Here is a 144,179-nt window from a genome sequence, read left to right on the forward strand (position 1 = left end):
TCATCAAACAAATTTAAATATTAGTAAAATAAACACAAGTGAACACATCATGCAGTTTTTAATTGAAGGTGTTTTATTATTAAGGAAGCAAAATCCAAACGAACATGGCCCTTGTGAAAAATTGTTTTGCCCCTAAAACCTAATAACTGTTGGGCCACCCTTAGCAGCACAAACTGCAATCCACGCATTTTTTATAACTTGTTAATGGAACGGTTTACAGAGCTGTGGAGTAATTTTGGCTCCACTATCTATGCAGCATTGTTGTAATTCACACACCTTTTCGAGCATGAAACCGCTTTTTTAAAGGTCATGCCACCGCATTCTCAATAGTATTCAGCTTTGACTAGCCACTACAAAGTCGTCATTTTGTTTTCTTTCAGCCATTCAGAGGTGGACTTGCTGGTGTGTGTTTGGATCACTGTACTGCCTAACAGAAAACCAAGTTTGCGTCTAGTTGAGGTTCAATGAAAAGTATGGGCCGGACATTCGCCTTTCTGGCATTTTTGGGTAAAACAGCCAGAATTTCATGGTTCCATTTATCACAGCAAGTCCTTCCAGGTCCTGAAGCAGCCAAAACTAAGCCACGACCATCACACTACCACACCATATTTTACTGTTGGTATGATGTTCTTTTTTTGAAATGCGGTGTTTACTTTTATGCCAGACGTTAAAGGGACCCACACCATTCCAAAAAGCTCAACTTTTTGTCTAGTCAGTCCCCAGAGGATTATCCCAAAAGTCTTGGGGATCATCACGAGGTTTTCTGGCAAAAAACTGAGATGAGCCTTTGTCTTGTTTGCACTCAGCCGAGGTTTTCGTCTTGGAACTCCTGCCATGCAGACCGTTGTTTTTTTGCCCAGTGTCTCTTTCTTATGGGGATGTCATGAACGACTGACCTCTAACTGAGGCAAGTGAAGGCCTGCAGTTCTTTGGATTGTTGTTGAGGGGTCTTTTGTACCTCTTGTGCTGAGTTGTCGCTGTTGGTCTGGGGGGGGTAATTTTGGGTCAGGCCGGCACTCCTGGGACTGTTCTCCACTGTTCCATTTTTTTTTTTCCCATTTGTGAATAAAAAAAATAAAGCTATTGAGAAATGGGCTTTAATAACCATTTTCCAGACTGATAGATCGGCAATTACTTTCTTTCTCATTTGTTTCTGAATTTTCTTGGATTTCGCACATGTATGTCTAGCTTTTTGAGGATCTTTTGGTTTCTACCTTCACTTTGTCAGGCTGAGTCCTATTTAAGATGATTTCTTGTTGCGAAACAGGTTGTTGTGGCAGTAATAGGCCTGGGTGTGGCTAGCGGAATTGACCTCATGGGTGATAAACCAACACAGTTTACAGCCAGGTGGTGGGCAAACACTGCTTCACACAGGGACCTGCTAGTTTGGAATGTTTGTTTTCCCCTTAAGAATAAACACGCTTCATTTAAAAACTGCATGTTGTGTTTACTTGTGTTTCTCTTTGCCCTAATATTTAAATTAGTTTGATGATCTGAAACATTAAACTGCTGAAAAACATAATAAGTGGCAAAACATAAGTATCAGAGTGGGGCCAACACTCTTCTTCAAACCATTGTGTGTGTGTAATATAGTGCCTCCCTCCATAAGTATTGGCACAGTAAAGACAAAATTGCTTTCTCTCTCTGCCGTGGAGTCAAGATCCTTTTGCAAATAGGATTAAAAGATGAATATGCAACAAACACTACAGAATGGTCACATTTTATTGATAGGTACTTTTGAACTACATACATGTTTTACACAAATAAAAAGGACAGCACTTTTAGAGTGCATCACACTATTTGATGTGAGCATAAGTAGTGTGGAACAGTTTGAATTTATGGCAGATGTTAAAAAAGATTTAAAAGCTAATATTTAGTTGCAGATCCCTTGCATGCAATCAGAGCATCGATCTTGCAACCCATAGACATCACCAGACTCTTGGTCTTTATGCTTTGACATGCTTTTCTCCCAGCCTTTAATGGGCAGCCCATTCCAACTGTTGCTTGTTTTTTGGGGAGTTTCTGGGGGGGTCCTTAAGTCTCCTCTTCAGCTGGTGAATTAATGTTTAATCGGATTTAAATCTGGAGATTGATTTGGGCACCTAAAGACTTTACATTTCTTTGCCATGATAAAGTCCTTGACTGAACTGGCAGGGTGGTTTTGGGTTCATTGTCCTGATTCGAAGATGAAGTGCTTTCTTTTTAAAGAAAAAAAATGAGTGTGGTGGCATTTTCTTGAATATTGGTAGGCCCAAGATGATTTTGTACCCTTCCAAATTCAGTCTGCTACTGCCATGATACATTAAGTCACTCATTAAAATGAAGAGGTCCTGTTCTGAGAGACAGCCATGCATGCCCATGCCATGTCACCACCTCCACTACAGCGTTTACTAGATTTGAGGTTTGTAATGAAGGATCATTTGCAGTGTTCCCTTTTTTCTCCACACTTTTGCTTTCCAGATCACTTAGAATAAAGTAATTCTGCTGCAAATTTTTTCTCCTGCGGACTGTAGATTGTCAGAGCTATCACCCCAGCTTTCTGGAGGTTGTTGGTTGATTTTACTGATGTGTATAGTTAGGGTTCATTTTCACAGCTTTTATGATTTGTCTGTCATGAACTACTGTTGTTTTTTCTTCAGCCAATCAGGTCGTCATTGTTGGCTGATGTCGCCGGGTAGTTTTCCAAACTCTTGTATTTCTTTCTCATCCCTGCACCTTTGTTTTTCCTATAAGTTCTAACTTGACTTCCTTCCTCTTCTCTTTTCTTTTAGCATCCAAATTGCTTGCTTTTCTTTCTTGGGTCGTTAGGAGCCGGCTTCCTCGTCTTCATCCTGGTATGTGTGTGTCATCATCGAATGCAAGACTTAGGAATGCAGAAGCAATGGATTATAACTGATAAGACACATTCCTTGCTTTTAATATCTGAAGAAAATTAATTCAACAGGACACAGCTGAACACTTAGAAAGACCTGTGAGGGCAAACTATTCCAATATTTCATGCTCATTCAGTAGGATAGGGAGATGAAAACTCTAAAAGTGGCTGATCTTCTTAGCTGGTTAAACCACATTCTTTGTGTTGTATCACTCCAATAATAAAATGTGACACATTCTGTAAGTTTTTCTCTCATATTCATCTTGTAATCATATTAACAGATTTCCCTTCACTCCACAAGCAAACAGAATTTTTTTTTCCTTTACTGTTCCAATACTTATGGAGGGCACTGTATGTATGGTATGTATATATAATGTATATATTGTATATATATATATATAATATAAATTAATAATAGGCAGTGTCTACAAAATTGGCACTGGATTGATGGGTCCTACAGTGATGGAAACATTGCTATGTGACGATGACATCGAGGAGAGATAACTGAGGATGATGGCGAATGTTTTGCATATCCTCAGCATCATTGACAAACATCTTGTTTTGTAAATGTGTGGTAAGTACTGCTGCTCCCATAGTATATAAACAGAGTATGTGCATTTGCAAATCTGCGAAAGTGAAACTAAAAAGCGACTGACCGTGCATTCAAAAGCAGTTTCAATGCCAGGCATAATAGCGGCTCCCTGATGCCCGCAATTATATACAGAATAATTACCCAATGATATAAGAGCTAGAGAAAGTATTGAAATATGTATTTTCCTCTCATCTTGTGTTTTATTACATTTAGGGGTTCCGTAGTACATGTCATTTTGTTTCCAAACACTGTATTAGGATGTGGAAAGAATGCAGGGGGGTATGGTGGGGGATTTGGGGGCGAGGGATTACGATGTCGGCTCAACATTGCAATGTCTGTCAGCCATTGGCGATGGACTATGGCATCGGTCTATTGTAGTGTTGGGCGATATGGGTAATTTTTTCAAATTGTCATATCGCCAGCCTGTGAGATCGTGAATCAACAATATTATTGTGTGTGTTTGGCGGCAAGAGAGAGGAGACTCTCTGTACTTATCATAGGCTATTTCATAACTATGTGGTGTGTTTTAAACCATGCGGGAAAACGTGAGAGAGAGTCTATGAAAGCACCAATAATCTAAATAATATGCTTTCAAACTTGCTACTGATAAACTAACGTTAAATATAAAAAATATTTAAAACCGCTATTTCATATATATTCGGATACAACAGTCATATATCGCTATTAGGATCGCATGCCCTGTGACGAGTTTGCCGCATCAGAGCAAAGTTATCAGTCTGCAGTCAATGGTGAAAATCAAAAGTAGATTTATTTTAAAGTCCAACAGTTTAACACTAAATATTGGACATAAACAAACACGTTAAATATAAAAGTATTTAAAACAGGTAAGTTCATATATTTGCAGTAAAGTTAAATTGAATGGATGCATCAGTCATACAGCGCTGTGGAGCGCGCAACACGTGATGAGCCCCACGCACCGACACAGAAACAAGAATGAAATGCATTCTAACAAAACTTTGTAGTTTTTGTAGTTTTTGTAGACAATTTTGTAGACCAATGCCTATTATCAGTTATGAGGTGGCTCGGTTAAAATATTGCACATATATATAGGACAAGTAGTCGAACTGCTCAATTACTGCAGGTTTGAGTATCTTTGTGTGGACCTTCTCCACAAACTAGATTCGTAGACAGGAGCAAGAGAAAAGCACAACTTGTTCCTTTTGGGTTTGCTGTGTGGTCTTGTTTGTCTCTATTTAGATGTGCTGTGTAAAACGAGCTTTTATCTGCCCCTGTGATTGAGCCGCAGTGTCCATTGAGCGCCGCAGGAGTCCTGATTATTAATTATAGCTAATGAGACACAGGTAGTCTGCCTAACACTTAACACGACTATAATAAGACTTTGGCAGCCTGTGTGGTTTTTGTTTTAATCTCTGGCGTACCTTTCTGAGCTTGTGTGTAGGGGACAGTGTGTGCAACTGAGTTTTATATAAGCACCGTTTTGACGAATGGGATGAATGACTGTGTGGAGGAAAGGATGGCGGGAGGTTAATCTGTCCTGCAGTCCTGGGCGTCAAATTGAGTCAGATTCCACCCAGACCTGGTTACACCCTCAGCATACATTTTATATGTTCAAAGAAGAAAAGGCGTGATACAGTAACTTCCATTTTCACATGTCTAGGATTTCTGTACTGTACTTGTCAATGTAGTAATGTAAATGTTCATGTTGACATCTTGGTCGAGTGAGTTTGTTTCTGATTCCCTTGACGCTGATTGAATTATTTTTCCTGCTGCTTTGCTGCCTAATGAACACTTGCTTCTTTGTTCTTCGTTTTTTTCTTCTCAGATTGACGTGACCTGAACCCCGCGGGCCTGCCGCTGCAGTTTGACACAACCCCCACTCCCCCCAAACTCTATGGCCCTCGGTATGTCTGCCTCACCTCTTCTTCTGCTTTTGTCTACTGGACAGTATATTTTTTTTGTGTTCTTGGCCCACTATTAACCTTGTCTTTCACATTAAAGGGATATTTCATGCAAAAATAATAAGAATTGTCATAATTTACTTAGCCTCTTGTCGTTCCAAACCAATAAAACTTTTGACAAAAATTAAGATATTTTTAAATCGAAAACCATGAGGTTTCTGTTCCTCCATTCAAAGTCCAGGGTAAAACCAAATACTTAAAGGATCCAAAAAAGGTTATAAGGTGTTTGAAAAGAAATTCTGTGATTTTGAGCCAAGCCTTGTGAAAGAGATACAATTGCATTAAATGATGTGAAAACTGTCATTTAGGTTTTTATTACATCCAAACAGTCATCAACATCATGCATCACATGCTAGAGCAAACCCTCATTGGGTTTATGTGGAGCATGAAATGGAATGACATGAGGGCAATGATGGCAATTTTTAATTTTTGGGTTAACTATCCCTTTAATTCTACAACTATAAATAACACTAGACGGGAATCCCTATCAATATTTCAAACTCATGCCAATGGTACATGATGCAACAGCAGTATTTGAAACAGGATATGGGGATGGTTCCATGCTGGGAGGTTTTGCGGACAGTGGCTTAAGCAGCAGAATCATGTGAGTAAGTCAGATTGCTGGAGAATAGTTACATCATATTGCTTTACGGATTGCGTCATCAAAAACACAATCATCTACAGTAAGTCTGTGCAGATGGTCTCGCTGTTGTATTGAAAGACAGGAAGAAATTCCTTTGGGAAGTCTGAATAATAAAAGGACGTTAGCCACAATGCAGTGGTTCTGCGGTCATCATTAGTCAGTATGTAGGGCTGGGTGATATGGGCAAAAAAAATATCAAAAATAAAAATTTGTATTTGTTGTTTTTATATTTGTTTTTCATAATACAGGTTTGTGTTGCTTGACTTTGATGACGTGTATCTTCAGCACAGTTTGCAGTGCAGACTGCCGTATTAATAATATTACATATTTTGTCTCTAGAAATGCACAAATAATCACACATTTAGACTGAAAACAACCAGTCTAAACAGGCCGTTCATAGCAAAACGATTGTTAAGTGCAGCCCTCTACATTGTGAGTAAATCACTCGCATATGCGACTAAATCTTCACTCTGTGCGACTAAATGATGTCTAATATTAGCCAATGGCTAATACATCTCAGATTTTACTTGCCAGTGTGTGAGTCAGAGGGCTGTGTAAGTATATTATAATGCTTTACTGACTGATGTAAAAGAGTGTACTTTGAGATATTTAAAAATCACAAACATATACAGTATTTTATCCCACGAGACGAGACAACAAGACTGGGTTCACGGAGAACGAGACGAGACAAGATTTTAGACGTTTTGAAGAAATCCTCAATGTATATTACAGTTATCTTTGCATATTGAATCTTTGCATTCCAGATCCAATTCCAGTACAATTAAAATCACTTTGTTGCAAGCGTAAATGGTGTTGGATACCCCTGTAAGACAGATCTACAGAAACTAGAGAGAGTTCTTGTCATCACTGTCGAAACTGTGTGGGATGTTTCTCCATCAGATTAGCCCTGAGTCAGCCAGTGAGGTGAATGAGGTGAGTTTGTTTAGTGTTGATAAAGACCCTGTGAGAGAACAGTTAGTAACAGCTTCCTGTCAGTGGCCCGTTATCTGTTGAACGTGTGAAAAAACCATGTTAGGACTAATGATTGACAGTTGTCCTGCATGTGGTTTAACGATGATTGTATTGTATATTGATGTATGCTGTGTAATATACATTTCCTAGCTTGAGTAGTTCACTTAATCTGTCGTACATCACTTTCGGGGTTAAGGGGATGTTACCGGTCTAACACAAGTTTGATCCTTGACCTCTTATTATGTGTTTCTCACATTCCTGCCTGATGGACACCTCAGGCCCCATGGAAAAACAAACTGTGTCAATCAACCCCAAAACCAATAAGACCATGAACAGAGCAGCAGGTGAACAAGAAGAGATGGAGGGGTGTAAATAAAACACAAACGGATAGGATCATAAGATGACATTTTGTGGCCACTGAAAAAAAACAGCATCCTGTGCAAGACAGGAAACATGAATCAGGAACAATCTGCAATGGCACCGTTTTGAGCAAAAGCCTGTTTCCTAAGAAAAGAGATGGCAAGCAGAGATGCGTGTTTTTACAATAGCAGGACTTTATGTGGTGCCTCGCTGGTGTAGATCATAGATCACTGCATCATTCACATTGCCATGCTGCTCTGGCAACTGATCCTGAACCAATCGGTGTCCAGAGAGTCGACACTCTGCAACCTTAAAGCACTGATTCAGGGCAGTTTTGTCTTCAGCTTACTGTGCAAGCTGGTTTCTCCTGTTTTGTCTTTGTGTTTCTGTAAGAGAGCTGTGTTGAGCATTGTTCCTGCTGCTTCCCCTCTGACATTCCTGCACTGATTTGAATCTGGGGGCCTACCACTCTATTGTTTTCCCTCTCCATCATGCTCAGCTGGACTGCAGCCACCCTTAGGGCCGGGTACATGCACATGGGTTGCACTGAGACGGCATCACTCCTGATGTGAGCCACCATAGGACTTCGCTTTGGATTCTTATTTAAAAGGATTCTCCAGTCAAAAATGTAAATTCTTACATCATTTACTCACCCTCATGCGATCCCAGATCTATGTGACTTTTTTTCTGTGGAACACAATGGAGCACTTTAGAAAAATAGTCCATCTCTGGGCAATGCTTCAAAAACCATGCAAAAAGAATATGACAGTAATGAATTAGTGGATGAATCAATGTCTTCTGAAGCGAAATAGTAGGTGTGTTTGAGGAAAAAATGCTAATATTTTAAACTGGGAAGCCATTGCTTCTGGCTAATTACCATAACATTATGAATATTGGCTATAGACTGTAAAAAAGATGGATGATGCATCTTCACTACACGTTGAACTGTAGAAAAGTTAAGCCAAAATGTCCCAGGTATGGCCTTTGTCAGCTTGCGCTGATGATGTCATTTGGAGCCCAAGTCTACGCGGTAATGATCATGAGCTGAAGTCGTGGGTATCTCGCCCAAACTTCCGCAGACCCAACAGCAAGCAAGATGCCACACCCCATTTTTTATAGCTTCAAATAACTAACTAAAGAAAACGAATTTAGAAAAACGAACTTTTGAAAAATACTTGTGTAAGTGATGTTAAGCTAAAGTGCTAAAGTAGTTAAAATGACGGAAACCATCTTTGGGAAAATTTTGTTTAAAATGTAATTTTTGTTGTTTCTTTTTTTTTGGCTCAGTCCCATTCGTCTACATGGAGAGAGCGAGATATGTGACCTACTGCAGCCAGCCACCAAGGAGCAATCATAATGTTATGGCTTTACTTCTCAGGCGCCACACTTGATGTCACCATGCTGTGATGTGTGATGTAAGAGCTTTGTGAAACACAGAGGGCCGTCACCTTCTCATGCGAGTTTCGAAACGGGCTTACATCATGCTTTATACTTTCTGGCTTAAAAAGTTTAATATATTGGTGTTTTGCTCACACATATCTATTGTTTCACTTCAGAAGACATTTGATTCATCCACTAGTGTCGAACAGATTACAGCCATGCTTGATTTGCTTGGTTTTTTGAGGGTAAAATCTATTTGCAACTCACATAGATGGAATATTTTTCTTAAAAAGCTCTGTTTGTGTTCCACAGGAGAAAGAAAGTCACACATCTGGGACAGTGTGAGGATGAGTAATTGATAGGTGAATTCTCATTTTTGATGTGACCTAACTTTACCATGAAGCCCTCCCTTCTATTTTCAGCTTTGTTGTTTCTTTAGTGCACTTCAGTGTACTGAAATTGTGTGTTATCTTGATATCAGATAGACTGGGGTTACCAGCACATGGTGGCTTCAGATCATCTATTGATAGGTGACCCACATTCATCAGTGTATCTTTTGACTACTCCCTCTGACTTTCTGTCCTCTGTTGTCTTCTCTGCCTCTGTCCCAAATGGTACCATCAGCCATCACAGTCTTCCTGTGCCATTTGGGACTGGGTCGCCATGACTATATCATCACTGCAGATGTATTCCACTCTTTTTTTTATTCAACTTTTTTAATTTACACACAGACCTTTGACATGGTCTCTCTTGCAAACAGGAACTTGAGTGTAGTTCAGTGTCACTGTCAAAGGTCCTGCTTTGCATTGTTTCATCATCAAGGTTGCCAGTGTTTTACTGTCATCATCATATATGAGAAGTTTTGTGTTTATGTGTCTGTAGCAGAGGTGTGTTATGAATTGAGTTAGAGTTAGTAACTTTTCTTCCACGTCACTTTCTAGGCGTAGATATTTTATCACCTGTTTGGTTTATCACCTGTATATGTATATTACTGTATATGGACATTTTTAACACATTATTTAACACATTTTCAAATTTTTTTGTTAATATCATGTTTAAAAGCATGCTTTGGTGGAAAATACATTTTAAACATATTTGAAATACAATGGCATAATACAATATTTCAACCTTGGTAGAAGTTCTTTTAATTATTCAATAATATTGAAATGGTTTAGATTATTGTCAGTGGTTTGTGATTAATGAGAATAATCATTGTTTTTGTAAAATTGTATATATATTAATATTAAAATTCATATTAAAGATTGATATTTTAAAAATCTGCCCCGGAAGATAAAAGTACCCATAGCTGAAGAAACATTGAATTGTGAAAATCTATCCACAGCATTTGATTTTTATTTTGTGCTTTGGAGAGACTTGTGCAGTAGTACCAGTACCAGTTTCTACTCTTTATCACAAAATTATATTCATGCTTATACATAGCATTTGTTAATAAATAAATAAAATAAAATAAGACCATATTTGTTTCACCTTGTCCTGAGGGTTGTTGGCATTGCCTTTGTCCACCCCTAGAGGGCAGACTTGTAAAGAGATTTGAGCGATGATGGACGGAGACACACACACACACACACACACACACACACACACATACACACACAGTTGACTCACTCTGAACTTATTCTTGTTCTCATACTACTTAAAGCTTATGTAACACTATTTATTTGTTGGTCACTAGATATCAAAGAGCCTTTTTTGCCATAAATGGGTAACACGATGATAAAAAGACACTAATAGATTATTTTGGGCCATTAATAACAATCTATATGCATATGTTTTGTCTACTTCCACATTAAAGAAGAACTGAAATGTTACATGGCTTGCCTGACATGTTCACACTGAGCTCAAGGGTGTGAGCATTTCCTGTGAATCATTTGCACACACTTTTCTGTTATGTCACTCTATGTGAGATATGAGTCTTGTGAACGAATAAGGTTATATCAGGCTACAGTAGGAACAGAGAACTTTCTGTATGGTGTTGAGGTCATTTCCTTCTTCTGGACTTTCTGTCTGCCCTCCTGGTGGCGCTGTGGAAGTTTTCTATTTTGACTTGTCCTTCACTCATAACACTGACTCTTCAGAAGAGCTTTTAAAAATACTTCTACAGTTTGAACTAATTACAAAATACATGTATTCTACTGTTCAAAAGTATGGGGTTGCTTAAATATAGTAAGCGTGTGTATATGTATGTACGTGTATGTGAATATAACAGTATTATCAGGGTCACTTTTTAAAAAGTTGTAATTGTAAATGTTATTCAAATTATTTTCCATATTAAGTTAGTTTCATTATAACAATGTCCTTTGTTATCAGAAGCAGCCTGCTCATTTGAATATGTTTAGAGTGAGTCAGCAGAAAGGCCTGCCTTATGAAAACTGCTTCCCAATGCAAACATTTCCATTGAAACATTTACCTCAGGAAAAACTTATGTTTTGTCCAGCCACTAGAAAGCTCAAATATTTATCTTGTATCACTGTATAAATTTGCCATTGCCAATATGCTTTTTATTTCTCCAGATAGTCTTTAGATGAGTGTGTTTGTGTTTTTACCAGAGTAAAGTTTGATTCATGTGTATGGGTGTGCAGTTATGCAGATCAAACACATGGCACATAAACTTGTTTCATCCACTGCCCTGCTGTAAACTGGAAGTGAAACCATCAGAGTGTGTGTGTGTGTGTGGGCGTGAGACACTTTAACTGTTTGACAGCATGCCTTCTGAGCTATATTTTTATTAATTTTTTCCCTCAGTGGACGGGAAATATGTAAGGAAGTTATAGATAGATTGTGTAAGAGGGGAATTCGAAGAGCAGCTTTAGTTTTAAACCTGATAAAACTTATCAGAAGGCAACAGCACGCTGAAGACACCATGCCTTCTCACTTTTGTTATGCCCTCTCCAGCCATCACAGACAGATGAGTCTTCCTCCCTCTTTCACTCCCTCCCTTCCTTTACAAAGGAGAAGAAAACCTCTGGGCGTGGTTGGTAGCTGCTGTGTTTTTTGATTGGATGCTCTCCCAGGCATACATTATCACCCGTTGGACACGTCCTTGCCTCCGCCCAGATAACGCACTTGAGCTGAAAGGCTCCCGCCTACTGTTGTCAAATCATCACATCAAAGTGTTCAGTGCATCCTGCATGAACAGACAGGGTAGTGAGGTTTGGCCTCTCGCTGTGTGAAAGCTCAAGTGAACTTTAGGTTACGTTTTGCAAAGTGCCCTCACAGCTGCCCTGTGGCATGTGGAATACAGGCAGGTGGAAGAAAGCAAGTGACTGGATCTACAGGTGCTCACTTTTACCTAATTCCAGCGTTTGTCATCTTGGATTTACTGCCAACAGCTTCTGCACTACGATAAAAGATCATATCCACTTCGTCTGGGTGCTTGTGTATATAGAGACTTCGAGTTTTTAACTGACACGACAAAGAGGAACCTGTGGTGAAGTCCAAGTTTGACAAGCTGTGGTTTTGCTTTGGGCGGAGGAGCGGTGTTCTGCGGTCGTCTGTTCTGTCAGGCGGCCTGATTCCTCAGAGGTGATGGTGGGTTGGCAGGGCTGTAACCCGTGCGCCCGCACAGGCGCCGCCTGGAGTGAAAAAGTGTCTCAGTGCAAACATGGAATTCCTCAAGAGCCTCGTTCCCACGGTCATCTCCGGGGACGGCGGGCTGCCGGCAACAGACGCGGGGGGAGTGTGCCCACGGGAGACCGGCCCTCGCTTGCTGAGGGTGAAGAGGCTGGTTTCACACAGGCCAATGAAGAGGAAGCACGATGGATCCCAGCCGGACTTACCGGGCGGCTGTCCGTTCTTCAACGACATCGTGCCAAAGGTACCGTCAGGAAAGAGGAAAGGGATGGGTATTCAAACAGGTAATTTAACTGTCGCAGAGAGGAATGTTTTGATTATGAGGTGTGTGTGCAAGGTGTCGTGTTTGTACCGTTTTTCTTTAGTATTTCAGCTGTGATATAAGATGAATCGCAGACAAGAGGGAACAAGTAAATACTTTATGTAAACGAACTGTTTGCAAAGTCTTAAGTTGGTCAACAGTGAAAATTATTCAAATATTTAGAGTAATTATAAAACCAGGAACTTTTGAAGTATTTTATGCAATACAAATGCAATTTATTATTTTTTTATTTTTTTGTGTGTGTCCAGGGAGCAGTATTATCATGAGTGAAAAATATCATCACTCTGACTTTATTGACACTGAATCATGTTGATATTGTTTTGAAACATGACTACAATGATGTATTTGTCAAAGTGAGTTATAGTTATATCACTATTTCCAACCTTGAGCTATGACAGCAAGACTCAAAATAATGTATTACATATGAAAACACCATATCTCAGAGGTTTTAACATTTATGCTACCATTCAAAGTCAAAGGGGTCATTGAACATTTATTACTAGTATTAATAATATTATTTTTTGTTTTACCATCATTAACAAAAAAAGTTTATTTTTTGGCTAGAACACATTATTTGGTCATAAGTGACAATATTTTGTAATAATATGAAAGATTTTTATCAATATGTCACAATATCAAGCACAATTGTTTTCAACATTGATAATAATGTTTCTTGTGCTTCAGCATATAAGAATGATTTCTGAAGGATCATGTGACACTGAAGACTGGAGTAATGGGTGCTTAAATTTTTCCAGCCATTACAGGAATAAATTTACAGTTTGAAAATATATTCAAATATAGACAGAGCTATTTTTAATTGTAGTAATATATCAACGTGGGACACATAAACATAAACAATAAACAAATAAATTCAGCCCCATTAATCATAAGAAAACACAATCAAAAACACATTAAAAAAATTGGACTGACCCTAAACTTTTAAACAGTAGTGTATTTAGACTAGGGATAATGTCAAGGCATTGCTAACTGGAGAAATACAATGCTCTTCTGATCAAAATGTACTCTTAAAGGTTTAGTTCACCCAAAAATGAAAATTAGCCTGCGTTTTACTCACCCTTGAAGCATCCTAGGTGTATATGACTTTCTTCTTTCAGACGAATCCAGTCAGAGTTATATAAAAAAATTTCCTGGCTATTCCAAGCTCTATCATTGCAGTCAGCGGGTGTTTCTGTTGAACAGTCCACAAGACGTCAAATAAAGCATGTGGATCCATAATAAAACGTGCCTCACGCGGCTCTGGGGGGTGAATTAAGGCCTCCTATAGTGAATCCATACATTTTCATAAGAAAAATATCCATATTTCAAACGTAATAAACACTTTTCTCTCACTTCCGGTGTCTGTCGTACACGGAAGCAGTTCTGGTGGATGACATCGGCGTTGCGAAAAGAAAGTCATATACTAATTTAAATTTTTGGGTGAACTAACCCTTTAAAGTGCCCAGTTTTGTTTACAAATGATTTATTGGTGCATATTAGTTCAAAGCAATAAGGATTAATTATCTTTCATCAAAGCCTTCCCATGAACCACCTTGCGTCACACATGGACTGCTTTAAATTTTTATCTAATCAATTCCCGATGGATAAAGTCACACCCTAATTTTTCCCATCACATATCCAGTTTGATTTGGAAATCTGTCAGATTATGAAGTGAATTTGTGAATGTTGTTTCATTTGGACTTCGGTATTATGTAGGCCGATGTACTAAAAAAAAGAAAAAGAAAGGTTGACCCCGGGTGCCTGTGTGAAAGTTAAGGAAGTCTTTGTTTTGGTGAAGAGAGACTGATTGTTAAGTTGTCCTACGGCTCTGCATTTAATCAGGGAATACAGTGTTTGTTGACACGCTCATAACTGGGCTGCTGGAAGCACATGAATGCATTTGTGACCATAAATGTATTGAAGCTTCAGCAGCGCTTCTCCCTGACAGGGTCATATGGGGATAAATGAGGATCTTTGTGTGTCATTCATGGCTGATCCAACTACGACCACTCTTCTTGGTATGTCAGCTCATTGGTTACAGGAAAAACAGTGTGGGGAGTGTGATGTTGCATAACTGCATGTGACTCTGCATTCAAAATGCAAATTGACCACAATGCATTCAATATGATGGAAAACACCAGTTCAAACACGGACCAAGAGAGGTTTTTTTTCCTGTATCCTTTGAAGGTTGAAGCCTGAGTTTTCTCTCAGTATGTCGTGATAAAATTATTGCATGGGTAGTAGTCAGTGTGTGTGTGTGTGTGTGTGTGTGTGTGTGTGTGTGTGTGTGTTTTTGTAGGTGTTTACATTGCAACCAAACCACACCTCGCTCTTCCCAAATTGATGAGTCTTGAGTGTTCGGGTGAGGATTTGGGTTTTAAATGTATCTGCCAGGACATGCTCATTTTCCCAAGTGTGTTTAAATGCTCCATAAAAGTCACTATTATTCAAGTAACTATATTTTTAAGGTACTGCAACTCAGTACCACTTAATCTGTTGAACTGATCAAAAATGCAGTACAAATGTTAAATATTACAACTTTCTTTCTGTTTTTGATTATTATTCCTATGATGGTAGAGCTGAATTCTCATCAGCCGTGTTTTTGTGGAAACTGAGGATTAGAAAGTTCAAAGGACCAGTATTTATTTAAAATATAAATATTTTATAACATTATAACTTTATAAATGTTTTACTGTCACTTTTGATCTATTTAATGCATTCTTAATAAATAAAATATTAATTTCTTTAAAATATAAAAATAAAATCAATGACCCTAAAAGTGTATAATATGATATGCACTGTCTGCAAAAGTGGTTTAACCATCTACAAACTACAAATAAAGCGATTTAAAATTTAAAGAATTCACAAGTTAAAGGTGCTGTATGTAGGATTGACACAGAGTGGTTGAACTAGGTATTGCTGTCCAAATTCAAAATATTGGAGAGGGTTTTTTTTCAACCGGCCCCTCCTCCTCTGACTTGACGCACACGCAGGTTGCCAGATTGAAGACACCAACAGGAACGACCGCACTTGAGATGAATGAAATGAAATAGGCTGTGTTTTCCGCCAACTGGCAGCCTGGCGGGCCAAAATACCATTGGGGTAAAACTGGTAGTGGGCGGGTTAAACAAAACCAAACCGGAGTGTGACACTCCGGCCCGCGGAACGCACATTTTCAAAGGGGGATAACTGACTGTAGCATTGTTTTTCAGATAAACAAAATATGTTAACTTAGCATGTTTCTAAAATATCTGCAAACATATTATTATTTTTTATGCTTTAGTAGAGTCAAAAACTTACATACAGCACCTTTAAAATGAGTAGTGCACATAAGTTTATATACCCCTTGCAGAAAATGCAAAATGGTCATAATTTTAACAAAATAAGAGGGATCATGAAAATTGCATATTATTTTTTGTTTAGTACTGTCTTGAATAAGCTATTTCACATAACAGATGTTTTTATATGCTCCACAAGACAAAATAATAACTGAATTTGTAAAGATTACACTGTTCAAAAGTTTACATATCCTTGAATATTATACTGTGTGTCATTTATTTCTGGATGATCCATGACTGATTTTATGTTTTGTAATAGTTCTACCAAATAAAAAATAACGTGATTTTCATGATGCCTCTTATTTTGTGAAAATTATGACCATTTTGCATAATCTTTGGTTATTTTTCAGCAAGTTAAAATATATAATTGAGTTGCATATAAAATTGAAAGTTTCATGTGGCGAGTCAGCTGCCTCCTCCCTGATAATTCACCGGCACCCCTCCTAAATCGCCGCCCTTCACCAGGCTCCCGATTAGGATTGTGGGCGTGGGAGAGAGGAGGGGCGCGGGACGAGTCAGGGCTGGCGGCGTGTGATGGGGCACACCTGAAGGAAATGGAGCCTCATCACCGCCGCTGTTTAAAAGCCCAACGCGCCTCTCCTCGAGAGACCGGTCTTCTTTCCCCGGCATGCACACTGGTGTCCTCGTGGGTCCAGGAAGGGTGCGTTGAGGGACTCCCGCGCCACCAGAGACGTGAGCTGCCGGACCCGCGGTCCCGGTCGAGAACCGCACCCGTCTATACGGCCGTCGGGCCCAGGATGCCGGGCCGTCCATCCCCTGCAAGCGCCGCGGCTAGCGAGGAGGATGAAGCCGCTAGAAGAAGCCGCCGCCCCTCGCGCCCCGGACCGAAGAGGGGAGCGCGTGCGGCCGCCGGACTCCGCCCCTTACCTGGACCCTTCCTCCGTGAACACTGCCAGACCCCCACGAACCCCGCAGCACGACGAGGGACACCAGATTCCCTGTTGTTTTGGACACTGTTTCCCCTTTTGGGCACTTTATTCCCCCTTGTTTTGGTTTTTTCTGTTAAATAAAAACCTCTCCGAGGCCTGACGCCACGCCCACTGTGTCTGTCGTTGGCTCGTCCCGTCACAAAATATATAATTGAGTTGCACATAAAATTGAAAGTTTCGTTTTGGTTTTTTAAAAAGCTTAAATTTCATGTTTAACACTGCTTATTGTTTTAATTATGATGCACTCTTTCTGTGGCGCTGCATCAACTGACAGGCATGTACACGCACAAATATTTGCAGTTTAATGATGACAACAATATTTAATCAGTCTCTGTCAGGATGAGCTGTTTTGATAATTGGGAATGCTTACAAGTTCTCTGCACAACACAAAGTCTCAATAATTTATAATGAAATCGTTGTTGATTACTTTCATTAACAATTTTATTAAATTAGTTACACAAACAGCTCTCATTTACCGTCACCTATTTAGACAGGGTAAACCTTTCAAAAGTCTTTCAAATTTATCTTATTGTGTTAAAGTGTTGGACAATTTTCCTTTGCAGTAACTAGTAATAGATTTGTGCAAATAATCAACCACCTCTTTGATATTAGACTGTAGTTGAACCTTGAAGCTTTAGAGGCATATTCTCATTAATCGCTTTGATTTGTTTTCTAAATGGATATTGAATGAGTCAGCGTTGCAATTTATTTTTTCTTTGGTTTTGACAGGTAACACATTTTTCTATTTGGTTGGGTAGTTGCCTGTTTCCCAGCTCAACCTGTTTTTTCAGCTGGAAGGCAGCTTTACAGACCACAATCACATAGACCTGCTACTTCTTCAGTGCGTTACATAACTGATGTTCTCTGCTGCTGTTGCTGATATCATTGGTGTTTTGATGGTGTGCTTTCTCTGTTTATCGTGTTTCTGCTTTAGATGTTGCTGCATGCACATGAGCTGTATGCAGGAGGAGGGAAGGATATGGCGTCTCTGCAGTATGTTATGTGTCTAAAATATTGGGTCCCCCTCAAGGTTGCCAGGGCTGATGATCTGGAATCAGTGATCATAGAGTCAAACAGACACAGTAGCACTCCCGCCACACCCTCTGTCTCTCTCTCTGTTACTGCAGTCATTGTGGATCAGACTTCACTTCATTAAACTGCAATGGGAGTTTATCTTGGAAAAAATGAGTGCTTGTGCATGTGGGGTTTTCTTTCAGGGCAGCAATGTGATTCATAATCAGGACTAGATGAGCAGAAATGCAAGTTAAGTGAACAGGCCACACATGCAAACGGTTCATAAAGTTGAACACTGTGGTTGACAAAGCTGACAAAAAATAAAATACAAGGGGGGTGGGGGTCAACATGGTTCATTCAGCCAATGAATTGATTTATCGTCATTTCTTTTTTTTCTTTTCACTCTTGCCAAAACCCCTTTTATCACTTTGCTTTTGTTTGTTAGTTCATTGCTGCTTTCTTTCTTTCTTTCATTTTCTCATTCTTTTTCATTTTTTACTTTCCTTTTTGTAAAGACAAGACTTTACAAATTGGATTAACTTGGTATTACCATGAATATAGCAATCGATGCTGGATTGGCGTTAAGAAAGAAAGAAACAAAACAAAACAACTTTCTATTTTCTTTGTTATTACTTTTGTAATTCCCCCCCATTTTTTTTCATCACATTTTGTTTGCTTTCTCTTTTGTTCGTTCACCCTCTTTTAATTTGGTTGTGCTTTAGTTCCCATTTCTCTCAATTGTTTGTACACTTTACCACTCCGTTCATTCAACCACCCCCCCCCTCCATAACCAAATGCTTGGTTTCATTTGTTTGATCATTGTTTTTTTTTTCTTGTTTCTCTTGTTCTTTGTCTCACATTTTCACATTTCACTTTCCTTTTTATGTTTTGAGTTAGGCTATTTGTTTATTTATTTATTTATTATGTTCAATTTCTTTTTTGTTTTTCATTTTCACATTTTTCTTTGCTTTCTTTTTTGATTTCTTTCGTTTCATTTAGCCCTCTTAGTATTCGGTTTTCATTTTGTTTCTTGTTTCATTCCTTTTTGTGCTTCTATTTGTTTGTTTGGGCTTTTTTTTGGCTTTGTGTTCCCTTCGCTTATTTGCCCACCGTTCCACACATTTGTTTCTTTTGCCTGCTTTCGTTTGTTCGTTTATTGCTGCTTTTTTCCATTTTCTAGTTTTAATCTTTTGTTGCTCATTCATACTTTAATTTCCTTTCGTTCTTTCCTTCAATCCATTCCTTTTGGTCTCACTTGTTTGTGTTTGTTTTCTCTTTTACTCTTTCACTTGTTTCTTTCATTTGTTCATTCTTTTTTCTTTTCATTTTCAGTTTCTCTCTGGTCCTCTCTTACTTCATTTGTACAGTACTGGTACTCCTTTGTTTGCTCGTTTTTCTTCCTCTCTTCATGACTACAGCGGTACTGTATTTAGCCCGTGTTTTTGTCAGTTTTTGGGATGGAGGGTGTTATAGAGAGTTGGTGCTGATGTGTGTGAGTGTCTCTGCTGACTCACAGGTGCGATCAGTGGGAAATTTTAGGCTAGCATGCCCACTGTCTCTCTCTCTCTCTCTCTTCAGCACACTAGGTTTCACACAGCTTTTGCATAATGTCTCTCTCTGCAGAGTGTGTGGTTTGTTTGCTTTGGGTGCTGACAGGTGCGCTTGTTCCTGGCAAGGTGTTGCAGTGTCCTGCAGTCTCTAGCTTGCACTGCTGCTGATACGTGATTCAGCTGAAATGTCTCAGGTGCGGTACAGACTCTTGAACACCAAGCGGTTTCATGCTTTGGTAACATAACTGCTAAAATTTCTCACAACTTGTTTTACAGTACTTTGATCACAGGTTTGTGATTGGATTGGTTTTGACCAGAGAGAACAATTTACATCGAAGAATACAGCCCATTGATACCATTGACTGTGTGTCAGTACCACACAGCCTCATTTTCATTTGTGTAAAATTAAATTTGGTGTCTGCTGTCTAGGTACTGTACATTACTCAAATAGACACCATAAAATTCATAAACATTTAATTACACAATGTATATTCATAGGCAGGATTACACATAATGATGAGATTTGATTTAAACATCCCAACCTTGAATGGTTTTATTAAAGGAATTGTACCTGTTTTGAAATTTTTTTTTTTTTTTACAGGGAATTGTTTTACCTCTAGTAACCCAAAATAAACTTGTTAAGATCCCTTAGCGAAGAAAATGTTCTCAGATGTTTATTATTAAAGGCAGTAAAGTTCAAGTTTGTGCTATAGCTTCTCTGCACAGCAGTTGTCTGGACTTTGCATCATGGTATATGCAGTTTCACACAATAAAACCTCTGTCTGCTAAAAAGCAAATGATACAAGCAAATGCTGTACAACCTCAGATAGAATTACTGTCCGTATTGAATCAGCCTCTCTTTCTCTCTATTCATCACCCCGCTATCTTTTGCTTTTTGCTTTCCCTCTCCATCATTCACCCTCTATTTGCCTTTATTCCTTTTTTGGCTCTCCTTTTCCCGGAGTCCTGGGTGCTATAATGCACAGAACAGGAAATGCACTCTCACTGTGGCCTCATGGGACTAAAAAGGTCTTCACAGACCGTCTGTCTGTCAGTGGTATACCCCCTGCTCACCAAAAGCACTTACAGTCGTGTCCCCTTCTTCTGAAACATCAGCAGTTGATCTCTGAACAGAGTGCTTGTTTCATTGCATCTTCCCATCCGGTTCTCTCTGCATTAGATTTGATTGAGGATGAATGTGCTGATTCTGGATCAGAATCTGGTTTAGATACGGGTCTCCTAGGCTTGGGTTTTGATGAGTTGATGTGTTTTTGATCTTGGACTCAGAATATCATAATTGTTTATGTTATATGTACTACCGGAATGGGGTTTGAGTATATTTCTGATTTGTATGAAAATCTGGTTTAAACTGACTGTGAAACTGGGACAGTGAGGTTTGAGTGTAGAATCTTCCAATCAGAATCTTATTTAGTGAGTTGTAAGACCGGGATTCGGGGTTTGAGATGGATCAAAATCTGATGTGGATTCATATCTGGTTGTGTATGATATGGTTTTAAGATCTGGTGATCTGGGATTGAGGTGTTTTCTGATCTGAATGAGAATATGGTTTAATTACTGAAAAACCTGGAATGGTGTTTGATCTGTATCAGAATCTGATCGGGATTAGAATTTATTTTTAGATACTAATAGATACTAGATAGTCGTTTTAGATACTATAACTCTGGGATAGAGTTTTGAGTTGATAATGTTTTCAATCAAACATTAATCAAATCTGGTTTAGTTACTATCCAAGCCTGGAATTTGAGTTGTCTTTCCAAGTTTCTGATAGGCTGGATCAGAATCAGACTTAGGTTACTGTAAATCTGGGTGGTATGAATAGTGTGCTTCTGATTGGATTAGAATCTGATTTATTTATTGTAAAGCTGAAATGGAATTTGTTTTTTTTGTTTTCAGTTAAAGAATCTGGTGTTTATCTTAGTTACTGTAAAACCATCTTGAATTGGTGTGTTTTTATATGATCTTGTGTTTATGGTCCTGTAAGCCTAGATTTGGATTTGTGTCTGCAGTGCTTTTGCTGTATATTAAAGTGCTTGGTGACGCAGTCGCACCCTGTTGACAATAGAGCAGCATTCCTGCAGTGTTTGAGCACGGATTCTGCTACTGACCGCGCCGTTACCCAAAACTGTGTGTTTGAGAGAGAGAGATGGCGTCTTTGGGCCATCATGTGATTCTGGAACTGACTTATTTTACTGTGTGGGTGCGAATACCACGAACAGCCATTTAAAAACCTAACTTACAACAAAAGTGACGAGATATACTGCTTTGTTAGTGTAGAGGGATAAAAACAGATAGTAGTATAGTTGGAAAGAGTTATTACTTAAATGTCATGCAACCTTCTTTTTTTTTGCATTGCCATGTTTATGTCATCATAAACCTGTTCTCAGATCAGTGCATGAGAGATAAACAGAGTGAGCTCACTGTCACAGGAAGTGTTTAAACTAACATTCCCAATCAGTTTCAGCACCACAGATTTGAAGTTTCTAGAAGATTGCGTCGGAAAGCCAGAAACTGAGAACTGACCTTCCAGAATTCTTAAGACTTTGTGTTGTCTTTTTGCTTTCCTCCTCTTACTAATTATAAGGGACCTTTACTCACTTGGCCAGCATATTGGAGTGGGCTCAGTTTCGTGTATCCATGAGGGTGTACTATAATGTGTTTTGGTCAGTGCATGTGCATTTGTTTTATGTTTGTGTGGGAGTGGAAACTCTGTGCTGTAGTCTCCACAATACGGGCTTTTTGTACCGAGTGTTTGTTTTACGGATGCTGCCAGTCGGAAGATTCTCGCTGAGTGCATAACCTCCCAGCAGGGAGGGACAGTCAAGTCAAGTGATGGAGGAGAGAGGTTTGAAGGAGACTGATCTAAAGAGAGAGGTGGGGGGGTGGAGAAAGAAAGAGAGATTGTGAGAGTGGTTCTATCAGTGTAATCTGTTTGTGTGCACTCTTTTATCTTGTCTCAAGCCTCTGGTCAGATGATGTCATGGACTGATGTGTTTTCTTTGTGATCAGAGGTGACAGGGCTTTGGAGACAGAGGACGGTTAATTGTTTGTTTTTAACTGAGTATCGCCAACCACCTTACATTACCCTTACACAATTTTGATAGCACAGTTCAGTATAGCTGTATCCATAATTTGGATCATGACTGAAACTGTGCCGATTGCTGAAAGCACAAGATGTCTTTTTTTCCATACCCTGTGTGGATCAGTTGTCCAGTCTCTCTGCGTGCTGTTTTTTCACATACCGTTTTCCCCATATGGCACGTCATAGGAGTGGCTCTGGGAAATGCTGGGTTGCAGAGTTTCTGCTTATAGATGACCTGATATCCTGATTTTGTTGTTGTTGTTATTATTATTATTATTATTATTATTATTATTATTATTAAATTTGAAGTAGCCCGTTAATGTTTTATAGTTTATTATTTTAGTATTAGTATATATTTCTATAAAGGTCTTCACTAATAGTGGTTAAATAAACCTTTCTTTTTTTATTTCATTTAAATTTGAAAGTATTAGTAATTTAATGTGCTTGTGTTTTTTAAAGTGCCCACAAGATGCCATTTCGAATATTGGCTTTCATGCAGTGTGTGTAGCTGTATGTGAATGTGAACGAACTGCAAAGTTGTTAAAGCCAAAAGTGCGCAATTAAATAAAGTTATTGTCTGCCAAAGGAAAGAATTGACTCCTGAACAGTGTAAACGAGTCATTAGTATTGCGAATCCCACTTCTGTGACTAGTGCTTCGGCCGATAAGTCTTTCAGTGTTAAACCGGGATGCCGATGTTTTTTAAAATGGAATTGACACCATATTGTGCAGTTTTGCTTCCTCTTTAAAGACAAGCCCTCACGCACCTGATACAGTAAAACGTCCAATCGTCATTCACTTTCTAACGTGTGACGCCACATTGTATTACAATACAATAATACTCTGGTGTGCAGCAAAGTCTTGTTCAAACGTACCCGGTGATACTATCAGAATCCGCAGCCCAGCGGCAGCTCCAGTGGGGAGATACAGATGTGATGTTTTCTCATACCTGTATCTGATTACACATACTATATTTTCAACATTAAATTTATGTATATTAATTTGCTCATTAATTATGAATGTTAGAAAGGCTGCACTAAACCTTGTTCATTTTAAGTGTTACCCCTCTGTTGTTTACATTTAAATTTTTTAGGGTTTTATACTTTTTTGGGGGAGATGTTTCAGCAAGAGAAAAAGAAAGTCTGAACACTACAATGTTACCTCAATTGTTTCATTTTTTTTAATTGAGGTTTTAATAAATATTTATGCATAAATAAAATGTTTTAGTTTCACCATTTTTTGGTCTGCATGTCTCTCATTTACTGTAATTACATGTATTATATCGGGCCTCATAATGGGCCAATCAGCCAGACTGATTTCTTGATATTTCTCAATATCGTCATCGGCCATAAAAAAAAATCTCTTCCATTTATGACTAAGCAGATAAACACATCAAATTTTTTATTTTGGGGGGTGAACTATCCCTTTAAAATGGGGGCATAATAGGGTCGATTTGATATTATTTATTTAATATTATTTACTTTTAGGTATACTTTAGTACTTAATAGTAACAACACTTGTGTTAATTGTAACCCAAAACACAGTTAAAGGTCTAGTTACATGAATGATAATCAAGGCATAATTTTCCATGCTGTTTTCCTAAGGAAATATATATTCAATTTATCATTTATCATTTTCATTTACATCCACCAATATACGATAAACAGGCGTATTTCGTGTGGTTATTTTACACCAGAGCATTTGAATAATAGTATAAAATATAGAAAATGAAACATTGGACATGAAACATGGAGACATTTTATGTAGTGATGCAAAGAGGAATTGTTGAATGTGTTGATTTTTGACTTGATTCTTTGAAAAATTTGTCAATCAACTCTTGGTAATTTTTTTTAAAGTTAAAATCAGACTATTAAATCATCTCTGTCTTAACACGTGCAAAGAGATATAGTCTAATTTTAAATTAAACTAAAAGGGCCCTATAAAAAAGGTAATTAACAGCATTATGCTATTCCTAGTGCTGCATCATTTTTACTGGCACTAAAATCGTTGCGAGTATATTGTGAAAATCCAGCATATTGCACAGCTTGGGAAGCCAGTGTAAAAACAAAGCAGTCAGAAGTATTTTGAATGAATGATTAGCTGAAGCTATTTGTTTTACATGTTATGTCAGATCAGGGTGTGAGTCAGCTCTGTCTGTCTGATCTCACAATGCTGCTCTCTCGTTCTTCAATTAATAGACCGGGGACTGCCGCACCCTCTTCTGCAAGCAGGGCATCGGTTACATCATAGGTCAAGCATCACTCACTCCAGCTGTGTGTATGGATGTCAGTGCGTCAATGTAAGTTGGCAGGGGCATGACATATTCCAAACAGTCACCATGCCTGCGTAATTTAAAGGCTTTGAAACTTGGGGAAAATTTCAGTATTTTTTGACAAACTGTTTCCACTTTGGAATGGAACATACGTCGTATATGTAGTCTGGATCTGAAACATTCGGCAGCTGCCCAGTCTTTTTGTGATTGAAGGAATTTTATCCTAAAGCAGCAGGTTCCCAAATGAGGGTTTTGTGAGGGAACTAGCAGGGGGGTTCATGAGTTGATGAAAAATGTTAATAATTATTTTTACAGTCAAAAGTAACATTAAAATAAATGAAACGGGCCTTGCAATTCACCAAAATAAACTAAAATGCAATAATTTCATTAAATCATGATTTAACATGCCTTTGGGAACACAATGTTGAGCTAGGGTGCACTTTATTTAAATTAACATTTGCATAATTCAAACATTTTCCTGGGCAGATGTTCACAGCATTTAACCTATATTTCACCAAAAATAAAAGCTTGAGGATTTGACATGTTAAAAGCTTAAAGGGATACTAACCCCAAAATGATAATTTTGTCATTAATCACTTACCCCATGTCATGTTCATTTCCCAAACCAAGTAAATGCTTCGTGTCGTCTTTGGAAACACAATTTAAAGATATTTTGGATGAAAACTGGCAGGCCTGTGACTGTCCCATAGACTGCCCAAGTAAGTTTACACTGTCAAGGTCCAGAAAAGTATGAAAGACATCGTCAGAATACTTTCATCTGCCATCAGTGGTTCAACCGTAACGTTATGAAGTAACAAGAATCCTTTTTTTGTAAGCGAAGAAAAAAACAAAAATAACAACTTTATTCAACAAATCCTTTGTCAACAGTCTCCTCTGTGTCTGTCCATATCACTGTATGCTGCATATGTTCTTCTGTTCTTCTGCGCATCCTTGTGGCGCGGCTGATACAGAAGAGGCATATGCAGCATACGGTGATATAGAGATTGTTGCGTCCGTATATGCTTTTCAGCCAAAGTGTTTGAGTCAGTGATACTTGCATTCACCACTGTCTCACACACCAGCATCCTCTAGATTCCAGTCTCTCTCTCTCTCTTTGTCCCTCCCTCTCTGACTTTACAGCAGTTCCTGATGACACATAAGTGTTGGTACAGGAAGTGTTGTGTTTTTACAAGCCTCCAAAGAAAAGGATGGAGAAAGAGAGTAGGGAGTGGGAAAGAGCAAGGCGGGAGTCGTAATGACATGTCATTTGAAGCGCTGGAGTGGAGCCAGAGCAGGCTAGCAGCGTGCTGATCGACATCACCCTCCCCTCCTTCTATTCTGCCATTGAAACAAATGCTCTCTTCACAGCGTGAGAGAGAGAGAAAGGGAGGGAGACAGAGAGAGAGAGTCAGCGCTGTGAAACCATATGGATGTAATGAGCGCGGCCGTTTATCAGACGGGCACTGCGCTCTAGGACCCATTCTGGACAGGAAGAGTTACGCGAGCGAGGGACCGTTGCTACTCTCTGCTGGGAGTCCATCCTCACCATTCCCTCGTTCACTCAGGACGACTCACACTTTCCCAGATCAAAGTTTCCCCCGTGTGGCATTCCGGGCTGGATGGAACGGATTTGATACTCCCACAAGGAGTCTGAGGAAACAACATAGTCTTGTTTTTATTTATTTTCTTGTCACAGTTCGTCTTGCTGCTTGAGGTGCTTCTACTCTGTTGGATTCTAATGGGCCTTTCAGATCCCTGCAGCTGATCTGAGCGTGTGTGTGGATGAGCACACGTGTATGTCAGTGCGCGTTTAGCAGCATGTGCTTCTTCATAAGGCCCAGACAGAGGCTGAAACTTTGCCTGCCTGAGGCAAGCCGGATGTGCGGGTGGTGAGTGCGACGGACGTTTGGAGCACAGAGCCAGCGGGACTGGCTGGAGAAACCAGTGCCTTATTTTTACCCACAGTCCTCTGGTGGCGTCATGCTGAGTCTGCAGGATTCTGTGTTCTTTGAGATCAGCATAAAGTCTCTGCTCAAGTCCTGGAGTGGGAACTGTGAGTAACACGCTCTGATGAATGCACCATGTGTTTTTATTAAGACGAAATGTTAGCTTTTGCTTATATAGTCCAGGATAGTGCATGTGGTTCCTAAAAAGTGTTGGCTGCAATAGGCCCATGCATACACCCTCTCCTCTGCATAGATGCAGATTAGTGCGACACGATGTTGGTGAATGTTGATGGAATTAGCTTTGGTTATGAGTTGCGTTGTGTGAGCAGAGCACAACACTTGACCTAAAGGACGGGTCAACAAACATTTCACAGTGTCAGTGACAAGTTTTGACCCTTTTCAACTCATAACTTGCGCAGAGTACCACTTGATATGCTCAAGACACCATTCACAGTCTCTCTCTCTGGTCTAAAGGGCACTTCTCAGCAAGTACAGGTGTGTGTACGACTGCTGACTCTGTGTTCTGCAGTGTGGCTCGGTCATCGTCTCCTGCTCCTCGCCAGGTTTCTCCACCTTGTTCTCTGTCCTCTCTTCATCTGATGTCCCTTTTTTGAAGGTCTAGGGTTTCACGTGATGATGGTGTGACGGCAAAGGAAGTGGTGTGTAGGATAATGGTGGTATAGAGCCAGTGAAGATTCCGATCAATGAAAGGAAACATTAGAAATCCCAGTGGAGAAAAAAGAGCAATAGGATCGTAATCATACACGCATACATAGTGATATAGATGCACACACAGGCGTGTAATGTATTTCTTAGGAAAATACTTTGTTTTTGTACCTGTTTGTTTTATTCTTTTATTTTTTTTTTAAGGATTGGCTGCAGATTTATGGACTTTTTGAGTTTTGATTTGAGATTGTGAGTCTGTGAATATGTGTATTTGAGATTATTTTTACACATTAGTTATAGACTAGCCTATTTGAATTATTTTATTTGACTTTATTTTTAAGGTTAGACTTAATTTTTTTCACTTTGAATGTATTACAGTCATTTTCGTTTTATTTATTTTTATCAGAAATTAGACAATTTTTCCACTTATCTGTTATGGAAATGCAGTTCTCAGTGTTGTGTGATTATTTTATTTAATCCTTAAAGACAGTTTTTCATTTAGCATCTCACACAGATGCTTGAGCAATCCATCCTCTTAGTGAGCTTGTGCTTTTTAAAATGCAGCTGATTCATTTCTGGATGTAGAAGGAGTTTTTGTGGATTATTTTGCTGTGTCAGTGAGCAGGTGTCATGTGCTGAAGGTTCAGCTGCAGTCAAAGACCAATTCTGCATTTCATAGCCAAAAAAATGCCAACATTTTAGCACTTTCGAAACTCACTGCTATGGTTGTGCTTTCCATTAGCTTTAACATCCATTGTTTTTTGGGGAATTTATCATGTTCGGAGAGATGATTTCACTTGATTGTAGTAGCTCATAGTCACCGTTGACTTGGGTTAAGTGCATCAACAGCTAGTGACGTCCAGCACCGTTGGAGAAATGTCACTTGGAGTTGGCATGCAACAGTAATCTCTTTTGCTTTCGCTCCCTCCAGTCTTGTGTGTTGGTGCCAGTTCCCGTGCATTGGGCCTCTCTGTCCAAACAATGAGGTGCGAGGTCTAGTTTCAAGAGCTGGTGACATCCAACTGAACCAGTGGACTCTTACCACTATTCCCATTGCTCATCTCTGGTTAGAAGTCAGGCCAAAGACATAACTTTATGTCTCCAAATAAGAGCTACATAACCGAGAAAACTGCAGGTAAATTTCTGTTGAAAGTGTGGTGTCTGTAGGTTCTGCAGAGAGACTTGATCAGAGAGATCGTTGGAATCTGGGCATGTGAGAGACACTGCAGAAATAATGTTGACACTTTATTAGAACCATAGCAGATTAATCTCTCCCTTTTTCAAACACACAAAACACAGTCCTTTTACACTCCATCATGCATGAAGCAGGTGCAAGCCCACCACAGAGAATTCTGAGAAAGTTTGGTTGAAACTGCTGCATTTTTTTGCAAAATGAATGTGTATGAACAAATTCTTATGGTGCATTTTCAGCAGTTCCACAAGGAGTGCTACTGTAGCTCCAATACCGTACTGGAAGTCATTAATTTCCATGTAGAGTAGTAATAATAATTATTGTGTAATTATTACATTATGTTTAGGGTGATTAATCCTAGAAAACATACTATGTTGTTCTTTCAGATATTTTGAAGGTCATTTGTATTGTGTGGAATATATTAGTGAATTCATTATTTATTAATTTTACTATGGTTAATAAGTAGAGGTTGACCGATATATCGGTTTTGCAGATTAATCGCATCGATAGTTGATTGCTGGAACTATTGGCTATCAGCAAAAATCCACGCAGATAGTTTTTTTCTGGGTTGCGTCTGTTTGCTGGAGCGGCTGAAGCTCCGCTGTCATTATACAGTACGAGAGCAAGAGCGGCCTCTAAAGGCGAATCACTGATCAACACGTGCTGTTTGTTGTGACACGACACTACGCGCTGAACCAGACTGGATACTTAAGATGCACATTTAAAACAAACAAACTAAACAATGTGTATACAGTACATTATAGACCATGTTTTCATATCATTACTAAGTGATTGATTTTGTTGATTAGATGCTGCATCAGTGGAGAAAGGACAGCAGTATGTTTGCTATCAATGCTGAGAGGACGCGAACATTAGCAGCACCTCAAATGTTTAAAACAATGTGACCAAAAAACACACACAAGTCTGACGCAAATGCTTAAATTTCACGATTGTTACCAAACTATTTGCTTTAGTATATATCCAGCTGGTCACATTATTGCATTTAGGGCTGGTCCGGATACCATTTTTTGAGCTTCAAGCTTCGGTAGTAATCAACACCGAATATTCAGGGGGAGGGGGGCTGAAACATATTCTTTCTTCTCAACAACACCGTGTCTACACCGGACGGCGCGCCGTGACAAAATGCAATAGAACCTATTATGCTGTCTACACTGGATCCGGCGTGGCATTGTGGGATAAATTCCCAACAGTAAACTGCTGCTGTGTTCTATTTATGACATACTGACACAAATTTCAAATGATTTTCAATGTTCGCTTTGTCGCGTCCAGTGTAGACCAGTCTATGGTGTAGACAGACTTTGCTGTGATTTAGAGCAGTGATCACCTCCGTTTGTGTTAGGCTTAAACTTTCTGAGTATAATGGAGATGAAGATGTCATTGAGGTTATTTGATCTCCGTGTGTGATCGGCGCTCTTGGTTGGATAGACCGCTTCCACATGACTCTGTCCTGGAAACCATAGCATTTGTGTGTGTTGACTCTGCTTGCATCTCACTTACCTAATCAAAAAGCCCTATTTGGATGGGACTAGTTTCCCCTGAGGAGTTTAAGGAAAATTTGAGTTCTGCAGACATTCGACTCCCAGAGACATACTAAATTAGTTTTGAACTGTCTGTTTTTCTTTTGTAATTATTTGGAGTAAGCTACCTACTATTTATGGTTAATGAAATCACCACATCTTAAAATTATTTGTGAAATTATTTGAATTTTGAAAACAAACAAAAAAAAACAATATTGAGTAATGTAAATGGACATTTTCAAGTTTTGCTTTGATCAAAAATGTTTAGTTGGCTACATATTGATCTTGAGCGAACTGCTCTTATGAGTCCATTTATTTTGGCAAAGAATCAGTTGAACCAACAATCTGAAAAATAATAATACATTTGGTCAGAAATAATAAATTGTTTTAAAAAAAATCCTAAAAAAAATGTTTATTCATTGATCTGAAATTACTTAGGAGACTTTTTTTTTTTTTTTTTTGGAAGAATGTTTAACCCAAAATCTATCATAATGATTCATTAATAAAATTGGTCTGAAATAATAAATCCTAATCTAGTAATCACAAATGACTCTAAAAGGCATGTAATAAATAAATTGATGAAAGATTGAATCAATTGAATCAATCGATTGAACTGATTCACATTTGCATCCTAATTATTTATGATTGAATTGATTTGAAATGCTAAAAAGAGTTTTGATAAAAAAAGACTAGATATGTCATAAAGCATGACTCGAAAGTTCTTTAGACACTAATGTTGTCCAAATGGCATTTCTGACATTTTTTGCAGGAAGTGGGAGTGCTAAAGCACACAGTGCTCAGCTGTGTGAGTTCACATGCATTTCAAGAAATCATGTCTTGTATAGCTCAGAGTATCAGAATGTCCTAGTGAACAACAAACAGTCTCTGCATTATTGGCCCTGTGTGTGACTCCATTCCATGCACAAATGTGTGCTGTGCTGTCAGTAATGCAGCCCAGTGTGTCAAAAATGATCCAACACATCCACCAGAGGAATGAAGAGAAAGATGAACTTCTTTTGCTCATCCTTTCTGCATCACTGAGTGGAAAAGTACAAACAATGTTAGAATGCCCGTCAGCAGGCCCGCCAGCCAATCACATGTGGGCCTGGGAACCCTGTTACGTTACCGGCCAATGAAAGCTGGCAGTGTGACGTCATAGGGATGGGGAGGTGTTGCTAAACAAGAAACAAAGAGTGAGTGTTTGTACATAGACAAACAAACACACAAACAGCTCTGGGGACAGAGTCTCGCGTGTGTCCTTCTCGCTCATCCTCTGAGTGTGTGAATGTTTTGTTTTATTATTGAGATGTGGGAGTTGCTAGGTGTGACCCTCCTTTCTCCTCTGAAAACATTTCACAGGGAATTTTTTATTCATCCTCCTATTATTGTTTGAACTTCTCTCGCCTCATCGTGGTTTCTCCAGCAACCTGTGGGGATGAGGGCAGGGATTTCCTGAGTGGAGTTGACATGTGACAAACACACACACACACACACACACACACACACACACACACACACACACACACACACACACACACACAGTTTTTCCAGTCTTTCTGCATTGATGGCTAGATTGAAAAATCTGTTTTGTACATTAATCAATGCAATCTCTATCTGTGCTCAAGAAAAACAGTGTGTCAGTGCACCTATCAGTGCATCTGAATGCTTTAGAATGTCACTATTATGATATAATAGTGATGATGATTTTTGATGTTTCTGTACGGGTTAGGTTTTCCAGAAAAACATCATTGTCTATGGACGGTCCTCATAAAATGCAAAAAAAAAAAAACAACATGAGTGTTTGTGTGTTGTTTTTTGGCCTTACTGAAGCCATCAGTCAAATTAAGGAAATGTGTTCACAAAATAAATAGTCCATTTTGATTGCATGTTGACTTTCAAATGTGCTGAGACAACTATAAGCACCCCATTCATAGATGAGTCCAAAGTCTAAAGCCGTGGCTCTGCGGCACTATCAAAAGAGTTTAATTTCTCTGAGTGGTCCAACATAGCAATGTCCAACGGTAATTGTAATAAGATGTTTAGCTGGACGCTGACAAGTTTGTCCCAAATAATGGCAGACAGGAAGTGAGGCTGCATATATTATACCAGGGATGTGGTTTAGTGGGGAAAGTCAGTTCTGAGTTGCTATTAATTTCTATGAGGAAGTTTGTACGCTTTTTCTTTTGAGAAAGCTCTTGAAAAAAGTAATTATCAGCAACTGGATCAATATTGTCTGAGCACTCTGTTAATACATATATTAGCCTCGAATTTGGTAAACCATGACTTTTAACCCTTTAATGAATAACTCTTTGGTGTTTTAATGCCAATAGATTTACATTTTTTTCTTCAGACTTTTCAGAGCAAATGTCAGCTTGAGCACTTACTAAAGTTTATAACCTTTCATTGTGCATTCAAAATGCTTTGTAAAGCTACATAAACTTTCTTTTTTTCTTGACAGCCTCTGTCCCTGTCAGCAACAGCAGTGTGAGTAGGCGAGGAACACCCCCTCAGCCCCGGGCAGCTGGGAGAAGCGTAGCATCCACCCCCGCCACCATGTCCAGTATCACCATCGACCCCGAGCTCAAGCCGGAGTTTGTCATCAAGAGCCTCTTCGCAGAGTTCGCTGTGCTCGCCGAGAAGAAGATTGAGGTGGTCATGGCTGAACCACTGGTGAGTATTGCCCAGAAATTAATAAAAGAAAACAGAGCATTTAATGTTAAATATTTTTTTTCTAGCAAATATAAAAATACAGTAATAAAATTTTTTGTGTTGGGTCCAGTGAAATATTAGCAGGTAGGTTAAAATACATTCGAGCAGAAATTCAGCATCTGTCTTCTCACGAAATGAGGACATAAATACACAAATAACATCTCCAGAACTGCTCTGAGAGTCACTTCATGAGCATTTTACCATTTCATTTGAGTAAAACTAGCGTCATAAGATAAACACACAGAAACTTTCACTTTCAAGTACAAAGGTATTCACGGCAACCCGTCAAAATAAAAATCTGTTTTAACTTGAATACATTGCAGCAGAAATATATTACTTTTGTTCAGCAGAATGTACATTGTACTACTACTGAAATTATTAAAACTTAATTTTTTAAGGAATGAACACACAACATTTCTTTCATGTTTTAATTTTAATATCAAATCCCCTTTGCAAAAAAAAAAAAAATTTCAAATAAAATAAAGATAAATTAATTAATGTTTTATACCTTCATTTGGTAACCAGATACACAACACATAATTTCTGAGGAAAAAGAAAACATTTCATAAGGCTATTTTAAGAATAAATGAAGTTGTTTTTATGCATTCAAATAATTAGACATGCTACAACACAGAATTTGACAACAATAAAACATATGTTGAAAGAAAATAAAAGATTTCATAGGGCCCTAAACACGTAATTTTTGTCAAACAAACAAATCAATAAACTGATGTGACATTGTATAAATTCTAGGGATGGAACGGTTCATGGAAATAAATAGAACCATACGGTACTCCACACATGGTTCGGCACACGCTGGGAATGCAGATTAACTTAACGTATCTGTAATATGGTTTGCTATAAATAACTAGTAAAATAAACAGTGTTCGGCTAATATACTGTATGTTTCTGTTGATGGATGCGCATTCTGGCTTCCCCATACATTTACAACAAACAGCAATGGAAAAAAAACACAAACCATTCACCAGTCATTTATTCCGTCATCGTGTTTAAAGCGCGCGTGCACAAGTGAGACCTGCAGCACACATTGATATCTGTGTTTACAAACTAAACTTGTTTACGCTTTGGCAGGTTTAAACATTTAAGAGCCAAAAGACACGAGCTTGCGCGCGCAGTAAGAAGATCTGTGCGTGCGCTCATTCGAAGCGTGTGAACCCGCGCCTTAGAGAGCGCGCGCAAATATTAAGCTCCCTTTGAAGTATCGTGTTTAAATGGACAAATTCACACAAATGAAAATCACTGTTTATTTTATTTGTATCTTTACTCTGTTGTATTTATTTGTGCTGTTGCTTGTAGTTATATCATTCTTATTTTCTTTATTTTTATTTGACAATATAGTTTTTGCCTGCACATAGCATATACCGTGATACAAACCGAACCGTAAGTTGAACAGTTCCACCCGCTAATATGTTTCTATAATTTTAATTAATCAGACATGCTTTTTGATTAATAAAATGTAATTGAACCATTAAAAAGGATTCTAGAAAAATTAGAACTGAATTTGGGAAAAAAAAATTAACAAAAAATTTCATAACTTAACCCCCCCCCCGGTCGACCTAGGCCCTATATTTAACAAATGATTACAATAGTATAGGTTTGTATGTTATTTTAATGAGATTTGGGGTGTTTTCTTAACAATAAAGAATGTAAACATGAGAAATGCCAAGCTGGTAGCTTAGTATAAAAACTATAAATAAGTTATTACAAACACTCGATACTGGTTTGAAGTGAGATTTGAATAAAAGCTTACTATTCATTTTATAAAAAGTCTTAGCTTGGTGCTAATGTTAGCTCTAATGCACCTGTTTACCCTGCTGCGATTGCATTTCATGATGTATCAGAAGAATTCACTGGATAAATGTATATTGGATCAATGCTTCTAGAAAGACAATTTAAATGGATAAATGTATATTGGATAAATGAAATGTGGACCAGGAGACTATAAGGAGTGGATAAAGATTTTCAGTTTCAAGAAATGTTTAACAACCTAATGTTATATGTTCACCTATACTACAAAAGGGCCCCTTTTAGCTGGTATGTTTTATTTAATTTCATGTTAAACAGGTTTCTTTTTGTAAAATGTAACTTTATAATTGTCATTTTCATCAATCATATAATTATTATAGCACCTAAAATACGTTGTGTGTAAAAAGTGTTTGTTTCAGCCAGTTAAAGGGTGGGTACATTGTGTGCACATGATCAGGATGGTACCACCTCCGTCTCATTTTGAGCCAGGAAAAACCCTGGATTGTATTATATTTAAAAAAAATGATTTCATTCAAGAAGGATGCATTAGATTGATTAAAATTGACAATAAAGACATTTCAAATGTAAAAAGATTTCTATATCAAATAAAAGATGAAGATTGGTTTTGTGTTACCTGTTACCTCAGGGATTGAGTTGTAAGGTCAGTTGTGCTTTGAGACCGAACCGTGTGTTGATTTATTTCGAGAAAAAGAGAGGCTGTTGTGTGTGTTTTCAAAGTTTGTGGCTGAACAGAACACACACACACACACACACTTCCCCGTGTATTCCCAGAAACAGAAGCAGAGGTTCGGATTCTTGGAATGGTGTTCTGTTGGATTCTTCTCCGAGCCCCTCGTGCTGAAATACACACACTCTCTCTCTCCAGACTTGTTCCTTAGACACTTCCTCTCTGTGTTCCCTTCTCTGTCTCCTTGTGTGTTTACTCAGTGGTAGATTGAGCTCTCTCTCAGTTTACTCAAGCAAGATTTTAAACTGTAATGACTGTATTAAGAGGCTGCAGATAGGAGCTGCTTTATAAAAACACTGATCTTCAGCTTTCTGATTTTAAATTTTTCCCTCATAGTAAAAGTGTTTGTTTCAAATGTAAACCAGATATTAGAGCATTTAAAGTGTCTTCATGCCATTAACCAGGAGTCCTTAAGTCATTTTACAGTCTGTGTTAACCACAAACTTACTGTAAAAATGGACTGAAGAGATTCAGTTCTTCAGGGCCCGAATTTCATGATTCTGAAATCTGGGGTAATTCTTCACTTAAATGACTCGCATTGGGTTATTAATTCACATTATTAATCCAAAGTCATTCACGGTGTGTATAACCAGTTTCACTTTACAGTTATGCTGATCTGCTTTTTATTCAGATTCATTTTATTTGGATTAAAATTAATTTATAACTGAATATATATTGAATAGTTTTCACTGGTGTATAAATGTACTGGATACGTTTACATTTATGATATATATTTATAAATGAAAGAACGCAAAGAAACTGTCAAACTTATATGATATATATTGAAATATTTTATGAATGCATATAGTAGAAGCATTTATGATGTTACAGAAGATTTCCATTTTTAAATAAATGCTGTTCCTTTGAACTCACTATGCATCAAAGAATACTGAAAAAAGTACGTTTCCACAAAACTGTTTGCTTTAAGTTCATCCTTAAATATGTACTATTTAAATAAAATATGAAAATAAGTATCTTCATTTCAATATGAGTACATCCATACTTTTTCCTGTTAAACAGTTTTTGATGATCCATATATCATTTATTAATTTACACTGTATGTATCTTTGTTCTTTCAGGAGAAGCCCCTTTCCCGCTCACTGCAAAGAGGAGAAGATGCACAATTTGATCAGGTTAGTATATATATGTCTTATTTCATAATTTAATAATTAGAAATACGTGTAGTATATCTCTTTCCCATCCTACTTTTCGGTCCTCTTCTCTCTTTCTCTCACTCTACATCACTCATTTCTGATTAGCGCAGATCCTTTAACAGCAGAGCTGCAGCAAAATGCTTTGTTTAGCAAAACGCAAAGCAAATGAGACCTCATCCTGCAATGGATCCAGTCAGTGCCATCAGGCTTGTGTGTGAGAGAAAGGAGGAACAGACAGTGAGAATGTGCTCTGTATGCAGAAAATCACTGCAATTTGTGTCTGTGTGTCTCTACACTTTAGACTGAACAGAGTTTTGGTGTATATTTGTGTGTGTGTGTGTGTGTGTGTGTGTGTGTGTGTAAATATATCAGTTCAGGGTGTTGGAGTGTGTCTGCCAAGTGCCATGAATGCCGGGAGAGCAGTTACATAACTCTCCTTAACCACATACATCATCCTGTCCCAAACACACTTACCTGATTCAGGCCTCGTATACAGTGAGGTCTAAAAGTCTGGGAATCAAAATCAAATTTAAACATGGTTATAAGCAGTTTTGAAATAAACTAAACTTCTTTTTTTTTTTGTCAAAGTTCTGGGACTTTGAAGCTTTTTTTAAACAAAGAAACATCCTGACTTAAATTGAATAATGTATTCCAGATTTGAAATCACTAATGAAATGAGTGAATTTGTGAGCTTGTGACTCTTTGTACAGAGGGTCAGATGTTCTTTCTTCCATTGAAGCTCAAGATCTGTGCTGATCATGTGTTGGAGAACATGATGATCAGGTTTGATGATTTGCCTGTGATGTTCCTTGTTAGCAAGTTCTTTCACATCTGTTAAACAGTGTTGTTTTAGTATTTATATACTATTATAGTATTCAGTTTTCCTTTTTAAATTTTAGTAATTTTATTTAAGCTTAGTCATTTTTATTATTAGTTTTTTATTTCTATTTAGCTTTATTTTATTTTAGTTTTAGTTTTAATAATAGTCCAACTTATTTTCAGTTAATTGCCAAGACAACATTTAGATTAAGTTGTTTTCATGTAATGTCAATAGTTTATTTAGCTTTATTGCAGTTATTGGAAACCCATTTTTAATTGTTTTAGTTAGTGATAACAACACTGCTGCTAAATGAATAAATGTAAATGTTTGTCACAAATGTGAGGAATTTATGCAGCTTGTGTGCAAAAAAAAAAAAAGCAATCCAAATATAACAACATTATGAAATTCATCATTATTTTTTTTCATTCAACCGTTTCACTCAAATTGTTATGATATAAGATGGAATGAAAAATGTATTAAATTAGAAAATGTAAAATAGAAGAATTTGCATGAATGGTTTCAAGACTTTTGGATCCCAGTGTACTTCTGAACATCTCACTTTATAACAAGCACAAAATCACTCTGTGCGTTAGTCCTTTTTTTTTTTTTTTTGAACGCTAGCACGCACACACTGATTTGGCTGTTGGATTTGCCTGTGCCGAGTCTCAAAAATGCATGTTCAGTCAGTGATGTGTTGTGACTGCAAAGAGATCAGCTCTGCTGAATTGCACCACAGTGAACTATACTATCCCTCACACATCTACTCTGCTGCCATAACTGTGTGTGTGTGTGTGTGTGTGTGTGTGTGTGTGTGTGTGTGTGTGTGTGAGAGAGAGAGAGGGAGAAATGCTTGGTGCTGGGTTACTGCAGTAAAAGGTTGAGTAACCACTGGAAGTATCATCCTACACCCATCCTGCCCTCACTATAGGACAGATCAATACCTGACTGCACTCAAAAATTGCTGCCATCTTTCTTGCTTCCCTTCCGTTGTCTCTCTATTTTCATGCATTTGTGTATTGTTCTCTGTTTAGTTATTTCTCTTCAATTAACTTGACAGTGGTTTTTAACTCATTAGGGTTTACAGACAAAACAAAATGACTTTCAGAATTAGAGGCTGTGCTACAAATAGCCAATATTACAGAGGTGGAGAAAGTTTGTACATTTTAATGAAAGGTTTTTTTTCTTCTTGAAATAACATGAATCATGCACAACAACCCCATCGCCATGTAGTATTTATTATTTCAGTTTATTTATTTATTATTTATTATCGTTCCATGTAATCTGAGTTGAAACAGATTCAGATCTAAATAACATTTCAATTAAATATGACAAGATAAAAAAAGTAACATGCATGGATGATTCATTCATTATAAGATCAAAAACATGCATTTTATTCCTTTAATAGATCAATTAATTTATTAATATTTAGTAAATATTTGATTTCACATTGTGTTTAACCCACATGAAGAGTGTGTCACTGAGCTGTATTATTGTGTTTGTGTGTGTGTTTACAGTTAATAAGCTCTATGAGCTCCATAGCAGAACACTGTTTGCCTTCGCTGTTGCGGACGTTGTTTGACTGGTACAGAAGACAGAGCGGGACAGAAGACGAGTCGTACGAGTACAGACCTCGCTCCAGCACCAAGTCCAAAGGGTGGGCAGACATGCAAATACACATCATCATATGTTGCTCTTTATCTTTTCTTTAGCAAGAGATTCAGCAGATGCATATGCTGTGCCTCTGTCTTGTGACGTTTTATCTGGAGTTAATAAAATGTGCTTTTATACTAACTTGTGAATCCTGTACTTTTGATCTCTTTCTTTAGAGATGAACAGCATCGGGATAAAGACTACCTACTGGAGCGAAGGGACTTAGCCATAGACTTCATTTTTTGTTTAGTTTCAGTGGAAGTTTTGAAACAGGTGAGGTTTTGTGGTCATTGCTTAGGTGTGGTGTCCCTCTGAAGTCAGAGTTAGGTGTGTTGTGTGGCATTAACATGCATAGACTTGCTAACAGTATATCAAGGATCCTGAAGTAAAACAGTGACCCTTACATCAGAGTTGATGTTGATGAAATGGTTTCTGTAGATCCCCCGTTCATCCTGTGCCAGACGCCTTGGTACAAGAAGTCCTTAACCTGGCATTCAAGCACTTTAAACACAAAGAGGGGTGTGAGTATGCATACGCAAACACATTCTTTTCTATGCAAATTCTACAGACGTACCCTGGACAAATGCAAACCTAATGTCAGACACACAAGTGTGTGATTTCTGAAACTACTTAGAATTAAATTGCATCATGTGCATTACACCATTTTCTATGTATATACACTGTTGTTCAAAAGTTTGGGGTAGGTCACCAAGGCTGCATTTATTTAATTAAAAAATACAGTAAAACTATTTTGAAATATTATTACAATTTGAAATAGCTGTTTTCTGTTCTAATATTTTGAAATATAATGTATTCCTGTGTTCATAAAGCTGAATTTTCAGCTGCAATTACTCCAGTCTTCAGTGTCACATGATCCTTCAGAAATCGCTCTAATAAGATGATTTGTTAATCAAGAAACATTTATAATTATCATCAAAATACCATTTTGTGGAAACTAGGTTACATTTTTTTTCAGAATTTTTTTAATGACTACAAGGTCCAATGGAACAGAATTTATTTGAAATAGGAATATTTTGTAACATTGTAATTGTTTTTAATGTCACTGTTGATCGATTTTATGCATTCTTGCTGAATAAAGTATTAATTTCTTTAAAAAATAAAAATGTTACTGACCCCATACTTAACAGCTGAAATGTAATTTTGTAATAAATGGACTACAAACCAATATTTTCTTGATTCTGTGTAGAATGGCTTGTCTTACGGATTGTCATGGTGTGTTTGACAGGTACTCAGGCCCCAACACTGGTAATGTGCACATCATCGCTGACCTCTACGCTGAGGTCATTGGAGTACTTGCCCAGTCCAAGTGAGTTCAAATTCGTCCCAAAACCACAATGAGCTTACAGTGTACTTTTTGTGGTTTGTTGCACATTTTAAATATTCACTTGACAATGTTAAAAATTATGTACACTCAAGAAATAAGTTCAGTCATATACAGGTGCATCTCAATAAATTACAATGTTGTTGAAAAGTTCATTTCAGTAATTCAACTCAAATTGTGAAACTCATATATTAAATAAATTCAGCGCACACAGACTGATGTAGTTTAAGTCTTTGGTTCTTTTAATTGTTATGATTTTGGCTCACATTTAACAAAAACCCCACAATTCACCTCAACAAATTAGAATATGGTGACATACCAATCAGCTAATCAACTCAAAACACCTGCAAAAGTTTCCTGAGCCTTTAAAATGGGTCTCTCAGTTTGGTTCACTAGACTACACATCATGGGGAAGACTGCTGACCTGACAGTTGTCCAGAAGACAATCACTGACACCCTTCACAAGGAGGGTAAGCCACAAACATTCATTTCCAAAGAAGCTGGCTGTTCACAGAGTGCTGTATCCAAGCATGTTAACAGAAAGTTGAGTGGAAAGAAAAAGAGTAAAAGAAAAAAATGAACAACCAACTGAGAGAACCGCAGCCTTATGAGGATTGTCAAGCAAAATCGATTCAAGAATTTGAGTGAACTTCACAAGGAATGGACTGAGGCTGGGGTCAAGGCATCAAGAGCCACCACACATAGACGTGTCAAGGAATTTGGCTGCAGTTGTCGTATTCCTCTGGTTAAGCCACTCCTGAACCACAGACAACCTCAGAGGCGTCTTACCTGGGCTAAGGAGAAGAAGAACTGGACTGTTGCCCAGTGGTCCAAAGTCCTCTTTTTTAGATGAGAGCAAGTTTTGTATTTCATTTGGAAACCAAGGGTCCTAGAGTCTGGAGGAAGGGTGGGGAAGCTCATAGCCCAAGTTGCTTGAAGTCCAGTGTTAAGTTTCCACAGTCTGTGATGATTGGGGTGCAATGTCATCTGCTGGTGTTGGTCCATTGTGTTTTTTGAAAACCAAAGACACTGCACCCGTTTACCAAGAAATTATTAAAGCATTTCATGCTACCTTCTGCTGACCAGCTTTTTGAAGATGCTCATTTCATTTTCCAGCAGGATTTGGCACCTGCCCAAAAGCACCAGAAGTTGATTAAATGACCACGGTGTTGGTGTGCTTGACTGGCCAGCAAGCTCACCAGACCTGAACCCCACAGAGAATCTATTGGGTACTGTGAAGAGGAAAATGAGAAACAAGAGACCAAAAAATGCAGATGAGCTGAAGGCCACTGTCAAAGAAACCTGGGCTTCCATACCACCTCAGCAGTGCCACAAACTGATCACCTTCATGCCACGCTGAATTGAGGCAGTAATTAAAGCAAAAGGAACCCCTACCAAGTATTGAGTACATGTACAGTAAATGAACATACTTTCCAGAAGGCCAACAATTCACTAAAAATGTATTGGTCTTAGTATTCTTTGAAGTATTCTAATTTGTTGAGATGAATTGGTGGGTTTTTGTTCAATTTGAGCCAAAATCATCACAATTAAAAGAACCAAGGAGAAACTACTTCAGTCTGTGTGCATTGAATTTATTTAATACAATAAGTTGCACAATTTGAGTTGAATTACTGAAATAAATTAACTTTTCCATGGCAGAAGCAAGAACATCATTCAAACACAACATCAAAATCAAAAATCACATCAATTACGTAAAGTGTAAAGTCACATAAAGCAGAAGTATGAAGTTGATGCTAGCACACCATTCAGATCTCAGATCAGAGTTAACAAAGCCCTCAAACCCCTCATATTCTGTCAAACTAACTTGCCTAGAGTTAAATACAGATGTTTTGTACAGTCTTCCGACGCTTTTAGTGTCACCTAATTCTCTGCTCACCACACTCTAAGACTCACAGCTACATGAAACTAAGCTATAATGTAATTTAGCCCAGTGCTGTAATAGTCAGGGGCCTGAAATTGATTTACCACAGTGCTCAACCTCCCCTCCAGTTCATGATTTCCTGTGCAAAGCCACTTTTGTCCCGAGGCCATTTTACATAATATGAAAAAGGCATGATGTGCTGACTGTGGTCCCTTGCTTGCTTGGATCAGATGTTTTTACTTTTTACAAAAAATTGTAAATATGGCCCACAGACAGTAACAAGCCAGTCTTTATTCAACCTGTTATGTGACATGTTAAGTTTTGGTTGAAGGCTCCTACACATATTTGTTGAGCACGTGATAGAAACTTGTTGTGCGAATAGACTAGACATCTAATTACAAAATTTGAATGAATTTCTCTTTAATTATGTGTTTGTGTGCAGGTTCCAGGCTGTGCGTAAGAAGTTCATCACAGAGCTGAAGGAACTGAGGCTGAAGGAGCAAAGTCCTCATGTGGTGCAGAGCATCATCAGCCTCATCATGGGCATGAAGTTCTTCAGAGTCAAAATGTACCCCGTTGAGGACTTTGAAGCTTCTTTCCCCAGTTCATGCAGGTCGAGATACATGCAAACACAGACATGTACTGTACATGTAAAGGTTTCTGTCATCATTTACTCAACTGCATGCTGTTCCAAACCTGTAAGACTTTCATTCATCTTCAAAGTACATATGAAGATATTTAAATTTTTGACGCATTAAAAAGTTCATGAAGACATTGTAAAAGATATCCATATGAATTGGGCAGTTTAATCCAAGTCTTCTGATGAGACATGCTAAATTTATGATGAACAGATTAGGTAAAAATACTGATCAGCATACTTACATATAGCTTATCAAATATGGTCAGCAATAGCTCAAACATGCTTGACTTTCAATGAAGGGTCAGAAATTTAGTTTGATTATTCTGAGTTAAGCAAAGTTATCCACCTTTTTGAAAGGACAATTTGTTGAAAAAAATAAAGATATATAAATGATAAATAAATGCTGTTAATAATGTTTTCAACATTTTAGGCCCTATTTTGTTCCGTGTTGGTTGAATGTGCCACATCATCACTGTCAATACATTTTGAGTCTCGTCTACTATATTGTCGTTCAGACAGTACTTCTTTTGTTTTTATTTGCGAGCTCTCTGTAGTCATGCCTCATAAAACCTCTTGAGTAACAGTCTCAATGTGTTAGCCCTACCTTTGCCAGCAGGACTGTGTGGAGCAATTCCTTTACATTAGCCAGTTATAGGCAGTGAAGTCCTGCACTCAATATGTGCTTCACTTAGCAAGCACTGTAATCCAGAGATTTTTATTGAGCCAATAGCTGCAAAGCGATGCTGTATTTTATTGCAGACCTCATATTTCTAAAACTACCATGTGGGAGTGTGCACTCCTTACAAAAGTTTTAATAGTGGTGCATCCTTTTCAGTTACTAAAACTACATTTATGAGTTTCTCTGAAATGTTTATTGCGCAGATTTGCATGAATTAATTAAATGTTTTGTTTTGTGTGTCTCTGTCGGTGAAGCAGGAATGTGCTCAGTATTTCCTGGAGGTGAAGGACAAAGATATCAAACATGCACTGGCTGGCCTGTTTGTTGAGATCCTCATCCCTGTAGCTGCTGTAAGTACCGCAGAGCTCTCCATTTATTTAAATTAGATAATATCATTCTTATGAGCCAAATTTCACATGCATACTCCAGAAATTTAATGCATTCTGACTAAATTGTCACATTGCTTCATCAACTCTGATTTAAATTAGCGGTATTTCACAATATGGCAACACAGAACATTACACAACTTTCCATTAATTCAAATCAGAATATGTGCTATCTGTAAACACTCTCCAGTCCCTTTGTTTTTCCTTTTGCACCCATAACTGATTTTTAATGTCACAGACATTAAAGCATAATCAGTACTTCGAGAAGTTCATGCTGTGTTTAAACCCTAAAATCGAGCTGGTTGTGTGTCTGATGGAGTTGAATCAGAGCGACGATAGATCAAAAAAAAACTGCACCTGGTCTTTAAGCAAAATCATCCAACTCTACTCTCTTTTGTTTTACACCAATCACACACCGATCGCTCTTTGAAACAGTGTGTTTGTATCCAGATCATTTGACAGAGGCTCAGTGACTCTTCTGGAGAGTTCATGATGGTACATGTCTTGTCAAGTGGTTTGAGGTGGAGCTTGTGGAATGAGTTGCTACAGAAACACAATTGAAATGTATTTCATTTGGCATTGTCAAGATGAATAGCTCTGAGTGATTTGTGTGCTGTTGTGCTCCGAGCGGGTGTAGCTCAGCATGAGGATTCATATGTTTGTGCTTGTGTGCTTTTGGAAGGCGGTGAAGAATGAAGTGAATGTGCCCTGCCTGAAGAACTTCGTAGAGATGCTCTACCAGACAACCTTTGACCTCAGCTCAAGAAAGAAGCACTCACTGGTACAGTCCTTTTCTGCTTTGATACATACTTTCCCACAATCTCTGTAGCCTAGATCATTCTGCCACCCAGAAGGCTGACATTTTTTTGTGGAACACTAAAAGTTTAGCTGATTCTATCTGTGGCCCTTTTCCATGCAGTTGCAAAGCATTGAAGTTTTAAAAAGTACCATAAACTATCATGAAAGTGGGCCATAAGATTTTTGCATTTGTATTTCAAATCTTTTATTGTCTGCTTTGTCAGTAGTATTGAGTGGTAAATAGTTGTTATTCGCTGTAAATCTTTCCTAGCTCTCCTTGTCATGTGCATGAGAGAAGTTGCAATGTCCGATTTTTGAATCACCGTGTTCATTTTTTTCTTGTTTGATATATTTTCAGAGTTTTCTGTGTCTGTCTCTCTCCCCAGGCATTGTATCCATTGGTCACATGTCTGCTGTGTGTTAGTCAAAAGCAGTTCTTTCTCAATAACTGGCACATCTTCCTTCAGAACTGCCTTTCCCACCTAAAGGTAACGTTTTCTAACAGTGGAATGAATACAGATTGTTTACTTTAGCTTGGTGATATTCTTTGGGAGGGGGGGGGACACTAGAGCTGACAGTTTCACAGAGGTTGCACCATAGAAAATGCAGCTTACAAGTAGCTATAAAAAGTAGCTACAAATCCTACATTTCTGTCAAATGTGGTTTGGGCACTGCAAAAACCAAACAGAATAAAATGTGCTGTTGATGCATACAGATTCTGAAGCCTGGAGCCAGGTTTGGTGATTCAATATAAAAATTCATTCTGTTTGTGGGTTGGTTCACATACATAATATTGGAGAAAGGTGTGGTGTTATAGACAACTTCTGAAAAATGCCTCTTGCTTTTGTTGTTCAGTTAATTATACCTGTGTCATCCACTCTTTCTCAGTCATATCTCAAAACCGTGTGTGTCTTGTCCACGTTCTTTTTCATTGTCGCTGGTTCAAATACAAGGAAGTGATCATTTTTTGGTTTCCCTTTCCACAATGATTGAGTTTCCTTCCAATCTATGCAACTTCATCATGTGAATCTTCAGGATTGATCCGTGATGATTTGATTCAGTGGTGGTGATTTTATAAATGAGTAATCAAACTCTATGTAACTCTCTGCAGTACCGATTAAATCCTTTACTCACTTTCCGTTAATCTAGATCAGGAATGGATCAGAATTGGACTGTAGTGTGTGAATCTTATTCCAAATCCACTTTAGGCCACGTCTTACATTTCAGGATCAGAAAAGTTTTCCTCAGTGGTCTGTTAGCCAGTTGAGCCCAGGATTATGGGATTTGTAGTCTCAGTGGTGGATAATTCCTCTCCTAATTGATCCATGGGTCCCATTTACAGTTCTGCTCGTCTGTCTGCTCCCCGTCTGTTCTAACCCTGCTGTAGTTTGTCTTCCCTGGCCAACAGACTTTAGTCAGAGTGGAATCCTTGTTATATGTGGCGTCTAATCTGACTACATTCTTCACAATCCATCTCGCTTGTAATCAGCCATTTGCATGCACTAATCCCGCCTCCCATTTTTGTTTTTAATTTTACTTCGTTTTATTTTATTTCATTCCTGCTGTTTGTCTTCTCACTCATCAGAAACTCTTCATCTTCATCAGCACATCACCTATATGAAGTCAATTAACAAAAATGAGCTTCCTAGAAGCTTTTGTCTAATGGGACATTTTCATTCCTTAAGGAAGTATAGATAAATGTTGAAATGTGTTGATTCTGTAGGGAATCTAACACTGAAATATTAAATCCCATGCACCCTGCTCTTTGTTTTGCATGTTGTTGTAGCACAAAGCTTTGTTTTGTTTGTAAGTTTGTCTCTTGTTCTTTTTCTAACCTGCATGTCTTCCCCATCACCGTCACCCCCTGTCCTTTGTCATCTTTTTTTGTTTCCCCTGCACGTTTATTGGCTCCAGATGCCGTCAAACAACAGCATCCGTAAGCAGATTGAAACCCTGCAGGTGAGTTACCATGGTTACCCACAAGGGAGCTCAGAGGTCATGTAATTGACATGTTCCACATGGGCTTTTTGAGACTCCTGACTCTTTTGGCTGTCCATAGAGGAAACAATGCTAAATTAGCTTTATTACTTTCCTGCTGTCCTCAAGAATTCACACCCAGTATCAAGGAGTCATTGATGAAGATAGACTTTATCATTTCTGTGGTCACCATTTAGGGCATCAGGAATCTTTTATCTGAGGCAGCATTAAATCATGCAAAAACTAGCATGCTAAAAAAGTATTTTTATTACTATACATTTCCAAAAATATGTAGGTGAAAATATAGAATAAATTATTATTATTATTATTATTATTATTATTATTTTGTAAAATGTTAATTATTAAAGTGACTTTCTAGCCTAGTGATTTGATTTTATCCCGTAAGGGGACCAGATTCAACTCTTGGCCTAAATTTAAATATTGCAAGCAAATTTGTAGCAAAGTTTGACAGCAATGCACTTCTGGAAAGTTATGGAAATTATGGCTTTATAATTTGACCATCAGTTTGAATGTCCATGATGCTGCAGATCACAGTCTTTCTCTGTAGAAGTTGAAATGTACCTGCAGACTCATTAGGCCAGAGTGGAAAAATATATTGCTGATAATTCAATAAAGAAATGGCATCCTTGCTGATGGAAGACACTAAGGAGCTCACACTGTACTAGTGCTCCTATACTTACTCTATGTAGTTGATGTTCACAGCAAACCATGCAATCATGTCGCCCCTTATGGTGAGTGTTGATCATTACACCCTGCTTAATGCTCTTTACTGTAGTCTGATTAACATTGTGTGAGAGAGAGAAAGAGTTGCAGAAACAGTGAGAGAGACAACTGCTTAGTCTGTGACTCGATTTGAACGAGCCATGATGTGTTAATCACAGATTCATTAGCAGGGTTTTTATGAATCCCTCTTTCATCATCCATTGCTTCTGCTGAACAGCTGATTTATGAGTCATCTCTGTGCATCAATGCAGTTAAAGCAGAAATAACAGCTCTTATTGGCTTGTAAATGGAGCCCAGTGCGTCATATTCCTCCTTAGCTCGTCACGAGCAGCAGGTGAGCTATTGATCACCCATCATGATACAGATGAAGCAGCAGCTCTTTATGAATGAATCTAGCATATTTTCTGGGTTGTTTTTGGAGGTCATTTCGACTCACTTGGGGTTTTTTTAAGACCCTGTTTTCTGTAAAGCCACTTTAAAGCAATGTGTTTGTAAAAATCCACAAAAATTTTTTTTTTTTTTTAACAAAGATTTTTCACTGCCACTTGCCCTTTCACTGGCCCCACTGGTCTCACATAAATCAGCAATAAATACATCACCAGAGTTGCTTGTTGTTATTAAAGTCCACTACACCCTATAAAAATTACAGTTCCAAAGTTTCTAGTACAGTTTCTAGAGCTCATGTCATGAGTTCTTGTTGTCTGAGTGTTTTTTGTTTCTTTCTTTTTAGAACAAAGATCCCAAAATGTCTCGTGTAGCACTGGAGTCTCTTTACCGGCTGCTCTGGGTTTATATCATCAGGATCAAGTGTGAGAGCAACACAACCACACAGAGGTGGGACATAATCATACAGATTTACAAAAATTGCATACACTAGGAATACATTCACTCAATACTAACCCTATCCACAAACATACCATTATTTGAGAAGGTAAACCTCTCTAAGATGCATACAAATATATGCAAATTGTCAGATTCTTCTTGTTTATATGGGTATATAACATTTCACATTATCTCTTTTCCCTCACAGTCGTCTCCTCAGTATTGTAACAGCACTTTTCCCAAAGGGCTCTCGCAGCGTGGTGCCCAGGACACACCCCTCAACATCTTTGTTAAGATCATTCAGTTTATTGCTCAGGTAAAAAAAAAACAAACAAACAAAATAACTCAAAACATATTTAAGAATAGCTCAGGTTCACGTCCAGCCTTCATTTTTGTCCCAATCCCTATCCACTTTACCACCTACTCTCTATTATTTTATAATAAAGGTAAAATTATCAAAATGAACATTTGGGAGAGTGGTTTTGATTTATTCGCATTGGTTTTCATTGGTTTGTGGCATATTTGTTTTTTCCCTCTCTAAAGGAACGGCTGGACTTTGCCATGAAAGAGATCATCTATGACCTGCTGTGTGTTGGCAAGTCCCAAAAGACTTTCACCATTAATCCAGAGGTGTGTGAAGACATTCACATAATCTACCAGCCATTCAAATATTTGAAAGAAACTTATTGTGAAAGAAACTTAAAAAATATTGTGCATAGAAACTAATTATCTGTCTCTGATCTGTCTCTCTGTAAGAGGATGAATATTGGTCTGCGGGCCTTCCTGGTAATAGCTGACAGCTTACAACAGAAGGACGGCGAGCCGCCCATGCCCACTACAGGTGTCATCTTACCCTCAGGCAACACACTGCGAGTCAAAAAGATCTTCCTCAACACCACTCTCACAGACGAGGAAGCCAAGGTCATCGGTATGGACCCTTACAGTTCCCACACATCTCTCCAAAAAGAACATATTCCTAAGTTCAGCCTTTCCCAACCCTAAAGCATTTGGTTAATTTTAGTTAATTTTTAACATAATTGTGATTCCTGGAGCATGTGCTGTCCTCATTGAGCTTTCAACATAAACAAAGCTGGGACTTTCTGCCAAGTACTTTTTTGTGTTTTTAAGTAAGAAAATTGTGTAATTGTGGTCCCTTCCTTTTTAATTTTTATCTGTGTGGACAGTATACTTGAATTTGACTTTATATTTTTAATGGTTTGTTTTGCCTTTCCAGTGAAACACATTACATGCCCATTAGTTCAAATAGTGGTGTATTTATCTGGCCTCATTGTTTAGAGATCGAGGAAAATGCCTCTGTATGTAGTCTATTGTAACATTTTTCCCATTCTTGTACTAGATTTTGCGTGTGAGCTAAGCTGTTCTTTTTGTTTTGTGTGTGTTTTGTCTGTGTAGGTATGTCTCTGTATTACCCTCAGGTTAGGAAGGCCCTAGACAACATCCTGAGGCATCTGGATAAAGAGGTGGGACGATCCATGAGCATGACCAACGTTCAGATGTCCAACAAAGAGCCAGAGGACATGATCACGTTAGTTTCTTGAGATTTTATTTTCATAAATATGATATAAGACTTTTGAACTTTTAAAATGGTATGAAAATGGTGTGTTTATTTGGCTTTAGTTGTGTTTAATATATGTTTGTGTTCTGCTGTAGTGGGGAGCGTAAACCGAAGATTGATCTGTTCCGGACATGTGTAGCTGCTATTCCCAGACTAATCCCAGACGGCATGAGCAGACAGGATCTCATTGAGCTACTGGCCAAGTAATGACCTGTGACCCTCATGTCAACCCTCATTCCTCACCTCAAGAAAACTCCAGCCATTCTCCAATTCACTAGTTCTGTTGTTAGAGAACAGTTACATTTATTCCCTACTGACCATTCACTTCACTGGATTCGAATTTCATGATTTGATTCTGATTCAGAACCTGTCAAGTTGATTCAGTATTGATTGTTTTTTTTAATTTTTTCAGTTTAAATGTCAACAGGCCAGTTATCACATTTTAGTTATTACATATTTTCCTGCTACAGTGCATGATTGCTCTTGATTGCTACAGTGCATTGTGAGTTCAACATGGTCCGGGTTCACTTTTTCATGTTTGCATATTTCCAAAATGTTTAGTCTTTAAAGTTTTTTTTATATAAAGCTAATTGCCTGTAAAACCACAATTAGGAATGAGGATTTTCAACACAGAGTAACTCAAAGGTCTTCTCATACCAAGTGTTTACTTTAGGGGTATGAGTCAAACACAGTTATCACACTTATTCAGAAAAGTACCCATAGACTAATATGACTTGCTAATTTCCATGTATTCATGACTTCCTGTACATCAACCACAATCGGAGTCAGACTTCCTGTGAAGTCGTAATCACATGCAGTCAGAACTCGTATGTCACCTTTACCCACATGACCTCTCTGTGGTTCTGGTGACGCATGATGCTGTTATGAAGATGATGATGCATGGTATTTATTTATTGCATTCTGTAAACAATGACTCTTTCTTTTTCCCACCCGTCCAGACTGACCATCCATATGGATGAGGAGCTGCGTGGTCTGGCGTTCACCAGTCTGCAGGCTCTGATGGTGGACTTCCCAGACTGGAGAGAGGATGTGTTTGTCTGGTTTTGTGTATTTCATTGCGAGGGAGGTGACTGACATTCACCCCACGCTACTGGACAACGCTGTCAAGATGCTGCTGCAGCTCATCATACAGTGGAGACAGGCAGTACAGAGCAGCAGCCGCAGCCATGATTCACAGGTGCACACACGCAACATAACGTTTTTTCTAGAATATAATACAGTGGTTCTTAATCCTGGTCCTGCCCCTTATCTGACACACTCAGTCAGGTGTGCTAAATAAGGGAGACATGCAAAATGTGCAGAGGGGGGTCCCCAAGAGCAGGATTAAAAAACACTGTTATGATATGATGTAATATAATATAACATAACATAACATAACATAACACAACAACATAAATATACAGTACTAAGAAAATTTAGTTTTGTTAGTAAATAATTTTTTTTTAATTAATACTTTCTTTCAGCAAGCATGCATTATATTGATCAAAAGTGCCAGTAGTAAAGACTTTTATATATTAATAAATGCTGTACTTTTGAACTGATGATTTAAAAAAAAAAAAAAAAAAACTTGAAAAAAATATATTGCGGTTTTCACAGAATATTAAGCTGCACAACTGTTTTCAACATTGATAATAAGAAATGTTTCTTATTCACCAAATCGGCATGCTCGAATGATTTATGAATAATGACTGCTGAAAATTTCAGTTTTGCCATCACAGCAATATGTTACATTTTAAAACCTATTTAAATAGAATAGTTATCAAATAATTTTATTTATATATTTATTAAATTGTAATAATATTTCACAATATTAGCGTTTTTACTATATATATTAAAGAAGTCTTACCAACCCCAAACTTTTGAACGGTAGTGTATGTGTTTGATATTTTTATTGTAGTTTATCATACATTTTTAACTTGTATTTTAAAATGATTTTTAGAGCCCATCTCTCCCTCTGGAGCGATCTCCTCTCTGGACGGTTCTGCATGTGGTGGAGGGTCTGGCTCTGGTCGTGCTGTGCAGCAGCTGTCGACCAGCAACACGCAGACTCGCTGTCACTGTCCTCAAAGAAGTCCGATCACTGCACACGGCCCTCGGCATCGCTAAGGTAACCATCTGCTCTAAATGACTTCCTGTTATTCACCTACATGTGGTGACATTTTGTTTCCACTCCAAATTCATTGCTGTGCCTTGTTTCTCTCTCTCAGGGCTGATGAGGAGTTGGCTATAGACGTGATGGACAGATTGAGTGCTTCAGTCCTTGAGAGCTTTATTCACCTTACTGGGGCCGATCAGGTGAGGGAATGCAGAACATTATGTGTTTTTGGATGTTGCTATCCCCTCCAGACTGAAATGGTTAGAAATCTTCTGCCCCCAAACCCAAAAAGTAAAAATCAAACTATATCAGGGTTATCTTTTTTTTTTGTCCCTTTTCACTGTAGACGAATCTACTGTACTGTCCCAGTGGAATAGACCTTCAGACTCTGGCAGAGTGGAGCTCATCTCCCCCATCAGCCATCAGTTTGATGTGGTAAGCCCCTCCCACATCTGGGGTTTGCCCACGTGACTCAAGGGTCGGACCCCTGGGTCATCAGTCTGTCTAGTTACCTGCGGCAAGAACAAACCTGCCCAAGCACTGCCCCACTGCGCTGAGCTACGCCTGGGTCTTTGCCTCCACACGCCTTCAGCTGCTCTCGCCACAAGTCGACATCAAGTATGTGTTTACATTCAAATGTGTCTCTAGTAGTGTACAAAAAATGTTCTTAGTCTATATTTGCCATTGTTGTCAGATTATGTGACTTTCCTGTGTGACCTTTGACCTTGCAGCAGCCCGATCAATGCTAAGAAGGTGAACAGCATGAGCAGCAGCAGTGACTCATATGTGGGCCTTTGGAGGAACTACCTAATCCTCTGCTGCAGCTCTGCCACCTCTTCCACATCTTCATCCTCATCGGCCCCCGGCTCTGTCCGCTGCTCCCCACCTGAGACGGCTGGCATCCACCCCAGACAGCGGATATAGTTACGACTCAAAGGTCGAGGTCATAGCACCCTACCCTAGCTCTAGTGTCAGATGCAATAATTAGTATAGTTAAATGTGAAATTTTTGCACATTGCTTTGATTTTTGGGACAACCATATTTGAAATGGATTGAAAGTTTGTGTAGCATGTGTTTGTCTATTTGCATATCATTAGCATTCCGTTTTCTTTTGCCACCCCCATCCCCGTCCCCCTTTGTCCTTGTTCAAGCAATGTGGTTCCCATGGATGCGCTCTGAGAGCATGGACAGCACTGAGTCTCTCGTTCTGGGCTTGGCCGGACCAACCCTATTGCCTTCAGGTACGTCTTAAGATCACCTGACAAAGCTCAGAAAAAAAAGTAGAAACAAACGACAAAATATGCTTTTACATGTATAATACAAATGTTATTGTATTGTGTGTAATTGCATTTTAACCCCAGTGGTGTGTCTTACAGAGAGCTATTGGAGGAATTAAAACCCCATCATTAAGAGGCACTTGAGAGAAGGCCATAGGTGATTGAGACCACATTTTGACATTTGACTCCTGTCATGGAATCCATGCCTGTGAGGACTCATGGATAAATGTTCCACTAGACCATTCAAATGCAGCTTTTTGTCCATCTATTCATAATACAGATGCCGGTCTAAACAAATTATGGATCCTTGTGTTTTTTTTTTTTCTCTGCGAACATGAAGCGACGCCGGCGTCGTGACATTCTCAGAGTCCAGCTGGTCCGGATTTTTGAGCTGCTGGCCGATTCTGGAGTCAGCAGTCAGATGTAAGTCTCACACACTCACAACATGGACACTAACTGTTCAAAAGTTTGGGGTCAGTAAATATTAGTGCTGGTGAAGTGACGCGTTCTGAACCCGTTTTCCAACACAATTTTATCAGAATTTTTTGTTTTTTTTTTTCAACAAAAGTTCATTTACTCAAGCTTTCAACACAGTTTGTTGTGGCCATCTAGTGGTCATAAAAATGAATAACACCTCCCCGGAGTTCTGTTCCCATTACAGCCTGTTAGTTTCACATCCTGGTTCTACAACAGATTTTTTTTGTTTTATTTTTATTGTATATAAAAAACGGTCATTGTCAAAGTCATTCATTTGTGTTGTTGTACTGGAACTAAAATAAATGAAACATCAATTCATAAATAAAATCTGCGATCTGTTTATTTTAACTCTGTGCCTTAGTCCTGTTTATTTCATAGGCAAAGTTCATTTGAGCTAAATATTTAATTGCGATATTAAAAAAAAAACAAACAATGCTAACACATAAAGTGATATAACTTCAAGGAAACGGTTGAAGCAGTTGCGTGTTTTTCAGACGAACGACCGCTTCAAACCTCATAAATCACGTGCTTTTGGCAAAACGATCAAGCTCCGATCCAGTGCTTTGATGTGAAATCGGAGCTTCAAGTGTCATAACAATCACTAGTAAAAATGTATCTCAGTTCAAAAATATATCAATACAGCACAAATGTCTTCAACACTGATTTGTAATATAGAAATGTTGAGCAGGCAAATCAGCATATGAGAATGATTTCTGAAGGATCATGCGACCCTGAAGACTGGAATAATCCCCCCCGCTGCTGAAAATTCAGCTTTCCCATTACAGGAATAAATTACAATTTAAAATATATTAAAATATAAAACGTTTTATTTTAAACTGTGAAAATATTTCACAAATGACAAATTTATTTTGGGTCAATTAAATGTAGCCTTGGGGTGAGCATAAGAGAAGTACTCCACCACTCGATTTGTTTATTTGATTTAATTTTTGTCCACCAGTGCTCACAGCCCAACTGTTTTGTTTTGTTTTTTCTTGAAGTCATGAACACTTCCATTGCATTTCAGATGTAGTATTATGTTTAACAGTATGTCTATTATGATATTAAGATTTTAAGTATATTTGGAAAAAAAATATCTAAACTCCTGTTGCCAAGGCTAATTTCATAGCTAGCAACTTAGGTATCCTAACAAGTAACATGTTTATATGTATTGTCTTTGCAGTGCAAGTGGTGGTCTGGACGGGGAGTCTCACTCTCTGAACGCGCACTCTTGCTGGAATACGTGGATCTCACCCACACAGCTTCTGGAGGCTGACGAACGACAAAGATTCAGACACACTGAGAGACATCCTGCTCTCACTTCAGTGCCCTAGTGGCCAACATCATACAGAATGTACCAGGTACAAATGCAACAGTGCCTTTTCCCCAGAACTCATAGTGTTAAAGTGCCCCCCCTATTATGCCATTTTTAAGGTTCCTAATATTGTTTGGGGAGTCTCCTACAATAGCTGTTCAAAACAAAATGCAAAGGGATTTGAATTACTGACAACTTGTTTACGCTGTTCAGAGTCGATTCGTTCTTTTTTGAGACAATAACTATTTATCGTGCACTTGAGGGCTTTACAGCTTTGCAGATCATTCACATACAGCTACATTAGACAATGTATGAACGCCAATATTTGAAATGGCATAATAGGTACACTTTTAATAGCCGTTAATTTCACTAATCTGTAAATTCATAATCTGTTATTTAACTTCAACTGATCTCATGATTGTCTTTCTGCAGTGCATCAGAGTGTGCAGGAGGAGTATATTCCCTCAGCAGTCACTTTAGCGACATAGTTTGTTCATGCTCTTCAGTCATTGGGCTGGACCCTTCATCATCATGTTCACACCACTGGACCGATACACGCGACCGCAACATTGCAGATCAACATACACCAGTACTGTGCACTGAAGGGTAACCGTCTCACAAAACACACATTTGCATCTGCCACACAAGAATTCAGTATCACTATCATAGAGTGAATGTGGAATATGATTCGTGTCTGCAACAGGCCAGGTCTGCGGTGCTGTGTTGTGGGTCCGGTGGCTGATAATGTTTGGCCTGTCCTCTGATGGGTATCTGTATAAGTGGCTGGACATATTCTAGACTCTCAAGACCGCAAGGTAAATGCATTTTACTCATGTGCCCATGTTAGCATTACTAATCATGAACTTTTTTTTATGAACTGTCACATGCATGCTGTTTGTGCTCAGGTGCATCAGTTTGGGTTGTGAGGCAGTGATGTTGTTATTGGAGCGGAACCCAGACCAGAGCAATCTTATGTTCTGGGCGGTGGATCGCTGCTACCTGGCCCTTCACAGCAGAAGTCGCTGCAGGCTGCTTCAGAGCCATCGCCAATGTCTTTCACAACAGGTATGTACCTACGACACTTTCTTTGTGGTAAATGTGACTGAATTTGTGTCGATAATTCAGGTAAAATGAATATTGTGTGTTTGTTGTCTTTTGCAGGGATTACCAATTTCTGACCACCGTTGGTTTCTGCTGAATTCTATTTACTCCTGTTTGACAAGCTGCAGACTCTTCCAGAGACACTATTTAGGTCGCGCATGCAGCTACTGCAGTGCTCAGTAAGAGATTCTTAAGCTTTTTCTGTCTTGAGAGAACACCAAGAGGTGGACAGTTTGAGTAATAAAATCGTATTGAGGATCATTTTACGATATATAACCTCCATAAATACTCATCATAATTTTGTTTACCAGTTAAGCATAGCTATTACTACTAAAGTAGTATATTTCTTTCTGGTCTACTTTGTATGCTCATTTGTATAATTTTATAATTATTATTAAGTCTAGTCACCTTTATTATTTTTATAGCACTTTATACAATACAGATTGTGCCAAAGCAGCTTTGCCAACAAAAATCAATTCTGCTGCAAAGTGGCTCTAAAAAGAAGACAATAGTAAATAGTCAATTTTCAGTTACAGTCCTTTCATCGTTGATTCACGTGATTCATTAACTAAAAACATCAAGCTTCATCAGTCTTTGTTGATTATTATTGCCAAATATTAAGTGTCCCCAACTAAGTCAAAAAAGCGACAATGGCAAGAAACCCTAACTCCATTGGTGAAAGAAAGGAGAAAAAAACTTGGGAGAAACCAAGCATTCTCTCCTCTGGCCAGTGCGAACCAACGTTATCTATTATTTATTGTCTTGTAATGGAGTTACCACTATTGAATGGTTTCCACTAAAACCCAACTGTGTGAAATTGCTATGCCTGAGATAAAATTAACTGTCAGCACTCTGACTCTTTTTTTTTTTAACTTAAAAAAAAAAAAAAAATATTATATATATATATTTCTTAGACATGATTTTCGGGTTGAAATCATGTCTTAACCCTGCGCACAAGCATAGCAAACGGAGGAGTTACTTACACAATAATATAGTCACCAAATATTATTTAAGAGAAAAATTTGCGGAAAAATAAGATTTGTTTCCCAAAAAATCATTCAGCCTTAAGTCAGTAGTCATGTTTTTATTTTGACCAACCTGTCTAAATTAACAGTAAATATTTAATTTGGTTGTTCATGCATATATCCTCCTGAATTCCATCATTAACTGATAAGGCCCATGTTTCCCTCATCACCTACCTGTGCTGTCAGAACACACTTCAGGGTTTAAATTGGGGGGAAATTAACGTGGTGAGTGACGCACCCCCTAACCAACAGTCTGTACCAAATCGATAAGTTTTATGCATGTAGTTTATATAATAGATACGACTGGAGCCCACGACTGTTTTCCGTTACGCCCATAAGACTGGAGATCCAGCGTACATGACGGGGTCTTGACTCCAGCCTCTCACCCTCCCTCACCTGTACTCAGTGTCCTACCTAACCAGCTCAGTGAAGAACTGGCACGGACCTACCCGAACTCACCCTTCCTATCCTTCTCAGGTACATAACAACAACCTGCATAAATATAATGCTTAGTAAATCTAACATTTGGTAATAACTTTTCCCTCCTGCATAAACACTGTTTTTGTAATGAGATTGGTGGTGTTGTTTTACTCAGAGTTGAGCTCAGAGAATCCATACAGCGCACCCTGGTGGCCCGGCAGGTGGATTCTGCATTATCTCCCTACCACTGGTGAACAATTCTGAGCTTGTAGGACTTCAAGCCTGTCACACTCAACGTCAAGAGGAACCTCCGTCGCATTGGTAGGAAGGTAGAGGGTACGCCCAATGAGAGAGAGATGATTGATGGTGCGACAGCCTGTCGCTGGCTAAGAGGAGAGGGGCTGGGGGTTCACCACATGCCACTAACCCATGATCCTCAACAACCTCATGGTTCTCTGACTGCAAGGTAACACAACCATGCCTACATTGTCCGACTATGTGCAGACTATGGAACAGGTTCTATAAATATATAATATTTTAAATATATGTGTCCTATATGCATACAATTTGTCTTTCATTTTTTCATCTTAGTTTTATTTTGAGTTTTATATACAATATATTGTTTTAACACATTCATCCAATAATTATAACCCTATTTTTCAAGGTGATCATTGCATGAATGTTCACTATGGTCTGATTTTAACAGTATGGTGGCTGATTTGCATGGTCAGAGATTTGAGAACGTCTGGACCCACGTTAGCTGACAGCTGGCCAAAAAACCTAAAGATCACCTGCACTTCCTTATCGGCATGTCTGGGAGTCAACAGTGAACACAAGTCCTCCTGCCTTATGTGAGTGAAACCCTGTCCTGGCCAGATACTCAAAAATCCTTGAGCAGAGGGGCTGAACTTGAGACTTCGGCCATGTATCTTAGGGTGTGTTCACACTCTGTCATGTTTGGGTTTTTGATTTAAAACGAACTCAGGTTGCGGCGATTGCTCTGTTTAATGCGGTTCGTTTTGGAGTAAGTGTGAACTCTGCCATCCGAACCCTGGTGCACAACCTAACAAGCGTACCGAGGCCACTACAAAGATGTTCTCGGTCCGGTTTCCAAACAAACTCTGGTGGCGGTTTTCGAATTAAATATGAACGCAACAATGGACCAAATACTTGTAAACAAAAAACCAAAAACAGAAAGTAATGAACAATATGCGACCTATGGCAAAACCTGATTTGACGATGCGGAGCGAGCGGTGTATCCAAAACAAAGTGAGCAGAGGGCAAACGTGGAGCAACAAGGAGATAAAGTGCCTTTTATGAGCTCTTTGTGAGTTTGCAGGTGGTGAAAATAAAATCAAAAGTACACGCAGCAATGAGCGCGCTTAGTCCAGCAGATGGCATTAGGTGTGTTCAACTTGAAGCGGGCGCTGGAGTCAGACCGATCTAGTTAATGGTGGTACTGTGATGTCATACACCAATCTGTCTGCACAGTGCCGCTTTAAAGTCCGAGACACAGCTTTTGTTTGTGGCGTTTCGGTGAGTACCCGTCACGAAATCCTACGTCATTTAACCTGACCCATTCAGGTTGTGAACGTATCACTATGGCTTTAGCTATCTTTAGGGTTCGCTGTGTCAAAAAATGCCACTATGAATGATCAGCAGAACAGGACCAAATATATTGTTTTCTTTTTTGGTCCGAAATCCTTGAGAACGTACTACAAGTGTGAACACACACTTATTAACTTAGTTTGTTTCCATGCTGTTGTTTTCTGACTATGTGTTTCCTAATATTTTGCAGGTCAAGCGTGGGTTGTGGTATATCTGGGCAGAGATAAGAGCGATGCAGCTGCTGGAGTCAGATTTAATGTATGAGCTGGAGCTAACCAGACCCTGTATCCTCAGCTGTCACCTCATGGGTTTGATAACCCCCTTACTACCTGTAGCATTTACTTTCTTCTTACAAGATCCCCTCTCATGTTACAGATCGGGTATAATATAAAATTAACTTCACTCTGACCACTTGTATTTCTCAATATGACCTTTATACATCATTAGATGAGGAGAAACACTTCAAAAGAGCCCAAACGATTGTTAGAAACGTTTCTGATAAATGTGATCCAAGGAAGCAATTACATTTTCCACTGTCATTTCTTTTGAATGATTGGCTTTTTCAGGAACAGCGTCTATAGTACCACACCATTGGTACCTGGACATGATGGACAGCATGAGAGCAAAAAAGATTCCAACATGGAGGACAGGTAAACTGATTCTAGATTTAGGAAATGCGTTCCATTTAAAAAAAAAAAAAAAAAAAAAAAAAAAAAGTTATAACTGAAAATAATTATTTCTGAAAATAAACCAAGAATCATTATCACGCCATTGCTGCGCTTGGTTGTTGAATTATTTGTTGCTTCTTCCCATCAAAAGTACTAGAAAAGTTGTAAAAGGTATAACCTGAGTGTAATTTTCTGTATCTCCTTCCACAGTTTACACACATTTTGGACATCTACACTGGTCTGAACAGTAATCTGAACAGACCGCACCATCGAACCCTGGGGAGTCCCGTTACAACAGCATGCTCCGAGATCTTATGAGATGAGAAATGAGTACATTAAACTTCACTGTCAATACTGCATGATCCGTGCTCCCTTTAACTTCTGACGGGTGCTTCCACTCTGACCAAAATACTTAGTCTGAAGGCAGACCAAAAGTGTGGATTTAAAGTAGAATCGTGCAATTCAGTGGGCACATTTGCCTTCAAATGAATAAATACATTTTAAAATCAAAATTTTCCTGTATTTTGATCAAATAAACATTAAATATTACAGGTGCTCAAACTTTTGAATGGTATTGCTGAACATGTGTTTCTCTCTGTAGGACTCTATGCTGTCTATGCTAACTGTCGTCTCAAGTGATGGAGCCATACCGGCCAGATCCGCCTCCCATTTCCTCCCACTGGGGGCTGCTGGGTCACCACTGGTCTAGTACCTTGCCTGAGACCACTACTCCTGGCGTCTCCCTGCACAGGGAAGGACATACTCAGTGTTCCTAAATTAGAGCCCGGTGTTGTTCTCTTCCTTTGAGCGCTGACGACCATTGCCATTCTTTAAACAATGTAAACATGGCTGTGATCTTGCTGACCGACCTCATTGGAGACCACGGTGGCAAAGTGGAATGGAGCTCATACCTTCACCTGCTACTGCATGCCATCCTTATAGGTAACACATACACACTGTAGTTTATTAACACATTATCACGGGAATGTTCCACATTGTATGTCCTGCTATGGCATATTTGTGCTTGTAGGTTTTGACCACCACACCCTGATGTCTATGAGCCCTGCAAGCAATTACTTCTCCACCTGCGGTCGTCCAGGCACCAACATCAGTGGTCCGTCCTAGCATCTGTACTTCTCCGCAACCGTGAGCTGAACGAGCCAAGAGTTCCTGACCGTCAAGCCCACCTCCCTTCAGGATTCAACCTCACAGGTACTTAAAAGCAAAGATGTTTTTCATGATCTCTCTGGTCACAGTGCTTAATTATTCTACTAAATAATAAGTAATATATTTAGAAATAATAAAATAATTTGTGCAGTTGGTTTGTCTTCGGCAGGTGTAATAGAGCTGATGCCAGACTACCATCCTTCTCCAAATGCCCGACTCTGGCCTGAGCTCCATCTCCACATCCTCTAGCATCAGTCTGGGCAGCTCGGCTACTGCCTCACCTCCCCCCTACTCTCCTTAATGAAGTGGACCGGTCTGCAGCAGGCAGGATGAGAAAGGTCAAAAACCTCCTTGAGTTCATCAGCTCAAGGTGAGGGGTCTCAGGGGGCCAGGTCTGTCAGATTTCTCCCTATGAGTTACTTACTTAGCACTTATCAGAGTGTCTGAATATTCCAAACACTTCAAGCAATAAAGAAATCATGCTTGACGGTTGGTATGTTCAGGAGTGGTTCTAGCAAGAAAGAATTGGGTTGAATAGCTGATGGAAATTCAAAGTTCTCCATGACAATCGGTTAAAAATAAATGTTTGCTTTAAGAGAATGTTATTACTATTGTCTATTGTAAAATGTAAACCTCTCAAACGTAATAATAAATGAATTTATACAAGTTATTACATATATAATTACAAGTATAAAACATTACATTGTATTATTGTTTAAGGAAAAATTTGTAGATAGAGTATACAAGTGCTCCTTATTTGACAAAAAATCCAATTTTTTTTCTTGTAATTTAATATTGACATTTTAACAGATGATTAAATTGTTAAAGTTGAATTAATTCTTTTTATTAGACACCATTTTTGAGGATAAATTGTATTAAACCACACCTAAACACAGAATCAGAAAGAAAGAAAAAAACGCATTTAAATGCACAAGTTATGTATATATTGTAATATTTCTGGCCGTGTTACCAAATTACTTTTTGGAGCAATCGACTCCAAGTTGCTTTGGATATAAGTGAATAACACATTTATGAATAAAACATTTAGTTCTTAGACAATATCATGTCCAACTGGAGTCCATGATAGGACATGATTGTTTATCATGTGACTTTCTCATAGTTGTATCTGCATATTAAGATGGGAAGGTAAAAGTATTTTAACATCAAAACACTGACTTTAGATTTAAATCATTTGTTTTCTGCAGTTTCGTTACCAAACAATAATGTTGTTCCTTACAAGTTTCCCTGGATACATATTGAATGTACATTTATTTTTTGTTAAGTTACTGTATTTTTTCCTCTGCCTGCAGCCATGTCTAACAGGAGAGGGTATTGTTGCTTTGCATGTGTGTGTGTGTGTGCTCTGTCTCATCTGTGTGAATGTTTGATTCAGAGTGTTTACATACAAAATGGTTGTTCACTGAGAGTTGTGTGAGCCTGCTTTGCCTTTGTTTCTATGTTAGACATTTCCTGTTGTGCTACTTGCTCTAATTCTTTCTGATTGGTTGGCTCATAGGAAGCGTGGTCCGCTGTGGAACCACGAAGACGTCTCTCCCAAAAACCCCAACATCAAGAGTGCTGATCAGCTTAGTGTATTCCTCCGTCATGTTGTCAACGTCTTCAAACAGACACCGTCCGGTAAGACACAACATGTGCTAATTTCACTGCACTGTAGTGTGGCCCATACTCTGCATTTGTGCTCTGCATTTAACCCATCCAAGTGCACACACACAGTAGTGAACACACACATACACCCATATTAGTAGCCATATTGCTGCGGCACCCGGGGAGCAGTTGGGGGTTAAGTGTCTTGCTAAAGGGTCTCACCTCAGTCGTGATATTGAGGGTGGAAGAGAGTGCTTGTAATTCACTCCCCCCACCGCCAATTACTGCTGGACCTGAGACTCGAACTTACAACCTTTAGGTTACAAGTCCAACCCTCTAACCATTAGCCCACGACTGCCCCCAACTTCCATATGAAGGAAGAGAATTGAGATGTTTCGGCTATGGTGGTAATGGTTTCTTGTGCTGCATGTTTGATTAGGTTACCAGTTGGAGCAGGAGCTGAGTGAAGTTGCTCTGCAGACAGCTCTGTCTTGCTCATCACGGCATTACGCTGGTCGCTCTTTCCAGATCTTCAGAGCACTGAAGCAGCCACTCACAGCCTCCACACTGTCAGACGTGCTTTCTCGTCTGGTAGAGACTGTGGGAGATCCAGGGGAAGAGGCTCAGGTATGTAGAAATGTCCAACTCTTCCAGAATTACTGATAAGAAAGCAACAGCAGGGCTCGGCAATAAGGATTTTTTTTTTTTTTTTCCTGATCTGATCGGGCCAGTACTTCTGATTTTTTACTTGCCCTGCCAACATACTTGACCCTAAGTAGTGATATTAGGCAATGTCTCAGGGAAAAAAAAAAAAACATATATATATATATATATATATATATATATATATATATATATATATATATATATATATATAATATAATAAACATTCTCTTTGTTTTTATTTATATATTTATTTTTCCATATTAATATATTGTTTTTTTTAAGTAAGCTTTTCTCTCTATTAAATAAATATAATTTTTAATAACTAATTAATTTTTATTTAAATTTAAATATAGTGTATTTTTCTAATGAAAAGTTTATTTAAAAAAAAATCTTTTCTGACATATTTTTGTGTCATATAAACAAATTAAATAAATATAAAATCCTTGGGTCCTTCCAAGATTCATTCTTACAGTTTTAACAAAACATCATCTACTTTAGTCATTAAGATTTGACTTTATTTTAGATTTAAATCAGTTCATGTTGGCCCAATCAGACATGTGACATTGCTTTAACCTGGACCAAAACTCCCCCGCACTGTTCTTAGGCCTTGCTAAGTGTGGATCTCTAAACAGTTCTAATCAAACATTTGATCCGTCTCTTGCAGGGTTTTGTTATTGAGTTGCTGTTGACGCTAGAGGCTGGTATAGACACTCTGGCTGAAACGATGAAGAACTACGACCTGCTCACTGCACTCTCACAGTAAGATTTGCTCTGCTACAGCAAAAAATAAAAACATTATTTCCCCTCATATACAGCACATTGTTTTACCCATATAACCTTGAGACGCTGTCACCATTTCCTTCATAGGGCCTCCCATGATCCTCTGCAGGGCACCAAGTTTGCTAATAACAGGAAAAGTACCGGTCAGCTGAACCTTGGCAGTGGAAGTTTCTTGCAGGTCCATTACAGCCACGCTCGCAGCAACTCCCTCCGTGCCAGTCTGATGGGTGAACGCTTGGGAGACCGTCGCCGCAGCAACACCCTTGATGTAGCCGACCGGTTGGGTGGCAGCCACGGAAATCTAGCCCGCACACGGAGCTTATCATCATTACGAGAGGATGGTGTCCGTGGCGATGGAGGAAGTGCAGCGGGAGGAGGGTGGAACTGGAGGAGGATCTGGTGAGGTGGTGCCACCAACTGACCCCACCAACCTGATGGCAACGGTCTTCTGGATTGCAACGTCACTACTGGAGTCCGATTATGAGTTTGAGTACTTGCTTGCGCTCAGGCTGCTGAACCGACTCCTGGCCCAGATGCCCCTGGAGAAGGCAGACAGTAGGGAGAAGCTGGAAAGAGTGCAGGCCAAACTGAAGTGGTACAACTTCCCCGGCCTCCTGACGCTCTTCCTGAAGGGTTTCACTTCTGCTGCAACGCAGGAGCTCACGATTCACCTCCTCAGTAAACTCATCACTGTGTCCCGTCACACACTCATAGACCCCTCACAGCTAGCAGGTGTGCCCATGTACAATATCAGTATCTGTTTCAGTATTGGAGATTTTGATGAGAATTGAGGGTGTTTCCATATATTTATTTTAAATTATCTTCAATTATTTCCTGTCAGGTTTTCCTCTGAATGTCCTGTGCCTGCTGCCGCACACCTGGTCCAGACTTTGACAACCCCACAGGGTTCTGTAACGGAGGACTGCTGATCGTGATCGCTAACGTGTGCGCTGAAGGAAAAGTCAGCCACACTGGCCAAACTGGCACAATGATGAGCTTGTACTCACAGCACAGTTACTAGCGGACAGCACCAACTGGAATCAACGTCGGTGTGAGCTACTTGCACGACTCCTTCTCTGAAATCCACATTTACCTGGTCACATACCTAGATGAGGGGATATGAATTTGATTGACGAACATCGAGTCATACAGTTGGAAAATAAAAACTATTGAGATATTGTTTAGATGTTCCACCCTGATTTGTTTACAAATACTTTCAAAAGACAGCAATATAATTTCAGCCATCTCCGTGATTTGTTACACAAATAATGTTTTCAATTGTATTTAGTTGAATCGATCTTGGAAGCTTTTGTGTGAAATTTTTTTATTAGTTTTTTAAGTATGATTGTATAATGTAAACTGTTATTAAATATATAATGAATGTATAAATATAATGTATGAATGTTTTTAGATATGATCAATTCTTTATTCATTTACACTACCGTTCTCAAAATCGCCTGGTGTGGATATTTATTTATTTTAAGCAGTCTCTTGACTCTATGCATAGGCGTGCATTACGCAAAAGTAAATTTGGAGATCAAAATACAGTTATAGAAAAAACAGTTCATATTATTATGAAATATGATTTAGTAGCAGGTTTAAAATATACGTTTCTATTTTACATATATTTTATAAATGTATTTCTATTACCTGGTTATATGACACAGTTGGAATTTTCAGCAGCCATGTACCTCCAGTCTTTATTAATCGATGCGCGAACAACCTGTTAGTGCAATCGCTTCTAAAGTATTGTGTGTTCACACGATTCTTTGATAATTAGAAAGTTTAAAAGAACACTATTTACTTTCGTAAATTTTACTGTGTAAATGTAAACTAAATGACAAAGAAATGTCACAGTGGTCCCCCTTTTGATTCAAACCTTTAATGTTTCCTTGAGTGAATGATAAGTTATCAATTTTCCTGAAAAAAAACAAACAAAGAAAGATATTCGTGCTTCCGAATTTTTTTAATTCCACGATTGATTACTAGTCCTATAACATATGCTTTCATATGTACACACTAGTGTGTCTATTATAGTTATTACTTGTTATATTATTTATCTATTATCACACATCTTTATTAGTCATCCTGTCAACACAACCCCCCCCCTGAGTGGCGTGGTCTTTTTCAAGCTAAACGTGCTGTCAGATGAACGTGGTGCTGAAGTTGTTCTCACTTGTATATGTAATCTCTTCCCCTTTGACCTCCTCTCTTTTAGTTATTGGAGAAGGGCTTGAACAGCATGCAGCTATTCCGTGTGTTTACTCACAGCATATCTATCCGCCTGTGTTCTACCCGAGTCCTATTGACCCGTCTGTGCTCACTGTCACTAACCGTGTGACACACTTGGAATTCATGTGAAGATCATGTGCAGTCACTACCTGTACAGCGATGCAGTGTACGACTCTTACTGTTTTCCTAGTACCGTCACCACCAGACGGAACATCAGTCCCCTCCCAATCATTATTTATTTTACGTCACACAGCACCCCATGTCCCCTTTTAACGAGAATAATGAATTACTGTAGCATTCCGTGTGAACTTGCTTGACCTGGCAGACTATTGAAGCTTATGTCGTCTAGTGGTGTCAACTCGAGGTTTTACATCACGTGCGGACCGTATGGGGAAAAATGGGCCAAAGTCTTTTGGCGTTTGTTGTTGTCGTTGCACACGACACGCACCTACAGCGCTGTCCCTTGACTGGACGGAGGCCAAGTGTTCAATGTCTGAAGTTCGTAGATGGACGGTCCCCCGCTCGGCAGAAGTCTGGTGGTTCCTCGAATGAGTTGCACGCGCTCCTACACGAACTTCATGAGGGTCGACCGGCTCCCCGGAGATTCGCTTTCCACCCACATCTTACCTTCACCAAATCATTCTACATGAACCTTGCCAGTGGAATTTATAATACACCTTGGCCTATCCCACCTTGCTTGACCACCCATCTACCGAGGTAATTGGCATATGTGCACATCTTCCTCTGTCTTTCAAGGGCACTTTTATTTGCGGTTTATATGTTACAACTGTGCGCATTTCAAAGGGGTGTGTAGTCCCTAAGTTAATGTCTGTTTTTTTTTTTTTTTTTTAATGAATTTTTTATCTGTTATTCACCAAGAACCCATTTTAATTTTCACAAAGATTGACTTGTATGATTAATGTTACAAAAAGATTTCTGTTTCAAATAAATGCTGTCTTTTGGAACTTTGTTCATAAATGATGGGGGCAGCTGGCCTAACGTTGAGAGATTGGGACTTTTAAACCAGACGTGTCGCAAGGTTCGAGTCTCGGTGCTGGCAGGAGTTGTAGGTTGGGAAGGGCAAGTGAATGAACCAGCTGCTCTCTTCCCCCCCTCCCAATACCCATGGGCGCTGAAGTGCCCTTGAGCAATGCCACTGAAACCCCCAGTTGGCTCCCCGGGCGCTGGATCTAATAGCTGCCCACCTGCTCCGGGTGTGTGTTCACGTGTTCTTATGTTTTCACACTTCTCAACTGCTGTGTGTGGACACTTGGATGGCGTTAAATGAAGAGCACCAATTTCGCGTACATGGGTCAACATACTTGACAAATGTCACGGACTTTCACTTTCGACTTTCAAATAAATGTATCAACGTTTCCACAAACACCTTGAAAACATTTATAACCATGTTTCTTTAGCACAAAATCAAAATAGAAAAAATGATTTCTTGAAGGATCATGTTACATGAAGACTGGAGTAATGCTGCTGAAGCTTTATCTTTGTTTCCACAAGGACACACATTTATACTAGTATCAAAATAGATAGAACAGCTATTTAAAATTTTACAAAAAATATTTCACAGTAATTGAATGATTTGCTGTAGCACCCAATTTTTTTGAAGGCATAATGTAAATCTATTGTTGTTTCCAAAACCTTTTTGAACGTTGACAACTGTTTTTTTAAATTGACCTACAGACACCTATTATAGGGCATAAAGTGTGGAGACCAGCGACGTGCAGCAGCAGAGGGCTAATTGAAACACCGCAGGTAATGCCGTGACGAAGAAGCACACACGTCTAATCTACGTCCTCTGGCTCCAATTCACAAATGGGGTGGTGCAAGTCAGCTGTAAGAAGGCCACATGCTCTTCACAGGTGATTGTAACCTATTTTGAAAATCTTTTTCATTCTTAATGACCAACTGCGCTTGGATATGCTTTTTTATGGCAAAATTCTATTAAATGGTGATATTGTTATTCGCTTCCAGAGAAGAACCCGGGAGAACTGATGAATGTTCCTATCTCTTGGGGCCCAGAGTCGGCCCCGTGCCTAAAAAACCCCTCTGTACGTTTTCCTTCTGTTCATTAATATCAGGTATACGTTTTAGCAGTGGATAATACACCTCTTTTCTGATAGGTGGTGGTTACTCTTCAAATGAGGATTGGATGCAGGTGACCAACAGACCCAGCGTCGTGATCCCTGTAATGAGGAAGTGAACACGGGGAGGAGGAAGTGCAAGCAGAGGATGCAGGAAGTGAACAGCAGTTTGGTGTCTTCAAGGACTTTGACTTCCTGGATGTTGAGTTGGAGGATGGAGAGGTGAGCACTGATGCTCTGGGCATGTTGTCTCATCTTTTGATAATTAACAAACAATCCTCAAGTTTTTTTCTTGCAAGCATCTCAGATAGGGATGCACCGATGCCATTTTTTCCAGAACCGATCCGATACCAGCACAGTTTTTAGTAGAATTTTATATCTCAATGCATGTTGACCTGATCATCCCTGTTTGTGTTAAACACAATCTACTAAATATAGACAAATTCATTATACATAAAAATATATAATCATATTCTATGACAAAAATGCTATTAGAAACTAGGTTAGTGGATAATTCAGCAGCAAAAGTTACTCTAGAAAATCATTCAATCATTCAATCATTTAAAAACATTATTTAGTGGGGACCAAATAAAAGTGAATAAGTGCAGGACTAAATCTGGTAAACTGTTACACATTGCTCTTTGTATTGTTGTAAAAAACATTCATGAAAAGCAATTAAATATATTTATGTATAAACATATACTATACAATTAAAAGATGTTTCTTTTAAATGTGTAGCACAGTAATGAGGCAGCAACATATGATAGAGAGGACAGAACAAGAAAAGCTATTAATAATCTTTCATTGCGCAAAAGTATTATAATATGAAAGGCTCAAAGATGACTGACAGCCGCAGTGGAGAGAAGAGTTTACGGGAACTTAAATTTAACGACTTGTATATTCATCTGAATCGCACATTAAACTATGGAACGGCTTCAGAACACTTAGAATATAGTGCACGAAAACTTTATGGTGCTTTCATAATGTTTTTGTGTCTTTCGTGGGGCTTAATAATAACAGAATAGTATACGTACAATATCTGATTTGGATTGGTCTTGTCTAACTGATACCCGATCCGGCAGAAAATGGCAGTATTGGAGCCAATACTGATACTGAGTATCAGATCAGAGCATCCCTAATCTCAGAACTGTTTCATGTTTCATCCTTAACAAAGAGAGAGTCTATATGTGTTTGTATTTCTCTGACATCACCTGTGTCCGTTTGTGTGCCTCCACATTATCTCTGTGTTTTAACTCTCCCTAATACTCTTGTTATCTTTTTCCTCTTTTGCGTCCAGGAGCTTCAGGTAAGTTTTAAGCAGTGTTCAGGGAAACATTTGTGTTTTAATCTATAATTGATTGGCTTCATCATTCAGTTAAAGATATGCCCCTTCAGAAGTTTCACAATATGTAATGTGATTCCTGCTAGCCAATCAAGTGGGTTTGTTTTGATACTTGTGGCTAATGAGTGTCACAAGTACATGGATGGCGCAAATGAGCAATTTAAATGGTCATTGTTGTGGTGTTCTCCGTGTTCACCGACCCCCACTGTGCTCTGTGGTTATGCGTATTGTATCGTGTTTTTGTATAGTGAATTCATTTAATTTCTGGTTCCTTTATTTGTTCGTGTTCCATTGCTTGCAGTTAAAAGTTGATCTGATTTGCTCTCGTTGATTTGTCTTGTGCACTGCAGGGGGAGAGCTGGACACGAAAACTTCAACGGGGGTGTGAAGCCGCTCTCTGGGAGAAGCATTGACATAATGGTGACACGCCGTCTCTGCAGGTGCCCAGTCTTCCGGCAGCACACCCAGTCTCATCCAGCGGAGGGACACCGATGATCATCTGAGGAGGAGGTATGAGCGCTAGCCAGATTCTCAACCGCTCCAACCCGTAATGCCCCTTCCTCTGGGACCCTCGTGCACAGGGGGCACGGCATGGCCTGGTCTGTTGCGCCAAATTGGCTTCTTAGACGCTGCCACAGCTTACGTATAAGGGGTTTAGACGCTTGCTTTCTGCATAACCCACACTTCCAGTATCTTTAGACAGGGGTCCTCTGTACTTCTCCCCTGCCACCCAACCAAGCCAATGATCATTTGTAGTACTCCAAACCCCTCTTTTGACTCTTAATTCCATTTGATTTCCCCCCCCTTTTTTTATTTGTTTTGAGTAAGTATTGGTGATGGGAACCCATTTTTTCTAGTCTTTTTATTAGCCAGAAGTACTTTAACTACATTATAGCTGTTTTGCATTCTTCTACTAACTTTGACATAGTTTTTTTTAGACCCTTGACAGCATGATCTCATTTCGAGGCTACACAACCGAATCTGCACATACACACTGCTCAGCAGAGTTCCACAAAATTGAAACATCCATCATTAATACAGTTATACCTCTTCTTGCGTGTTTATTAATTATTTGAATGATTTGATTATACTTTTTTAGCTTAAAGCAAGAAGATAGTACTTTCCACTTAAGGCTGGAATACTCTACACAGCTTCTTAAATCTGAACACATTTTAAAACACTAGGCATTATAAACTTTCCGACATTGTAAATGGTTGAATTGAAGTATTATGGCTAAAGATTACACACTAACAGACTTTTAAGTTTTTCCGAACACAACAAACTCACACAGAAACGTAACCAAAAAATCTGTATGTCATAACAGTGGATTTTCTGTGAAATCTGTCAACCGTGCTGACTGACCCAAATCTGCAGACTGCCTCAACAACTTGGTTCATCCAGACTGCAAAATGTATTTTTTATACCAGACTTTAATTTAACCCACATTTTAAAATGTTTTTTGCCTTAAAAATCAGAAAATGCCCAGTTTCAGTATAGTACTTGTGAGCCTACTTTTTACTTTAACAGCTTCAAATAGTTTTTTCTGCATGAATGTTAAACTATGCCCTATGAACTTATTTGTTCTTTTCTTTTTTTTTGTGCTCTAACCTCTAATAATTTTTTTGCACCCTTTCGCTTTTGCTATGGGGGCATGAGCTACTACGCAGAGCGTAGAAACTGATCAATTTAAACGTTCTGTGTGAGTTCATCTCTTTCCTGTTTTTTGTTTTGTCTTTCCTCTACACTGTTGAATATGTCTGAAAGATGGTATGAATTGGTCTTGCCAGGCTTACGTCATTATTTCATGTCGCATGTTGTCATGATACAAGATGATTAGTAGAAATATTATGAAGTGCGAACTCAAGGATATTTTACATTGACAGCTATTAGGTGCATTGCAGCATAACACCTCTAGTTTAGCAGCGACTTCTACATGCTTAATTAGTGCTTTCATTTTTTACTAAAATATTGATTCACTTTTGTTTTTTTTCCCCCCTTTTCAATTGCAGCTTAAATAGTGATTCAGCGACTGATGGACGCCATATCCAATGTCATATGGACTCCCTCCAGCAGTCCGGCAAGAATCCCTCTCATTATTGTCTGGACTGACGATGGCCATGCCTACCCCACCGTGCGGCCGCGCCCAGAAAGCCCCACACCATGAGAACCCCGCCCACTCTGACAGGCCAATAGCAGCCAGCTGCCTGACGGGGGATCAAATCAGAGTCTCGAATAAATTGTGAGTGCACGGGTGCTTTTTTACCATTGGCTTTTTGGCGTTACTTATGGAGTCCCAACTAGTGCTGTTTTCTAACCTATCAAATTCCCTGTATCAATGCAAAAGTGTCACAATTTCAAGCTTTTAATGCAGGGACCTTGCTGCTAAAGTGTTTTCCGGAAAGTGTTTTATTTTGAACACTGGGCACTATCTGTTTCGGTGTGCCAAAATACTGGCACATGCTCTCTTTTCCTCGCACTGGGTGTTGCTTTAAAATTGGGATGCTTGCACATCATCTGACAGTAGATACTGATTGACTCCTAGTGGTTGGTGGCTTGCTCTGTGCCTGCTTGATGTTTGATTCGGGAAGAGCTTATCAAAGACAAACATACACCTCAGGCATGCTGTGCTAGAACTACCTCAAATTTGGTCCCAGAAAGGGTTGAAAAACCACAGACGTTAACACACTTTAGGCTCTGACGAAAGACCACTCACTTCTATCCATGGACCTGCCAATCTCATGTGAGTATTTAGTGAAAACACCACCCTTCTACGAGGTTTGGAAGGCTGAATCCCCAAACATGAGTAGTCATGTGCAGTTTCTTTTAATTTTGTCCATTTGTGTTTACATGCATCCACTGACTGGTTTACACTGACTGAGAATTCTATCTGTTAGGATAATCAATTGATCAGTTTAGACACGCATATTTATTTGCCGAATCATCCCCCAGGATAGCACCTCTGTAACAACTTCCAGAAGCAAGGGGATGAGGTTAAACACACAATGTGGAAAACCTGAGCAGAAACTCAATGTATGTTGCGGTTGTCCTTTTACAACCCTGTTAAAAGCAATCATTTCACCCAGACATTGGCCCTTGTTTACTTGTCACCCTCATTTTGGAACACAATTAAGACAATGTTTTGAACGAATGTTCATGTGCTTTTTTTTCCATAGAATGAAAGCTGTCACCACGTGCTGTCAAGCTCCACAACTACAAAAAAAAAAAAAATATATATATATATAATCAAAAGAGTCCATATCATTAATGCATTATATTTCATGTCTTCTGAATCAATATTATAAACAGACTGAAATGTAATCTTAACCAATGGCATTCTGTGTTTTGGACATCAAGTTTGAATATGTGAGAGCTACATGGAGGGGGACGCTTTCAATGAGTTAAGACTACATTACGTGTTCCTTGCAAAAACAGCTGGTGTATGAGAAGACTTGGAATATAGTAAATAAGTGGTTTGTTCAACTTTTATGGAGCTCTTTGGTTGTCTCCTCCTTGATCACGTTATGCTTTCATTTGAATGGAAAGGTGCAGTGTGAAGACTCTTCAAAGTATATTTTGTGTTTCAGTGTCATGCATTTTGAAACAGCATAAGGGTGAATAAGTAGCGACTCATTTTTTGGACCGTGAACCTATCCCTTTAAATCGAAGATCATGCAATGCAGTAGTAATCAAGTAAACAAAAGGCACAGCCCGACTGAGAGGACATTAAAAGACTGCTAACAAGCTTTAGCCAGCCATTGTTACTAAACACTGTAACTTAACTAACTGCTGCTATCTGAATATTTTATTTTTTATTTGGTTGATTTTAAATGATGCAGTTCTATTCTAGAAAAAAAATATTTTTAGGATGTTCCCCCAGGTCAACCTTCATACACACAACCATCCCCGTTTATATGATTTCCAGTCACAATGAATCTGTGTGAATGTCCTCTGGTCACAATTCATAGCAGAATACCTCTCCTGTTGATGTTGATGTTAATGAATGAACTTTTGATCAGTACCTGCTCAGTCCAGCCAAGACCAGTTGAGTCCAGTCAAGTCATACCTCAATATCAGCTCAAGGGCATCTCGCCTGTCATTCCTCCAGCTCTTAGCGTAATGAGTCCAGATAAAAACCATCGATAGTCTTACTCATCTGCTTGGCCACCACAGCCAAGAACGCCTAAAAGCTTTCTCTAAAAATACCACCTCTATGGCTCCACGCCACCCACCCCTTCTTCTCTTAATGCATTAGACTCATAAATAGAACAAAAGCAGGAGAAGAAGAAAAAAAAGAACTCAAGTTCGTTCAGTTAGATGTTGTTTTTTTTTTTGTCTCCTTTAAACTATGTTTGAATAATACATGAGTCTGAGATGGAACAGTTTGTTCCTAGAGATGTTTTACCATCATTTATGCTGTGTGCTGGAATTTAACAAAATGATAACATCCATTATACATCTCAAAGGTCTTGAGATTTAAAGACTTTGTGACACTGAGGTCATGTGACATTGTCAACCAGCTTTTTGCATGGTTGTGTGTGATCCCAAAAGTTTGAACGGCTTTAAACCACTCATTTGTAAGTAGTGGCCGACTATATAATAGTGGTCGATAATATTGCTAATATTTGGCATTTTTTTCATTTAATCGGCATCATTTTTTTTTTGTCTAATAAGTGTCGAAAGCCAGACTATTTTTTTTTATTCTATATATATATATATTAATATATATATATATATATATATATATATTTTTTTTTTTTTTTTTTTTTTATAACAGTGTCAGGAACACAGGATCTCCCGTTTCCCATCTTAATTAGTTTACTGGGGTTTATTTTCAAAATAATTATTAATATAGTACATATAGTACATTTTATGTAAAATAAATTTAATTGCAACATGTTATTTACTATTTTTAAATTAAATGCAAACGAGAATAAATGGATGGATAACTTACATATCTTGTCTTTATAATGGCAATTGGCCACCTTACTCTAAGATATTAGATATCAGCTATCAAAAAAAAAATCATTGGCTGACCACTAGTTTTAAGCAACTGTTGCTGAAAAGACTTTCATGCTCTGTTTTTTTTTTTTTTTTTTTTTTTTTTTTTGTGGTTACATGAAGTAGAAGATAGTAGAAACAAGTCATAAGCACTATATATTGAATTACGGGAATATTGGCTTATGCAAGTATCCATTGAGTCTTGATTGTCAGATATGTTATGAGGGCTCAGGGGTAAAGTGGTTTCCCCATGAGTTTGATTGATTTTTATAGTTAGCTGTTATTTAGCTCAGTGCTTTTATGTGATTTATGAATGGAAATACAGTGGTCCATTTAACTTTAGATCCTCTGATGTCACAGGTTTGTTCCCTCAGCTGGTCTCATTTGCATTATAAGTCAGTGTGGTGAAAGATTAGCCCTGTAGCATTATTGATTTTTCCTCTCATAATCGAAGCACAGAATGGCGTATAGTAAGGCCGTTGTTAGTGGCTGTGCTTAAGGGTCCCTTGGTGATGTTTCACTCTAAGTGTAATGTTCACCACTTTAGCCTGAATGTGGTCCAAAAGAAATAGTCCTTTTTATTTCAGTGAAAATAAATACAGTTTCTACAGCAACAGATCTGGAGTTTTGTGCTTACTGCACTCAAAAAGATTCAAAGATTTGTTGTGTATTATTAGAGTATAAAGTATAATGGTATTTATTGTCCCCCAAAATACATGTTGCCCTCTTTGCCCCAGTCCTGACTGCCCTTTACTGTCATTTTTGCAACTGCAGGATGCGAGTGTAACTGCAACAGATGAATTGAATTAAAGCAGCAGGGTGTCAGTGAGGATACAGGGTTTGGAAGTGCCCCTCTTTTTACCCTCAGACCACCCTGAGCTTTGTGACTTACCTGACCTCCCAGGACCCCACCTACGACCTGGACCCAGCAACCCCCTCCGCCACCAGCTGTGGACAGCCCGCCTGGGATCCCTTTTTGATGACGAGCCGGTGCTGCCTCCCCCTGTCATAGGGACTCCACCTTGGACTTCATGTGCGAGGAGGGGAGACAGTTCTGCCCCTGGCTCTGGTGGACTCGGCCCCTGATTCAGTATGTGAGGAGGACGTGAACCTGGCTCTGAAAGAGCTAGATGATATATGTGAGGAAGAAGAGGCAGATTTTTTTAGACGGCATGTCCAGGTTGGTCTGTGATTTCTGTAGTAATCATTCAAGGGGTTGAAAGTTGAGTCAGTCATGGCTCTGTTCCTAAACCCTACCTTATTGTCGACTAACAACATAGACAGCTACCTTCAAGGCAGCATCCTAACCAAAGTGCAAAGTGTATTACTTGAATGCCAGGTTACACAACTAGCTCCTCTCACATGAAGCACAACATATGAAATTATCAGTTATGAAATATACAGTCAGTTAAAGGTTGCCCAGATGCCTTTTTATTCCCTATTATGTGTAACAACTTTGGTCAGGAGGTCACATAAGATGCTCTCTAGTTAGGCCGCTCACCATGTTTTGGTTTAAGTGTGTAGTATAATTAAAATAGTGGGAAAAAGTTTTTTTTTTTTTTTTTTTTTTTTTTTTTTAACTTCCTGACCTAAAACTTTTGAAAGGTAGTGTAAATACCCAAAATATGTATTGTTGTTTCAAATATACTTCCAAAGTTTAATATCACATGCTTCACTAACCATGATTTTTCAAGTGGACTGCAGATTTATTTTACTTTTGATGTCATAACATAGTACATGGTTGTGAGGCAAACCTGTGTGAAGTTATCTTTATTTAATATGTAAATAATATAGGGCTTTTCCAAATTTTATTATGTACACATTATTGTCTTTGACTGATAATTGCAGATTAGCATTCACCACTGCAAATACGTTGTGGTCATATGCATTTCTGACTTCCTCCAAATGTGATTCGAGTGTGATCACATCACAAAACATTTTGGACCCCATTTACAGACATGTACATATATGCCGTTCACTTTGGATCTTTAGACTTTTTTTGCTCTGTCTGTGTACCATTTAATACCATTCAACATTTGCTTTATCTTCTGCCGTGAATAATAAGGATGAGTTTTTTATTAATGCGGGTTGAATGGTGATCTCATACTTGGCAACATCATTGCTCTTGAAGGTCAGCCATCTATACGAGAGCACATCACAAAGTTCCCCCAGCAAACTCACTAAGTTCATTCTTATACACACACTTCCTCTGCAGTGCTATATATCATCCTCTAAGCCCTGATGTGTCCGGCTCTATCATGATCGATTAATAAAAATTATAGGCAGCGATTCAACAAAGGGCTCTAATTCGATTTTTTTGCACAATGAGGGCCTTTCTGTGCTCTTCCTGGCAACTTTCTATGCCTGAGATCCATTTAGCAGAAAGAGAGCCTGAGTGTGAGAACCGCTCTTGTGCGGCGCAGCAGCAGCAGCGAGTGGGGGAGGGAGGGGAGCGTGAGAGAGGGAAAAAACAGAGAAACGTCACAAACGCAGCGGGGGAATTTTAGGCTAAACACGTGAGGTGAAAAAAGCTCGGAGAGGGAACGGCGAAAAAAGAGCACAAAGGACAGTGAAGAGAGCAATAAAAGCTTTTAGTGAAGATGAAGGAAATGTCTTCCACGCCTTTCAGCAGCACTGGTCTCAGATTCTTCTATTCGGTCTGCTTCATCAAGCTCTTCGGCCCCTACAGGCCTGTAAGTGTGTGTTTGTCTCTGTGTGCTTATGTTGCTGTTTCTGTGCATCTGCAGAAGATTTGGACTGTAACAACACTGCAGCACAGGACATCTGCAGAGAGAGAGAGACGAGGGGGGAGGAGGAGGGAGATCTTGATAGAAAGAACAGCATGTCTCGGTTTACCGTTTTTTCCTCCCTGAATGATGTACTGCTTTGTGTACTCCTGTCTCTCTGTGTGTTTGAGTCTAGCTCTTTTCCTTCTCTGGTCACAGTCAAGATGAGGGTGACATGCAGACGGCTTCTCTCTGAACTCCAGGCATCACCACCTCCGCCGCCCTTTCTTTCGGTCTATTTTGGCAGCTATTACAGCCCGTAGCCTATGCGACGGACAGAAGGGGGGGAAGAGGAATAAAAAAGCGCTGGCGTTGCCAATGTCAACCAGATGTTGTCAGACTCAGATGGGTCTTGGTGCTGTTACACCTTCCATGTGCGTCTCAAAACTCTTCCAGGTAAAAAACGACGATTGTTTGTGAGTGTGGAACCTGCATGTTACATGAATATGAATATACAGTTTTTTTGCAGGCCGTATGCACCTTTACAGTTCAAAAATCTGGTTGTTAGTAAGGTTTTGTTGTTATTACTTTATCCGGCAAGTATTACTTAAATTGATCAATGAAGTAACATTTATAAGGCCTTACAAAAGATTTCTGATAAATGCGTTTCCTTATCAAAGAATCGTGGAAATCTATTTTTAATCAAGGGTTTCCACAAAAATAATTAAGCATGCACAAGCTGTTTTTACATCAGTTGATAATATAAAAAAAAAAATATTTCGCTTAAGCAGACAAATGGCTTATTAGCATAGCAACTTCGATGAGAACTGATTTCTAAAGACTGGGAGTAATGAACCTGCTGAAAATTCAGGCTCGTCCATCACAAGAATAAATTACATTTTAAATTAGATTTGTAGTAGAAAAGCTTTTAATTTTTTAATAAGAGACTTCAACTTTTCAAAAACAATCTAATACAAATCTTACCACCACGAACATTTTTGAAAAGAGGCTTCTACTTACATTTATAAAAAATGGGTTCTTAAACTATGGCCAATTTTGGTCTGTTATGGACTCTTAAACTTTTAAACGGTCATTAGTTTATTTGTCTACTTATAATTTCCTTAGCAGTGTGTTGGACATGCATCAACAAGAAAGTACTAGCATGTTTTTTTCTTGAACCATCAGTCAACAAACTGTCTTTTCCAACATCTCAAATCCCCCATTTTAAGCATTTTTGGAATGAATGACATTGTTACGGGACTTCAACTTTCTAGACATACAACTAATTTAATTGATAGCATTTTTTTATGCTATCCTAAACACACTATTTTTTATTTCATAATCAAATTTGTGTAAGTTGATATTTACACATAGCTTGGTATTTGACTGATGTATAGCTTGGTGTTTTTCTGCAGTTACTGAGTTGATTCTCTCCTGTCTCTTTAGCCAACATTCAGAGGAAACATTGACTTGATTACCCATTTGTGTATCCTCAGTAACGATTCCTCGGTTGAGGGCTGTCAAACGAATGGGAAACCGAGTTCCTCAGCTCTCTAGAGGTCATGACCTCCTTTGCCCCGTGTCCGTACAGTCCTACTGGATGCGGATGAAACGTGTTGAGTGTACACTTACTTTGCACCTCACATCTGAAAATGAGCTTATTGATAGTTTGATATGTAGTTACACTTCCCAGCCCACTTTTTTATCTATATGTGTTGATAGTGTGCAATACTAGGAAACAATGTTGGTATATTTAGTAAACTGTGTGTGTTTTTAGCTGGTCTCCGTGTGGGCTCTGGGGTGGAAGACTCTGAAGTTCAGTGTGTTGGAGTTACAAGAGCATGGACCTGGCGGGGGCCTTATACAACGGGGGCGGAGCAAGGAGAGTGGAACGAGCAGCAAAACCGGGGGTGAAGATGCTAACTTCAAGTTATGTATCACGTGTATAATATTGTGGTTGTGTGTGTTTATTTTGTATTTTTTCCAAGTAGTTCAAAACAGCCATATGATGTCTTTGAGTAAGGAACAGAATGCAAAAGTTACGGTTACTCACTGTAAATCTTTTCTATTAAATCTGATGCCCAATAATGAAAGAAATGTCTTTGGTTTCACTTATTACAGGCAGAAGCAGTAACCTGATTTTTCAGGCTAGATCCAATTCCTGTGTAGTTTGTTAGTTAAAAGTTTAGTCTTTACACCCACTCTTTAAGGGGTGATGTTGAGGAATGCATCTGATGCAAGCGCGAGAGAGAGGTGCAGCAGAGGGAGAGTCAAGCTGACAGTGCAGGATCATAAAAACGTCTCTCTTTGCAGTTATTGAGTTAGCTGGTAAATCCATATAAGGATGTTGATTTAGCCAGCGTTAGTTTCCGTTAGCCACCCATCTAGAATCTACAGCAGCCAATTTCTCTCTATTGACACGGTCACTACGCAATAGCTCACGGAGGCCCTAAATCATTTAGCTGGGCGGACAGGCTCAGGAAGGGGGAGTAGAGGGGGACAATGGGATTCGTGGAGACTAGAGGACAGTAATTGGATGAGACACAGTGGCACTGCCTCTAGAGCATTATGTGCCCGACCCCTCTGACGCTGCTTTAAACAGACCCTCTTAATTTGCTAAGTAGCAGACTTATTATTAACTTTACCTCACACCCACTCGTATATTTGCACTATTAGTCTCTCCCTCTATTTCTGTTTAACGCATGTCTCAGGAACGGTCATCTGTCTTTTGCTCACGTTCACACCAACATCAGAAATTTCACTTCACTTCTTATGCCTTTTGGTTAATAGGGTATCTCCTTTCTGTTTCTCCTTTGCAGTGGTTGGAATAACTGACAGAAAGAACCTTCGTGTGATAAAGACCAGCCGACCCAACTCTCAAGCTCAGGTATAAAAAAAAAATAAATGCTTCCCACACTCACCTCACTGCATGCTCGTGAACGTTTGTGCTACTAAACACTTTCTATTCATCTGATGAAATAAAAACCGAATGTAAGAACATCTCTAAGAATGGAAGCAGAGTTTGATTCGGAGGGCAGCTGATCTTTCTATTACCCATAAAACCAGGCCCACACAGAATCGGTGCCTCCTGAACTCACCACAGATTGTCTGCACAGAACATGCAAATGTCTGTTATTCATTTCGAGTTTTGCACATCCTTTTCATCCACACAAAGCTGAGTAGATTTTCTCCAAAAATGAAAAGGAGTTTTGTCTTCTTATGGTAGAAAGGTTTACCTTTAATGCTCTCTGTGTCTAACTCTTCTATTCAAGTCTTAGTCTCTGCTGTCCCAGCGAAACAGCATCTTTATTTTCTGTGATGTTAAGTGTTTTTGCAATTTTGTGATGCCACAGTTGGATATTTCTCTGTCTTACCTGAAACTTGCATCTGTCTCGCTCTCTTTTATTTCCACTTTTTTAATCTATTGGCATATATTTAGAACAGTGTAGACAAATGTTTTGAGTGTACATAATAATGGGGAAAAACAATATAAGATCATTTCTCCCCTAGAAAGCATTGCCATGTTGACTGCATTTTTTTCTGTCATTGTTAATTATCAACAGACTGCAATATTTCTATCTATGTGTTCTCCTGTGTTTGGTCTTAAGGTGTTATCAGCACACTAATTTTTGGTCCTTTCTCTCATTTCCTGTGTTACCCTTTTTTGTGACCTGCTGTCCTTTTTTTGCTAGAGCAAATGGAAATGCTAGCAGTAAGTGGTTTATCATATTTAAGAGCCTGTCACCAATCCTTTCTATTTAGACATGCCTACTGAACATTCATCTATACTTCACCTTGATACATCTGCACAGTCGTTCTCAACCAATCAGAATTCAGAACTACGCCTACATATGCTGATCTCTTAACACTGCCTACAAAAGTGTCTAATTCATGAATTATTCATAAATCATCCCACTACAGCTTCATCATGATGATTATTTAATTGGGGATCTGCCCCCATACTTACAGTTTTGGCACCTTGCTTGCCTAAATGCTAATTTTCTAATGGGTTACTAGTGTTTTTAATGCTTTTAGAAAGTTTGACACCATTATGCATACATTGTGTGATTGGACATTCGAGCGGAGGATGCGACGTGAAGAGAGACAAGTAGCTTTGATTCTGATTTTTTGTACTTTTCATTTGTGCATGCTCCACACGCACCTTCATCCATCTTGTACCCTTTGCCTCACCTCCTGGACATATTTTGGGATATGACAATTCAGATCGGGACATTTTCGTGAAAACATTACTGCTTTCAGGGTTTAGTTCTGATAAGGGAAAACATACATTGATCCCAACGTGTTTACACAAATGATGCAAACCGAGGATATTTCTTAAACACTGGATTCCCTTCTCTCACTCGCAAAGCCAGGATGTTCATCCATCTGTCTTTTCCTTTCCATGTGTTTCACTCATGATTTGACATCAGTTTATTACGATCTTGACTTGCCTGTTGGCTTTTTGTTCTGGACTGTGCGGATCTTCGATTACAACTCAAAGAGTGTTAAGGTTGATGGTGTCATTGTCTGGTCTGTTTTCTGTAGAGCTGGAGTTGGGGTCGCAAATCGGACTGTATAAGCTGCAATTTCCAGCTCCTGCTGCCCCTCTTTCAGGCCTACTGCAAATCATCAGAAGAGTGGACACATCAGAGAGAGGCCAGAGGTTTGTTTCTGCTTGTGTGTTTGGTTGCTTTGTTGCGCTGTCACTACAGGACCCATTTGTAAAGGCCCGTTGAGTGATTCCCCATAAATGAAATATTATCATTTACCTCCAAACTAAAGGTTGTTACCCACAGACCCGTTACAACTTCTGTTCACGTCTTCAAAACACAGAATGACAGATATTTTCGATATGAAACATAGAGTTCATCACACCATACATAGACACAACATCAAATATGGTAAATGGAAGGATACTTGCCCTTGTTGTGTAAGAACAAAACTCATTGGTTGTGTAGTGGCAAACCACAGTACATTTGAGCAATCCTGCCAGTTAAGTTATATGATTGTGCTGGATGTGAAATGGGTATTATATTATCAAGGGATGTTTATGTGAATAAAAGCCTCAATTAAATCTCTTCCATCGTATATTATTAAAGCCCTCACGTGTCTTCAGAAAAGACGGTTTCGCACACTGTTGTTTAGTTAGGTCGTTGTCACAACAGATTGTCAGGCTCACTTTAACATGCGTTGTTCAAGATATAAATGTTATGGATTAGAAGAGTGAAAGATTCAGTTTTCATTTGGCCCAAGACTTTGGTGTGAAAATGGCCTGTAAATTAAGCATATGCATAGATTTATGTCATATTAAACAAGAAATACAATCCGTATTTGTTTAATGTTTGGCGCTTTTTTAAGGTGCCACAAACAAAAGTGCATGATTAGAAGACTGCATTTGGGGCGTATTGGACATGAGACAGTTTGTTTTCTCTCTGTATTGGTGGTAGTTTGTGCCTAAGGTGTGCCAGTTAGAGACACCACAAATGTCCTGATGCAACATACTGATCTTAGTGAAGGTTTCCTTCCTTCTGCCCTCACTGAGGAGAGAACCTGATATGCCTTAACAAAGACCAAGCAAAGCCATTCAGGCCAGTGCTCATACAATACTAAACTCACGTACACTCTTGTCGAGCTGCAAACCTATACACACATCAGAGCTCAGCGATATGCTTGTTATTTTAGAAACATTTAACCAGTCCACATATATTTAGCTGTGAGACGAGAATTTCCGTTTTGAGTTAATAGGCATTGCATTTTGGAATATCAGATTTCAATTTTCAATATCATGTTTTATTCTTAATATGATCATGACTATGGTGCGCAGTTAATGATTTTGGCAACCTGATTGCTTGTGTACTTGGCAAACAATGAGTGGTTTTAGAGTTGTGTGAGAATATAGATGGAATGTTGTTGCCCTTGTGTGTTTCTCAGGTGATGCTAACATGTCAGAGGAGCTGACCATCTTAGAGAGCTGTACGAAGGAGGACGATGTCAGTAGGTGACTGACAGGACAGCGGACTGGGCGAGTTTGAGTGAGCGACCAGGTCCAGCCACAGCAGAAGGCTACATCCACTCACCTAACTCGAAGAGCCTTATAGCCAAGGGACTGTCAGCACAGACCAGTTGCTCAAGTTAAAGACCTTCCGGTAATAGATACAGGCGTTGAGGTGGCATTGACACGCTCGCCCAATTAAACGTCTTATCGAGGACACGAAAGGGATAGCGTTGGGGACCTTGGATCATTTGTCTTTCCATAATATTGCCAAAGATAGAGTATTTATAATAAACGCTGCAATATTTCATGAAAAAAACCGAGTTGACAGTTTGAAACGTCATGGGTCTTCAATGTCGCAATGAAGCTGATAATATTGTAATGCCACATCCGAGTGCAAGGATTATCAAAACACAAAAAATATGTGGAGTCTGCGACTTGGTTCAGTCCATCAGTTGTTGATGGAAAGAGGCAAATTGAATGTGAGCCTTCAGGCTGGATTCTGAGGAAAGAGGGCAGGATAGTTTAAGCCGCTAAATGAATGGTTGAAGCAAAATACATCACCAGTCAAAGTATGTTGTTGAACCAGAAGATCGAATTGACATTTGACAACTTTAATCATAATATAAACATTTATATGTTCTCTCATAACTAGAACTAAGCAAAACTCTTTGAAACTCTTTTTAATAGTTTTTCATCCTAACCAGATGTACACGAAATGTCCAAGATCTCATTCTTCATGGTTTGTATGTTAAACATTAAATATATTCTGATTGGCCAATTTCATGATAGACAGACAAATAGTTAGCATCCATAATGGAATTAAGCATCTTGTTGAACTCCTGTAGATCTCTTCCTGTATCTGTTTACCTCTATAAACCCACCTTCTGTATCTCTTACTTCTCTTCCTTCCCTCAGGTGCCTGTGGCCTAATGACATATTTGGCAGTGAGAGGGATGATGCAGTACAGACGCTGCTGCACATTTACTTCAGGCACCAGACTCTGGGTCAGACAGGCTGTTTGGCTGTGGTGGGCCCCAGCAGGGATCTTTCTCAGGCCAGCACACGCCTCATGGAGCTCAACCTTCAGATCCGTGAAGCTCTCTGCCAGACTCAGATGCACCCACACACCCACCAGACGCACATCTTGTCCCCGACCCCCACGGCCCACATCCAGACCCAAATCGACACGCAAAACACAGTCCTCAGCACTGGACTGTGAGAGCTTCACGATCTCGACTCTCTTCCTCTGGGCCGGCGAGTTTGGAGATTTTCACGTAGACTTCACCTCAAAGGGCTAAAGAATGTGTGGCTGTTAGATACTCAAAACTATTACGCACGTACCATGTTTTCCCCCGTCCCCCTTTCTCCAGTAGTTTAACTTCTTCAGATGTCAGAAAAAGTACGAAGAACAGGACTGGTCAAGAACCATTAGGAGGGACACTGGGCGATAATGATGCTAAATTTGAAGCTTTTTGGCGGAATGACCTATGACCTCTAGGCGGTGTCTTTTTAGAGTGATCCGCATCCTTCTGCTCCACTATGCACTGGGGCAGAGATGGGATTTGGAGTGTTATTGTGAGAATCAGAGTATCACGATGGATCAGCAAGACTGTCGCATCGCTGATCGCAAAAAGCATGCTTGAAAGAGAAGCCTGCAACAAATATTTTTTTGAGAAATGTATTTTTTAACAGTCTTAGGTTGTAAATGTTAGGATATTTAACATGTAAGCTGGGGGGGCTGCACCCTCAGTATAAAGAGTTTTATCTGTTTAACTTTATTGACCTGCATCGGGGAGAACTTTCAGCTTTCACTGGGCCGCTCTTAAAAATCCCTTAATCTATAACCAAATAAGTAGCTGCCTGTAGGAAACCATAGACTCTTGTGTGTGCGTGTGTGTGAGGACGAGTGCGAGCGTGTGCTTGCGAGTGCGTTTGACATGAACTGATATTTGCACACCCGTTCTCTCTCATACATGCACGTTAACAAACCGAAAGGCACAAGTGAAGTGCAAACTGGCTGCAACTCATGGAAATATCAATAACTTATTTTACTCTGTATATATTTTAGAAAATGTATAGTGTAAAAGCAGTATTTTTCCTTGTACATTTGTGTAATGCACTGTTCAATCAGAGAGAGCTCAGTAGAGGGTAATGACTAATGCAAAAAATAGTGAGTTGAATAGCTTTTGGGATGCAAGTAAGTCACGGGCTGCCCTCCCCTTTATGATAATATGGCACCTTAATCTTCAATATTTTTGCCATATGCATTCCTTGATATCCACTGAGATCTCCATGTTGGCTCAAAGTCCCTCTCTGAGGCCCCGCTGGAGCCACTGGCTGAGGGGAAACTGGGGCTAGTGTTTGTCCATGTTGGCTCTGTCTTAACCCTAGACTCAGGGCTGCACTGAGGGTTTGTGGGCTCTGTGACGTAAGGCACTGCGCTTCGCTTGCCGAACTCCAAGAGACAAACCGCTGTCCTGAAAGCATTAACCGCAAACATGGGGGGAGGACGTTAAATCTGTCGTGGCACATTGAGAAATAAAACATTCACTGTATTCATTCCTCTGGGAGGTCTCTTCTGTTGCTTGTTTGATACATTTTGAATGCTGTTCTTAATTATTTAATGGATATATTATTTACATGGAATAATATAGTTTTTATCTAGAGGTGCATATCCCTTTTTATTTTTTATTTTTTCCCCCCATCTCACATTTCTCTCTGGTTTGTCTGTCATCTGATTTATCTGCTTTTCTCTGTACTGTTAAATAAAAACCATTAAACAAACAACAATTATATATTTATTTTTTTTAACCCTATCTAAAATAACTGCAGTGTTTTATTGTAGATATCCAGTTATTAACCCTATCAGCAGTACATGTTGATTTAATGTGGTGTTCTCTAGCATCACTGGTCTTTTCTATTAAGACCTGTTCACATCAAGTGAAGTAACTAGAACCACACCAATAGATAACTTTTGGTTTATAAAGCGTGTGCTACAGTTGTGCCATCTGCCACTTTAAATGCTAGAGCTCTTTAAATTTGTATGGCTTTGTATTGGCTATCATTGAATTCATACAACTGGGGAAAAAAGGTTCTGAAAGTAATTCCAACTCCATAATTCCTCTGCATTATAATTAAAGCTGTGGTGCAGGTATACATGTAAAACTTTGGCACAAATCATTCCTTCTATAGGTTACAACCCCATTTAGTGCATAAACACAAATGACTGGTTTTGTGTTATTTAGAAGCTACAGTGATGCTTAAACTATTGTGGTTAATCACAACCATTTGTCCATTTAAGGCATCTACAGTGTAACCACTACATAAACCAAACAACCTGAATCTGATATTGACAATACAAGTTGGAAAAAAAATGACTAAATGTTTAATTGATTATAGAATTACATAAATGATCTTTACTAGTTCCAGCAAGAGCAAACCTTAAGTGAACAGACAAAACGAGTCATAGTATGAAGAAACAGCGTAAACCGTGCAATAATAGTAAAAGTTGCAAGTCAAGGACACCTATAGGGTTAAGACACCCCCCAAATCAAGTTTAACTCATCTTGGTCACATTTACAGACTTGTTTTGCTCTTAATCGGAACAAACATTTGTGATTTGCATTCATAAAGTTAAAACAGATGTCCAATCCTGCTGCTCAAACCCATATTAACCACCTGAACCAGGTAATCATTATGGTCTACTGGGCAATACTAGAAAAACTCTATGCAGAGAGTGTGAGGCAAGTTGGAGCTAACCCTGTAGACTGACAGGGACAGAGCTTTGGACACCCCTGGGTTAAAAGAATCAAATCCAGTTGCTGGATTTATAGGCACAAATGCTTGTAGTCGTGTACAAATCAAGTCAACCATTCAGGTACCCCTGCCCCTGCAGATTAGTTCACAGAAAAAAGATGCTGCTTTAATTGCCAATTTTTTTATTTCCGAAATTGGCACCTACAGTGTAGCGTGCAAGTACAAATTAAAGCAAAAACAAAACGAAATAAGACTGTAGTGATAGATGGATCTCCCACTGCAGGTCTTTGAGCAGCCGAGGATGCGGGGAGACCCTGAAGCGGACAATACAGCTGGGCAACCACCAAGCCTTGACTGACAACGGACAGGGGTGCTAGATGAATGTATTTGAAGCTGAAAAATTTTGCTTGACCTTGTCACAGAGAGTACCCGCTTTCCCTTGTTGCAAGCGGCCAGCCACCGGAGATTGCTATGTTGAGGTCTTTTGGGGGTCCACGTGACGTGATGTTACGGAACAAGTTCCAGCGAGACTTTCCTTAGCACGTCTGAAAATGAATATCGTTTTACGTTGTAGTTCCATAGGGCAAAAAGGACAGTGAATTAAATGGATCTGCCCAAGTGATTCTATTAAAAGACAGTATTCTTTGTAAACCATTGACACACCTAGTTTAGTTTATGTTATTGAGACGCAAATGTTGTGGGCAAATTGAAAATTGCAACAGGTTAAAGTTGTTTTGCTTTTTTTACATTCAAGTTTGCAGAGGTCCTATAGCCTCAGGGCCTCTGGTTGTGAACTTGTAGGTTTACCTGACAGGTTATGGTCCTCAAAAACGGTCATGGGTTTGAATGATTTCTGACATGTTTCTGGCAAAACTGTCTTGAAATACACCTTAAAAAGAACAAAGTTTTTGAAATCAAGTAATAGTTGTGCCAACACTGGAAAGATTTTTTATTGGGGGTGGGGGGTTACCTTGTTTGTGCCTTGGACACACCACACATAAGTCGCTTTCACAGCGTAGGGTTGCAGTCTTTGCAGTGATAGTAGCCATAACTTATGCTCCAAAAAACTGCATTAAAACAAATGTTATTACAATAATAACTTCTGGAATATTTCCAAAAGCGATTATGACTCATTTCCGGAACCCATTTTTTCTCCAACCTGGAACCTCACGCCAGCCTTGAATCTATCTTTCATCTTGTCCGGTTTTCACTGGGTCTCGTTTCTCTTCTGCTCAGTGTTGGGCTGTTCCTCCGTCTGTTTTTGTTCACATCTTTCTCGGCGATCCTACAGCGGTTCTTTCGCGATCAATCCTCGCCCCTCTTTGCGCTCGTCTTTCTCCAGCACTCACCTACCTCCCATAGCGCTGGCCAACCGTCGCAGGGTGGCCCTCGGGGCTCCGTCTCCTCCTCCTCTCTGAAGGAGGGACACTTCTAGTTCTGGACTCGCCCGGAGAGTAAACGGCGTGAGTGCGCGCGAAACCGTACCGCCGCCCCTGATGGGGGCTTCCCCGGGGTATGGACCTTCCGGTAGCCGCTGGCGGAAGGGCATCACGGCTTCCGGGCCAGAAGGGTCCGTCTGGCACAGAGAGCATGGGATGGACGCGTCGGTCTCTCGGGTTGACCTGGATTCCTCGGTCTTTTGGTGGTTGGCTTGTCCTCAGCCGCGTGGTGAGGTTTCGGGTTTATCTGAGACAAGATGGATTTAAGCTGCGCCCTGTGTAATTAGCTTAGTATGTCCTCGCCTTCCCCCGTAGTTGGTAAGTAAGCTCTGTCTCCAGCTCTTGAACTTTGGGGTATTTGTAGGAAAGGGTTGTAAGCAGAGAAGATCGTTTTGTCGACTGTCTCGTTTACCAATGAGCCATTTTTTCGCTTGCCGGTTGGGATAAATTGCACTGTAAAGTTTAAGTATACGAGCGTGACACAAATTGAGGTCAGGTGCCTAATTACTGCAATTAACATGATCCCCAAAAACCCGAAAATGTTTAGGGGATTTTCAAAAAGGTGATTTCCAGGCTTTGGAAAAAAAATCCTGGAGAATGTAAAGCTTTTTGTGGTTGTTTGAAACACTGTTTGGGAAACGTATGTTACATAAGCTGGTTTCTGCTTTGGGTTGAGCGCGTGCCAGCCGTCAAAAAAACAGTTAACCTAGCTGCTGACCAGCAAGTCCTGAAGTTTGACGGTAATCTTAAGTCCATGGACCTTTTGATGTTGGGTAATCCTTTTTCTGGAAATATTGTTAGTAGGCGTATTTTAAAAATACTAGGTTACTACTAAAAACTTATTTTACAGGACTATAAAATAACTTTTATACCGAAGTCTGGCAGTGATATTGTATAAAGAAATTAATAATATTAAATGCCTTGTCATAAACATTATTTATCTTGCATCAGAATGTACATATTTTCATTTCACTTACAGAGATGTATTGCATATTTGGATCTTAATCAGATGGAAATATCACAAATGATCACTTCTTGTCCAGAATGAAACCTTATTTTACATAAAGCCTGTTTTTAATCACACATAGGCTTTTTTCAGTTTTTCAAGATTCTGACACTGCCATGCTGTGGCCTTTGGATTTGTCATATCAAGCATTGGGTAATCCTTCAAGTCCACTCTTCTCTGAAGTATGAACTCCAGAAAACAGATTTTCTCCATTGTTTTGGATCACAAGCATACTGAAAAGTGGGTGATTGCAAATCGCCACGGTGTGATGTCAGTGATATTAGTTTCCATTTTCACATTCTACTTTTTGGCACATATATAGCTTATAATGCTGTTCGGATTATTAGTAAGAAATTCAACAGTGAGTGATGGCATGAAATAAATCCTACTGTACATATTCAGGTGCCAGTGTCTGCAAATAAGTCTTAGTTAGTTTTTTTGGTTGTCCCTTTATACGGTGGTGTGGGGCTTCCAGCATCCATCTTGTGGACTCCAACAAGATGACGAGTTGGGGTCGCTCCACTGTTACCGCATCCAACCGAAAATTCAAAACGGCAACGTCTTCTTCCTTGCATTTCTCCTTGTAGGAATATGTTTGTATCATCTTCAGCATCCTCCATGAAGGTCCTTCTTATATGCAATACCTCTTTCCCGGTAACATGAGGTAAGATTCAAATGAAGATGCCATCCCCTTGCGGCCTGGAAGAGCGCCGTACGAGCAGACTGAAACTATGTACATTCCTCCCGCATCTGTGGGATGGAACCGCCAGCTTCCAGGATGGCCCGTGCAGATCTGTACGTTCTGACAACCGCGTCTCCTAGACACAGTCCTCCGACTGTTGGGAGGGCGAGCAAAGATTGTTGCCCATCCGTAATCCTTCATTCCCAAAGCCATCAATAGGGCATTAGTACCGGCCACAAGGTTCTACCGGAGGCAGGGATGGTGGCCCAGCCGCTACCGCCCATCATAGTTTCCAGTCATGATGAAGAGCATCAGCCGAGTGACCCGGATAGACCAACACAGAGACCACCTGGACCAGAAACACTGGGTAATATCTTCTAGTACAGCCATTACACTGGAGTTTCCAGCAGATGTTATATACAGTAGCCTATTTTGGCTGTTTTTAGTTACATTACATATATAATGTTCTTTATAGTCTCAAAATTTCTTATTTTATTTTATGGGTCAAATGGACTTATTCTCACATAAAAAGAAAAAAAAAAAAAAAAAATTCTAATTTTAGTTTTAGGAGGCCAAGGGACATTACTCACAATATTTTCTATTTTAAATAATCATAATAATAAGACATTTTAGTTAGTAGAGCTCCCTTTAAAAGGGTATTTGTTCTCGAAGTTCTTTTTCTCAAGCACAGGCAAACATAACAATCCAAATTAAAACACAACAATACAGAATGACCATCAGTTTCTATGCAACACCGGCACAGAAAACTTTGTTTAAGACAGAATTTAAAAAAACTTGAACGAACATTTTTAATTTTATTTCAATGGCCGTAAAATGAATCATTTTCCCCCCTCCTAGTAATTTTGCCTGTGTTGTGGCGTTTTATGGGTTCTGATGTAACAATTCCTCCCACTATTCTTAGGTATCAATTTTCTGTGTCTAATGCACTTTTTAACAACCAATTTATTTTATATTCTGGGTCTTAGGAAAATAGTCTCAATTATGGTCGACCACTTTAGATTTAATGGGTGTAATTTGACATTCCTAAAAACACTTTTATAATTCATGTCGTGAAAATATTCTCACTATAGTTGTTTACTATACGTGAATCTAATGGAAATCTGCTCACAATATTATGATTTAAGTTTCTTTTAAAATTTGAGAGCAGTAATTAGCTATGAAGGTTTTTTCATTCATGTATGACCTTGGGAGTGAATTCTGAAAGGAGGGAATAGCACCTAGAGGCACATGAATGGGGGGGGGGGGGGGGGGGAATATCTACTAGAGGATAACCGTGCAATCCATGAGTGACAAATCAGCCCACTTTTATCCCGATCCACTTAATGGGCTGCACCCCCATGTCTTATATCACACTCTCCGTCATCCCTGACCGTCCCTCCGCTTCACCGCAGCCTCTCTATCCTCCCAGTCGCAACTGGGCCTTACCAGCGTGTAGTTCTTAGATAAGCTCACCTGAACGGGAGGGACCCCATGCGCGCATTGTGACGCCACCTACATCGCACTGGGCACTTCAGTCTCTCCGGTTAAAATGAGCCATTCTTGTTGGACATGGAAGGCGACAGAAGCAACACCATCACAACCAGTGATTTTTCAGAGATGACAGCGAGAAATCCGAAATCCGTTTTTTTCTTTGTGTGATGAATCTTCCCACTTGCGCATTGACTCCTCTAAATCAAATCAACTTATTGCTGATATACTTTTAGTTCCTTTTCCTAGTATTACACTGCACTTCTGTGAATGAGTTTTAGACAGATAAGGTTTGGGGGTTGCATTTGTCACCGTTTGATGATGATTTCAAGCCATCGTCGGATAGCGGTATCTAAGGGCCATACCCCTAAACCCTATGGGAAAGAGGAGTGCTGCAGAGTGTGAGAGATAATCGGCACCGAAGGCAGATTTTCACCACAGGTGCGTGTGTTGATCCACTCGCGTACTTGTACATCCACAGTACACATCGTGCATGAGAACACGAGCCAGACTAGTGGATGAGATGGTCTTGCATGATGCTGAAAACAAACACCCCATCAAAATAAATTGGTTAGAACAAAGACACGCCAAAAAAGCGACATGTTATTCTGCCCTTTCTTTGCTTCTATTTTCAGGTATAATACATTACTGCATATCTTCATGAATGTGAACATTAAGTTTCGATTAATCTATTTTTTAGGGGGGGTTTATAGTTTGGGACTTTGGGAAATAGGGGTAGCTTTGTTGGGGGGGCGGGGGTCCCATACAATGTAGGGGTCGTGTTTTTATTATATTTTTCAATCGATGTATTGAGCACACGCATGACAAATGTTTTTATTTTATATATAATATATTTTATATATAAAATATACATTCAAACCGAAAATTTATTCCAGACACCTTCACCATAGTCACCACATGATCACAGTTTATTATTATTCGCTAGAGTGTTGTAGAAATGTTAACTAAAATATGACACAAAGCTCAGAGTTAACCTGTGGTCAGAAACAAATTCATCTTGATAATGTCAGATAACACTTTAAGAATCAAATCATGGACAGGTCGAAAGTAGTCTGAATAATTTGGTCGCTTTATACATTTTGTATCAGTTTACTGGTAGGTTGTATGAAGAAGTTGGGTATAATATGTCACAGTTTGGCTTTATTTTGCTAGCCACACGACCATAAAGAACTGTTAGTCCTGGCACCCGCTAGTAAAAAACTAAAATACCATTATATCTGGTGTCCTGAATTCATTTTTTTTTTTTTTGTGGTTGACTTTACTTGATAGATTTATATTTATATATTTAGATATATGTTTATACTATATTTAATTATATATATATATACGATATATATAGAGATATATATAATATATTCTATTTATTGACTGTATGCGCAGAGGGGGATGCATTCCTATCACAATAATTTATGTCAAATACTTTTTCTGAACAACCAGTGGGATGTCTGACATCATCTGACAGCTACCGGCGTTTCAATCTCTCCGTTGACCAGCAGTGACAAGAGGTGGAGGGTTCCTTCCTCCAGGGCAGCAAGCCGCACAGCAAGCACGGCCATAGCGGCCACACTCTCTTTGAGGCAGGAGAAGGCCAGAGCCCAGGAGGAAGCGATTAGGGCATCATGAGGACAACCTGGAACACCACAGCCAACGCCAGCAGGACTCCTATTGGCTTTCAACGTGATGTGCTCGCCCCGCTGACTGAAGCTCCACCTGCAGCCCAGCCCAGCATGGTGAAGCACAGGACCAAAACCAACAACCCAGTTCATTCCCGCGACTCAAGGGGGAATCCCAGAAGCCACAATCAGGTGCGTGGGGTTCTTCCGGATTCTCGACCTGACCCCGCCCAGAGCCCCGCTGGAGCCCCATCCGCCTGAAGCGGCTGGGCACAAGTGAAAGCGGCTCTACTGGGGCCCGCAACCCTGCCATGGAAGGAACTCGCCGAAGGAAGAGATGGTCCTCTTGACGTTCCAAACGTTGCCTTTACCCCATCAGTGGATCAGACTGCATCTCAACGAAAGCGTCTAGCCGAGCACCCCATCGTTGGCCGCGTCGTGCTCCGGCACGCTATTGGTGGTTCTCCATCGCGGTCTCCGGGTACTCGGAGCTTCCAAAGGATCACTTCGGTTCCTCTGACGATGGTGTCCCCTCCATGAATGTGGAGGAAGGCGCGCACGTCCTAGGGCGCACAGTATCATTGTATGAATCTCAGCAGGGTCTGTGGGACCAAAGGCGGTCGGCGTGGAGCGCTGCGCGCGGTGCCAGCGGGAGGGGTTTGGCGCGGTAGCGGGTCACCATATAGCTATAGAAAGGCGCCAGTATGATCCAATTAACTGATCACTAGACCCATTTCTGAGAAAAAAAATTTGGAATTGTATGTCCGAGTGAGGAGACCTCGTTTTCTGATAATATTTAACTAACAACATGGGGTATCCGTATCAATTAACTTTTGTATTCCAACACCAAACACTAATATTTAGAGGCTTCCTCTGGTAAAAATCAATGAAAAAAGGACATGCAGGTGATTAAATTACGTTAAAAGTATGCGACAAACAGCTAAAATTATGGAAAAAAGAAAATAAACATTAAAAATAGTTTTTAAAGTTTTTAAGCCTGTAACAACCCCCAGTTTCACCACATACTCAGCCCTAACTTTCTCAATAACACCTTTATAGTAGTACTTCCACCAAAATTATTTTTTATAAATAATTACTTGTTAGCGTGAATAATGCTTAACGTTATTCATTATATCCGATTTTGAAATAGATTTCACGATTTGTTATTTAAAAAAATTTTTTTAGGGGAAGGATAAATCTCTCCACGTCAACAAACACTGCCTAATAATATTTTAATAGTTGCCTGCTATAATAGGATTATAAACTGCTATGTCAACTACTCTAAACACTTTGCCTTTAAACCCCCAAAAACACCCAATATATGTATTTTAAGCATTTTCAATTAAAAATTATGCTCTGGAAATACTATATTTCAAACAGGATCAAAAACGTTACTCTTTTTTAAAGAAGGAAACAGAAGTTGAGTCCCATGAGTGCCATGGGCTGGCCATTAAAAGCACAAAAACAAATCACTGGGATAATGTTATATACGGAACCCCCTTCCGTAGTTATGTATTTAACATGATTTAATTTGAAAATCTTGTGTCCATTTGGGGTAGAAAAGTGTTGTGCACCTCAACCCCTTTTTGTTCCGGTACATCTAAAAAAACACACCACACAAAGAAACTCTAATGCTAGAAATGAGTCACAGTGATATGTGAGAAAAATCCTTAAGCTTTACCATCTTTTAAGTCAGACTGAGATGAATTCTGGCTCATTGCACGCGCTCGCGGTGATGACGGGGGTATCTTCTGTTGCCGTGAGCGCCCTCTCGTGTCCAACGCGATGCACGTGCCACACTTCAGCGCCAAAACAACTGAGGCCGACGCTCGCCTCTCTCTTTCCCCTGGAGACGGTCTTCCCAGGCAACACCACCTCCTTAACCATCCAGTTCAGCAGCTGGAGCGTACTGACGCGCTCAGCTACCTAGACAGCCGTCCCACTGCTGGAGGGTTACACCTGCCCCCCAACAAACTGAGCAGTTACCAGCAGATCTTCTGAAGGGCCTTCATTACCTGCACACTATAGACCTCACAGGTGGTGTGTGTGTATAAAGCACGCGTCAAACGCAGGTAAGATGCCTCTACATGTATTTTGTAGCTGTAGGTGTCTAATTTGTGCGGAACCGCTATTGTAAGATAATACCATGAAAATTTACTGTTTTGTGTTTATCTTATTATACTTAAAAAAAAAAAAAAGAAAAAAGGTCTCAATCTTTTCACATCACATGTAAATTTTTATTACAATATTCAAAACAACGAATGTCTTTTGAACGCTTTTTTTTTAGTGGCGTGACATATCGCTCAGTTAAAATTGCGCGAAAATCGAAAATAAACTGTCTCTTTAAGCAGACACAAAAAAACAGTATGGAGACTCCAGATGGCTCACTGTTGGTAACAGTACATAGTCTACACAAATAATATAGTTGGTTTTTCATATAATGTTTAAACCGGCGGCTAAAAAAGACAAAAACAGATATGTGAACTACTATAACATTTACCTAAAAAAGCATTGCGCAGCTGTCCCAATGCGTTTTTCGAAATTTAGACCAGGCAGAGACTGTGTCGTTTAACATAGACTAGCTTGTTTCAATATCTGAAAACTCTGTGTTTGGAAAGCCATTTTTCTCAAAAAACCAAACAGCCCAAAACTACAACGGATGTGATGCAGCAGGTCACATTATATGTTTGTTTTATATGTTTTTTTTCTTTCTAACCTTCATCAGCCAAATTGTCGCTCAGAGCAATGAACTGCAAGAGATACCTGACACATGTTTGCTCCATCATGCCCTCCACTCTCAAACCTGGTATTGGAAAGACAACCGCATCTTCAGCATCCACCCTGAATTCTTGCTCCCAAAACCCACGCCAATATCACTTTGGTTGGACTGTCCCCGGGAAACCATCTTATAAACTATTCCACTGGCCCAACTCCCAAGTTCTGAGGTCAACCAAGAGGTTCCTGCCCCTCTCATCTCGCAAGCACCAACGAAACTCGTTAAGCAGCTTACCCGCTTCCCGGGTTGTTTCATTGCTCACCCTCGCCTCTAGCGGAGACTTCATGTGAGAGCACGAAACAAAAATCCCAGTCCCTGGATGTACACAGTGCTTTTTGCTGCTCTGGTACCCTTACTCACATCTTGCTGCAGAAAAAGAGCTTAGAATAGATATCTCCCGCCGACTGTATTCCAGGGTCCAAAACGCTTGGAGTACATGGACTTCAGTGTACAATAGGCTTGCATTTTTTCTTTGCTCTATGGTACTAGGATTATTATAATTAATAGTCCATGTTGGGTGGAGTTGACCTTTAAACCCCGTTGGCCATTGTGATGCTAAAAAAAAGTACCTGTGGAGAAAAAATGACCATGGAGGTCCCTTACAATTCAGAGCCCAAATGTATTACACCAGGAAAAAAAACGAACTGAAAGATTTAGTTGTCGATCGCAACCCTCACCCCCGCAAAGAAATGGGTCCTGCAGAGCTACAGAGAACTACCATGATCTGAAAGATAAGTAGATGAAAGGTAAGTGAAAAAGTTTTTTATATATATATAGATATATACCCCAGATAAATATAGATAGATTAGTATATACTAATATATATTAAATATATGTATATATAAAAAGGAGGGCAGGAGACTAAGACCACTTTCACATACATTGTGGCTCTTGAAATAATGGATTGCAAATAAAGATTGATTTAATTTTCTTTTTGTTACATTACATTATTAAGATTGTAAAGGCACAATTTTGAACAATACTACAAAATTTTTTTTCTAAACCACAGTTTAAAATCTGGAGCTTCCAGCACAACATTATAAATCAAATAGAAACCCAACAAATTAACATAAGAAACTGGACACGATATAGATAATCTCCTATGGTAATGATAAAATATATGACCACATATCAGGTGCTGACATTTTGACCTAAGAGCTCTTACATTTTTTTTTTACACTCGGAGATTAGAAAGACACCAGATAACTGCAAGCCTAAAATCAGTGCCATCCTCTCTCACATTTTTATCCACAATAGGTCCTCTGATCAATAGTCAAGATAGTATAAAATGTTTAAAGTCCGTACTTTTAGCTTTGGCCCGTCAATAAATTAGAGCCCAACTAAGCCAGCACACCGACAAGCTTGTTTCAACTTTTTATTGAAATGATCAACCAGCAAAAAGACAGCACCGATTAGGCGAGGACGGGAGGTCAAAAATAAAAAAAAAAGAGGAAACAGGGGCCTTCAGAGGGGGATGAGCCCAGCACGATGGGGGGAAGGGGACGTTGGAGCCGGAGAGGAACACGCACAGGGGGGGGGGGGGAAGGGGGGGATAAAAAGACCAGAACCAAAAATATTTATTTCATGTATTCCCATCGTACCCTTCTAAGCTCAAGCATCCACTACTCTCTATTCAGCACCAGAGGCATTCAGCCGTTTAAAAACAATAGAAAAACTAAAAAAAGTAAATAGGAAACTGACAAGCGAAGAGATGAATTCTATGTATGATAAGATCTGACACTCCAGTTTGGGGTTATGACCTAATAGCTCTTCCTACATTACAGCATAAAGACAGGACAACAGCAGCCTAAACTCAGTGCATTCTCAAAATTTTCAACAAATGCTATGATCAAATAGTCAAATAGTATAACATGTTCAAGGTTACTTTAGCTTTGGCACGTCAATAAATTGCAGACAACGCACGGACAGACACCAAAAGTTTTGTCAAACTTTATTGGAATGATGCAACGCAGGGGCAACGGGCATCATGTTGTTGTGGAGATATAAAATGGCTTTACCAAAAAACATAGATCCACAAAATATTAGGTCATGGTATTATGACCCTTCGTAGCTCAAGCATCACCCTAATTTCAAATCTCAGCACACAGAGGCATCTCATTTTTAATACATCCGCCTGTATAAGGCGCATAGTATTTGTCATAAATTGCTAGGGGCTTGTATAAACATACTTTCTTACAAAAAAGCATATGTATAGGTATCAAAGCAATTACAAAATTCAAAACTGAGCAAGAAATGCAGAGAACCCTGACGTAAATAATATTGGCAAAGAAAGCCAATTGGCAGCAAACCATAAAAAGAAAAAAATTGTAGCAAACCACATAATTTTCAAAAATTATAGCCACTAATTTTTAAAACAAAACTGTGCAGTCGTAATCGTTTGCTAGTGTGCAGAAAGAGTCTCTCCATATGTTCAGGTGGCACTCCCCATTAAGTTACCAGTACAAGCGCCATTTTAATCCTGGCCTTTTATCAATTTTTTCACCTGAGAATAATGACAAATACTTACCATGAACTTGCCCCACGACATTATCTCTCAGTCATCTTTCGATACATAATTGCACTACACTGCCAATCCAACAACTGAAGTCACCCTTAGCAAACTTAATCAATGATTTCCCATTTCAATTAGGACATCAAAACACAACATTGAATGAAATTTGACTTTAACTGGTCACATGATACGAGTCTCATCTGATGTTTCCTTTTGAAAATGAGCAAAGCCATCAATACTTGCTGTGTATCTGAGGGCTCAATCTAACTATGTTTGTTCAAAGACTCTGAAATACGTTTCATATTCAACGACACTTAAATGCTTTGAAACATAGCTTTGCAATGAGGTTTAAAGGGATATCCACCCAAAATAAAATTTTGTCATTAATCACTTGCCCTCATCGTAGTTCCAAACCCATAAAAGCTCCGTTTGTCCTCGTTTGTCCTCAGTTTTTCACTTACAAAAGTGTTCCCGGTCGCTCATATAACCCAGATTGCATGTATGACCAGATGGATATTCGAAACGACCTTTCATACCTTTATATGGACCTTGAACACTGTTAATTTACTTGGACAGGTCTCATGGGACAGTCACAGGCATCCTGGTTTTTCATCGATAAAATATCTTAAATTGTGTTCCGGACAGACAAACTGAGCTTTTACGGGTTTGGAACGACATGGGGGTAAGTGATTAATGACCAAAAAAATTTTCATTTTGGGTTGGAGTATCCCTTTCCAAACAATGGCATGCAGAAATTAACAAGCCCCAAAAAATAAACGATTAGTAAACATACACATATATATTTTATAAAGACCAAATACTGTATGAATACTCTCTGAAAGAAATTTTTAATAATGATTATCAAATACAATAGAGGTCACACAGAATATGAAAGAGCATTCTGACAGAATGCAATTGCCATGTGGACACTGTGTCGCCATACAAACCTTTCCTACTTGAGCAAAAAGTTAAGGTCAATTTGTATGTGCTCACAAGGGATCCTCACTAATGTTACCTTACAGAGAGAAAACAAGTTATTCAATGTTCTTTCTATAGTGGACTTAGTGGGGATTTTGCAAGCAGTATTGTGGATTTGGCGCAATTTGCAGTACAGGCTGCTATTGGTAAGTTGAGGCGAAAGAATCCCAGTCAGTTTTTTTTTTTTTTTTTTTTTTGTTGTCGGTTTGTTCTTTGGCATTCTGTGGCGTCCAGTCTGCCTTGCACATTTATCTGCTGGGATGAGAGTTCTGCAATGTCACCTGAAAGAGGACAGAACAGAATCATTTGTTTGGAAGAAGAATGTCTCCTTTATTTGTGGGGGTTAAAGACGTGTCTCTATAAAGTGCCAGGTTTGAACTGAAGAAACCGCCCAGTTTGTGCTGCTGTTTCTGGGTACGCTCAGTAGCAGCCCTCTCTCCAGCTCTCGTCTCTGATACCGCTGTATGTTCACTTTGGAGCTGGCAGAGACCTGTTGAGCAAGCATAACTGCACTCAGTATGTACTTCACCAGGTTACGATATGTTTAGCATTGAGTTGTGAAACTCTGAGAGTACCTGCGACACAAGGGCGGGACCAGTTTGTCAGGCGAGGCACTGGCAACCTCCTCCAGCATTGGAGGCGGGGCGGGGCAGGCCGCTGCGGGGCGGTGCCATAGAGCGTATAGTGGGCGTGGCTGTGCCTGAACCATGGTTAGACATAGCCTCATGGGCTTACGAAGAGCGGCAAGGGAGACGGGGCAGCTGGAGTCCGCAATTTACTGGAGGAGGGCACTCAAAATAAATGAAAAAAAGAGGGAAGATAGGGGGAAGACAGAATTAGGGGGAAAGAATAAAAGCAACAGATGGAATGTAAAGGAACTGAAAATACTGGATATTTCATAAAAGGTAAAAACATAAAAAACTGACTAAAAGACAGAGCTTCTATTCTGTAGTTTATTTCTATTTAATACATGATACAAGCCAATCATGGGACCACAGTTATGAGTTTATGGTTAAATGGATTATAATGACAAACAACAATGAATTAAGATGGATGCCAACCTTAAAAACCAAAGCATGTAATTAGACAACTCGAATTCATTAAGCGTACACATTTAAAACAGCACCACCACAGTTGAATAAACACGCTCCTATGTAAACACGCAGAGCACAACACTATCATTAATGACATTCAACACAAAGCTGATAGAAAATAAAGCACAATAAGAATGGATGGATGGATGGATTTAAAAAGCCTTGATCAACTAGTGTTAACAAACATTTTCAAAAATAAGTTATACAAATGTCCCCCATTGTTGCAAAACGGGTAACAGCCACAACCACAGTACAAACCACAATCTACCATTCACGCCACAGCTTGCACAACTTAAAATATCACAGCACTGAACATCTGCATCATCAGTGTAGATACCTCACTGAAATCTGTGTCCTCTCCAAAGCAAACGAGAGAGGGAACTCCTCTCCTCTCTTCCCGTGTAAAGAGGTGTAAACGAGCGGGTTGGGTTTGTATCCGCATCCAAAAGCTGGCAAATTTCTCGAGGACTGTATTTCTTTTTGAAGTTTAGTGACTGATTAGACAAAAAACTTTATTTAATGCAAAACCAAAGTGGCGATTAACTAAATAAGTTGAGATTAGACAGATGGCTTCACAGACTACTGGAACATTTGGTTAGGTTGACCCAACATTTAAGCAGTTTCCATTGCAATAAAGAAAAAAAGTACACAAGACGTGCAATGGCCATTACTGTACCAGAACTACAGCAACCTACACAGCTGACTCACCCTAGAACACATGCAAAGAGAAACGAGATAAACAGCAGCATTCACAATCAGAGGTGAAAGACAAAGCTATTCGTCAAAAGCCAGCTTGTCAGATCAATCATACAGCACACAAAAATCAATCTCTTTTTTGGGGGGGGGGCGAAATAAGTCAACTCAATGCTTTGACATAACATTACAATTGAAGAGTCGTGACATTCATTGCCTTTTTAAGGCCAATAAATATTAGTGACCACATACACCAATGGACCTGTTTTGTACTTAGTTTGACAATAACTAATATTACCATTAGCGCTACAAACAAATGAAACAATTTCGGGAACTATTAAATATAACTGTTGGATATTAATTATTGATTTTTTGTAGCATGTGGGGAAACTTATACAATCTCAACTTTCTGCTTGACTGGTTTCACACCAAGGAGCGCAAGAAAAGTATTGCCAGAATTAAAAGTCCTCGATTCACATAACCTTTTCCAAACCTACCAGTTCGGTATGCAATTATATATATAGTATATATATATATATATATATATATATATATATATATATATATAGATTATATATATTATATTATATATGAATTTTATTTTTTTAAGAATTATAAATAATAAAGAAAATAAATAAAATAATAATAAAAAATTGGGCAATCCCTCGAGCTGTAACTTTTTGAACCATAACCCAGACCTCTCTTTTCAAGAAGACCTGGGTGTGATTTGTTATCTGAGGGTCAGTAAACAGCTTCCACACAAAAGCAAACAGTACTCTAAAAATGGGTTTATAAAAGTGTCAAAATGCCATAAAAATACTTCCAGGACAATCTACTATCCTGACCTGAGGTCTGGGTGACCTGCTCAGTCAGTGCATCTTTACCTCGTAGAGACGTAGGGCTCTGAAGTCTCTTTTTTGGTTTTGGGGGAGGAGCGAGCAGGTGTGGAGAGCCTTTGGTGTGACACTGAGATAAGAGACAAGCAGACATTACGTTTTGATTTCAGGCTCATCTGAGCTCAGCAGTCCACCTCCACCTGCAGGCACTTAACCATCCAACAGAGCTGATTCAAAATCAGCTTTAACCAAAAAGTTTAGAAGTGATGCCAAGGGAAAGACAAGATAGCAGCTAGGGTCAGGTTTGAATTCAAGGCAGAGCCATTCCATGCATGGTAAGACAGAAGAAGCACCACTTCTAAAACAGCCACCAGAGGCTCTAGCACACACAGCCAAGAGAAAAAGTGAAACTTCCAGGGTGAGGGCAACAGGCGGCAGCATCCTTCGAGGGCCAGCACTACGCCAAAGAGTGAATCCAACCCCCCCGAAACGACTCTTTCTCCCTCCCTTTTTCAATGACAACCCAGGCAACCTCAGCCAAAAAAAAAGGGTGGCCCCCCCCCGAGGAAGAAACAAAGGCAGAGAGAGACGAGTCAGAAAGGAAGAGAGCAGAGCATTAGCTGTGGCAGGAAGGACAGAAATAAAACCAGACTGTCCATATTACCAAATGAGGGAAAGAAGCCCCTGAAATACTCACTACATTCAAGGTATGTATCACTTAAGCATGCTAATGTCTTTCGTGCTGTTTAAGAGATGGGCTGTTTATACTATGGTCACTAAAAAATACAGAATATTATTAACTTTTTAAATAATTGTATACAAGGATTACAGAGTGCCTACACTCCTGTTTGAGAGTTTCATCAGATAAAACTGTTCATTGACAGAGAGACTTCTGGGCCCTTACTCGTTGACCCGTCGCATGGATAAAATGATTCAGTATGCGGTCATGAAATGGCCATGATGAGCTGGACATTTTCACTTTTTTGCTGGCTGTCATGTCATTGAAATGGTTAAATGGGTCAGTTCGTGAATGATTTGGTTTACATACCAAAAAAAAAAAAAATCAGTTTTAATAAATAATTAGTAATAATTAATACTAATTATTTGGAAAAAATTACATACATTTATTACATAAATGCAATCCAATAATCTTATATATATATATATTATATATATAATATATATATATATATATATATATATATATTATATATATATATATATAACAATACCAGTCAATACAAAAAACCTGCCAGTAACTACAAAGATTGAAGTCTTAGAGGCACCTTGAAGTCCAAACATAAAGTTGAACGGTCATATTGAAATGTTGTTCAGTGAATTTTCAGTTAAAACTGAGTTATCTCCAATAAGATTTCACAGTATGCAAATTTCAACTGAGGGTTTGAAAATTTCCGCATAAACGATTTTGCATTGGGTTCAAGTTCACGCAAATTCACTGCAGTGACCAATAGAACGTCTCTTGTTTTGAAAGTGACTTCTGTGTTTTCCATACATCACTACACTATAGACAAAAGACTACAGATCTTTGTCTGCAACATTTGATGAAAGTTCATGTGACTGCACCTTAAATAGTATACTGTTGTATGTGTGGATTTAAACAGAGTCATTCATTTTGGGAATCATTTATACTACACTGGTCAGTGCTCTATGATTTTTATTTGATTCCGCCTAACAAAGAACTAACTCATAAGAGAGCATTCGTTGGGAATCAGATTTTATTCCTCAGTGTTGGTACAACTTTGTGAAGTCAGCATTAGCAACAGAATGCTCATGTTAAAATCAGAGCGGGTTCTGAAAAAGACTCTTAATATATGTGTGCTGGAACATTGTTGTTGTTGCTTATTGCTACTAATGACAACCATTGTGGTAATGACCACTCAAAATTAAATAAACATTTTTAGCACTGGATCATTATGCTTTGATAACTGTTATAACTATGTTATACTATGACAGATCAAAAACTCCTGCTCAAGAATGGAGATGCTTCCTTCTGTATGTACATCCCTGCTGAACACTATTTCATAAGGTACAGTTGACTAAATCAGCCATGGCACAAAATAACCCTATATTTTTTCAGTAAGGCTATTAAATGTGATTGCTCACATGGGGTCATGGCATATGACTACTATAACCTGAAATGTTTTATCCTACAAATAAAATTTACAATCTTTAGTGTTCTTGTGCCCGCACATTAAACACTCTTTCAAGATCCATCATCTGAAGATTTCCCGAAAAAATAAAAAAATCACCCCCGAATAATAATTTAAACTTTGTTTGAAAGTCATCAGGCTTTTAAGAGATAATGTGAGAAGATCAAAGAGCCTCATCCCAGCAAGCCAAGACACCGGCAATGCAGTTAAGGGCACAGCATGAATGTGTGTCCGAAGCACAGAATCCAAAACCAAGAAGTGCATAGTCATAAAAAGTCAAATGTTCCCCATACATCAAGATTTACGAACAGAATAACATTCATGATCAATTTTATATCATAAAATGCAATGAAGTCTTTTTGGTGTGGTGAATTTGAGTCAGAGATTGTGTGTTTGCTGGCTGTTAAAAAGCTTTACACGTGTGACTTGATGTATGGGTGCATGCATGCTCACTGATGATGTGTCCGGACACTCACTGGCAGAAACTGACTCTCTGGGTCTGGGTGATCCTCCGTTTGGCACTTGCAAGTTTGACTCACAAGCTCCTGCTGTTTTTAACTGGCTCTGCAGTCGGTCCAAAGGCTGGACGTCGTGTGAGGTTAGGTAGACTCCGTCTCAGCTTTTCTGCACACACAAACAGAAAGGATGAAAGAAAGCCACATTTTAACTGACATTGTTATAAAGAGAAATAGCCCAAGGTGAAATGTGACTGGAAGAAGATCTACCTTCATTCTTAATGGTGTTGGGTCTGCGTATCGTGGCCTTGCAGAGAGTGGCGGGGCTGCTGAAGGCGGCTGATGATTGGTTGGGGAGATCCGCGGCTGTACTCTAAAGAGCGGGTGTGGGTGAGCGGGATCGAGGCGAAGTTTCCTGGGGGAGACGCGGGGTGAGTGCCGAGGGGAGGGGCCTGAAGCGGTTGATGGGTGTGTGGTGGTAAGAATGGGGGACTGCCTCCTCATCATCGTCAAGGCTCTGTGCATCCAGCTCCTGGTCACTCAGAGTTCCTCGTCGCAACGACTGACACGATGAACCAGAGCTACGACGTGATGCTGTTGCAGCATATTCTTGCCTTAAACCTAAAAAGAGGGAAACAGATATAGATTTGAATTTAAATCTCAATGCCTTTTAGGCATTTTTTTTCACATTTAAGACAATTTATGGTCCGTTTCAGCAGCATGATAACCAAATGTATAACAATAAACTTTTCTTAGAGAGATAGAACAGACTTAAAAGACAATATCCAACACTTGTTAGAGAAAAGACCACTCACTTTCCTCTTGCATGCGGGCGAGTATCTGCACGTCTGTGACATCATTGAGTTTATAATAAGTGGTCGATGAACCGACAGAATCTTCCGTCCATCTCTGATGTGCTCAACTCACTGTCTACTGAGGACTGTGGGCTCACTGCCCTGTGTGTTTCTGTCAGCTGATCCACGCTGGTGACCTACACACACACACAACAAAACAATTAATGTACATTAATATATGCCAAAATAAAAATGACATTGTTTCTATATAGTTACTCATAGGAAGTTCTATAAAAAAAAAAAAAAAACACTAGACAGGGTGTGTGTTTTCTGCTTAAGTCATATTAGTTATGTTAGGAATTAAATACTGGCTACTACTTACTGCGTACTGAACAGCATATTCAGTGGTAACTTTAACAGAAAATATCCTATCATTCACGATATTTTAAGAGCTGTTAGCCAAACAACGGTGAGAAAAAGTGCAGTTTTTTAACACAAATATGTTACTTTTCATACCACGTAACTGATGTAACATGGTTACTTTCATGATTAGTAACTTGCTACCTATAGAAATAACATTCCCAAACTGCAAATTAATTAAACAACTTCAACAGTCTCACACGTTTCCGTCATCTGTGAGTGACATAATGGGGCAGCTGTGGCACTGAACCCCCAGTTGCTCCCCGGGCGCTGGATATAGCTGCCCATTGCTCCAGGTGTGTGTGGTGTCCTCACTGCTGTGTGTGTGCACTTGGATGGATTAAAATGCAGAGCACCAATTCTGAGTATGGGTTTACCATACTTGGCAAATTGTCACGACTTTCAGTTTTTTCACTAATGATTGTTTGAAGTATGTTATATATTCCTCAACTTCTTTCTTACTCCATGTTTGGAGTAAAGAGGCCTTTACCTGCACTGCCAGGCAGAACGAGCTGCTTGACGATAGGCACTTTAGATGGAGTGGAGGACGGGGAGTTGAAGCCACTGCTGTAGGGACTGTTTGCCGTGTTTGTGCTGTACGGGCTTCCGTAGCCCACTTGAGGACTATAGGAACTGTTTTATATAGAACTCCTTCCGCTTGTTTGCTGCAAAACAAAACAAAACAAAACATAATAAGGGCACTAAAGAAACTTCTTGTTGAATGTGAAGTGAAAGCATTTTTATGGTCCCTTTCTTATGTTGTTAGTTTAAACAACCAGCATTTATTTAGGAGGAACAAATTTCAGACAGCACCAGCTGTTATCGTTAGGAAATATAAACGGGCCCTCTTATATAAATAACAGAAGGTCATATCCCACCCGCCCTCACGTACACATACACAGATGCCATTTTAATGCTGGCATGTTCATGGAGACACATACAATATGTGTTTTACAGTGTATTAGGCATCTCAGAGAGTCAATTTAAGCATACAGCATGGCCAAGTCTAATAAAAAGAGCGACATTCTAGGTCCTGGTGGAGTGCAGTTAATCGCATACAATGCAGACTATTCACAGTCTTAAGAATACAAAGACGCATATGTCAGTCATTTAGTGGATGACAACGCCATTAACAACCAGTCAATTCTCTCTCTTACACAGACTCAGTGTAGGCATTGTAGAGCAATGCAGCACCATGAATATGTAGTTGTCTTTGATTGAGTCATAAGGTCAAACTCAGCTCAGCTGAAGCAGGGAGAATGCATCGCTGCTGAAGCTTCTGGCAACACTGATGGCTAAAGAACCTGAAGACCATTAGTTAAATATCGGCCAAGAAAGAGACTATACTGTGTCTCTGAAGAGCAGAGCAGAGCATAAAATAGAAGCCATTTCAGCTGCTCTCCCTGTGGATATACTCTCACATGATCGCTCAGCACTCAAGTCATCCTCTGTGTGTGTGTGTGTGTGTTGTGTTGGTTGGGTTGGAAAAAATTATTAAATAAAAGACAATAATATTAAATACATTAAATTAAATAACAATAAACAAAATAATTTTAAATACTTTTAGACCTTTACATATTTGCTGTGTGACCTTCATTTTTCAAAAAAAATGAAATGAATACATAACTGTTAATGGTTATATATATTTTTTTTATTGTAATAAATTATACTTTATTTGATAAGTGTTCTAAATATAGTGCAATATTTCTTCATCATAATAATAAATACTTTAGGATAAAAATCCCTCAACTTTGTTTATTTCAAGTTTAAAAACTAAATAAAGCTAAATATTGATTTTAATATATAATTTTATAGTAAAATATTGTAGTTTGTTTTAATATATGAAGAAATGGAACAAAAGAGAATCTATAAACATTTTTGAGTGTAAAATCATTAAATGAGGGTTTTGAAAAAAAACGTTTGATCGTTTGAAGATTAAGTTGAACTGCTGAAGTTTTAGAATCTTTCAAATCAGAGACCCTACTAAAACATCTTTTGAGAAACCAGTCTTTTTAGGAAACTTAAAGGGAAAAATAAAACATTAAAACCAGCTATATTCATGATGTTGCTTAGTTTTATATTGGCAACAATACTGGAAATACTTGATTGCTCAGCCTTTAGCATGCATGTGTGTGTGTGTGTGTGCAGCTGTACACTCAAGAGGTCATTAAATCACATTTCCCCAGACCTCCTATTCTTTTCCGCCATCTTTGCATGGATCCATCCTCTCTCTGTGTCTCCTGTCTAATGACTTTTTCCCTCTACTCCTGCCATCACTCAGCGTGTGCTTTATTCAGAGAAAACAGCAACGCTCTCCCCCACTCACGTTCTAACATATCAAGCAGTGAACGGCATTATTAAACACACACCATCAGCCAAGCTTACACGCATACATGCACAGTGCTTGAGTGCTGGAACATAAAAACATCCACAGAGGACACAGGAATGAGCATGCATGCTGAGAATGACTGGTCTTTGATTTGGGCTGGTGTGGATGACCTCTGACCATTGGACTGTTCTGTGTTTGTGTGCGTTTGTGTTAAAAATGAAGCCAAGAGCGAGGGCTTCCCTCATTCAGCAGGGACTAAAATAAATGAGGAACTGACACAAACTGCTATAAGCCAATAACACCAGACTATAAGGACATTACAATCAAGGACATTTACCATCAAGAGTCAACAAAACAATTTCAGATACAACACTAACTACACGCACAGTAGACATATAAGGTGGAGGATCGATAATGTATACAAATAGGCACACAAAAGTGTCTAAAATCAATTACTAAAACTGACTCAAAGTGTGTTCATGTGTGAGAGGTTTTTCAGTGTCTTTTAAACAGACAAAAATAGATGTGTCCTTAAAAAAACTAGCCTGAAACAACCGTAGTCTGACAAGTCAGACTTTTGGGGGGACGCACAGGCTTTAAACTGTTGACAGCAGGGTTGGAATGAAGTCTGCAGGATGGTAGCTCGTCCAGGAGCAGGGTTGGAGATCCCTGCTTTAAATGATAAGGTCACTTCCAGTGTAAAAATTTCCTTATAATTTACTCACCCCCATGTTCATCCAAGATTAATTCTTTCTTTAGTAGAAAAAAGAATTAAGGTTTTTGAGGAAAACATTCCGAATTTTTCTCCATATAGTAGATTTCAATGGGGATTAAGGGGTTGACGGTCCAAATTCCAGTTTCAATGCAAGAGCTCTACACAATCCCAGCCGAAGAATAAAGGTTTGTCTAGTGAAATGAGATCTGTCATTTTCTAAAAAATAAAATAAAAATGTATATACTTTTTAACCACAAGAATGCACTAGTTCTGCGATGGCACGTCAATGACTTCACACATTATGTAATCACATTGGAAAGTTCACGCATGGTTAGTCTCTTCGTTCTGTTGTACTCACGCAAAGGGTAGGGTTGTGCGCAAACCTCCATCTCATTTTCTCCTCCAACTTCAAAATGGCGTAATTTTACCTTTTTTGTTTGTAAAGGGTTCGCTTGACCTTTCTTTGTCAACATTGGTAGCTACGTGGTTGTAAACAATGGGGGTCAGTACTTCCAAAACACACCTTACACGTGACCTTGTGTACCCCACGAATGACCTGCGTAATGCGTAGAAGTTGAGCTAGTGCAAGACGAGCAGTCTGTGAGTTAACAAAGTAGTATACATTTTTACTTTAAAAAACAGAAAACAGACAAAAAAGAGCTGACAGAATCGTTTGCTGCTAGATTAAGACACTTATCTCGGGTCGAGTTGAGATCAATGTAGAAGCCCTTTATTTGTAAAGCTACGCACCTGAAACTGCAGTGTGGTCCTTCAGCTTGTTGTTCCCCATTGAGTTCCATTTTATGGAGAAAAATCCTGGAATGTTTTCCTCAAAAACCTTAATTTCTTTGCGACTGAAGAAAAAAAAAGACATGAACATCTTGGATGACATGGGGTGAGTAAATTATCAGGAAATTTTTATTCTGGAAGTGAACTAATCCTTTTAATCTGGTCCACATAAAGCACATCTTTACCCAGAATGCTGACCCATCTCCAACAAACAACAGACTTGAAGTCATTCATTTCCAATCGAGAGTAGAACGGATGCTGGGCGATATGTCGAATATTAGTGATATTTCTTTCCTGACGATATAAAATATGTCTATATTAGTATTATTTTTCAAAACTAGTGTGGATTTTACCGTAAACCGTTTGTATATACGTTGTTATGTAACAGTCAGTAAGTCAACACAATAGCGCTCTAGAGCTGATCAGCATTTCTCATGGAGCCTTTTTTTTTTTTCTTTTCAGGAAAAAGCTCGGTTGGTAAATGGCAATTAATGGGGGGAACAGCGTACTGGTCATGTACAATGATCAACGTTTTTATGGAAATCTGAAACTGATTGCTACCATAAACTTTTAGTTAGGGAAAAGCTTCATCTAAGCCAGAACGAAATACCAAAAGTCTTTTTAGTCTTCCATGAAATGTCATTAAACCTTCTATATGTGGGCCAAAGTGACGGATTGTCACATGGCCATGTTACATTCCAGTCCATCAGATGGTTTGGCTCAAATACCACGCTCTTCCTTTCCACCAGAAATCGCGCGCCACCTAAGCCGCACACCGAGTCCACCTACGGATTAATAATACACTGCACTCTTGTGTGTGCTAACAAGAATCGAGGGTTGGAGATAAGGAGGAAAAGGAATGAGGACAGCTAATCTGTCATAGCTCTGGTGACTACATCCAACTCTAGTCTGCAATAAAAACAGACAAGTTAAAACCTACAGATAACTTTCTGGGACACTGAGGACGAAGTGCTTCACTAACTGTGCTTTTTCTCTATGGCCTGGAGCTAAGTGGGCAGCAGGGCCCATTACAGGATAAGATGTGCATGGGCTTAACATGTCTAACGACTGTCTGTTCAAGCACCTCTGTTCAGGCTCAATGGGCCTGTCCACATGGAAATGAGGGATGTTTATCCAGCCCATATGAAAGTGTTTTTGGGGAGAGAGGCGGAGAGAACAGAGCAGCCAAGCGCTCTAGCCTCGCAGCAATATCGCCTCGAGCATAGCGGCCAAGTCCTGGTTTCAGGGGCTTGTTTTAAGGACAAACCACTCAAGTGCGCATGAGACACGATGTCGCCTTAGCAAGTTTGCAAATGAGTGCCGGTGCACCGGTTTGGAGGTTTCAACTTCCTCAGGGCACACGTGTACAGGTAAAAAAATGTTATAGCCTGATTGCACTGTAAGTCGCTTTGGATAAAAGCATCTGCTAACTGCCATTAACTGTACAATGTAAAGACGCAAAAGTTGTGAGAAGGAAGAGCCTCATGCTATCATGATATGAAGAGGGCCAACACGACGTGCCCGTGAAAGAGAGCAAGAAGTTTTCGGCAAGAGCCGACACCAGGCCGGACAGGGTGAATAGCCCTGGAACTTGATGTAACCCAGTGTTCAGGATAAGTAAGGCATCTTGTCAGATCTGTAGAGGAAAAAAGGGAAAACCGGTTGTAGCACGAAACGTTTCCTGGCTGCAGGGCCAAGTTTGCGGATGTGTGCTAGAGAGGACCAAGACAGAGAGAGAAAATAATGAATATGGTTTATCAGGGGGAAAGTGAATTCAGCGCTAACCAGTCATAAGGAGGCTGTACATACTGTACTGAATTGCTGAATCCTGATTAAACTTCAAATGTTGCCAATCGCTTTCAATACTTTATACACAGTCCTGGTAATGTTGACCTGCTTTGTTCGAATGTAGTTGTTAAGACTCACCCTTCAAAAGTTGTGTCAAAAAAAATATTTTAAAATGAGCAAAACATTATTTGTTCGTGTTTCTGTAAAAGGAGCGATTACTAGCGTTAAGTACACGCTAGTAGAATCTGACTCAACCAAGCAATTTCTGGTGCACAAAGTAGCTTAGCCATCTCTACGCGACCTACTTAAGACACTGGCACCCGCTTCTGCACTTTTTCTTTCTTTTTTTTTCCTTAGGGTTAGGCGATAGATATGCCATCGGTCCATCGCCGATGGTCATCGACATCACAAAGTTCTGAAGGACTCATTAGTTGTTTTCCCTTTTAAGGCTTCACGCTTCGGGGACACCCGTAACTCCTAACCCACTCCTTTTATCAAATCTCAGCCTTCCTTTTGTCCTCATGTCCAGTGAGTTATGTAACCATGGTTATGACTAGAACCTTATGGAACTGTTTGCATTTTTGAGGGAAGTGTAAAGCCCTGGAGTGAGTTACCATGGCTAGACAAACAGACTCACCAAACAGCAGACAAGTTTACAGCAGAAGTGCCTAGGCTCCGTTTCAAAACTTAGTGAGCGGCCTAGCTGTCTAATGGGCCTTGTTCACGAGTCACACTCTTCAAGCCTTTTGGTCTTGAATTCATAATGTCTGCAAAAATGTCCATCTCTATTATTTTCCACAGACACAGATGCACTTCATGGGGTTTAACTGGTTCTGAAGAGGGCCCCAAGAGAGGACATAAAAGAAAGAAACAAGCTATAAAGGAGACGAGACAAGCTGACAGGTGTTGTCCAATTCCCGAGGACATATGAGGATTGACATCATTCCCACACATCTGCACTGGCTCTTTCTTTTCACTCTCTTGGGAATGGCTGCTAGGGAATTCGCGATGCTCGCAGGTAACCTAGAAAAGCAACAAAAATAAACAACCCTATACACACTCTAGTCTCATAGGCGGTATGCCAAATGATCTGGAACAATGAGCTTTAACAACAGTGGGTTGAGATGTGAATGAGCGTTCTTTTAATGGGATAAGTGTTTTGATAAATGGGATAAACAGGTGCAAGATAGTAATAAACTAAATTAGTGGTGCCATTTTTTCCCACAATAAATACTTTCTGAGCGACCTTAAATTTTTTGACCTGTAGTGTAATTACTAACAGCAATATAAACTACAGATCCCCCCCTTCGCTTATTTGGGAAATATGACATCATAAAGCATTCAAAGGTGGCGCATTGTGCTATTTGCTCTTATGATACACATGATATCCACTAACTCCACACTGAAGACATCCTACGGCCCATTTGTCTCACACAATGACCAAGTGTGAATTCAGCATCTGGCACTGGTTCCAAACGTTAATCACATGCAGCCACTGCACGACTGGATCTTTTAATGGAAAAACTCTATCTTTGAACTGGGAGTTCTCTGGAAACGATTCCCATGTCACTCAAAGGTGACGGTTGTAGAGCGAACTCTATGAGATGAGGCCAAATAATGTCCTTTGAGAATATCACTCAAAATGACTTTAAGATCGAGCTGATCTTGTCTCTACTCCTCAATGAAGCATTGTAATAAAGAAAAATTATAAGAGCCTACCTAAATATGTGATGTAACAGGTATGTCAGTGGGTGCTGTAAAAGTAGTCTATCAGTCACATCGTCTAGTATGAGCCTGGACAGATACAGCAGCGACACGTGTCAGATTCCCCTGCTATAGAGAGGTGCATAATTTAGGCAGATCTACTACATGGGCATACCTGACTAAAAACAACAGCAATAGGCTTACTGGACTACAAAAGAGAGCTGAAAGTCAAACCTGTCATACTAACTCGTCTGCGACTACCTATAATTAGAGGAGAGAGATACGAATTGGTCCACAGACACAGACACCAGGCCTACATGTCAAGACCTCATTCAAAAACAAAGATTTATCATCAGTGAACTGCCCAGGCCACATGTTAAACACCCACCACAGACTGGCTATCACACACATGGGTGACAAGAACATGATCTCTCGCAAGGGAAGTTGAGATGAAGTAAAACTGAATCATTCAGGGCCAGACATGTGGCTCAGCTGAACGGGTAATACTAGAGTGTCCAAAAAGCAAGAGAAAGAAGGAAGCATAGGAAGAATCTGGAGATTGAAAAGAGTAAAGTAATAGGGTCATGAAATAAATCGACACAGACATATACAGACAGAATGGTCCAAATCGCCTTGGAACTCATATTCCCATTTTTGAGCTCAGAAAATAAAATGACAAGCCGTATAATTTCAAGATATAAAAATTTAAAACCACTTAATGCCAAGATTAATTAAATAAAAAATCTCTAAATCATATAATCCCCAGGAGTGCTAGCTTCAGAATAAAGACGTATAATCACCAACAGTTGGAATATAGTCTCATGAAATGACCAAATTGAAGTATGTGTAGGTCCTGTGACTGTAAGGTCGAGTCTGTGTAAGAGAGAGGCGTTGTTTGAGCAAGACTCCATATCAGGACGCTGAGGGGTCGCTACTCTCACGAGAACTTTCTGCACAACCACACAATGGACTCAAGGCTTTTCTGCAGAGAGGACCGTTTCATTTTGCCTCTATACAACCATGAGAGAGAAACACACAGCCAGCAGGTCCCCCCCCCCAGTCCACAAGAAGTAAACAGGCTCTCATCCCCATATTAGGCCATTCCAGCATTAACGCAAGAACATGAAAGGGGACGCCTTCTATATACCAGTAGGTTGTTTCTCAGCCAAAAAGCATGGTTTCCCTTTAAATAAAAAACATCGGCGCCTACAGGCTCAAACATGACACAAACCCCACATGAACAAGTTTATGTAATCCTTAACGTAATGTGTAAACTGTACTCTGTAATATTGTGCAGGTTAGCTTTTGCCTTAGTCACTGAGACCTTGAATTAAGAGGACCACATGAAAGGCTTGTGCAGAACTGTTCAGGGTACAGCTGATCAGAAGGACTTATTTACTACAGGCTAAATACAGACCATATATGAGGAACAGATCATGTCATAATATGACAGCTGTAGTGGAGAACATTTATTATATAGAGGGTGATACTGCCAGTTAGCTTTAGTAAATTAAATCAATTTTGTATAAAACCCATGGTTTTATGAAAAATAGTTGCTGCACATCCCAACAACAGATGCAAACTCTTATTGTTTTAAACACGATTCAAAAAATTTCTACCAGTGCCTAGGTTTTTAAGGAGTGTTTTCTGAAAAAAACTGAAACAACAAATCGAATTGAAACAACAAATCAAGAGAGATGGGAAATGAAAACAGGAAAACGGGAACAGAATCAATCATAAAAGCACTGTCAATGAGTCTTGTTTTTTGCTGTGTGCCTCATACAGTAGCAGCTGTTGCCCGGGATCACCTGACTCAGTAACCATGTGGGACAAAAAGTTTTTTACAGACACATTAAAGAATGTATTAGAAGTGTTAGGGCTCATTCACATTGACAGCAGTTAAATTACTGGAGGTCCTCATGTTGCTGTATTGTTGGTTATAGTAGTCCTATATTTGACGCAACTATCCAACTGCATCAGGCTATCAATTAAAGTAGTAATAATAGTGTAACATGCATGCTATAAATGTCATAATTTAATGCTTTTTTAGTTAGGAAGTTTTTTTTTTGAGTTTAGCTAATCAAGGCTGCATTTATTTGGAAAAACTGCACAGTAAAAATATTGAATATTATAAAATATTATTTAATATGTAAAATACGTATTTTCGCAGCAGTCATGTTTCAGCAGTCTTACCGTCAGTCTTCCGTTTGTCACATGTCCTTTAGAAATATCATTCTAAGTATCGCTGATCTGGTGCTCGAGACATTTCTTATATCATAATATTATATTATACATAATTACATTTAAATACCTTTTTGTGGAAACTATTATACATTAACAAAAAAAAGGATGTGCTTTGTGATAATCTAAAATTCAAAGAACAGCATTGATTATTCTGAATTTTTTTTTTTTTGTAAAAAATGTAAAAAGTTCGTTTACTTTGATCAATATAAGCGTATCCTTGCCAAATAAAAGTATTAAGTTCTTAGTTCTTTTTAAATGCTAAATTTAAAAAATACCCCAACCTTTTGAATGGTAGTACTACGACTATTGGATAGTCAAACTTTGGCAACTACACATACTGGACCACATCACTCAAGTCAATTACTGATTTAAAGGGGTCATATGACATTGCTAAAAAGAACATTATTTTGTGTATTTGGTGTAATGCAATGCTTTTATGCAGTTTTAAAAGGTTAAAAAGACACATTATTTTCCGTATATGTACATTAGTGTTGCCCTCTATGCCCCGCTTTTCTGAAACACGTAGATTTTTACAAAGTTCATCGTTCTGAAAAAGCCAGCTATCCAGTGCGTAGTGATTTGGGCACAAATACCTTAAGCGTGTGTGACGGAAATCGTTATACCCCTTTACATACTGTGTGGTGCTGTCTTAATCTAAGTACTGATTATAATGAAATTATACTGCACTGTGTAAACATAAAACCATTTTCCCTGCGCTTTGTGATCGGAGAAATTACAAACACAATGCGCTCCTTACTCTACCCTGCTCAAAACTCGCATTTGAATCATCAGTAGCAAATTCTTTAAAATATATAAAAAATGTACTTACAGGCTGTGCAAAGTTGGAAATTTGCCCCACTTTATAGAAACAGCCTTTGTTGCCACAGACGCATTGTACGGTACTGGTTCAGGAAACAGTCCTCACCCTCCATAAATACACTGCACACGATCTGAATAATTTGGAGTTGAACTGTTCCTGGAAAAGTGTTGGCAAATACGAATTACACCACCCTGATTTCTAGTCCCGTTGTTCCACCCCACCGTTTTTGGAAGGCCAAACAAAGTAGTTTCGCTTTCACAATGAAAACACAGCATCTCCCACACTGCATGGGCAGCGGCGGCAACAGCGGAATAAACGTTAAGCCTGCTTTTCTTTGCGTTGAACCATTTGGGCGGCATTATGCAAATCTTCCCACATTATTGATTGTATGACATGTGGGGGCATGCTTAGAATGAACCGTGTTAGGGAGCAGTGGTTTGACAAGACTTAATTTTATAAAAAAAATATCTCTTTTGGATTGCAGGACTTTTAGTCTTTGCACTTTGTACAGAATCTTCTTTATGCACCAAGAGCCCTTGTAACACTCCAAAGAGAAAGGAAAAATTGAACATCGCATTTATATGAAAAAAAACCCCTTTAAAATGCTGACAACCCAAAAAACCATTTCGATCAGTCAGACTGGAGTTTAGGCATGGCACAGAACCAGACAGATTTATTTATCAGGACTGATGGCAAAGCAGGATTGCAGTGTTGGTGGCAGAATCTGGCACTTAGAATAATCCCTCACATAGGAGACAGAAAACATTTCTCCTAACAAGCCTTTCTCCTGCAATATGACAGAAACTGAGATTATTCCTGGTATAAATGCATTATTCATACCACAAAAGCACAGAACTGACTTTGAGAGCTGTGCGCTGTCGCTGCTACATTGATTCAATACAGTTATTACAATAATTATTTTATCTTGTCAACAGATTTGTTAACAGCATGGCTTTAACTCATTTGTGACCTTAAAACACCATTAAATCTACAATAAAACAAGCCCAAAATCTTATCCTTAATCATCATGACTAAGATTAAATCATTTACGTATCCTTGCTGTAATCACTTCTAGACATGTCTGATTTGACAGTACACTTTCTATCCTACCTAACTAATATTTGTAAAGAGGTGTTAAGCTCACTGATCTGCTGGACTCCAGCTGTTTGCAGGGATTTCCCAGCATTTTGCGCTGCCACTGAAAGATAGTCAGGCCAAACAGATCGAGGCTCCAGATTACAGCATTCTGAGTCTGTGTAAATAGACCTAAACCACAGAATCTCAAAGACACTGATTAAAGCAACACAAACAATGGATTACACACACGACATCAATCCACACAAGATCAAAAACTGTTAAGATGAAGCTGTCTGTTACTTGAGGTAACCAGAAAGCAACAGGATAACATTCATCTACACAAGCACTTTGAAAGAGAAGTACTTTTATTTACTAAGGATCATTAAATTGATCTTTAAACAGACCACCTATTTAGCCTGACTGGACTGTTTATCATCGCAGGTTGTTTCATCACTCCAGGAGGAGCTGCTTGTTTGAACATTTTTATTCTTCCACTATTACTCACTCTGTTTGGACCAGCAGACCGCACACATGCTGATCCACACCATCACTCTGGACTGCTGTTTTCATAATGTTTGGTTTATTGTTGTGCTTGCCTGAGCAAAGTCCAATATAAATTTCATCCCATTTTTATTGTCATTATTAGTAGCAGTAACTGTCAATACCATGACATGCATAGATTATTATTTCTCATATGACTGCACATTTTTGGAACAATACTTCTCAGCATTCTATTCATCTCTTGTTTATTTCCTAAAAAACCTGACTGCACTATTAAAGTTGACGTTATTTGAAACAAATGAGCTAGACACAATGCAGATCATGCAGAAAAGAATGTACATCTGTTGTATCTAATCTGCTCGATCATATCTGAGGCCTTATCTAAAGGACATTTGTATGCACATACATCATGTGTGTGTGATTCTAATGACATCACTGAAGCATGACACCATGGCTGTTATTCAGCAGATTTATAAAGGCACTGAAATAATATGAAGGGCAGATGAGAAGGACCCACACATATCAGAAGCAAAGACAGGCCGTAGTGCGAACTGAATACATGCAGTCAGCAAACTGTTGCTCCTAAATGCTCCTAAGGCACTAAATAATTTTAAATAGATGACAGCCGTGTGTTGCTATCAGTTCATTGAATAAACTAACCCCAGCCCTTAGCCAAAGAGACGTGTGTGCATCAACAATGCATCAAGCGCATTCCTCCAAATACGTGTTATTCTCTGTGGCGTCTGCACGCAGTCTTCCTCTTCGTTAAGGGTGTGTGTGTGTGTGTGTGTGTGTGTCTGGCAGGTTACTCACCAGCTGTCTTCCTCTTCGTTCAGGCAATCCATGTCCTCCAAATCGAGAATCTCCACCTCATCCAGCACCGAAGTTTCTCCGTCTTCGATAAAATCCGGCGAATCGTAATAAGACACGAAACTCGTGTTCGAGGTGTCACAACACGCGCTGTCACTGTCATAACCCCCTCCGTAACTGCTGCCGGGATACGACCGTCTGAGACGGGAGATTTCCGAAACCCCTCGCTCCCGAAAAACAGTCCCCTCGATCCGCCGAACCCCGCCCCAGTGAACCCGGCGGCGAGCCCCGCCGCCGCTCCGGAGAATCATACTCGGCGCTCACGGGTCTGGTGTTCCCCGACAGTCCACCGGAAGAGAACAGACTGGGACGGCTCCGGAGCTGCTCGTTCTGCTGCTCGAGTTTCTTCACTAAGGCTTGAAGCTTCTGCAACTCCAAGTCCGCGTTTATGTTCGAGTTGATATCCTCCATGGCAAAAGCAACGATATGTCTGCGCGCCGGTTGTGTCCGCTAGGTTTGTTCAACTACTGTCAAAGTCAGCAAGTTCGCGAGCCTCTGTCGCTAGGTCTTTAAATTTAGCACTGTCAACGCCGCGGCTCGAAAGTTACTAATCTGGTCGTCTTCGTCATCTTCTCCGGGAACTCGTACACACCGTGAGCTCCGTCGCCATCTTTACTGTCTGCCAGTCCGCTGCGTCCGAAATCGAAATCTTTGAGAAGCTCGAAGTGAGACGTCATCACGTGACTCAGCGGGAACGAGCACGTTTTTGGAGCGTGTTCTTCTATTATATATCAGTGGGAGCGACCCTTCCCTGGAACCAGGAGCGCGCACTTTAACCCTCTCGATACACACTAAAGTGCTTGTACTTTATTCAGGAACTTACGTATTATTGCGGGGATTTTGTACTTTTCCTGGATACTATTGTAACCAGCTATTTGTAGTTAACTTAATAAATTAAATTTCTAAGGCAAAATATTTATTTTACTCTTTACAATTTTATTTACATTTAAACATCTTACAAAGTCTTTTTTTTGCAGGTTACTATTAAACATTCCCCATTTAATACATCTTGCGGAGCAAACAAACCAGTCCTCAATTATACTTCAGGCTAAATTTTAATAGCACGGATACCAGTTTCAGTGTTCAGAATCAGAATTATTTTTATTCACCAGGTGTGTGCAAAAACAGGAATCTGTTGTGTGTGTGTGTGTGTGTGTTTTTTTTTAAAGGTGCTCCTGGTACATATATACTGTACATACACATCTGACATGAGAACAGAAAAAAAATTAAATAGTAAGACTTAACAAACAAATAATGTGTATGAATCTGGAACAGTAGATTTATGTACAGATTTGTGCATTATTTTCACAATGGACTCAATGTGATTGTCCCACTCGGTCCTGAGAGATGGTGGTGCTCAGGAACCTGAATGACTCCATTGCAGCCACAGCGCTGTCCATCTCTAATGTGTTGAGCGTGTTCAACTCCAGGTTGCTGTGACTGCACCAGACAGCCAGCTGCTCAACCTCTTGTCTGTAAGCAGACTCGTCTTGGATGAGGCCGATGACTGTAGTGTACAAACTTCAGGAGTTTGACAGAGGGGGTCTTTACAGGTGCATTCATTTGTGTAGAGGGAGAATAGCAGTGGGGAGAGAACAGTACAAGTGTACAGTTAACAACTGTACAATTAAATTCTATAAAAACAATTTCCTAGACTCACTAGCTGCTGCCTGTCTGTCAGGAAGCTGGTGATCCACTGACAGATGGAGGTGGGCACGGACAGCTGAGTTAGTTTATTCTGAAGGGTGTCTGGGATGATGGTGTTGAAAGCGGAGCTGAAGTCCACAAACGAGATCCTTGCATAAGTTCCCTGGTTTGTTCAGATTTTGGAGTAGTGCAATCCCATATTGACTGCATCATCCACAGACCTGTTTGCTCCGTAAGCAAACTGCAGGGGGTCCAGCAAGGGTCCAGTAATGTCCTTCAAGTATGCCACATGAGCCTCTCAAATGACTTCATGACCACAGACGTTAAAGCAACAGGTCTGTAGTCATTAAGTCCTGTGATGTTTGGTTTCTTGGGTACAGGGATGATGGTGGAACATTTGAAGAAGTTAACTGTATTTGCACAACAAATATTTATTTTGAACCTAGTGAAGAGATGCCTCATCAATTACTACAACAGAATATTTGACCCAAAGCTATATTTTGTCCATGTAACTATATTTAAATGCCAAACAAGTGTACAGTTTAGCTGCTGGTGAATTCAATTATATAATTACAGAGTGATTCTCAACCAGGGGCCCTCAACAAACTTCCAAGGGAGCCTCAAGATGACTTAAAAATGATTTAAGATGAGACAAAACAAGAATTTTTGGTAAAACAACAAAAAAATATATACAGTATATTTCTTATTTTAATTCACCCCTCCACAACTGTTTGTTTTCTTTGAGGAACCAGGATTCAGACAGTCTTGGAAAACCTAGATATCTGAATGAGCCTAATTTTAAAATTGGGATTTTCTAGACCTTTCTAGAAAAGTCATGTAAAATTAATAAAGTCTGGCACAAATGTCTAGCTCCTAGAGTACCTTAAATGTAATGAATTTATTTAATTAATGAATTGATTTATTTATTTACTGTAACTAGTAGTGTTCTTGTGTTACTAGTAAAAATAGGGCTAGAGAGCCTTTGAATATTGTTGTGGGCAATGGGGGGGCCTTAGGGTCAAAAAGAGTGAGATGAGAACCACTGCCCTAGAGCCTTAGTCAGAACATAAAGAAAACCGAGACAGGTTTCTATTATAATGTTTTTGCATTAAAATTACTGTATAGAAAATATCTATACAGTATCAAGAGCTAAGGAAAAACCTAAGGAATATGTTTAAAGCCTACTTTTTTCCACAAAAAATATATTTTGTTTTACTTTAAGTTGAAAACAGTACCTGAACACACCACATAAGGTATAGGCTGAACAACTACATCTTTGCATGTTCAAAAAGTTTGCATCTAATATTTGCATTGGCTGTTTCTGAGATGCCATACTAAAATACTCAAGCGTCTTTAGATTTTTGTCTCATTTTTTTCAATGAGACACTGAATTTCCTTGTGTTTAATGGCATTTTATTTCCAGGTGGGCAAGAAAGACTAAGAGAGGTTATTAGCTGGGTTTTCAATGTTTCCAGACACAAGGGCCATCAACTCCCAGCTAATCCAGGACCTCCAGTATAATAGTTAAAACAAATAATTAACTCATAGAAATATTAACAGTAATAGAGAGCAACAGTGCATACCCACTTTTTCAGCAACCTTGGTTCTGGAAGTATGTTTCTTATAGGGATTTTTAAAAAGTCTTTGTAAAAAAGTTATAAGCCATGAACCAAACCTATCAGCCATGAGGTGAATCACATTAAAAACTTTGATTTGAAACTAAAATGTAATTGAATATCAGACTAAAAGTCAAAGCTACAAGACTGTGTACTAATTGGTTTAAATAAGGTTAAGAACTACAATCCCCTGAGGCATTACAAATGACAATCAAATTAAAAACAATAGAAAAACTTATTCTACAAAACAAAAACCACAACTATTTAGACAATATAGAGAAACTGAGTCTACAAAATTCACAGTACTTCATGGAAGTGGGTAGGCATTAAAATGCTCTGTTGTTATTTTGCTTGTCACGATTCCGACATTTGGTGGAATCATGGGTACTGTAGTTTTTCACCAGGAATTTTGCTGCGGAGCACAATTATTTGAAAAATAAGTAAAAAAAAAAAATGGACTGATGGCTTCAACAGAAGCATATACCATCAAATAACAATCCCTATGGAGGAATAGAATGGGACTGTTGCACTCTGTAAAAGTAGTTTTATTTTACATGGAGGCAGCCATGTTTTGGTCACATGACTAGCTGAATACTACTCACTTTATCTCTGTAAAGCTGTCATTGGAAACTTTCAGTCATAGAATATAAAATGAATCAAGGTTGACTGTGAATAGCACATTTCTACAGTGCAGTATCTACCCACCCCAGCTGAAAACCCTAAACCTAGGGGAGACACTGATATATTCATTTAAAGTTTTGATCGATATGACCCAAGATTATTATACAGTAAATCCATTTATTTACAAATAAGAATGTGAAATTTTCAACATATAATCGTTATCACAAAAATATTTTTAATACAAAAAGAACAAGACCAGAAATAACAGAGGAGTCCATAGTTCAGTTGTGGAGAACATGTTGGATCTCAGGTCAGAGTTCAAAGCGTGTCTGATCCTGCAGTCTCATCCAAAATGTCTCCTGACCCTTGACCTGCCACCTGAGCAACTTCAGCCCCTCCTGCTCCATCTCCACCTTCCCCAGCATCACTCTGATTAGTCATTGTGTCCAGTTTGTCCTGGTCTGAGCTCATTTCCTGTGACTCGTCAGCACGCTCTTCCTCTTCCTCTTCCTCCTCTGCATCCATCTCGAACACACGTACATGTCTCAGATTGGCACTGAGCTGATGAGAGAGATAAGAGATTTATTTACCATTAAAGGGATACTCCATCCCAAAATGAAAATTTTGTCATTAATCACTTAACCCCATGTCGTTCCAAACATGTAAAAGCTCCGTTCATATTCAGAACACAATTTAAGATATTTTGGATGAAAACTGGAAGGCCTGTGACTGTCCCATAGACTGCCAAGTAAGTAACAGTGTCAAGGTCCATAAAAGGTATGAAAGTCGCCGTCAGAATACTCCATTTGCCATCAGATCTGCAATCTGGGTTATATGAAGCAACGGGAACACTTTTTGTAAGCAAAGAAAACAAAAATAACGACTTTATTCAACAATTCCTTTGTCAACAGTCTCCTCTGTGTCTCTCAGCGTATCCTTGTGGCACGGATGATACAGAAGAGCATACACAGCATACGGTGATATGGAGAGATTGTTGAATAAAGTCGTTATTTTTGTATTTCTGTTACTTTCATACTTTTTCTTTTATGGACCTTGACACTGTTATTTACTTGGCAGTCTATGGGACAGTCACAGGCCTCCCGGTTTTCATGAAAAATATCTTAAATTGTGTTCCGAAGACGCACGGAGCTTTTACGTGTTTGGAATGACATGGGGGTAAGTGATTAATGACAAAATTTTGAAAAAAAAAAGAAGCACATAAATGGCAGCAATATTACATTCATTTTCAATAATTCAACAGGTTTGTAATAATTATTCTTTACATTTTTTTTTTTTTTTTATATGTATTTATACATCAATCAATATTTTCCTCAAGTTGTAAAGTCTTACCACGCAGGCCACCTTGCGGATCCCATTAACTGCCACAAACTGAGCTTTGAGGTTGTCCATCTCTCTGCTCTGGTTTCCCCAGGCCAAACCCTGGACTGGGATCCCTTCAGTCTGCTGCTCCAGCCTAACACACACCACAACAAATACAACACATCAAAAGCGTGTTAATTCAGGACATTCAATAGGGGAGAGCCACAATGCCAAACTAAGCTTAACTGTATCACAATCTAGTATATTGCTGTAACAGCTACTGCAATGTATGTATAATGATACAATTCTTTAAGAAATAATTCAATAAAAAATGAAAGGTCACTGGTGTAAATAAATAGGTATGCTGTACCTAAGTGTAAGGTCCCAGGTGAACTCTTCATCCCAGCTCAAAACAGAGTTTAGATGAAGCTGAGCAAGGACGCGCATCTTATTCTCGTCATCTTCCCGACTTCGCAATACCACTGTTAATGTCTCGTCGTCATAAAAACGGGCATCAAGGCAACTGTAGGAACTGTCACTAATAAACAATTCGTTTTAATCATTCACACATATATCAAAGATTAAATAATGCCAATATTTTCATAGTATGGGATTTTTTACTCCCACTTATGAACTTACGCAGAAGTTGGTGCAGGTGTTTCATCATCTATACTAGAATTGAGAGGAGCGTTGAGGTTTAGGGCCACCAGACCATTGGGAACCGACCTGAAACACACATACACAAATTCAGTCCGTTTCAGAAACCTTTTAAGAAGCATTTTTGCTGAATGTTAGTTTAGTTAGAGGTGATGGAAAAAATCTAATCATTATATTTTTCTTTGTAATCAAATACAACTAGGAACAGAATAAAAGAGGTGTGTGTACCTGTTGGGGTCTGTTGCTCTCCTCAGAATATAGATTTTAGAGGGTGAGATCTCTGGCATGCAGAACACTACATAATGCATAGCAGCCTTCTTATCATTCCACCTGCATTAAAACGCACTCTTATCATCAACAACATACTGTTATCGCCTAATGGACGTCACTGACGAGCACTATAGCCTCAGAATACACCATTACAAAACAGCATTCTTAGCCAAATTATAAGGATATGACTGGTCCACTTACAGTGAAGGCAGCTCAAACAATCTCGGTGCATTTTCAGAGCTATCAAAAACAAAACACAGAAATCATCAGATTATCAACAGTAAGCCCTGGTTCTTTAACTCAAATCAAATCATCAGTTATTTCCTGATAAATCATTAGTAGTACTAAAACCCCAAAATCCAAAAACAGGTGTACTATTAAATGTTTTAGTTGTGTATGGTAAATCACAGACTCAATCTAGAATATGGATTACCTCTCAGGAACAGTGTACAATCGCAAGCACACAGCTTGTGTTACTGAATGCCCAATCACCTCCTGAAAAACACACACAGACGATGTATGATTAGGAGTCAGATGCATTAGTGCTCAGGGAAAGAATGGTCAGCAGGAAGGGTGAAACAATCCAGATAATGTAGTTAATGCTTCTGATATATATACATGCTGGAGACCGATAATGTTTGTGTTTGTATGTGAGAAAGCAAGTTAGAGCATCTTTTGAAAAGAGAATGGGATGGACATCAAAAGAGGACAGGATGAATAAGAAAAACACTGTAAATTTTTGAGTGGAGGTAATATTTTCATTTACAATCAAGTTTTTTTTACCGTTCTGGCTGGCAGAAATTCATCAACACTGACTAAACTGAGCTCTACTCAACCCGTAATAAAGAGCTGAAAACAGAACACGGCTTAAGTTGTTAGCCATAAATTATAAGGTTTCAAAGCAGAACATGTAAAACTGTTGTCCTGGAGTATTAAAGTTGTGTCTAACGCTGTCAGTGTGATTCCATTCACAGAGCTAGAGAGATAGTATTGAAGTTTGTGTGTGCGCTTGTGTGTTTAGAGACTCACGGCTGGTTTCTGTAAGCACAGATCAATGGACCCCTCCATCATTCTCTTGACAAAGTGCAGAGACTTCTGTGGGTACGTGGGGAAGAGCAGCGGACTGTCTGCAAACATACAAGTCATTCATTTCTCATATTCAATTTTATATTTTTTCGCAAAACAATAAGATAACATTAGCAGTCTTGTGGTTTAATAATGGACATATAATTTTACCTTTTAGTTGAGTGCTCTGCTTTACAAATGTCACCCACTGGTTGCCCTCCATGTTGGGTGGAGATATCAAGTCTTCATCTTCATCCTTCAAGGTACTGCAAAAAACAACGACAGAACAAGTATGTAATGAAATGAGGAAAAGAATTCCCACTAGAATATGTATAAAGGTCCTCACCTGTCCGACACGCTCAACGTTGAAATACTTCCCTTTCCGATCAAACAGCTCCTCATTCTGAAATGGGTATGGAAATGATATGTTTCACCAAATGTTTGTTTAATGTTAAAATAATGTGCTTTTCTTTCACTCACAGCACTGAAATGTTCGGACAGGAAGTCAGCCACAAAAGCCAGATCCTTCTGAGTCATCTGAAACAGAAATATTTTTTGTATAAATTCTTAGAAAAGTTACTTTTTATATTTATTATCTAGATTTATGATTTATACATTATGTTTAGATTATTTGCTTGACTACATTTCCCACCACCAGCACTTTTTCAGCCACACTCTTTTATTCTCTTTATGTCTACTGAATTCTGATTCTGATATCACACCTTGTTAAGTTCAGGAGGAACGTGATCTTCTGACATACGAAGCATTGCTGTGAAAAGCAAAAACTGTTACAACACAATACAAAAAGAATATTCATCTTTCTCAAAACCTAATGAGGCAGCATTTTAGGCACACTCCTGATATGCAAGCTGATACAAGCTGATAACAGCCACAACATTCCATAACGCATTGCAACAAGCACACTAGCCTTTGACTTTCTTAAAGTTTTGGCTTTTTTTAAAAGCTAAAGCTCTCAAAAAAACTGCAGCTTACCAACATACAGCCATCTGAAAAAGGCTTTGAAGTTCTTCATACTTTTATCAATAACTCTGGAATCAAGACAATCAGTTGAGAATTTAATAATGACGTATAAAGAACAGACATCCAAGATAAAGTGGGTAGAATAAGATTAAACTCACTGTAAAAGTTCACTGGCCTTCAGGGTAAAAGAGAGCCACAGCTACAATGGCATCTAAACCATGAACAAAAGAGAATGCATAAACACTTCATTCTACTTGCTAAAACTGTTTTAAGTTACAGAAAAGTATCCAAAGTTCTGCAATTCCACAATTCAGAACTAAATGCCTCAGATGAATCTGAGCTCAGCTCAACTAAAACTAATACTTCTAAAACATAATACTTCTACAAATAAAACATTTTTCAAACATTAGATAATTTTTTTTTAAGGAAAATTAGAAATGTTGCCTTGGCAACTATTTTTTTTTTTAATTTAAGTTTAAATTAAAACTATAAATAAAACAAAAACTGAAAAATAAATTAAAGCTACATAGAAATAGAAAACGAACAAAAAACTAATAAAAATGACAAAAGTATATAACAAAACTACTAAAACGTAACCTAAACTTAAAAAAATAAAATAAAAATTCATTTAAAGCTGATTCAAAAGATTAATAAATCCTATAACAGTATATAAATAATACTAAAATATAACACTGGTTTACAAATAGCCAGTCTTATACCCTCAATGGCTGCAGGATCCAGGCCGAGAGGTTGAAACTTCTGCTTCCAGAGTGCCATTCCCTTGACCTCGCTCAGATGATACAGCAGTGCCTCAGAGCCACGGTGTGCACAGCAAACACTCAGTGCACATGCCGATCTGCAACAATCTGGTGCTTGTTAAGACTAGTGAATGATACACACCTCTGCAAGTGACTGATAACAAGTTTCTGGATGCTGGAATAGGAAGAATCAATGGACTGACCCAACATCTTCAAGCCCTGAGCGGATAAACAACAAAATAATGAACGCAGTTGGTAATAGTTGCATGATCACTTACAGTGGGTTAACTAATGCAGTCAGCCTAATCCAGCTAGATTTACCTTGACTGTGAGTTGATTCATAAGAAGGGCCTGAAGTTCAGGGCTGAAAGAGAAGTTTTTGACTCAGAAATCAGAATATATAAATGAACATTACATAACATTATCAGGTAAGCTAAACAGTTTCCAACCCAGGCTGTGATCTACAAAACACCAACAGACACCTCCAAAGCTATTTTCCTGTTTATCCAGATCTTAAACATTCCCACACATACATACACTTTGCACGCCTGTATACTTTTTATTTCTATTACATCCCATGTATGTTTTGTAATTCTGACTGTAGCTATACATTTAAGAACATATGGTGCCCCCTGCTGGCCATTTAAAGTAAACATAAGCATAAGTAGATTTAAGCTTGAAAAAATATGAATTATATTTAATCTAAAACATTTTATCTTAATGTTAAAATATGAAATACATTTATATTAAATATTATGTTTTTTCATGTCATTTTATATACATACATATACACACACACACATATATATATACACACACACACACACACACACACACACACATATACATATGAAATAAATATTATGGGTTCATTATAGTCAAATATTATAAGTTAATGTGATTTTACAAACATTACTCATGTGAAATAAATAATTTTGCAAACAGAAACTTAAAATGTGCCACAAACACTACTCTTACCACCACAGCATAATGCTAAAATTGCCACTATAATATGTGCTCTTCAAAAACTATCATTTATGTATTGTGCACCTGGCATGGCCCCATAACAGTAGCTCCAGAAACTCATCTTGAACCTGAGTGCTCGTATTCTTTTCCTGTAAAACAACATTATCATTCATTGAGAGCAACCATCAGCTGTCTCTTAGAACTCTAATAAATGACAAACAGAGCCACTTATGATGGCATCAATGGATCACAGTCCATTACTGCACTTGTGTTTAAAGACTAATGAAATGCCATCCTGTTTGATGTCTTTTATAGGCTTGTTTGTGATTGCCTCGCATGTGATGAACTCTAACCTGGACAAACTTAGTGAGGCGAAGGTCCATCTGCATAAGAATTTCCTCCCATGCTTCACACATACAGGTAAGAGAGAGACGCAGATACTAAAACAACAAAGAAAGAGAATGAAAGATACTCTGTGTGCATAAAAAAAGGATGCAGCTTTTATGAGACACCCGTGAAGACTCTCACCTGTAGCAGCGTGGAAATGTGTGTAAACTTGCGTGCCATCTTGGTCAACTCAGCAAAACATGAAGACAGCAGTCCAGTGTCCAGCTGCAACACAGTCACTGTCAACCACTGATATCAACCTCATACATTCAATTCAACTGCAGACGTCACATGTAACCTGGCAGTATAAGCTTATGTGTGACTCAACCTGTTTGCACTTTGTTTACTTGCACATCAACCTTCAATAAATAACAGTTACATAAACTTATAGTACTGATATAATTAAATTATAATTAAATTTGTTCAACTGGTGTTGTTTCAGCACTTTGTGGACTGAAACGTTACATTAGACAGACTAACAAAAGAGAAAGTAACTGAAATACCATCTTGATGTTATTTTGGGGCATAAAGTTCAAAATATGACCAGACATCATAATGGCAAAAAAACCCTCCAAAAACCGTAGTGATATTTATTAATTCATGAAATCTAATGTAGTCACAGTCACATGTAAAGGTGTAAGAAAAATTTTATATATTATAACTTTGTCTTCATAGTTACACTACAAGAACTTTAGTGTCATTACATTTAAACTGTTCTTAAAAAATAGTGTAAAATGTTTTTCGGAACCATATGAAACCAACATGAATACAGAGATTACTTTTTTAACAATCTGGCACGTTTTAAACCCTTTTTTGTTAGTGCTGACAATATCAATGTTTCTTAGTGTTTTCAGACTTTACCTGTATGTAATGTATCTCAGGGTTGTCTTCTGCAGATCTAATCTCTGTAATAACAGAGAGGGACTTGAGGTCACTAGAGAGCCCAAGACTACGGCAAGTCCCTGAGATCTGAGAGGAACATGAAGTAAATAATATATTACTAACTTTCTGCTTTTACTTTCTATTTTAAAACTTTAATTTACGTAATTTTAATAAATGAAAATGTTATATCTTACTCCACTCAGCGTAGCAATCTTATACAGTCCATATGCATACAGCTCCACAAATCCAGATGGTCCCCCCACCACCAGGATATTGAGCCTGCAAATAAACATCACACATCATCAGTCACAACACAACATCAGAAAAATCTCAAGCTTAACCAAGCAGATCAGTGCATACAACACTGACCTCACTTCCCCCAAAAGGTTTGTGACTTCATCTGATTTCTCTTCACTGCAAAAGAAAAAAAATCATAATACAATGGAATTAAGCAGAGCGGACACAAAGTCAAACTGACACATGCCACATGCTGATGACCAATCATAAAGAGTATGACAAAGAAAAAGACAATCAGAATATTAAGCACATAAAATGTCCTCTTACCTAAATATCTTTGATGTGGTGCTGTAGCTGAACACAAACACAGCACAAAGGAAAATGGAAAAGTAATAAAAACAATTACAAACTATAAAAACTAATGAGTGACCAGTATTCTCATTCAGCCATCTGGAAGACAATCAAAAGCTCAGAATCTCACCTCTTAGGTAAAGTGGGTAACTTTGGAAGAAAACGACTGGACTCGTCTTCAGACTCGCTGAATGAGGCCAATGTGCTAGAGAAGAAAAAATAAACCAGATTAATGAAACCAAGTAATCAATAGAGAAAGAAAATAGATCCTCTCTATGTAAAAACTCACACCTGCTGTCATCTTGCACCTCCATCCAGTGCATGCAGGATGCTGGGTATTCAACAGCGAACAGGTGGAGGATTTCTGCCTTCTCTGCATCACACAGCACCACTTGCTTTGTGTCTCCCACACTGAATGCCAGGACTGCAGACAGCAATCATATAACGTGACAATGGTAGCTTGGTAGATACCTCAGTATATGGCTGAAATTTCAAGTTTTGATTAATCAGCACCAGCACTTTTTTGACGATGAAATTTGTTCTACAATAGCTACACGAAGAACAATGATAACAAGCACAAGAAAATATAAAGTTGTATGTACATTTTAGAAAAGAAAAATAATAATAAAACTAATCTATAATACTAAATGGCAGTTTAAAAAAATATTATATATTTTGGACGCATCTGATTAATTTGGAGCTGGGCATGTTATAAAATCAGAATTAAAAAAAAAAGTGGCCATAACATGAATAAATTACATGAATGCTGTATTTATGAGTGAATGAATAAAAGTAAAGTACACTTCCATAAGACTGAAGTGATATGTCTCAATGTTATTTTAGTATTAAAATATATTATAGTTTTTATTAATATTCTTAAAATTAGTTTACAAATATTTATTTCAGTTTTAACTTTATTAGAATGTTGTCATATATATATTATTTTAGCAAACAAAGCAAGCATACAACAATTATTATTTATTAATAAACAATAATAACCCTGATATGTCCAATTATAATGATGCAAATAAGGCAGTGAAATATTATTTGAGTTTACCTTTCCCATCAGGTCTCCAGGCAAGTGAAGTTATCTCTTTTCCGGTGTTCTCATTGGGCAGTAAACTCCACACCCGCTGAAAGTTGGCCAAAGCCGATGCAGGAGAAGCTGTAATGACAGAATAGTCTAATGAACCTCCATTACAATCCTGTACTGTAGGTAAGGATCTATTGAGAGTCTGGTTTAACAGATGGCAGGTGTGTGTACAGCAATAAAACACACCAACCCTCTCCTGAAGTGTTCGCCAGGGCGATCAGATCTCTGTTAGGAGACCAGGCCATGTACAGAATGGGGTTGGGAAGCTCTTTTTCTCTTCTTCCTCTTCCCCCCTCCTCCCCGACCTGGCGAAAAAACAGGCGTTGTTGAACCCTGCAGAAGGAAAGATGTCTATTAGTACAGACACCATCAGTACTGGTCACATGTAACATAGTCTTACAGAGCATTTATCAGTTTAGGATCACAGACTGCTGAGTGACAGCAGTTTTTGATGAACGCAGATTATCTATAGTAAACCTGAAACTTTTCATACACTACAATCGTTTATGACAAAAAATAGTTAGCTATAGCAACTGCTGCTCCTTCAATGCTGCACAACATTAGCTCGTTCTGAAGACTTCACGCACTTACTAGATAAACGACGACAAACATAAACTCCGCGATTAAGCTCGTCTTCTATATTTCATACGTATAAGAAACTGATTCAAAACATTAATATATTCTTATCAGTAATGTAAATACAATCATGTTCACAAAAATAGCAGAGCGACCAATGATACGTGATTCTAACCGCCACTGAAATGATGACTACGGAAAAACGAATAGGTCAAAATACATTTTAAAAACGCGAAACGACTTTTCTATGAGATGGCAAGGAAGCCTGGCAGCTAGCTTACGTGTTCGGTTTGGTTTAACAGCAAAAGTAAATAAAAAAAAAATTAATATAAAGAACGAACATGTAAATAAAAACATCATCATTTTTAAAAGCACCTCGATTTTTAATAATAATTATTATTAATGTAAATGATTCAGATTATGTGCGTCTTCAAATGTGAAATGTTATCTGGCCAGTGGTCTTTATATAAACCGTCTTTATAACTTCTCAAAACAACTTTTCACCAGCTAGTTAGCTGATCTAATAATAATCCCCAACACTGGATAAAGCCTAAATGCAATCACAGGACATTTCGGCCATTTTTTCTGTCATTAACATTTCCTCAATTTCAGCACTATCAAATCATGAATGACAAATAATTTACTATACAAATGATATGTGCGATGGAAATGACCAACACGAAGGTAATATAGCCTAATGGTCAAGGACTATAATAGACAGGTCATTTGTGTTGCTAAGCCTAAATTTGACAAAATTACAGACTGGGAATGACTGGTTACAAGTAATCTTTTTTTCTTTTCTACCCACATCACATATTTATAATTAACATAGCCAGTGTGTCACATGATCCTTCAGAAATCATTTGATAGATTTATCAGGCAAAATTATTGGTGGAAATTTACTTAATACATCTGTGTTTTGTTGACAATGCTGAAACTGGGCAGGAGTTCTCCAGTTCCAGTTCTGAGAATGGACAAACTTATTTTCTTAGTTTTAAGTGCGGATACATGTTCACAGACTCATCAGTGTCTTAAGCTGTATGAGTTTTATTTTCAAACAAACCAGTGAGCATTTTCTTAATTTGGCTGAGTTTAATAATTTTACAACAACTGTTTGGTTGATTGGTTGGTTTGTTTGTTGATTTTATGAATCTGACTGGAAATGTAGTCTTGTTAGCAAAGTTGTTGTTGATGCGGCAATTGTCTTTAAAGAATAAAATAATCACTGGTTTTACCAGGATAGTGACATCACGTATAATAGCTATAGTTTTGTTTGGATACACTTACTAGCATCTAGTATTAAACTATATAGAAGAACTTAAGGAATGTCTTCTTTGTTCTGAAATAGTCTCTCGGGCCGGCAACACCACGACTGAGGTGCCCTTGAGCAAGGCACCGAACCCCCAACTGCTCCCCGGGCGCCGCAGCATAAATGGCTGCCCACTGCTCCAGGTGTGTGTTCATGGTGTGTGTGTTTACTGCTGTGTGTGTGCACTTTGGATGGGTTAAAATGGAGAGCACAAATTCTGAGTGTGGGTCACCATACTTGGCTGTTTGTCACGTCACTTTATTTTACATGTCACTAAGACCCTTCTTGTTTAAGTGGGTAGTTCTTGGCCTAAGTAAGCTACAGTATGGACCAGACCTTTGGTTGTCTAGTCTAAAGTCTGGATACACAAAGCTTTACTCAAAATACAGTTAGTATGCAAATAAGACAATGTTTCCAAGCTTTTTAACATATTCTTAATTTAACATACATACATACATAAAAAATAAACAAACAAACTTTTAATTAAAAAATAAAAATAAAATTACTGTCCCTGGTTCAGAATATTTTCTTAATTGTACATTTGTGAGAGGTGTGAGTTTTATTTTATTTATTTTCTTATGTTTTTCAATAGGCTTTTTTTCAGGATTTCATACTGAGATGTTCAGTAACACATTTGAAAGCATGGGGTATTCTGCCAATCAGAGACAACACAGGAAGAGATTTTTTTCTAGAATAACATTTCACTCACTGGTGTGTCTGACTAAGATTGTAAAGTAATGCTCTGAATCAGTCAGTGGTCTGCATGTTTGTGCTGTGACAGTGTTTTGAGTGATAGATCTTCTTGTTCCTGTCATTGAAGCTCAACTGTAATCAGTGCTTTGATTGTTGAGAAACAGGAATAGCTCTGTGCTCTCTGTGTTTATGAGTGAACGTGATAAGTGCCCTGAAATAGACTCCTACTGCACCACTCACGACCACATCTACCCGTCCGTCTCGCAGTGGAGTGCCTCTTGTTTTTCCATGATAAGGAAAAACAATCAACCCCCCAAATTAAAATTGTGTTATTTACTCATTGTTATGCCATTCCAAATTATTCTATCTATCTATCTATCTAGTCTGTCCCTGTCTGTCTGTCTGTCTGTCTATCTATCTATCTATCCTATCTATCTATCTATGAAGTGGTGGGTGATTGACTGACTAATCAGGCTCATGCAGTTCTTGAGAACTCAGTGACTCAATATAACAGTTAACAGCTCCAGAAATAATACCGGGTGAATAACAACTTAAATTTCCATCTTAGGTCATCTAGACAGGGTGTCACAAATCCAAAGAATATGAAGCTGCTTATCTTGCTATATCATCAAGTATAGACAGTAAGAAGTGTTAATAGTCTACCACTGTAGCTTTTCAGCTTGTAAACTTTGTGGCAGGACGTTATAGTTTGTTGTGTTCCTCATTCCTATATAAAGCACTCTGTTAATAGCAGGGTGTCTTAATGGGGATAACAGTGTATGTAGGGTAGTGAGCAATTGATATGAGGTTAAATTAAGAATCTTTGGTGACTGACACCACATTGGTTCTGAAAGTGTCATGTCTGCGTCCGTAATGGATTCGTAACGGTGAATATTACTATGAAATAATTTACTAGGTGATATGAATCTACTTTTGGGTTCTAACATAAAGTCAAGAGTCAAAACTGGTACTGAATTGAGACTCTGCACATTCATTATGAATATTAAAGGTGCTGTATGTAGGATTGACACAGAGTGGTTGAACTAGCTATTGCAATCCAAATTCAAAATATTGGAGAGGGTTTTTTTCACTTTTTTTTTTTCACCCGGCCCCCCCCTCCTAACCCTAACGCACAGGCAGGTTGCCAGAATGTCGATGAAGATTGGGATGAATGAAATGAAATACACTGTGTTTTTCTCCAACTGGCAACCCGGGGTCCCGAAATACAATTGGGTAAACAGGCAGTTGGCGGGTTTCACAAACCAAAACAATGCCCTACATTCCGGCCCTGAACGCACATTTTCAAAGCAGAATAACTGACTGTAACACTGTTTTTCAGATGAACAAATATGTTAACTTAGCATGATTCTTAAATATCTGCAAACATATTATGGTATTTTTATGCTTTAGTAGAGTCAAAATCTTACATACAGCACCTTTAAGTTTCATAAAATAAAGATATAACGAGAAGTTAAATAAATTGTGACGCAAATAAATAAAAAGTCAATTGTTTATTTGCTTACCTGTACTGTAAGTGCTTATTAGGTGCCCTGTAGATTTGTTATTGTCAGAAAGTGCTTTGGTGGCTTGTTTTGAACCAAACAGTCAAGTGGGTGTCTGCAAAATGCATGACATGCCTTTGTGGATATGAAAAAGTCTTTGATGTGGTGTGTGGGCGCATGGATGCTACACACCCCAGAGCTCTCTCTCTCTCACTCACCGTGTCTATCTCTCTCTCTCTCTCTCGCTGTGTAACCTGAGCTAGGGGCCAAATTTAGTGGTGCTCAGTAAGCGGTCAGGGCCCGAGACAGATGGGACAGCAGGCTACTCTGTGGCCACTTAAACCGGCTCACCTCAGAGCACTCGGCAAAACAAGACAAAAGAAACATAGGACAGAGAAAAGACCCACAACTCCCTGAAGAAAGAATCACATCTTTTCTATTTTTCTGGCATAGAGAAGTTCAGAAAAACTGGAACCTTCTGACGGGGACGGACATTTGCAAAAATTGACTTAAGGTAAATGGCTATTTTCGTTTAAATTATAATATATATATATATATATATATATATATATATATATATATATATATATATATATTATCTCATGGTCTTTTGGCTTTTGTCTGTACGTAGAAGATTACATGTGAATGAATAGTCAATGAATAGTCATCGGAGATATATGGTTTCAGCTTTACATTTACTCTCACTACTTCATTCAGTTTCATCCACCATCACAATTAATACTTCTACACTTTTACAAATGATTTCTGATTAAGTGCATTCAACTATTTGTGTCAGAGATGGAAAATCAAGCATGTCAGTCTGTCAGTCTTGGCTTTCACAATTGTTTGGCATATCATGTTCATATTCCGCTATCTATAATTCATCAATTCAAAATAAAGATGCCATAATTTCCACATGAATAATGTAGAAGCAGCGTGTGTGTGCACTTATGTGTAAAAAAAAAAAAAAAAAAAAAGGACTCTTGGTGGGGAGGTGGTTGCTGCTGTGAAATGCAGCCCTTGAGGATTAAAAACATAACAAAACAGTGGGTCTTCAGGACGCCATGATGGGGAGAAACTCACACTGTCACGGTCCCTTCAAATTGCACACATGGCCGCACACCTTTACATACAACACCTGGTCCCTTGGTACATAAACCATGTGTAAACAAAGTCAGCTATAACAAAACCTGGAGACATTATTGAAATACAGCACTACAGGACATCAATTAATAGGCCATAAATAATAAATATACATGTGTAAACAAACATTTGCAGGTGGAAATGTAGTCATAAAAGTTAGCAGGGTCACATTAATGTGTCTCAGACATGTGAATGGAGCGTTCACACACACCCAAGCCAATTCCCAGTTCTGCACGCTGAGGGTGCTTTTTCACGAGACCTGATCTGCTGGTTGAAGGGCTTCGGTATGCTGTAGACAATGTCTCATATTAATGTTACACCAGTGTGCAGGTATGTCAGACCAAACACTTTCCCACTGAATTATGGTTACACAGGTTATTGAGAATACCATCATTCACTGTTGGATTTAAATGTTTTTTGCAAAAGTCATAAAGCAACCTTAAAACCCTTCCTGAAAACCTACACAACCTACCATCATACACAAAATACTGCTATCTCTATATATTTATTCATACAATGTTTTGTTATGTGTTTACATAAAAAATATCTACTTGTAAATAAGTAAGGTCATTATTTTTATTCATATACAATACTGTTCAAAAGTGGCCTGTAAGAATTTTTGATGTTTTTGAAATAACTTTCTTATGCTCACCAAGGCTTTATGATATTGTGAAACATAAATAAAATATTAAAACAACATCCTCAACAATTTTCTTGATACATTAGGTGATATATTGTTGGTGGCAAAGCTGAATTTTCACAAACCATTAATCCAGTGCTGGATGAAGGCACTGGAAAAATAGATATAGACTGATGCAGGGACAGTTGTAGAGTAGATGATAGACAGGGGAATAAAGAGATAAAGTCAGCATGAGTGTTAAATGGCACTCATGCCTTGTTGGGCTTCATGACAAGGCCTTTGTTAATGCTGGACAGCTGTGCCCCAAAGTATACCAGCCTGAGTCATCATACAACAACTGTCATGATCAATCTCATATTTTGAGTGCACATGAATGTGGCATATATTGCAGATATTGCTTGTCTTTAGGACTATGATTCTGATATTCCTGATCTTTAAAAAAAATTAAAATAAGATGGTCTGCAATTTTTTCTCGCCTTCTCTTTGGTGGTTTGTGAATTGCAGGATGCAGGACGGGAGCTGGAATGACACACTCCCCATCTCTCTGTTATTGAAAGAGGCATGTCCTCCAGGGGGTGTATCTTTGGCAGGGGCGATGGCGGCATGCTTTCACAGTGCCACCTCTTGATGGCGAGGTTTACTTGGACTCAATGGCTGAGCTAAAGAGAGTGGGGGACGGGGACTTTCCAGAACTTTCTGCTTTCCTGAGCCAGGACGAGATCAGCCTCAGTCTGGACCTGGCTCGTGAGGGCCATGAGTCGACGCAGAGATGACCCAAATGGACCAAGATGAACCCCCACGTTCACACAGAGCACCTGTCCCGCTTTACTCAGAAACCAAAGACCCCGCTCTCCCAGATTCAGCATCTCAGTCAACTGACGACACATCAAGTAAAGTCACATCCAATCAGAGCATGCCGCTCAGCAGGCCTAACCAGCCCTGCACTACTCTTGAATCACCGCGGGAAAAGTTTGTCTGCCAAAAATCCATCACACCAGTATAATAAGCAGGACCGTCCCCGGCTGGGTCCACGGAGGCCGAGAGCTCAACGAACGAGCTGCTTCAGCTACTGAGTTCTGCAGCCGAGCTGCTACCTTCATTGAGGAGCTCTCTTCCATCTTTAAAGGTTCCACACGTGTGGATCAGCAAGGTGACGGAGACTCCTCTTCGCCCGACAGTGGCTACTTGTCTCCAAGGAGCCACCGGCTGGCCATGAAGCAGGCTCAGCCTCCTTCATCCTCTTCATATTCCTCTGAGCCCCAGCAGGAAAGTACGCACCAGGGACTAGCTGATGTTGGGTCAGATGAGCATCAGGGCCGAGGGGTAAGTCTAGATGGTCCCATGGCTCCTCCACGCTTCACCCAAAAACTGAAGAGCCAGGAAGTGGCAGAAGGAAGTCCCTATTCGCCTTGAATGCAGAGTGACTGGAAAACCCCCTTCCACTAGTCAGGTAGGATAACCTGGTTTATGCTACTCAGGTATTACCAGTACCCTTAGCATTGGGTTGTGTTGTTTTTCATTCATTTTTTCATAGGTATTTTTTTTTTAAAAAAGTCTTTGTGAAAGCGTTAAAAGCCATGAACCAAACCAACAAGCTACAAGGTGAATCACAACTTTACAAACTTTGATTTGAAGCAAAAAAGTATTTGGAAATTGGAAAAATGTCAGAATTTCCTGTGTCTACCAAAAGATGGCATTCACAGCAATCAATGGACTGTATTACTGGAGGAGGGAATAGTGAATGAGGATATGGGGGGCGTTTTCGATACAGCCTACAGTACGTCATTTGTAGTACTTCATGAGAGTGGGTGGGTACTAAAATGTTCTTCTGGTGCAAGTTGCTTGTCGCGATTCTCTGACTGTTGAAGAAATCCTACAAACAAAAGCATATTCCATCAGTTAACAACCTTGTAGCTTACAGTAGGTCGCGTATAAAAGGTTTATAAGTTATTGTTCAAGATCAATTCCCTTAGAGACTATGAATGGGATTTTTACTACCAGACCCCGACTGTCATGATGTCAATTATTAGGCAAACCCAGAAGGCTAATTTATGTAGCAACTTGTTAGGAACGTTTTAGTACAAAGTGGTTTCAAATTCTTGTTTGTGGTAATTTGTTGTGGTACTGTAATTATTGTGGAAAAAAAATGTGGTAATTGTGTGTTATGCAATTTGAACAGTTTTTGAAGTAACGTAACATGAAATACATTTTTTAAAAAGAAAAGGAAATTCTCAGGGGAATCTATATGGCTTGAAAATACCATTCTCTGTCTATTCACAAGCTTTGTTGCACTGACAATAACATACTGGGTATAAAATAGAAGACAACTTAAGGAACTTCTTGTCCTTTTTTATTCATCAAGCCTGTGTAAGGGAGAAAACTGTCTGTTCCTGTCAAAGATTACTTGCTATTAGAATAAACTGCATTGTTTACCGTGTGAATGAGATCTTTGACAGTAAGCAAGGCAGTTATGATGCCACTTTTGCTTGGTGATTTAGAAATTTGATATTTTTTTTCCTGCCAGCACTGGAAAGTTAACAAACAAACAGATGCTATTTCTAGTGATACCACTGCAGTCTTGCTGGTGCGGTTCCAAATTCAGTCCCTCCTGCGAGTGACTCCTCAGTACTATGTAACCTCCACTGATTTCTGCAAATGTTCCAGAGGGACAAACACAAAGGGAGTTTATATGAATTATTCAATGATTTTCAATGAGAGTCGACTTTTAAATATAATTTTTGTCAGTAATTTTTGAGGTTCTTTGCAATGTGAATACTGATAGATGTTAGTGCTGTATAAAATTAAAGTGACAATGACAATACTTATATTTTGTAGATTCACCATCCAAAACAATATAATAAAAACAAACATATAAGAGCTTTTGTTTTGACTTCCTTTGGGGAGTTCAAGCGTTAATTAGTGGGATCAGAGTCCTCCCAAACCCCCTATAATTCAGACACTGAACATAACCTTATCAATTTCTCTACTTTCTATAAATTTAAGCTCACTAGGCAACCTTACATTTTTTTTGATGGTCTAAACAATTCAAATATCATACTAGATCAGATACCATTATACCATATTTTCTCCATTTGGGCATTGCAATATTCATTATTGTTTGCCCATAGCTTCCAGCACACACACAGTTATTCAGATGGTTGCACTGAGAAGAGATCAGGGGAGATCATCTGAGTGAGCATGTTATGTGTGTAAAGATGTTTCGGAGATATTCTTAATGGCTGAACTGCTACTTGAGAGGGCCTGTTCCACATTGTGTGTGGGCATAGTGTCCAATGTGGAAATTAATGGTGGCAAACAGATCACAGAATGTCTGTGTGGTCCCATTACCCACCTTAAGAGTCATGTTGGTACAGCTGCTGTTTGAGTGGGGATCTTTACAGCATTAAGTAGATGCTTTCATTCCCAGTAACTACTGGTGTCTTTGGAGCTCAGTTGCAAAGAAGTTATGAGGTCTATGAACTCTCCAGATCTTTGGTTTAATCTGTAGCCCTATTCCTCTCATTACAATCAACTCAACACCTTCCTTACTGGTTTTAAAAGGTCAATTTCATTAGAGCTGATCTCTCCACTCCACTGATAACACTGAGGAAATATTCTTTGAACAAACAGTTGCCTATCAGTCAGATGGTTACCTTAATGTGATGCCTATTGACGTTGTTTCTACTCACATGTAAGTCTGTTATTGTTGTTTCCACTGTCCACAATCCCAGTGGACATCCGGCAGTTGAAAAATAAACAGATACAAATACAAGCCTTGTGGAGTGAGCAGTGGCTGAACAGCTTTTTAAATAGAATCTTTAAATGTCGGATATACATTTAGAATTGGAGACCTGCATGAACAAAAGAATGGGATAGAATAGAAACCAATGTTATTTTTTATTTATTTTTTAGCTTAAATGTGTAAATACAATGATTATAATGATGAGTGCACTGTAAGTCACTTGGATAAAAGTGTCTGCTAAATTCATAAATGTAAATGATGATTATATGTATTCATCTAACAGGGAATGATCTCAGATCTTTGGTTAATGTTCAAGGTTCAAGGCAAGGTTCTCTCAAAGTTATGAACAAACATTCTTCCTATACCGTTAACAGAATGTTCATTCAATGTTATCTGTTTTTTAATAATGTTCTCAAAAGGTTAGAACAAAAATGTATGAATTTATACATCATTAATGGGACTTTTGTTCTAAGCAACTTACTTGGACATTTGTCTAACATTTTTTATATTTTACCTCCTTGTTTCAGAAATGTTGAGAGAACATTCAAGTCAAAGTCAAGTAACTTTATTTATATAGTGCTTTTAACAATACAGATTGTGTCAAAGCAACTGTACAGCATTAAACAGGAAAATAGTGTATCAATAACGCAAAAATAGTGTATCAATAATGCAAAAAGGCAGTTCATCATTGAATTCAGTGATGTCATCATTCAGCTCTGTTCAGTTTAAATAGTATCTGTGCAATCAAGTCGACGATATCGCTGGAAATTAAGTGTCCCCAACTAAACAAGCCAGAGGCGACAGCAGCAAGGAACCAAAACTCCAACGGTGACAGAATGGAGAAAAAACCTTGGGAGAAACTAGGCCCAGTTCTCCTCTGGCCAGACAAAACCAGCAGTTCAATTCCAGGCTGCAGCAGAGTCACATTGTGCAGAGGACTCATCTGGTTCCTGTGGCTGTCTAGGAGACAAGGTCTTCAATGGGGATCTGTCTCTGGGGCTCATCTAGCTGTCCTGATCTCTGTTGACATTCAGGGCTGTAGAGGTCCTCTCTAGGTGCTGATCCACCACCTGGGCTGGTTATGTACTGGATCCGGGTGACTGCAGTGACCATTTAATCTGGATATAGACTAGATCTGATGGCTACAGTGACCTCGGAATAAGAAAGAAACAGACTAATATTAGCATAGATGCCATTCTTCTAACGATGTAGCAAGTACATTGGGTGTTATGGGAGGTGTTCAAGAGCTTGTTCAAATACTGAGGTGCTAAACCAATTCAGGGATTTATAAGTAAATAAGCAAGATTTTAAAATCTATATGATGTTGAAAAGGGAGCCAGTGCAGTGTTGACAGAACCAGGCTATATGGTCATACTTCCTGGTTCTAGTAAGAGCTACAGCTGCTGCATTTTGGGCCAGCTGGAGTTTGTTTCTTAAGCGTGCAGAACAACCACCCAATAAAGCGTTACAATAATCTAACCTTGAAGTCATGAATGACTTGAATTAACGTTTCTGCATTTGATATTGAGAGCATAGGTCGTAATTTAAATATATTTTTTGAGATGGAAAAATGCAGTTTTTCAAAATGCTAGAAATGTGCCTTTCAAAGGAAAGATTGCTATCAAATAGCACACCTAGGTTCCTAATTGATGACAAAGAATTGACAGAGCAGCCATCGAGTCTAAGACAGTGTTCTAGGTTAATACATGCAGAGTTTTTAGGTCCTATAATTAACACATTAACTCAGAATTTAGTAGTAAGAAATTTCTCATCATCCAGTTTTTTTATGCGACTATGCATTCCATTAGTTTTTTCAAATTGGTGTTCGCCGGGTCACGATGAAATATAGAGCGGAGTATCATCAGCATAAGAGTGAAAGCTAACACCTTGTTTCCTGGTGATATCTCCCAAGGGTAACATGTAAAGCGTAAAAAGAAGTAACGGCCCTAGTACTGAGCCTTGAGGTACACCATACTGCACTTGTGATCGATATGATACCTCTTCATTCACTGCTACGAATTGATGGCGGTCAGATAAGTATGATTTGAACCATGCTAATGCACTTCCATAAATCCAACAAAGTTTCTAGTCTATTCAAAAGAATGCTGTGTTTCAACAGTGTCGAGCGCAGTGCTAAGATCTAATAGCACTAATAGACAGATACAACCAAGATCAGATGATAAGGGCAGGTTGTTGATACAGTCTAAATCCTGACTGGAAATCCTCACAGATACCATTTCCTCTAAGTAAGAATATAATTGTGAGGATACTACCTTTTCTAGGACTCGTGGGCAGAAAAGGGAGATTCGAGATCGGTCTGTAATTAACTCTTTCCCGACCATTGGCGAGTTTCTCGTCATTTAGAAAGATAGTGCTTCCCCGGCATTGACACATAGTTTTTACGGGCTTTCCGTGTTTTCACTGTTATACACTCGGAGGCACCTATTATACATCTTCTGAAAGAGTACAAAACCTCCCGAACAAAAACACACAACTCTCATGTAAACAGATGCATATTAAAAATAATGCGATCATCAGCAATAGACAGCATACAGTATAAATGAAAACTGGATAAATGTTATAGAGTAAAATGATGATCCAGGAAGTGGTATA

At 39.0% G+C, this 144,179-nt stretch overlaps 3 pseudogenes; 1 reads left to right on the top strand and 2 right to left on the bottom strand.

Moving 5' to 3' along the window:
• Positions 1-12,370: 12,370 nt before the first annotated feature.
• LOC109083026 lies at positions 12,371-86,094 on the top strand (annotated as a pseudogene).
• Positions 86,095-100,230: 14,136 nt separating this feature from the next.
• LOC122144742 lies at positions 100,231-119,732 on the bottom strand (annotated as a pseudogene).
• A 3,494-nt stretch (positions 119,733-123,226) lies between these two features.
• Positions 123,227-134,829, bottom strand: LOC122144709 (annotated as a pseudogene).
• Between the last annotated feature and the right edge of the window lie 9,350 nt (positions 134,830-144,179).

The sequence above is a fragment of the Cyprinus carpio genome, unplaced genomic scaffold, assembly GCF_018340385.1.
Source record: "Cyprinus carpio isolate SPL01 unplaced genomic scaffold, ASM1834038v1 S000006753, whole genome shotgun sequence".
NCBI lineage: Eukaryota > Metazoa > Chordata > Actinopteri > Cypriniformes > Cyprinidae > Cyprinus > Cyprinus carpio.